This window comes from Myotis nattereri (assembly GCF_964212035.1).
Source record: "Myotis nattereri genome assembly, chromosome: Y".
NCBI classification, from domain to species: Eukaryota; Metazoa; Chordata; class Mammalia; order Chiroptera; family Vespertilionidae; genus Myotis; species Myotis nattereri.
Window position 1 is genome coordinate 12,908,589 of NC_138094.1, and position 121,896 is coordinate 13,030,484.

General features: G+C 42.3%; 1 protein-coding gene across 1 annotated transcript; it reads left to right on the plus strand.

The window, feature by feature from the left end:
* Window positions 1-4,565: 4,565 nt before the first annotated feature.
* On the plus strand, window positions 4,566-119,384 carry LOC308512339 (centriole and centriolar satellite protein OFD1-like; the record flags this gene model as incomplete). The annotated part of the gene is given in 16 exon segments (XM_081082113.1): window positions 4,566-4,592; window positions 22,588-22,686; window positions 26,688-26,729; window positions 31,118-31,231; window positions 31,878-31,934; window positions 46,741-46,827; window positions 50,333-50,359; window positions 50,361-50,425; window positions 52,429-52,502; window positions 54,082-54,176; window positions 55,065-55,247; window positions 56,763-56,810; window positions 57,338-57,346; window positions 72,775-72,846; window positions 73,502-73,579; window positions 119,376-119,384. Coding segments are annotated over 16 exon segments (1,086 nt in total).
* Between the last annotated feature and the right edge of the window lie 2,512 nt (window positions 119,385-121,896).

Genomic DNA, 121,896 nt, shown 5'->3' on the forward strand with positions numbered 1-121,896 from the left:
GCTGTAGCGACCCTGAGAAAGAACAAAGTAGGTGGAATCTCAATACCAGATATCAAGATGTATTACAAAGCCACTGTTCTCAAACCTGCCTGGTATTCCCACAAGAACAGACATATAGATCAATGGAATGGAATAGAGAGCCGAGAAATTGGCCCAAACCAATATGCTCAATTAATATTTGACAAAGGAGGCAAGAACATACAATGGAGTCAAGATAAATGGTTTTTGGAAAATTGGACAGATACATGCAAGAAAATTAAACTAGACCACCAATTTACACCATACACAAAAATAAACTCAAAATGGATAAAGGACTTAAATGTAAGACAGGAAACCCTAAAAATACTAGAAAAATCCAAAGGCAACAAAATCTCAGACATATGCGGAAGCAATTTCTTCACTGATACAGCTCCTAGGGCATTGGGAACTAAAGGGAAAATAAACAATTGGGACTAGATCAAAATAAAAAGCTTCTGCACAGCAAAAGAAACCATCAACAAAACAACAAGAAAGCACACTGCATGGGAAAACATATTTGCCAATGTTATATCTGACAAGGGACTAATCTCCAAAATTTATAGAGAACTCATACAACTTAACAAAAGGAAGATAAACGATCCGATCAAAAAATGGGCCAAGGGCCTACACACCTTTCAAAAGAGGACATTCAGAAAACCAAGAGACATATGAAAACATGCTCAAAGTCACTAATCATCCAAGAGATGCAAATCAAAACAACAATGAGGTACCATCTCACACCTGTCAAAATGGCTATCATGAACAAATCCACAAACGACAAGTGCTGGAGAGGAGGTGGAGAAAAAGGAACACTCATGCACTGCTGGTGGGAATGCAGACTGGTGCAGCCACTATGGAAGACAGTATGGAGCTTCCTCAAAAAATTAAAAATGGAACTCCCATTTGACGCTATGGTCTCACTCTAGGAATATATCCCAAGAAACCAGAAACACCAATCAGAAAGGATATATGCACCCATATGTTCATAGCAGCACAATTCACCATAGCTAAGATCTGGATACAGCCTAGGTGTCCATCACTAGATGAATGGATTAGAGAACTGTGGTACATCTCCATGATGGAATACTATGCTGCTGTAAAAAAGAAGGAACTCTTACCATTTGCAATGGCATGGATGGAACTGGAGAGCACTATGCTAAGTGAAATAAGCCAGTCAATGAAGGAAAAACACCACATGATCTCACTCACTCATGGATAATAAAGACTATTATAAACTTAAAAAAAAAAAGAAGAAGAAGACTATAGGATTATGAAAGAGTGCATTCATTCATTCTTTTAAATACATACTGAGATCTTACTGTTTCCAAATAATACATATAGTTACCAAAAAAGAAAAAGAACTGTGCTTGCTTCCGCAGCACATGTACTAAAACTGGAATGATACTGAGCAGATTAGCCTGGCCCCGCGCAAGGATGACATGCAAATTCATGAAGCGTTACATATTTTTTATATGAAATGCTGAAAGGTATTCTTTAAGAAGGGGAAGAAGGAAAGGTAAAGATAAAAATTATGAACAACAAATACATATCTATCAACAAGTGAATCTAAAAATCAAGTGAGTAAAAAATCTGATCAGAGTAAACTGGTGAATATAATAGAATTGGGCATAGAGAGGGGGTGGACTGACAATTCTTGAGGGGGAAAGGGATGTGGGGGGTGTGGGGAGTGTGGGAGGAGACTGGACAAAAATCGTACACCTATGGATGAGGACAGTGTGGGGGTAAGGGCAGAAGGTGAGGTGGGAACTGGGTGGAAGGGAGCTATGTGGGAAAAAGAGGAACTGTAATAATCTGAAAAATAATGATAAAAAAAATAAATGAAGCAGTGTGTTACTTCTTCATGGCATGCTGCCCTGTTTCCAGTTAGGGAGGGTAAACAATTTGCATATTCTCCTTGGAAAACCTAAATGGAAAAAAGGATTGGGGAACTCCACCAAGGCTGCAAAACAATTCTTGACCTCCTTCCTGTGACATTTTGTATGTCCTCAACCTTGAAAGGAATAATATAAATAGGGAAAAATTGCATACGGAATGATATAAAAGTTTGATGAAGTCTAAATGTAGGCATCCTTTTGCTTACTTAAATGACATCAGCACTTTCTGAAGTGGTTATACTAAGATTGAAACAGAGATTACCACTTAAACGGAACCAGTTAGCTTTCCTGACTATACTTCTAAACGGAGTGAACAAAAGTGCCCCTAGATTGTGATATGTATTTTATTGGAGAACTATTAATGCACTTTCTCTGCAACTATTTGATATTTAATGTACCACAAAGGGTATGATCAGTCAAACTATGAGTTATCTCGAATCCTCAGTATTTTTATTAGTGAATATAAACAAACATCATGAATGGGAAAGGTTTTTAGAAACTCACCTCTTGGACTGTTGAGTGTATAGTTATCAACAAGCCTTCCAACTTCAATTTTAAAAATTACCCCAATAATGTGTGGTTTTTAACATTCTTTTTATTAAAATAGTGTATGTGAAATTAATTGAAAATTTAGGAAGCTGGGACCTCAACTTTTTAAGGATTTTAAAATCTAGCCTGTCAGATTGCGCGTTGTGGGGTGGCACAAACCATGGATGGTATGGCTCAGTGAGCCCATTTTCCAATGCCAGCTGGTATGCTCCTGGATTGGTGAAATACTTAATAAAGCCATTTGGATGCCAAATTTACTCAGCCTAATTTTTCCAATGTAGGTTTGTACTGATAACGTATTATGGTACAGAGAAATACAACAAGACAAACAATACAAAACGTCCCAGCATGAAATAGATCACTTTATATACAATCCCATGGGGAAGAGGAATACAAAGGAAGATTAAAGGGGAAGAAGGAACAGCATAAAAATCCTGACCATGACAAAAGACTCCTTCTTGTATTTCTAAATGGATATTCAGGGTATCAAAACCCTAAGCTATGTACATACTTTTAGATATATATTTTTATTGATTTCACAGGGGAAGGGAGAGGGAGAAAGAGTTAGAACCATCAATGGTGAGAGAGAATCATTGATTGCCTGCCTTCTACAAGACATCTACTGGGCTAAGAGCCCACAACATGGGCATGTCCCGGCCTGGGAATTGAACCCTGACCTCCTGGTTCACAGGTCGAAACTCATCCACTGAGACAAGCAGGCCAGGCTTTGGCTCTTCTTTATTCAGAATCTTCCTTTTGACATTCGTGTGCTCCAGCTGCCCTGTATCCAGCCTGCCTGACAGATGTGCAGATTGGTGGACTCTAGGGTACATTCTAGTAGTAAGGAACCTACTATGTGTGCCTTACTCTCCCCGCTTGCTTTCTGATGGCCTAGAGACCCTGCCCATAGTGCCTTCATGTACAAGATGCCTGTGCACCAGCAGTCACCTCCTATCCAGGCCCCTTCTGTGCACATCTTCACAGATGTGGTCTCTATCTAAGCTTTCTAAGCCTCATTGCCTTAATATTATGCTTTTATGAATATTTTGATGGAAAAATCCAGATTCCAATAAAGAATTTTTCTAGATTTATCATTGTGGTCTCCAGAACAAATAAAGCGTCAAGTGCAGGACACTTGGTTTTAGAGGCAACATGCAGCAATGAGTTTTCTTTTGTTGTGTCTTAATATGGTGGGTTTTTAAAATTAATTCTTTAGAGAGAGGTGAATGGAGAGAGACAGACACAGAAGCATGCATTCATGTTAGAGAGAAACAATGTTGGATGCCTGGGGACTGAACCTGCAATCTGGACATGTGCCCTGGCCAGAAATCAAATCGGTGAACTTTCTGTTGCACAGGACAATGCCCAGACACACTGGCCAGGGTGCACTGACTTTTATTTTCTTCCTTATCTTGCATCTGGTGGTTAATAAATACCATCAATGCTAATAACAGTGGGCAATTCCAGAGGAGGACATGATGACAAGAGCTTTACATAAGTTGGCCCCACAGGTGAATCTCCCCACAAGGTAATGGGCACGATCTCTATGTGTGGAGGAATTAACACACAGACCATGGGATGTTTTGCCTATGCCCTTCCTCCCTCAGAACCTGCCCATTTGTGTACTTTTCCTCAAATTCCAGAGGTTCTGATTCCCATTATGGACACTATTTCCTGTGAAGGTGGGGATGGCAAGACAAGGTGCATGTCAGAGGGACAGGGAGAGGGAGACAGAATAGGAGAGAGAGACGAAGAGAAAGAGAGTGTTTGCTGTAAGAGATACACATTTTCTGACCAATGTTCTCTAATCCTCTTTTTGGGGGGAGTGGGGAGCTCACCAACTGTTACAGAGACTTCAGCATTTTCTCTTCCCACTAGAAGAAGCAGAGTGTGCCTGGCCAGTGTGGCTCAGTAGGCCTATGAACCAAGAGGACATAGTTCAATTCTCAGTTGGCGCAGGGGCCAGAGTTTACATCTGGATCCCCAGGTGGATGTGCAGGAGAAAGCCAACCAATGATTTTGTCTCATTATTGATGTTTTATCCATCTCTCCCTCTCCCTTCCTCTCTGAAAACAATAAGAAATGTACTTAAGAAATGGGAAAATGAGCTCCTACACTGATGAGCCCAAGGTAAAAGAGTGAAAGGTAGAAGAAAAAGAAAGGAACGGCAATAAAAAGAGAACGAAGGGCCAGGTGCTGTATGTGACAAGCTAGGAAGCTGCTGACACCCAGCAGAGAGCAGCAAGCACATGAGTGGCTGGCACTGAATGAGAGGCAGTAGAAGGAGAAAAACCAGGACTGACTTCCTCACATTTAGGGAGACATACAGGCAAATGGAGCCCTGCCCCTGGGCCTGGATGTGTGGCCTTCTCCCTAGGTGGTCCTCTCGCAGGCGACTCAGTGAGCAAACTGAGACAGCCTAGGGCCAGAATGAGGTGGCAGGTGGGCAGGGAGCCTGTTCCATGCTGAGCAGCTAACTGTCCATTGACTGTGGGATCCAACAGCACACTAGGACATCTCCCTTTCACTTGGTTGTATTGCCCCTCAGGGTGGCCTTCCATACCCCCATCTCCCCGGTGTGACCTTCACCTGTGTCCACTTAAATGCTCTCTGGGAGCTGGCTTGGGGTTGTCTACTCTTCAGACCAGGGGCCTGTCACTGGCTGAGAGTTGCTTTACCACCTCCTTGATTGATGGGAAGGAGGATCATGAGGGGAAAGTCTTCGAACATTAGACCATCCTCCACAAAAGGATGTTCTATTCTTAGGACGGGACACAGAACAAAGCAGAGGTTTATGCCAGCTTAGTATTTTGCTGAAAAGAATGTAAATGTGTTTATAGGCCACAGGAACTTGAATTCGAGAAGGGGCTTGATCCAGTGGAATGACAGGCATAGACTTGTGAGGCCAGGGCTCTGGCTCCCTGGCAGGCTGATGTCCCTTTGAATACTGGGGGCCTGACTTGTGTACAGGGAAGCCCTACCATGGAGCGGCCACAGGCCAGTGGGGAGGAGTGTTTGAGTCCAGGGCCTGGACTAGTTACCCGTGACGGCCCCAGACAAGTTGTACCTCCGTGGTGCTCACTGGAAACCACTTGTTCCAGTCCCTGCGGATGCACCTTGTGTGCGTTGACCCACTAACAGAGAGACAGAGAGGCACAGCATTTCTGTAGGCCCTTCTGTCCCCCTGCACTGTGATGCCCAAACAACTCTCATATTCCAGGCAGAGGGTCCACGTGACAGACTACAACAGTGGTGTTGACCAGAAAATTCCAGACTGGCTGATGAGGTTTGTGGAAGAGGTTCAAACTGTAATGAGGTCAGCAGTTGAGTCTAGACTTGGTATCATGGTTTGAAAGCCTGAGTGGTGCCACCTGGAGGCTGAGATTTTCTCTTTAACACAAACATTACACGCACCAGGCAGAAATTGGAAAATTGTAGGAGCCCAAACTCAGGCAGCCACTATGAGATCCCAGTGTCCAGGAGATACAAGGAGGCAGGAGGGACCACTTAGAATGACCTAGAAACGAAGCCTGAGCGAACATGCCTTCTTCATGAGCAACAAACACTCCTCTATCCACCCCCCAAATGCAGATCCTGCATTCCCTGGACATGTGCTGTGGCACTGGGGGCAGGAGAACTTCATGCCCAGTATTGGACTGGCCCCGCCGACTCCCAGCACCCACACATGAATTTGGGGGATGTTTTCACCACATCCTGGTCACCTGCCACCTGCTCTCATCATGGCCCTCACTTATGTACAGGACACAGTAGCCTCTCAGCCCATGAGTAGGGCCGTCCTGTGCAACCTCCTTCTCCAGTCACAAAATTCCTAGTGCGATCCCAGGTCATCTGCCCTTGTGACCTTTTTTTTGAAGGAAGGGAGTCCTTAGAATGTGCTCCAAGTCTGGGACCCGCTTTATGCATCCCTGGAATGTCAGTCAGCCAATCAGGAACCTGATTCTGGGGACACCTACTGACAACAGAAATCAGGAGTTCTCCCCAATTCTTCTGAGCTGTTTTGGAGAACATGACAAGCTACAGTGTACAGAAGGAAAATCAACATCCCAGCTGCCTTTCTGGATCCAAAGAGGCACCAGAGAGGAAGGCGGATGCCCTTCCTGGGTTCCACAGCAAGCCCTGCCTCTGTGGGCCTTCAGAGGCCCTGGGGACCATTCCCCATGCATGGGCTTTCCCATCGTCCGCTCTCTTAACCCAGCCTTCGAGCAGACAGCCTTCCACCTGGCTTCTTTCCCTCTGCAGTCAGACGTCTTCCTACCCTCACGTATTTTGTCCTCTGTGCCTTTTTCAAACCCACAAGTCTCTGCTGGCACTACCTGCCCTGCCTGTGCCCAACAAGACCTGGTTTCACTTCAGAGCCAATGACATCTACACCTAAACAAGGGATTGCCCCTCTTTCTTGCTCCCCAAGGAGAACATGCCTCACGTCCAAGACATGCCTGGGTCTAGCCGTTTAATGCCAACAGCAGCGCTTCTAGAGGCACAGGGGAGGTGCATGACGAAGAGCACTCACTCTGGGCTAGAGCGACAGGGCAGAAAATGGCCCAGAGAATCCCATGAGGAACCCAGAATGGGGGACAAAAGGGAAATGGCAGCAGAGCATTGGCCAGTCTTGCTGAATCTGAGATCTGCATCCCTTAAATATCAGAGACATAATCTACCAGATTATGCAGACCGCGGTGGTGGCGGGAGGGGTTGGGGTGCAGGGGTGGCCTGGTGTAGATGAGGTGCCAGTGACATTCCCAGATCCCAACCCCAAAGGCACTGGGTCATTCCAATAGAGAGTGCATGGCAAGGTGGGGAGAATGGCACACACCGATCCTGGACACAAAGACGAGGAGAGGGCTAGAGGGAAAGGGAGGGCCCAACCATGGCATTCAGGCCTGCAGAGGGATGCTTCTGGTGAAGATTGCACTTCTGCCTCATCAGATGGTAAGAATTATGCTTCTGACCAGAGAAGGAGAGAATGGTTCCTGCTACTGCATCCCTGTCATCCACTGACCCTAAATCTCCAACTCTAAGCCAGAGGAAGACTATTGTGGCTGAGAGGAAAACCAGATGCTATAGGCTGTACAGCCCGTTCCACTGCTGATTGTTCCCCTGGGGACGGTTCCATAAGCCTCAGGGTCACAGAAGGTCTGTCTCCATACTTGACAGAAAATCCCTCTATGCCCTATGTGAAGGCTGGCAGGACACACTGGCACAGAGTGGACATCTTCTCAGGGATGTCCATCGGTCAGCTGATCCTCATCTGCCAAAGCCAGACACCTCTCCTCACTCTTCAATCCTTGATTTACTCCAAAAAATTTACTGAGTGCCTAAGGGTACATCCACTATTATTCTGGGTGATCAGCTGGGACACCTCATGAGAATTTCATGGTCTTCCTCGGAGTATCTCTGAGGCATGAAACCTCACTCGATTGAGGAGACAAACAAACAAAACAACTGAACTGGAAAATGAGTAAATCACAGACTAGTCTTGCTTTGCACTGTAGAGCAACCCACACAGAATGGTACCTCCAGCTAATACCCTGCCCAGCAATCCTAATAACCATAGGAAAAGTTGTTATTTTTCAATGGCTATTACAGAGTTATGTCACAACATTAAAAAACTCTGTTATAAACATAACATACATGTAAATAAATAAAGTAGTAAAATCACTACTTAGCACCCTGTGATTTTAACTGTTTGAGAATTAAAAACTGACATGCGCCTTTGCAAACTATTTCCTGAGTAGTTTAAACATGGCTTGCGGGTCTTCTGCTCATACAACTTTCCACACAGAGTGAGAGTCTTTTCCATGCCCTGGCCAACTGTCACATTGCTTTCTACATTTGGATAAGCTTCCAAGGTCCCATCCTTCCTGCTGCCTACGTGGGCACGTGTCTCTGGGAGAGTTCCTTTAGTGTGAAGCTCTTTGGCCTCATGGCTTGCCCTGGGACCTCTCCATCCTTTTTTTGGTCACAACCATGTTGCTCATTTACACTTCTCTGGGAGCTGGCCATTGAACCTGAAGCTGGGTTCTGAGTCATGATGATGAGTAAAAGTAATTCCTCATGATTGGCAGAATTTAGGAAATTACAGAAGCATTCCACTTTCCAAGTCTCATTACTTCTCTCTCCAGACAAGAGACCTTGGAAGGGGCCATCAATTGACTTCCTTCTCCATGTTCAGTATCTGAGGCCTGAATCAGTCGCCTGCACTCCTATCTCTGAGTGGGTCATGGGACGGTGACACAAGAACAAGGCCCTGGTTCCTGGTGTAAGGCTCCCATGTCCATCACCTGGGCCAGCCTGATGGGAGTGTGCCTAGAGAAGTCACCGGAGAATGGGAACATGCCACTCTATGTGTGGCAGCGGTGGACACGATCAGGGTCATGGGCAGACAGCGGGAGTGTCCATTTAGGTGACAATCACTAACCGCAATCCAAGTTCTCAGCAGGTCTGTGCTCAGTCTTGGTCTATAGACCCAGCCAGTTCTTCCAGTCAGATGGGGGAGGGGAAAACATGTTGGAAGAAATAACGACAGAAAACTTCCCTTTTACAGGCCAGAAAATAACTATGCAAGTTCAAGAACCACACAGAGTCACAAATAAGATGAACCCAAAAAGACCAACACCAAGCCACATCATAATTAAACATCAATGCAAAAGTAAGAATCATAAAGGTTGACAGACAGAGACAGAAAGTTACCTACAAGGCATCTCCCATTAGAATATCAACAGATTTCTCAACAGAAACACACCAGGCCTGAAGGGAATGGAATGAAATATACAAAGTGATGTAAAACAAGGGGCTGAATCCACACCCAGCAAGGCTATAATTCAAAATTGAAGAACTAATAAGGAAATTTACAGACAAAAAAGGGCTATGAGTGTTTAATACCACCAAGTCAGCAATGCAAGAAATGCTAGAGGGATGGAAGTAAAAAGAAGAAACAGAAAGGCAAGAAGAAGCACACACATTAAGAATAAATATGACAAACAAGTACTTACAATAATAACATTAAAGGTAAATGGATTCAGTGCTCCAATCAAGACATAAGGCAGCTGAATGGATAAGGAAACAAAACCCATATTTTGCAGTCTGCAAGAGACTCACCTCTGAGCAAAGGATTCACACAGATAGTGAAAGAGGGAAAAATAAATTTTCAACAAATGGAAATGAGAAAAAAGCTGGGGTGGCAATGCTTATATCGGAACAAAATAGAACTCTAATGAAGGTCATAGCAAGGGATAAGGAAGGCCACTACACAATACTAAAAGGAGCAAATCAACAAGAGGATATAACTCTGGTAAACATATATGCACCCACTACAGGAGTGCACAAATACAAATAACAACTTCTGGAAGGTATCAAGGGATAGATAGATAGCAATAGTATCAAAGTAGGGTACTTCAATACCTCACTGACACCACTGGAAAAATCCTCTACACAAAAAACCTCCAAACAAACAGCAATCCTAAATGACTCTCCAGTTCAGATGGACTTGACATCTCCAGAACATTTCATCCCAAAGCTACCAAATATACATTCTTCTCCAGTGCACACGGGACATTTTCAAAGATAGGCCACATATTAGGACACAGGCAAAGTCTCTTCAAATTCAGGAGGATAGAAAACGTAATAAGCATCTTCTCAGGTCACAATGGCATAAAACTAGAAATCAAGTGCAATAAAAACAATGAAAAAAATCAAACACTTGGAGGCTAAATAGCATGCTATTAAACTATGGTTGGGTTACCAAAGAGATCAAAGAAGAAATGAAAAGCATCCTGGAAACAAATGACAATGAAAACACACAATCCTAAAATCTATGGGACACAATGAAAGCAGTCCTGCGAGGGAAGGTCACAACTCTACAGGCCTAGCTTAGAAAACAGGAAAAAAAAATGGTAATAAATTAAGTAATCTTCAACTTAAATAATTAGAAAGAGTGCAACAATAAAAGCCCATATTACCAAAAAAGAAAGAGATAATAAAGATCAGAGCAGAAATAAAAGCCATAGAGACCAAAAAAATAATACAAAAGATCATGAAAGCAAGAGCTGGTTCTTTGAAAAAAAGAAAAAAAAATTGATGAACCTCTAGGGAGGCTCACCAAGAAACTAAGAAAGGGGACCCAAATAAACAAAATCAGAAATGGAAGAGTTGAAGTAACAAATAACCCGGCAGATATACAAAGGATTGTAAAAACTATAAGAACTCTACTCCAACAATTGGAAAACCTGGACAAAATGGACACATTTCTAGACAAATACAAGCTTCCAATACTCAATCAGAAAGAAGCAAAAAAACTGAACAGGCCGATAACTACTGATAAAATTGAAACAGTAATCAAAAAGCTTCCAAAAAACAAAATCCCTGGACCAGATGGCTTCACAAGGGAGTTTTTCCAAACATTCAAAGAAGAACTAAAACCAATCTTTCTCACACTATTTCAAATAATTCAAGCATACTTCCAAGCTCTTTTCATGAAGCCAGCATTACCATAATCCCCAAACCAGAAAAAGACACCACAAAGAAAGGGACTTACAGGCCAATATTCCAGATGAACATTGATGCTGCAATCCTCAACTAAATTCTACAAACCGGATACAACATTACATTAGAAAGATCATACACCATGACCAAGTGGATTTATTCCAGGGATTCAAGGATGGTACAATATCCACAAATCAATGCACATGAAACATCACATAAACAAATTGAGAGAGAAAAACCACACAATCATATCAACTGGTGCAGAAAAAGCATTTGACCAAGTGCAACAGCCTTTTCTGATAAAAACACTCAGCAAAGTAGGAATAGAAGAATCATCCACATAATGAAAGCCTTATATGACAAACCTACAGCCAACATCATACTCAATGGGCAAAAACTAAAACCATTTCCCTCTAGAACAGGAACAAGAGAGGGAAACTCACTTTCACCACTCCTGTTCAAAACAGTACTGGAAGTCCTGGTCACAGTGATCACACAAGAAAAGGAAAGAAATGGTTCCCAAATTGGAAAAGAAGAAGTAAATTGTCATTATTTGAAGATGACATGATACTGTACATAGAAAACCACAAACAGTCCTTCAAAAATTTAGTAAACTTAATAAATGAATTCGGCAATGTAGCAGACTACAAAATTAACGCCAAGAAATATATGGCATTTTTATACACCAATAATGAACTTACAGAAAAGGAGATTAAAAAAAGAATCCCATTCATCATCCCACCAAAAAAATTAAGATAACTGGGAATACTCTTACCTAAGGACGTAAAAGACCTCCACTGAGAAAACTAGAAGATGTTGAAAAAAAGAGATAGAGGAAGACATAAACAGATGGAAGAACATACCTTGTTCATGGATTGGTAGAAACAACATCATTAAAATGGCTATACTACCCAAAGCAATCTATACATTCAATGCACTCCGCATTCAAATACCAACAGCATATTTCACAGACCTAGAATGAACTCTCCAAAAATCCATCTGGAATAACAAAAAAGATCACGAATAGTGGCAGCAATCTTGAGTAAGAAGAACAAAGTAGGAGGGATCTCAATACCAGATATCAAGCTGTATTACAAAGCTACTGTGTTCAAAACTGCCTGACACTGGCACAAGAATAGACATATAGGCCAATGGAATTGAATAGAGAACCCAGAAACCAATTCAAACAACCAAGCTCAATTAATATTTGACAAAGGAAGCAAAAACATACAATGGGGATAAGACAGTCTCTTCAATAAATGGTGCCAGGAAATTTGGTCAGACAAATGCAAAAATGAAACTAGGCCACCAGCTGACACCATGCATAAAAATAAGCTCAAAATGGATAAATAACTTGAACATAGAGCTGGAAACCATAAAAATAGTAGAGGAATCCATAGGCAGCAGAGTCTCAGATACATGCGGAAGCAATATCTTCACAGACACAGCTCCTGGGGCAATGGAAAATAAAGTTAAAATGAACAAATGGGAAGACATCAAAATAAAAAGCTTCTTCATAGCAAAAGAAACCATCAACAAGGCAAAAACAAAGCCCACTGCATGGGAGAACATATTTGCCAATGTTCTCTCTGATAAGGGTTTCATCTACAACATTTATAGGGAACACATACTACTTAACAAAAGGAAGATAAACAACCCAATCACAAAAATGGGCAACGGACCTAAATAGATACTTTTCCAGAGAGGACAAAAGGAAGGCCAAGGGACACATGAAAACATGCTCAGAGTCACTAATCATCTGACAGATACAAATCAAAAGGACAATGAGATACCACCTAACAGCTGTCAGAATGGCTATCATCAACAAAGGGCGAGTGCTGGTGAGGATGGGGAGAAAAAGGAACCCTCCTTCACTGCTGGTGTGAATGCAGACTGGTGCAGCCACTATGGAGAAGAGTATGGAGTTTCCTCAAAAAACTAAAAACGGAACTCCCATTTGACCCTGTGATCCCACTTCTAGGAATATATCCCAGGAACCTAGAATTACCAATCTGAAAGGATGCATGCACCTCTATGTTCACTGCAGCACAATTTCCAATAGCTAAGATTTGGAAACAGCCTAAGTGCTGGTCAGCAGATGAGTGGGTTAAAAAGCCGTGGTATATCTACATAGTGGAATAGTATGCTACATCAGAGCAAAAGCTGGCCCAGTATAAAAAAAAAAGGAGCTGTTGGGAGCTTCAGTCACCCGCCAGCCTGAACACAACCCTCAGCCCCTCACCCAGACTGGCCAGGAACCCCAGTGGGGACCCCCACCCTGAAGGGTGTGTGACCAGCTGCAAACAGCCATCATCCCTTCACCCAGGCTGGCCAGGCACCCCAGTGGGGATCCCCATCCTGATCCAGGACAGCCTTCAGGGAAAACCAGCCGGCCCCCACCCGGGCACCAGGCCTCTATCCTATATAGCAAAAGGGTAATATGCCTCCCAGCACTGGGATCAGTGTGACAGGGCAGAGCGCCCAAACCCCCTGATCGCCCCGCAGCTCTTTGTGTGACAGGAGGCGTGGCCACAACCTCCCTATCTGCCCTGCTCTGTTCATGACAGTGGAAGGCGCCCCAACCCCCTGATCAACCCTGCTCTGTGCCTGATAGGGGGGAGCTCCCCAACCCCCTGATTGGCCCTGCTCTGTGTGTGACAGGGGGGAGCTCCCCAACCCCCTGATGGGCCCTGCTCTGTGCATGACAGGGTATGGAGCCCCATATGGAGCCCCTCTGTGTGGGATGCAGCACTCCAACCCCCCTTCTCTGTGTGTGATGGGGTAGAGCCATAACTTCCCCATTGACTCTGCCATGAGTGTGACAGGATGTGGTGCCCCAACCCCCTAATCTGCCCTGCTCTGTGTGTGACAGAGGGCGGTGCCCCAACTCCCCTATCTGCCCTACTCTGTGAGTGACAGGGGGGAGCTCCTCAAACCCCTCATGGGCCTTTTCTGTGCATTACAGGGGGAAGCTTTCCAAACCCCTGATGGGCCCTGCTCTGTGCGTGACAGAGGGGAGCTCCCCAACCCCCTGATGGGCCCTGCTCTGTGCGTGACAGGGTATGGAGCCCCAACCCCCCTGATGGGCCCTGCTCTGTGTGTGACATGGGGTGGCTCCACAACCTCCCCATCGACGCTGCCTTGAGGGTGACAGGGGGCGGTGCCCCAATCCCCCAATCGGACATACCCTGAGCATGACTGAGGGTGGTATCGCAACCTCACAATCCACCCTGCTCTGTGCATGACAGGGTGCGGTGCCCCAACTCCCCAATCAGCCTTGCTCTGAGCCCGACCAGGGGCTGCACCTAGGGATTGGGCCAGCCCTCTGCCACCCGGGGGCAGGCCTAAGCCTGCAGGTCATTATCTCCCAAGGGGTCCCAGACTGTGAGAGGGCACAAGCCAGGCTGAGGGACCACCCCCCACCCCCCAGTGCACAAATTTTTGTGCACTGGGCCTCTAGTTCAAGTATAAGGGGCTTTCAAAGTTGCGGAGGGAGGTATGAGAGGAAATCAGGGGGAGATGTGACTTCAGTAGAGTCACAAGATGCAATATTCCTGGCTTTTAATGATGAAGGAAGCGGTCACCAGTCACAGAATATGGGTGGTCTCCAGAAGCTGGAAAGAAAGTCTCCCCAAGAGCCTCCAGAAGAGAATGCAGCCTCCTGATACCTGGATTGCAGCCTGGTGAGCCCCACATCAGACTTCTGTGCTAATAACTGTAACACATTTGCATTGTTTCAGGCCACTAAATTTGTGATAATTTTTTACAGCAGCAGTAGATAACTAACACACATGTCAAAGCTTAAAAAAAGCCTTGCAGGCATGAGGAAAAAATATTTAAAGAAGTGTCAGCAAAAAGGTAAAAGAAAGTGAGGATAGAGGGAGTTCATTTACTATGGCACATGGATTGTAAAACTTTGTCAGAAAGGTTGGTCTGAGCACAATGCTGCATCAACGTGGAGCTACTTACAGCAATATGGAGAAAGAGTATGGAAAAGAACAGCGTTGTGTTTTTTTCCAGCCTGATTCCCTAACACTGAGACCAGGATATAATAAGTGCTCAATGTTTGCAGAATGCAGCTGCAAGGAGGGGACTGTAATTTAGACAGTATAAGATGACCCTGAGATTAGGGCAGAGGTAATGCTGGCATGAAAGGCAGGGTGGGATTGACTAGCTCAGTTGAGGACCTTTGAGGGCATGGAGGAAAGGGGTGGTCTCAGGCCTGAGAGCTGAAGTCTGTGTTTGAACAATTATCACCACCTTTTTGAGAACCGGCTGAAGTTGTTAAGGTCCTTACATAAAGCAATCCTCATTACAAGGGACAGGGCCTGTTGCCTAAAGGTAGGGGAGCCCTGACTGGCTCCTGTGGGGAAGATAGCATCTGTCTCGAGTAGCTAGGGTGACTTTGTTAGGGGTAGAAATAGAACATTCAAGACTAGCTACCCTATATAATAAAAGGTTAATATGCAAATCAACGAAAAGGTGGAACAACAAGTTGCTATGACATGCACTGACCCCAGGGAGCAAATGCTCAATGCAGGAGCTGCTCTCTGGGGGTCAGTGCACTCCCACAGAGGGAGCACTGCTTGGCCAGAAGCCGGGCTCATGGCTGGCAAGTGCAGTGGCAGTGGCGGGAGCCTCTCCTGACTCCATGGCAGTGCTAAGGATGTCTGACTGATGGTTTAGGTCCACTCCCCAAGGGCTCCCGGACTGTGAGCGGGTGCAGGCCAGGCTGAGGGACCCCTCACCCCTGAGTGCCCAAATTTCGTGCACCAGACCTCTAGTTAATTATAAAAAACATTAATCATGTTCTGCTCACTGTGATTGTTTTGTCCTGATTAAAGAAGGCACATTCTAACCTGGCTGGGAGTTGCAAGCAGGACCTAGGACCTCACTTGGAAATACGGCCCATCCTCCACATCCAGTGATGCCTTCCCCAGGATATAAGTGACACATTTTCCCATGGAACTCTGAATTAGTACCTTTCCCTCTAACTTTCTTCAAATTAAGAGAATCTATGGAGTTCCCTATACTGCACAGTTTTAATGAAAGAAAATAAGACTTTCTAAGAGCATCAAATACATTTTTTTTATTTATAAACATATATACTCCTCTCTCTCTCTCTCTCTCTTTCTCTCTCTCTCTCTCTCTTTCTCTTTAAAATATATTCTTACTGATTGAGAGAGGAAGGGAGAGGGAGGGAGATAAAAACATCAATGATGAGAGAGAATCGTTGGTCGGCTGCCTCCTACACACCCCGTATAAGGGATCAGGCCAAAACCTAGACATGTGGCCTGACCTGGAAACAAACTGTGACTTCCTGGTTCATAGGTTGATGTTAACCCACTGAGTCACACTGGCCGGGCTCAATTCTTATTTATAAATTCATTCCAAGGACATATACAGCTTGAAAAGCTTTGAAAGCAGTTTTAAAAAAAAACAACAACTAGCTTTTAAGTAGCAAGAAAACAGTTATAGAAGAAAGTTTAAATTAAAAGAAAAAATAATTGTTTTACTTTATTCAAGAGTGGGAACATCCTCCATGAAAATGTGTACCTTGACTGAGGATGGCTGGGTGGCCTTATCACACCTTAGGAAATCAAATGCTTTTTACAATGACAAGAAAGAGAGTTTCATCTAATTTCTCTCCCAGGGTAGATGTCTGTCAACAGAAGGTGGACATGAATAAAAGGAGGGGCTTGCACAATCAATCAGGAAATCAGCAATCTATGAGTAATCCAGAACCCAGTATTTATCTCCTCTGCCACACACCCTCCCTCCCAGCCAGTGAGCAAGACAATTACTCTCAAGTCAAGCTAAGTGAACCCCCACTCACAGTGGCCCAATGCTGACATACAAAGCATACAAATAATTCTCACTCTGGCATAAAAGTGACAACTTTCTTGGAAGAAAAGCAGATACTGTAAATTCTCAAAGTCTTCCTGAAACATTTTCTAAAGTAATTTTTACTTCTTTAGAAAAAATGCATACCTGGCAAACCATCTGTAATAAAAGGCCCATTCTATAAAACCTTACCTGATCCTACTCATATCTGCAATCATAATCATATTTACAGACAAATATATCTATACTAAGAAAAGAGTAATATGCTAATTAGACTGGGAGACCTTCCAGGAGACCTTCCAGATGTTCTTCTGGACAAAGCCATGGTGGTGGGGCCAAGGTAGAGGCGGTTAGAGGCCAAGAGGGGAGGGCAGTTGTGGGTGATCAGGCTGGTGGGGGGCGGGGCTGTTGGGGGTAAGCAGATCAGCAGGGGGGCCAGTTGGGGGCAAGAAGGCCATCAGTGGGGGTCAGTTGGAGGTGATCAGGATAGCGGGGGTGGGGGGCAGTTTGGAGTGAGCAGGCCAGCAGGGGACAGTTGGGGATGAGCAGGCCAGTGGGAAGGGAAGGAGGGACAAGCAGGCCAGCAGGGGGGGAAGTTTGTGGTGATCAGGCTCATGGGGGTCATGTGGGTGCAAGCAGGCCAGCAGCGGGGGGCGAGGGGAGGTCAGTTGGGGTCGAGCAGGCCGGCAGGCAGAGTGATTAGAGGCAACGAGGCAGGCAGGCAGGTAGGTGAGCGGTTAGGAGCCAGCAGTCCCAGATTGCGAGAGGGATGTGTGACTGCTGTAAACTGGCAGTAGGACATCCTTCGAGGGGTCCCAAATTGGAGAGGGTGCAGGCCAGGCTGAGGAACACACTGTCCTTATTTTATAAAAAATAAAATGATAGACACATACTTAGAAGGGTGTAGGATAGCCAACAGTCAACAATTAACATGAGAACAATGAAGGAATTAGTGGTAACTGTCCGGGAGCCCAAGCACATTAGGTTGTGCCACAAGGGGCCCAGAAAAAGGGAAGTTACAAGTTACCCAGATATTTCAAGGGTATCCTAGCTAATAAATTTCATGCACCGGGCCACTAGTAAAAATATAAACAAACAGATAAAAACAAAGATAACATGCTAAAGACCACAAATTTATTATATGGCAAAAGTCAAGATTCAAAAATATCTCCCCTACTAGCAGAATTAGGTGGGAAATTAACAAAGCAGAATTTAATAGGATGCAAAATAAAGTCTCGTACTAGGGCTTTAAAAAAAAAAAAAAACCTGCACAACAGGATAACCTAGTTTAAGACCAGTGCATCTACAAAAACACATTTTCGTTTATTGCAAGCTCAACAAGAGGCAGCAGTCTGAAACAGTGGTCCCAAAAAGCTAATGCAATTCTAAGTTGCATTAAGAGAAGACAATGTCCTCTTCACAAATAATATCATCCTGGGGACCATACTCAGTTCTGGGAATCACATTTTAAAAGAATCAATAACTGAACTGTGTGTTCGGAGAAGGGTGGGATCTAGCCTAGGGAATATTCTGCACAAAAGCTAGTGAAGGAACTGGGGATGTTTAAACTGTTTTATTTTGTTTTTCATCTCATCTGTAAAGAGGATATGCTGCATAATGGAAAAGGGAGTGGACTAGGAATGACAAATGGGTTTCCTTTCCTGAGCCAGTTCTAATCAACTGGTAGTGACTCCCAGGACCTGGTGCTGAGAAAGATTCTGAGAGTAGAAAGGAGGGAGTGAGGGCAGAGAGAGAGACACCAACTGGTTGCCTCCCACATTATCCCAATCTGGGGATTAGGGGAGTAGAGGAGCAAACTGCAACCAAAGTAGGTACCTCTGACTGGGAATTGAACCCAGGACCCTTGGGTATGCTGCAATTCTCTAACCACTGAACAACACCCGCAAGGCTTCAGTGCATCTTAGTTCTTATACCATTCTCTGGCTATGGTTTTATTACCGTGTTAACATAAGAAACATTCAAACCTGTAAAGAATTTTGTGTTTATTTGAGCAAACTGTCGACAAGTGCCTGGAAGCAGTACCTCAATGGATTGGGAAAGTGCTCTGGAGAGTGGCGGGTTTTCTTCTATTTTTATACATTACAACCAAAGGAGGTGACATAGGTAGGTTACAAGAAATTCATTGGTGATAGATTAGAGAGGCGGGAGAAACCAAAGGGGTCTTGGGGGTGAGGGAGAGAACCTGTGGGACTGGATAAAAAATAAAATGATAGACACATACTTAGAAGGGTGTAGGATAGCCAACAGTCAACAATTAACATGAGAACAATGAAGGAATTAGTGATAACTGTCCGGGAGCCCAAGCACATTAGGTTGTGCCACAAGGGGCCCAGAAAAAGGGAAGTTACAAGTTACCCAGATATTTCAAGGGTATCCTAGCTAATAAAAGACAAAAGGGTAATTAACCGTACCTCCGCTATGCTTCCCATTGGCTAATCAGGGTGATATGCAAATTAACTGCCAACAAAGATGGCGGTTAATTTGCATACATAGGCACAATGATGGGAGGCGAAAGGGGAAGGACAGAGGAAGCTGCCTGATGCTGACAGTGATCGGAAACCCAGGCAGCAGGCAAGAGCCGGGTGGCAGGGCAAAGGTGGAGAACCTGGGCCGCCTTTGCCCTGCATGAACTATGCAGCTGGGAGAGGGGTGTGCGGCCGCTGGGAGCAGGGCGGGAACTTCCCGGGGTTTGCATCAGGCAGCCGGGAGAGGGGCGAGAACTATGCAGCCAGGAGAGGGGCACCAGGTGGCTGGGAGCAGGGCGGGAACTTCCCTGGGTTTGCAGCAGGCAGCTGGGAGCGGGGCGGGAACTTCTGCCGCATTGTCATGGCAATGCGGCAGAAGTTCCCGCCTCGTAGCTGCTTGCTCATTCACTTACTCGCTCATTCATTCACTCATTCACTCACCCATTATTCACTCACTCACTCACTCACTCAGCAAACCCTCTCAGGTCCCTGGCACCAGGCCAGGCACTGAAGTTGAAGCAGGATAAGACAGAGCAATGTCCTCAAGATGTTAGTAATTCAGTAGGGCGAAGCAGGCACATGAACAAGGCAGTTGTACGCACAGATGCAGTGTACTGGGTTCAGTGAGAGCAGTAACTAATGCCGACTTTGTTCTCTTGATACAATGGGGCCTCGGGAGCCAGGCCGCCCCAAGCCTGTAGGCCTGTGCCTAGGCCAGGAGTGGCTGGGGTCCAGGAACATGACAGAAGGCGCAGGTCGGGCTGAGGGGTCTGACCCCACCCCTCACCCTCACCCCCGAGTGCACAAATTTTTGTGCACCGGGCTACTAGTCTATCTATATAAAAGACTAATATGCTAAGTGTCCTGCCGTCAGGGTAATACGTTATGTCGCAATGCCCAGCTTCCTCTCCCTAGCAACTAGCCTCCTAGAAGTTTCTTCAGCCCAGGAACACAAGTTGCTTTATAGCCAGGTAGAAACATTCACAGTTAACCAAATGTCTGTGAAGTATTTTCCTGTGCCTCATCTCATTTGATCCTCACACAAGTCGTGGAGTAGGTAGATTGGAGACTTGGTAGAATCCTATTTTCTTTTCATTAAACAGAAAATGAAGATTTAGAAAGTTTAGAAACTCGACCCAACTGAAAAGAATTGAGAAATGGTGCCCCCTCCCCTCCACCCCCCCCCTTCCCCCGCTCAAAAAGAAATAAAGAAAAGAAATGGTGGACCTTAAAAATGACTTCAGGTTTTTTCACTGCACAAAATATAGTCAAACACTGCTGCAAATTAAATATTTTACCCTTTGTTCTCCCTGCGTGATCTACAATAATAATGTGCTTCTTCGTGTTGATATTTACTGCTGTGTTGCTGACAATTACCTGAAAAGATGTTGGAGTGCTTCACTGGGCTGGAAAAAGTTTAGCTAAATCAGAAAGCAGCTCTAATTAACAAGTTTGTTTTATATCTATAAAAGGCTAAGTTGACTCGCACATGGGTGATACATATAAAGCTCTCATTGGCAGCAATCACATGCATTTCAATCTGTCATTGTCGATCATGAATTTGGTTGACACTTCTATTATTGAGAAAGGGTGAACAGGGATATTAAAATATTTCTTCTAATTAATTTCCTTTCAATGTGCACAAATTCATGCACCAGGCCTCTAGTGTTATTATAGATGCAAAAAGACAGATAGGCTCAGTGAAGATACTGTCCTAGAATGTAACTACCCACTATTACTGCTTTTGGTTAAAGTTTAATTTCAGATCGTCCTTTGTGGTTACTTCAGGTCTTTGAGTTTGCAAGACCATCATACAGGCCTTCCCTGAGCTTGTCAGGTTACCATGTGGCCCCTTTCACCCACAGCATCTTGGTAAGCCAGCTTACCTTTATCTTCCTCGGTATGCACAAGAGTGGGTACTTGCCATGGCCTGTGTTGCTCGGTGGTTAGAGCATCAACCTGAGCAGCAGAGTCACCTATTGGATTCCTGGCCAAGGGCACATACCTGGGTTGCAAGTCCAAGCCCACAGTGGAGTGGAATGGGGGTGCTGCAGGAGGCAACCTATAGATGTCTCTTTCACATTGGTGTTTTTCTGACTCCCCCCCCCTGCCACCCCCCCTTCCTTCCAGTTTCTAAAATCAATGGAAAATATGTCCTTACTCCTTGGGAGAGGTACAAAGAAAACCAAAAACCAAAAAACGATAAAAAGGTAGATACTTAAAGTTTAGCTCACTGATTTTCAACCAGTGACTTTTGCCTCTCCAAGAACATCAGGCAATGTCTGAGACATTCAGTAAGGTCAGAACTGGTAAGAGGCGCTGCATTTAGTGGGCAGAGAGGCCAGGGATGCTGCTAATCACCCGGCGGTGCACAAGATGGAGCCCCCTACAAAGGGTTTTCGGGTCCCAAAAGGCAACAGTGCCGCGGTTACTGCGTGACTTAATGAAAGGCAAAATAAGCAAAGCCCGAGCTGGCGGAGCTCGCTGGGTGCAATGCCTGGGCTGTGATGGGACCAGCTGGCCAGGGGATAGCCAGGTTGGGTCCAGCGCCCTAGGCCCAACAGGATGAAGACACAGGGTTAACACCCAGATCCCGCAGGCCCCGGATGTGGTGCAGAGCACATGGCTTCTCCTCCAATCCCAGCTCTAGCCCAGGGGTCCTCGCGGGACTCAGAGGCCAAGCTCTCGCGAGAAGTGGGCGGAGCTTCCGGCGGTTGTTGGCATTGACTTGGCTGTAAAGCTCTGGGTTCCCGGATTCCCGGATTCCTGGATTCCCGTGCTGGGCTGGCTGGGTCTCGGGGAGAGGGCGGGATCGGCTGTGAGGCCCCCACCCGCCGCGAGGTGCCTCCACTTCCAGGGCCGCGGGTTTCACAGCCTCGCTCCGTATCTCTACTCTCCAGCCGCTGGTGAGAGTCGCGCCCGGTACACAACCCGCTCACCTTGGCAAGCCGAGGGGAGGAAATGTGTTTATCCGCCATTTCCTAGTTCGAGTGGGCGGGAGAGCCTTGAGGTATACCCGTTCCTCTTGATTCCCGGCCCGCGGTTGGGCTCTGAGGACAGGTGAGGAAAAAGTACCGGGAGCACACGTGAGGAGATGTAGCATCTTGTTTGTTTCCGTTAAAGCACCAACCCGGTGCGCGGGTGAGGAGGCGAACCTTCTTGCTTGTTGTGCAAGCGCCGTCCCCGCTGGGCTTTCGTGCTTTCCCGCTTTCCCGCAGGTCAGCCACTGTTCCGTCTTCAGAAATTCCCGTGCCCGCTGCCTGCCTGGTAACCGTTGGCATCTTCTCTTCCAGCTCACCGTGCCCCCCAAATATGACGTGTTGAGTCAAGACGAACTACGCACAAAGCTGACCCAGACCTTCAAGCGCCGAGGTATCCTGGACTCCCTCAAGGTGTCGGCTTGAGGCATATCTGTTCTGTAACTTTTACAAGTGGAAGCGGTGACAGGGAGTCCGCATTTAAACCCACTGGGTCTTGGTTTTAAAAATAATATGATATGCAGGTGGTATTGGGGAGTGACGCTTTTATGTTTTGTAGAACTCGTTATCCTGGAAAGCATTCTCAAACGGTTGAGAGTTTGCCCGGTCTTCATATTCAAATAGATTTATTGACTGACATTCAGGTAGGAGCGAGTAGCTGTATAAAATGAAAACATTTTAGCAACAAGGCAAGTTTTGTGAAACTGGTTTGTAGGTTCTTGAATTAATACGTGGTTTTGTAATAGTCATGTTTGGATGAAGGATATTGAGACAATATAATAAGCATTGTGTGCTGCTTACAGTACAATAGTCTGGAGAATGACAGCTTTTTTCTTTAAAATATAATGAAAGCTCTGAAGGTTTCACTTGGGCAGCACATACGTATTAGTATGAATTAACAGCAAGGAGTAGGGTTACCTCAAATGTGTTTTCATTACTATATACAGTTAGACGTGTATTTTACACTTATCAGGGGAAATACTGAGTTTTTCCTTCTCCCCCCATTGTTTTCGTAACTTAAAAAACAAAACAGAACACTTTATACCTATCTGAAAAACCCATAAAAACATAGAGGAAGAGAGTCTTTTCTGATTCAGCTATTATTGGCACAGTGGTGTGTGTGTGTATTCTTAGTTCACTGTTGTATAGTGAGCATTTTCCTGTGACCCGAAAAGTTCCTTGAAACCCTCCATTTAAGTGTCCCATGATTGGATGTATGTGTAATTTATGTAGCAGTCCCTGGTGAATGTTTAATCTTGGCAGAGAATAATTTACTAATACACTTTACATGTAAAGTAACATCAGGAATAGAATTGGTTTAAATGTGTTTTCATTACTACATATATTTCAGAAGTATATCTGAAATATAAATGCTGAATAGGTTATAACCAGGTCTGTGCATCCTTCAGTTGCCTTTCTCATTTTTGCCTAGGTTACGTGGCATTCTTACATTCTTGTATGACTTTATCTATATAGAAAAGGCTAATATGCAAAGTGTTTCCTTGGAGGTTAGCCCGGGAGACCGGGAATTCGATTGCTCACTATGATGTGGGCTGACCATCGGGGGGTCGCACAGAAAATTGCAGGCAGCGAGCTGGTGTTGGCGGGGTACTGAGGGAGCAAGGAAAGGGGGAAGCAGGAACAGGGGAGAGGGGAACCGCGTGGTGGTGGTGCATGAGGGAGCAGGAAAGCAGGGAACCTGATCAGCCGTGATTGCCAGCCAGGCCTAGGGACCCTACCTATGCACTAATTTCTTGCATCAGGCCTTTAGTCCTGGAAAATAAAAGGCCATAAGCATTTTTTAAAAAATACATTTTATTGATTTTTTAAAGAGAGGAAGGAAGAAGGGTAGAGAGTCAGAAACATCGATAAGAGAGAAACATCGACCAGCTGCCTTCTGCACACCCCCTACCCAGGTACATGCCCTTGACCAGAATCGAACCTGGGACCTTTCAGTTCTCAGGCTGATGCTCTATCCACTGAGCCAAACCGGTTAGGGCCGTGGTCGCCAAACTGTGGCTCGCGAGCCACATGCGGCTCTTTGGCCCCTTGAGTGTGGCTCTTCCTAAGCCTTAGGAGTATCCTAATCTACACTAATAAAAGAGAACAATGGTAATTGGCATACGGCGATACCATTTTTATTGGCTAATCAGGGCCATATGCAAATTAACTGTCAACAAGATGGCGGCTAACTTGCATATGTAGGCACAATGCAGGGAGGCGAAAGGGAAAGCAGGAAGAAGCCCCCTGCCACTGACAGTGATCGGAAACCCAGGGGGGAGCTAATAGCTGGGAGGCAGGGCAAAGGCGGCCCTGGGGCCGCCTTTGCCCTGCCTCCCAGCCATGATCGGAGAATCAGGCGCCTTTGCCGCCCTGGCCAGTGATAGCAGGAAGTAGGGGTGGAGCCAGCGATGGGAGCTGGGCATGGTAAAAGCTGGTAGTCCCGGGAGCTAGGGGTCCCTTGCCTGGGCCTAAAGCGAAGCCCACGATCGTGGCGCCCCCCGCTGCCACTGCAGGTCCCCGCTGCCCGGGACGGACACCTAGGCCAGAGGCATTAGGCCTGGGCAGGGGCGGAGCCTGCAACCGTGGGGAGCTGGGGTTCCCCTTCCGAGGCCTGACACCTCTGCCGGAGGCCTCAGGCCTGGTCAAGGGGCCGATCCGGTGATTTGTGATCGGAGGGTGATGAGGGTCAACTCCTCTGGCTGAGGCGTCAGGCCTGGGCGGGGGTTGGAGCAAGCGATCAGAGGGAGGTGGGGGTCCCCTGTCCAGGCATGATTCCTGGGCCAGAGGCCTCAGGCCTGGGCGGGGGCCAGAGCCAGTTATCGGGGGGCAATAGGGGTCCCCTGTCCAAGCCTGACTCCTCTGGCAGAGGCGTCAGGCCTGGGCAAGGGGCCGATCAGGCGATTGGAGGGTGATGGGGGTCAACGCCTGAGGGCTCCCAGTATGTGAGAGGGAGCTGGCTGGGCTGAGGGACACTCTCCCCCCACACACACACCCAGAGCACGAATTTCGTGCACCGGGCCCCTAGTTACGTTACTAACAATGTACCTACCTATATAGTTTAAGTTTAAAAAGTTTGGCTCTCAAAAGAAACTTCAATCGTTGTACTGTTGATATTTGGCTCTGTTGACTAATGAGTTTGCTGACCACTGGGTTAGGGCAAAGCATTTTTTTAAGGCTCTTTGGCAGAGCATGTGTATTCTTCTCAGTATAAATGTCTTTTGTACTATAGGATTTTTGATGTATAAGTACTGTTCTGAACTTGTAGTTATATACTCTTGTTCTTTTCAGGTGTAGGATAGAAGATAGAGGTATAGCAACTCTGTTTGTTTCCTGCTTGTATAGTATTGATATGAATACGTTGCGTGGATATAGGCAACATAGTCTTGAGCTCTGCTCAATTAATATGTTTCCAGATTATATGCAAAGTAGATTAGGACAATATTCAGTAGTTCAGTTAATTTAGAGGTTTTCTTAAAACTCAAAGGAAAACTAACACATTATAACCTTGAAGAAAATTACCCACTTTGAACCTAAGTTTTCATATTTGTAAAATGTGGGAAAATTACTGTATTTCACAGTGTCTTGAGATGTAAATAATATATATGGAAGTGCATTTTTAAAAATATATTTTTATTGATTTCAGAGAGGAAGGGAGAGGGAGAGAGAGATAGAAAAATGAATGATGAGAGAGAATCATTGATCAGCTGCCTCCTGCACACCCTCAACTGGAGGTGGAGTCCTGCAACCTGGACATGTGCCCTTGACCAGAATCGAAACCAGCACCCAATATTTCTTCCAATATTATTTTCATATTCTTCATCAATCCACAGAGAGTTGAGGAAGCAACAGAATTTTCTCTTATACATGCTATCTGAATCAAAGACTGCTGAAATGGACTCATAGGGAAGATAGTTAGAGTCTTCATGTGTTCTGACTAAGCAGCAATTCACTTGGAAGTAGGTGAAAACAGCTTCTCTGGCCAGAATCCATGGGCTGCTTATCTCATAGAGTAAGACAATGTGTGCAGCAGAGTAGTACTAACTTTTGGCCATGGATCTAAAACAACTCCCCCATCAGACCTGCCTTGAGTGTGACGGGGGACGGTGCCCCAACCCCCCAATCGGCCCTACCCTGAGCGTGACTGAGGGTGGCATCACAACCTCCCAATCCACCCTGCTTTGTGCATGACAGGGGGCGGCGCCCCAACTCCCAAATCAGCCCTGCTCTGAGCCGGACCAGGGACTGCACCTAGGGATTGGGCCTGCCCTCTGCCACTGGGGAGCAGGCCTAAATAAAACGATTCTAATAAAACGATTCTAATTTGTGTGGCAAATCTGTGTATTCCTAGTGCAGCAAACCTGAAAGTTTGTTCCCATTTGTTGTTTTTTTTTTCTTTTTTGTCATTGAGCTAGACACAACTGAGAAAGCAGGTCATTCACGAATTGATGCACCCTGTATTGAGTGGAAGTCCTCCACCATTTCAGTGGAAGGGAGTGCCCTCTTCTTTTTAAAACATATTTTTATTGATTTCAGAGAGGAAGGGAGAGGGAGAGAGAGAGAGAAATATCAATGATGAGAGAGAATCATTGATTGGCTGCTTCCCGAATGCCCCCCCACTGTGGATTGAGCCCACAACTTGGGCTTGTGCCCTTGACTGGAATCGAACCCGGACCCGTCAGTCCCCAGGCCAACGCTCTATTCACTGAGCCAAGCCAGCCAAGGCAGGAGCGCCCTCTTAATAGGCAGGTATACCTGTGTCCCACATGAGAAACCAGAGTCTGCAGAAGTGGGTAATTTGCTTAAGGTCACAGGATTTCAAGATGGCAACACAGGGCAGTAAATCTAGATCTCTAAAATGTGCTCTTTAGATAAGAGAAATAAAGAATACATTAATTTTTTTTGAAACCTGTTTTAATCCTCAAGTATTAAAACATATGTTTACCACTTCTTAATTATTTTAACTATATTCCTACACCATTGCCTTTGAACATATTAGTTACATTTTATCTTAAAGGCAGATATAGCAAACTTTCCATATATTTTTTAAATTGACTTAATATTTTAGAGCAGCTTCATAGCAAAATTGAACAGAACGGAGAGTTTCTGTATGTCTCCTCCTCCGTCATGCACAGCCTTCCCCATGATCAACATTTATACAGTCAATGAGCCTACATGGTGGCATCATTTTCACCTAAAATCCATAATTAACATTAGGGTGCACTCTTTATGTTGTCCCTATGTTTTAATTCTCTTTCTATTAGCTGTAGTTGTCCAAAAGTTTCTTATTCAGAAGTTTTAAGAAATCTTGAACAGTGTTAGTATTTGAAAAACTTGAAACTTAAATATGCTGTATTTAAGTTTGCCTGAGCAATAGTCAATTACATAGTTACTAGAGGCCGGATGCACAAAAATTTGTGCACTGGCGGGGGTGGGGGTGCCCCTCAGCCCCACTTGTGTCCTCTCACAGTCTGGGACCCCTCGGGAGATTACGACCTGCTGGCTTAGGCCCACTCCCGGGTGGCAGAGGGCAGGCCCAATCCCTAGATGCCTGCACCGCAGCTCCTGGTCGGGCTCAGAGCAGGGCAGACAGGGGAGTTGGGGCGCCGCCCCCTGTCATGCACAGAGCAGGGCAGATCAGAAGGTTGTGATGCCACCTCCAGTCACGCTCAGGGTAGGGCCGATTGGGGTGTTGGGGCGCTGCCCCCTGTCACGCTCAGAGCAGGGCCCATCAGGGGGGTTGGGGCTCCGTACCCTGTCAACACACAGAGCAGGGCCCATCAGGGGGTTAGGGAGCTCCCCCCTGTCATGCACAGAGCAGGGCCGATCGGGGGGTTGGGGAGCTCCCCCCATCATACACAGAGCAGGGCCGATCAGGGGGTTGTGATGCCACCCTCAGTAACGCTCAGGGTAGGGCCGATTGGGGGGTTGGGGTGCTGCCCCCTGTCACACTCAGGGCAGGGCTGATGGAGAGGTTGCGGCTCCACCCCGTCACACGCAGAGCAGGGCCCATGTGGGGGTTGGGGCGCTGCCACTGTCACACTCAGGGCAGGGCCAATGGGGAGGTTATGGCTCTACCCTGTCACACACAGATTAGGGCCCTGCTCTGTGCGTGACAGGGGGCAGCGCCCAAACCCCCTGATTGTCCCGGCTCTGTGCGTGACAGGGGGTGGTGCCGCAACTTCCCCATCAGACCTGCCTTGAGTGTGATGTGGGGTGGTGCCCCAACCCCCCAATCGGCCCTGCTCTGAGCCGGACCAGGGACTGCACCTAGGGATTGGGCCTGCCCTCTGCCACCCGGGAGCAGGCCTAATCCAGCAGGTTGTTATTTCCCGAGGGGTCCCAGACTGCGAGAGGGCACAGGCCGGGCTGAGGCATCCCCTCTTCCCCCCCACCCCCCCCGAGTGCACAAATTTTTGTGCACCGGGCCTCTACTACTAATATAAGGGTAATACGCTAATCAGACTGGATGTCTTCCAGACATCCTTCTGGACAAAGCCATGTTGGTGAGGGCCGAGGCAGAGGCAATTAGGGGCAATCAGGCCAGCAGGGGAGAGCAGTTGGGGCAATCAGGCAGGCAGGTGAGCGGATAGGAGCCAGCGGTTCCAGATTGGGAGATGGATATTGGACTGCCGGTTTAGACCCATTCCTGGCAGTTGGACATTCCCCGAGGGGTCCTGATTTGGAGAGGGTGCAGGCCAGGCTGAGGGATCCTCCCTCACCACTCCCTTACCCCACTCTTTCCCCCTACCCCGTGCATGAATTTTGTGCACCGGGCCTCTAGTATTATATATTTAAATGAATTAATCATGAAGAGCATAGTTAATTAAGCACCTGTTGATTGAGATTTTGTTGTTTTATTGTTTGGGTTTTGCCATTAGAAGCGGTGTGCAGTGTACACTCTTTGTTTCCCTGTGGAAGTGTAGCTGTGTGAATTACTAGAGGTGAAAAGACTAGGTTAAAGAACACATGTCTTTTTGAATACACAAACACTAACAAATTTCCCTCCTGAGTGATTGAACCTGCCGACTTCCCCGCTTTCTTGCCAGCACTTCACGTATGATCAGAGTTTTAATCTTAGCAGTCTTATTGGGAAAATAGGACCCCTTTGTTTTAGTATTAACTTGCATTTTCTTAGGATTTTGTTTATCGACATTAAATTGTCTTACTGATTTATTAGATCTCTTTAATATTATGAAAGTTAGTGTGCTTTCTCCTCATTATAGCAAATATTTTCTTCCAGTGTGTCATTTGTCTTTTGACTTTATTTCATGCCATATATAAGTTCTTAATTTTTATGTTATTAAATATTTCTCTTTATCACTTCTAGATTTTTGTATCATGCTTGGGAAGGACTTCCTTCAGAAATTATTCTTAAGAGATATATAACGTACAACAGGATAATGTTATAAGTCCAAAATTTATAAAGTGACTGAGTAATGGTTGAATGAAAGTTGTGAGACAAAACTATGTACATTGTGTTTTTTAGGTTTTCTCGTGGAGTTTTTAAAAGAAATGGCAGAATATCATCAGGCTAAAGAGACTTGTGACATGGACCCTCAGACAAGTGCAATTTTGCCTAGCAAAGACTCTCTTGGTAATTTCAGGCTTTTTTCCTGATTCCAGGTTTCTATTTTCTTTTTGAATGAAGAAAAAGATCTGCTTTCCTATGTTGTGTGTGTTCCTAAACTGTGTGCAGGTGGAGTGCTCATTTCCCATTGTGTCAGCACAGTCCTACCTTCAGTGCTGCCCCTCCCTCTGTGATCACCAGGTGGATGCAAAGGCCCATGTTCTTGTTTGTTGGGTCAACCCCTCAACTGGCAGGCTCTTCCCTGTGACTCATCTAACTTTATCGTATAGCCATTAACGTGAGAAGATCCTAGACTATTTGCATTGCGGAAAACTAGAGAAGTCAGTGGCCCGTCACTTCATGTTATAGTTGAGGAAACCAAGGTCACCAGATGAAGGAAAAGTGATACTGGAGTCCAAGTTTTCTGGTCCATGATCCAGATCCTTTTCCATGGGACAGCCTTTCTACATACAGTACCATCCTGCCTTTAGGCGTATGCTCAGAAGGGAAACAGGTGGCTAAAATGCTGTGATTAATCCTGGCTCCTCCTTACTCATTAAAAGCAATAACTTGTTAGACAATAAATTCAAATATCTTAATCTGATTCTGCCAGTCTTTTTTTCCTGTGCATACTTTTTAGTGGGCACTGGTGTTTACATGATTGAGATTGCACTCTCGTGTGGGTTTTGCACTCTGTTAATGTTTGATTCTAATCCACATTTGGTTTGAGGGCTTCGGGTCTGCTGCAGAGAGCACTGGAATGAGAGGAATAGCAGACCTGGCTTTTGTCCCAGTTATGCCGTTGTGTAGTTGCTAAGCCCTCTGGGAGTCACCTACACTGTGTGGGCACCTGTGTCCTCTGTAAAATGGAAGACTTAAAACTAAGAATCTCTGATTCATTTTAAGATCAGTGTTTTGAACATGTGACTCAGCTTTCACCAAAGACCATAAAAGAACTCTTTGGCACTTGGAGACTGGAAAAAGATGCCATTGTTTTCTGACCTACCTTTTGCTTTCTTTTCCCCTGACTTTTATGATGGAAATTTTCCAGCATTCAAAAAAGTTGAAAGTTTTACAGTTCACCAGTAAGTTTGTATTATGTTTGCTTGATCACTTTCTGTTCATCCAGTAATCTATCTCAATTTTTTGAATTGGTTCAGAGTAAATTGCAGATGCCCCCTGTCCGTATCCCTGTACTCTTTGCTTTTGAACAGACTTCTTGCTCACCTACCCTGAGTCCTCTGCCCTGTTTGTGTTTTTTTAATAGCTGAGAAGCTTCAACATATTGATGATCAGTTTTCAGGTGCTTACCCTCAGCGTCCAACATTAGGAACTTTAGAAATAAAGTTAAATGAATATAAGAGAGAACTAGAACAGCAGCTTCAGGCAGAAATGCATGAAAGGGTAAGTTTATCTTGTTGCTGTTAACAAAAGTGATATTTTTGCTTATCTTTTCATTCTTAATCTTAGGTATATAGGAAAATATCTAGAATCTTTAATAAACTAGAGGCCCAGGGCATGTGTAGGTTCCCTAGTAGCTACCTGCTGGTGGGGCCTCCCTTTCCCTGGCCACCTGCTGCCAGGTGGGGCTGGTCTCAGGGGACAGGCTGCAGGTGGTTGGCCAGCCCCGCCCCTGCTTGAACTCCCGGTGAAGGGGACAATTTGAATATATGGCTTTTATTATATAGTTAATATGATATGTACTCTTGTGCATGTTATTATTTTTCTTTCCACTTGCTGTTGTTTCTTTTTGCCTTTTGAATGAGTTTTACAGGAACAGTTAATGAGACCAAAGATGAATTAAACTATAAATATAGGGTGTCCCAAAAATATATAAACACACCTTGAATAATTATAAAGGCAGTGTATATTAAACATCATTTTCACAATTGAGCTATCGGCTGTTAGAGTGTGTATACATTTTGGGGGGGATACCCTGTATAATTAATGAATATTGAACTTAAACATGGAGAATTTGTTACTAATTGTTTAGTATTATTATTTACAATGATTTGTAGTTAATTTGCAGTTGAAGCATTTTAAAAATACTGAAGTAGTACAAATTAAAATGGAAGAGAAAGGAAAGTCTGAGGAGTTAGTGGTTTGGGAATGATGTTGGAGAGCTTGTCAAGCAAGATCGGAAGCCTTCTTGGGAAAAGATGTTCCTTGAGAGAAATCAAAAGCACCAGAAGGCAATATTTTAAAATCATTTACTGGATGGCTCCTTCCTGCAGCTGCTTGTAGATTTGCTAAAAGTCCAGGGGTGAGATGAGACATTTGCTGGAACACTTGAGGACCTAGAGCAGTGATGGTGAACGTTTTGAGCTTGGCGTGTCAAAAATTTTGAAAAACCCTAACTTAACTCTGGTGCCATGTCACATATAGAAATATTCATATATTTTTTTGATATTTGCAACCATAATAAAAAAAGATTTATACTTTTGATATTTATTTTATATATTTAAATGCCATTTAACAAAGAAAAATCAACCAAAAATATGTATAAAATGAACAAAAACAGAAAAACAATGTACATTTAAGAAAAAATAATAATAAAAACAATGATAATCATTACCATTTGCAACGTCATGGATGGAACTGGAGAGCATTATGCTAAGTGAAATAAGCCAGTCAATGAAGGAAAAATACCACATGATCTCACTCATTCATGGATAATAGAGACCATTATAAACTTTTGAACAATAATAGATACAGAGGCAGGCCTGCCTCAAACAGATTGTCAAACTGCAGCGGGAAGGCCGGGGAGGGTTGGGGGGCAGGAGGTAGGGGGGTAAGAGATCAACTAAAGGACTTGTATGCATGCATATAAGCATAACCAGTGGACATAAGACATTGGGGGATAGGGGAGGCTAGGGGACTGTCTAGGGCGGGGGAATAAAATGGAGACATATGTAATACCCTTTGGAATACTTTAAGCAATAAATTAAAATAAAATAAATAAATAAATAAATAAATAAATAAATAAATAAATAAAAAATTAAAAAACAAACAAACAATGATAATCAAATGGTACGAAAACTAGAAATTAGTGACTTTTTTGGTGCTGAAGTTTGTCTGCTAATTCTTCGATTGCAGGTTCATACTTGGTGCACTTCAAAGCCAAGCAAGCGCCACTAACATCATGTTAGCCGGTTCCTTTTGTTCATTTTAATATTATTTAATGCTGAGAACAAAGTCTCACAAAAATATGTTGATGAAAAAATTGTTAGCAAAGCCATCGCTAGATTTTTTATATTGCTAAAAGTGTCAGGAACTCTGTTCCAAGCACTCAAAATTTCTTCTTCATAGTTGCACTCTTCATGTTTCAAACGATTTCGTTCCAGATTTTCAAGTTTCGACCTTAAGTCGACAAACACGAGTCCAAATGCTACCTTGAAAATCTGCAAGTTGCATCTCTAAATCATCAATTTGCATCCATTGGAAATTATTCAATTCCAAAGTACTGTAAACTACATCCAGATACTTAATTATTTTAATGGTCTGTTCTAGGCTTCTAAATTGGTTGAATCTTTCGCTGAACTGTTCAAAGAACGTGTTTACTATATTCTGGTACATAAGTATAGACTCCATTACACTTGTAGTAGCCTTCTCGAAATACTTTTTCATCTGAGGAAAATACGAGTTTTAGTTTCAATATCTCGCTTGAAAATTTTAAGTTTACTTTCAGAAGATTTGATGTATCCAAACATAACGTCAATATTTTTGCCAAAACCTTGTAATTTTAAGTTCAGTTCATTCATATGAACAGAGAGATCTGTAAAAAACATCAAATTGCTGACCCACTTATGATCATTGATCTGAGGAAAGTTTGCCAGATCCTTATTCTCAATAAATACCATAATTTCTTCAAAGCACTCCACAAATCGCTCAAGTAGTTTTCCTCGACTTAGCCATCTCACACGATTGAACATCAGTAGTCCACTGTAGGTTGAATCAACTTCCTGTAAAAGTACAGAAAATTCTCGCTTGTGAAGGGGTCGAGAAGCTATAAAATTCACAATTTTTGTTACAACTGACATTAAATCATTCAATTCAGAGAATCCCGATTTGGCACACAACACCTCCTGATGGATAATGCAATGAAAAGGTGCAAGTGGATGTCTAATAGCTTCCATAAACAATTTCAGGAATCCCACTTTTTTCCCACCATCTTTGGTGCCCCGTCTGTCGTGACTGACACAATTTTAGAGATATCAATGTTTAGGACACTGAATGTTTTTATAACAACTTTACATATTTGGTTTCCTGATGTACTCATTGGCACTTATTCTAACTTTATCAACTCTTCTCTCATAGTGAGACCATCAGAATATCTAGCAATAATGGCCAACCGAGCATATGATGTGACATCAGTAGTTTCATCAAGAGAAATCAAAAAATATTTACATCTATTTAAGTCTTTTTTTTATTGACTTTGTACGTTTTTGTCAAGATTTGTTATTCTACCTTTTTTTTTAAATTAAATCTTTATTGTTCAGATTATTACAGTTGTTCCTCTATTTTCCCCCCATAGCTCCCTGCCACCCAGTTCCCACCCCACCCTCTGCCCTTACCCCCACCCCCTACTGTCCTCACCCATAGGTGTATGATTTTTTTTTCTATGTCCCTGATTCTATTATGATCACCAGATTATTTATTCACTTGATTCTTAGATTCACTTGTTGATAGATGCATGTTTGTTGTTCATAATTTGTATCTTTACCTTTTTCTTCTTCTTCCTCTTCTTAAAGGATACCTTTCAGCATTTCATATAATCCTGGTTTGGTGGTGATGAACTCCTTTAGCTTTTCCTTATCTGTGAAGCTCTTTATCTGACCTTCAGTTCTGAATGATAGCTTTGCTGGATAAAGTAATCTTGGTTGTAGGTTCTTGGTATTCATCACTTTGAGTATTTCTTGCCACTCCCTTCTGGCCTGCAAAGTTTCTGTTGAGAAATGAGCTGACAGTCGTATGGGTATTCCCTTGTAGGTAACTGAGTTTCTTTCTCTTGCTGCTTTTAAGATTCTCTCTTTGTCTTTTGCTCTTGGCATTTTAATTATGATGTGTCTTGGTGTGGTCCCCTTTGGATTCCTTTTGTTTGGGGTTCTCTGCGCTTCCTGGACCTGTAAGTCTATTTCTTTCACCAGGTGGGGGAAGTTTTCTGTCATTATTTCTTCAAATAGGTTTTCAATATCTTGCTCTCTCTCATCTTCTGGCACCCCTATAATTCTGATGTTGGTACGCTTGAAGCTGTCCCAGAGGCTCCTTACACTATCTTCGTATTTTCGGATTCTTTTTTCTTTTTGCTTTTCCAGTTGGGTGTTCTTTGCTTCTTCGCATTTCGAATCTTTGACTTGATTCTTGCGCTCCTCTGGTCTGCTGTTGGGTGTCTGTATAGTATTCTTTATTTCAGTCAGTGTATGCTTAATTTCTAGTTGGTTCTTTATCACAACATCGAGGGTCTCATTAGATTTCTTGAGGATCTCACTACATTTATCGGCGGTCTCACCAGTCTTTTCGAGGGCCTTACTAAGTTTATCAGCAGCTTGTAGACAGTTCTTGAGAGACCTTAAAAGTGTGGTTTTGAGCTCTATATCTTCCATTTCTGACATTTGCGTCCTATTTCTTTGCCTCCGCATTTTTTTATCTTTTCTTGGTGCACCCCCTAGTGGTCTTTGTGCGCAGTCTTGTTGTAGTTAAGCCTTGATTGTTGTCGGCAATACCGGGGGTGATTTGGCCTCCAGGCTAACTGGCTATGAGAGCTATTCTGCCTTTGATAGTATTTCTACTGAGTGGTAACTTAGAAATTCTTTTAATAACATCATCTTTTTTTTTTTCATATCGTGAAATAGAGCTGGTGCACCTCTTAGAAATGTTTCCTTACTAAATTCTCTGTCACTGAGGGTTTTTTCCATGCTGAGCTATGGAGAGAGCAATATAGTAACTTGCTGATATTAAATTTGTAGAGCATCTTACAAATTTAATGATGGAATTTGATTGACTTTTATAGAGGTGTAGCTGCCTAGAAATGCATTCCTTCCTCTCATCAATACTTTTTTTCAAGAACTGACAATGATTAGTTTCAAAATGTCTCTTTACATTCCACGTTCTGCTTACTACTGTTTCATTAAACACTATGCACAATGAATTGTTGTTTCTGTTGACAATCCCGTACATCTCAGTGCATATGTCTTTTTAAGGGTCGGCTACTGCTACTTCCACTTCCCTTATCATTCAATCTTGCTTTTTTATTTTTTTGATTCTCCATCACAAGGCTGCAAAAATAAACATAAATGACGGCATTTTTTATAAAAGGTTGATAGTTTTCTTACCTATTAACTTTTTGCAGTGTTGTTGCACTGACTCCTGTTGCAAAACAATTCAAAAACAGTACGTATAACCAACAAATATATGGTGCTGTAATCAATTATCTGACACTCAGAATGTCTCGTTGAGCACTGTTGCACTGTATATCTTTTTGTTTTTTTTTTATTAGGTAAGGTATTACAAATGTGTCCTCTTCCCCCCCATTATCCCCAGCCTCCCCAACCTCCCCACACACTCATGCTCCCATCCCCCTGTTGTCCATGTCCATTGGTTTGGCTTATATACATGTATACAAGTCCTTCGGTTGATCTCTTCACCTTACCCCCGCCCTCCCCTACTTTCCTTCTGGGGATTGATAGCCTGATTGCTGTTTCTCAGTCTTTGGATCTGTCCCTTTTCATCAGTCTATGTTGTTCTCTATAATCCACAAATGAGTGAGATCATGTGGTATTTATCTTTCTCTGACTGACTTATTTCACTTAGCATAATGCTCTCCAGTTCCACCCATGCTGTTGCAAAAGGCAAGAGTTCCTTCTTTTTTACCGCAGCATAGTATTCCATTGTGTATATGTACCACAGTTTTCTAATCCACTCATCTGCTGATGGGCTCTTAGGCTGTTTCCAAATCTTAGCTATGGTGAATTGTGCTGCTATGAACATAGGGGTGCATATATCCTTTCTGATTGGTGTTTCTGGTTTCTTGGGATATATTCCTACTAGTGGGATCACTGGGTCAAATGGGAGTTCCATTTTTAGTTTTTTGAGGTGGCTACATACTGTTCTCCACAGTGGCTGCACCAGTCTGTATTCCCACCAGCAGTGCAGAAGGGTTCCTTTTTCTCCACATCCTCTCCAACACTTGTTGTTTGTTGATTTTTTGATGATAGCCATTCTGACAGTTGTGAGATGATAACGCGTTGTCGTTTTGATTTGTATCTCTCCTATAATTAGTGACTTTGAGCATGTTTTCATATGTCTTTCGGCCTTCTGTATGTCCTCTTTCGAAAAGTGTTCATCTAGGTCCGTTGCCCATTTTTTTATTGGATTGTTTATCTTCCTTTTGTTAAGTTACATGAGACCCCTGTAAATGTTGGAAATTAAACCCCTGTCGGTGGTATCATTGGCAAATATGTTCTCCCATACAGTGGGTCTTCTTGTTGTTTTGTTGATGGTTTCCGTTGCTGTGCAAAAGCTTTTTATTTTGATGTAGTCCCATTTGTTTATTTCCTCTTTAGTCTCCATTGCCCTAGGAGCATTATCAGAGAGGAAATTCCTTGGGCATATGTTTGCAATTTCGCTGCCTGTGGATTCCTCTAGTATTTTTATGGTTTCCCATCTTACATTGAAGTTTTTATCCATTTTGAGTTTAATTTTGTGTCTGGTGTGAGTTGGTGGTCTAGTTTCATCTTTTTGCATGTATCTGTCTAATTTTCCCAACAGCATTTATTGAAGAGACTGTCTTGACTCCATTGTATGCTCTTGCCTCCTTTGTCGAATATTAATTGGGCATAGTGGTTTGTGTCGATTTCTGGGGTCTCTATTCTATTCCATTGACCTATATGTCTGTTCTTGTGCCAGTACCAAGCTGTTTTAAGAACAGTGGCTTTGTAATACAGTTTGATATCTGGTATTGAGATCCCACCTACTTTGTTCTTCTTTATCGGGATTGCTGCAGCTATTCGGGATCTTTTTTTTATTCCAGATGAATTTTTGGAACGTTCGTTCTAGATTTGTGAAATATGCCATTGGTAATTTAATGGGGATTGCATTGAATCTATAGATTCCTTTGGGTAGTATGGACATTTTGATGATGTTGATTCTACCAATCCATGAACACGGTGTGTTCTTCCATCTGTTTCTGTCTTCCTCTACCTCTGTTTTCAGTGTCCTGTAGTTTTTTGCATATAAGTCTTTTACCTCCTTAGTTAAGTTTATTCCTAGGTATTTTAATTTTTTTGGTTCAATGGTAAATGGGATTGCTTTTGTAGTTTCACTCTCGGTAAGTTCACTTTTGGTGTAAAGAAATGCCATGGATTTCTTAGCATTAATTTTGTATCCTGCTACATTGCTGAATTCATTTATTAAGTCTAATAATTTTTTGATGGAGTCTTTTGGGTTCTGTATGTACAGTATCATGTCATCTGCAAATAAGGACAGTTTTACTTCTTTTTTTCCAATCTGGATGCCTCTTATTTCTTCTTGTCTGATCGCAATGGCTAGTACTTCCAGTACTGTATTGAACTGGAGTGGTGAGAGGGGGCATCCCTGTCTTGTTCCTGATTTTAAGGGGAATGATTTTAGTTTTTGCCCATTGATTATGATGTTGGCTATTGGTTTGTCATATATGGCTTTTATTATGTTGAGGTATGATCCCTCAATTCCTATCTTGCTGAGAGTTTTTATCAAGAAAGAGTGTTGGATTTAGTCAAATGCTTTTTCCGCATCAATTGATATGATTATACGGTTTTTTTCTCTCAATTTGTTTACGTGATGTATCACATTTATTGATTTGCGGATATTGTACCATCCTTGCATCCCTGGGATAAATCCTACTTAGTCATGGTGTATGATCTTTTTGATGTACTGCTGGATCCGATTTGCTAGGATTTTGTTGAGGATTTTGGCATCTATGTTCTTGAGGGATATTGGCCTATAATTCTCTTTCATTGTGTTGTCTTTATCTGGTTTTGGTGTTAGGGTGATGCTGGCTTCATAGAATGAGCTGGGAAGTGTTCCTTCCTCTTGGATCTTTTGACATAGTCTGAGGAGGATAGGTTTAGTTCTTCCTTCAATGTTTGGTAAAACTCCCCTGTGAAGCCGTCTGGCCCCGGGCTTTTGTTTGCTGGAAGCTTTTTGATTACTGCTTCGATTTCCTCCATAGTTATTGGCCCATTGAAATTTTTAGATTCTTCCTGATTAAGTTTTGGAATGTTGTATTTTTCTAGGAATATGTCCATTTCCTCCAGGTTGTCTAGTGTGTTGGAGTAGAGTTCATAGTATTTTCTAACAATCCTTTGTATTTCTATGGGGTCTGTTGTTATTTCTCCTATTTCATTCCTGATTTTGTTTACTTGGGTCCTCTCTCTTTGTTTCTTGGTGAGCCTGGCTAGAGGTGTATCAATCTTGTTTATCCTTTCAAAGAACCAGATCTTGTTTTTGTTGATCTTTTGTATTGTTTTTTTTGGTCTCTGTGTTGTTTATCTCCGCTCTGATCTTTGTTATTTCCTTCCTTCTGCTTAGAGTGGGCTTTTTTTGTTGCTCTCTTTCTAACTCTTTGCGTTGTAGAGTTAGGTCATTTATTCTCATTGTTTCTTGTTTCTTGCAGTAGGCTTGTAGAGCTGTGAACTTCCCTCTCAAGAGTTCTTTCACTGTGTCCCATAGGTTTTGGATTGTTGTGTTTTCATTTTTGTTTGTTGCCATGATGTTTTTTATTTCTTCTTTGATCTCTCTGGTAACCCAGTCGTTGCTTAATAGCATGCTATTTAGTCTCCATGTGTTTGATTTTCTTGGATTGTTTTTGTTGTAGTTGATTTCCAGTTTTATGCGTTTGTGGTCTGAGAAGATGCTGGATATGATTTCAATTTTCTTGAATTTGAAGAGACTTTATCTGTGACCCAGTACATGCTCTATCTTTGAAGATGACAAATGTGCAGTTGAGGAGAATGTGTATTCTGTGGCTTTGGGGTGAAATGTTCTGAAGATGTCAATTAATTCCATCTGATCTAGTGAGTCATTTAGGATTGATGTTTCTTTGCTGAGTTTTTGTTTAGAGGATTTGTCCAATGGTGATAATGGGGTGTTAAGGTCCCCTACTATGATTGTATTGCTGTCAATCTCTCCCTTGATCTCCTCCAGAAGTTTTCTTACATATTTGGGTGTTCCTATATTGGGTGCATATATATTTACCAGAGTTATTTCTTCTTGTTGGACTCCTCCGTTTAGTATTATGAAGTGGCCTTCTTTATCTCTTTTTATGTCCTTCACTTTGAGATCTAATTTGTTAGATATAAGTATTGCTACCCCGGTTTTTTTTTCACTTCCATTGGCCTAAAAAACCTTTTTCCATTACTTCACCATCAGTCTGTGTGCGTCTTTTTTTCTGAGTTGGGTTTCCTGTAGACAGCGGATATATGGGTCATGTTTTCTTATCCACTCATTTACCCTATGCGTTTTTACTGGGGCATTTAATCCATTTACATTTAAAGTTATTATTGATAGAAACTTGTTAGTCACCATTTTTGATCTTTACTGTTGCGTTCCTTCTTTGTTTCCTATTTTTTCTTTTTACAGCAGACCCTTTAGCATTTCTTGCATTGCTGGCTCGGTTGTAATAAACTCCCGTAGACCGTTTTTGTCTGTGAAGCTCCTGATTTGACCCTCAATTTTGATTGATAGCCTCGCTGGGTACAGTATTCTTGGATTCAGACCCTTCCTTTGCATGACTTTGTATATTTCATTCCATTCCCTTCTTGCCTGATGTGTTTCTGTTGAGAAATCGGTCTCTAGTCTGATGGAGGATCCTTTGTAGGTAACTTTCTGTCTCTCTCTGGCTGCTTTTAATATTCTTGCTTTGTCGTTGGTGTTTGCCAATTTAATTATTATGTGCCTTGGTGTCGGTCGTTTTGGGTTCATTATGTTTGGGACTCTGTGAGCTTCTTGGATTTGTGTGAGTTTTTTCTTCCCTATCTCAGGGAAATTTTCCGTTATTATTTTTTCAAACAGGTTTTCTATTCCTTGCTCAGTTTCCTCTCCTTCTGGGACCCCTGTTATTTGGATGTTGTTTCGTTTAGTGTTGTCCCAGAGTTCTCTTAGGCTGTCCTCATGCTTTTTAATTTTTTTTTCTAGAAGCTGCTCTGTTTGGGTATTTTTTCCTACCTTGTCTTCTAGCTCGCTTATGTGGTCCTCTGCTTCTCCTAGTCTACTGTTGATGCTTTCTATTGAGTTCTTTATAGCAGTGATGTCATTTTTCATTTCTTCTTGGTTTTTCTTCATTTCCTCTTGGTTCCTACACATATTGTTGAATTTGTCTTCCATTCTTTTCATCCACCTTATGGCCATTTCTCTGATTTCTTTCTTTGACAGGGTGCTTGCCTCCATTGCCCCCATTTCGTTTACTTCCTTTTCTGATGATGCCTGTTTTTCTTTCATATGTGGGTTGGTTCTTTTTTCACCATGATCTCTCTTCTCCAGGTGTTTGGTTATGTAGTTCTCTTTCTGATGCGTTGATTTAAAGGCACAAAATACAACACAACAAGGCACAACATACAAGGCACCGAAAACAAATGTATTTACGATATTAATAACCCCAAATAAAGGTGACCACTGAGCGAAGAGAATTAGGGGATAAAGAAGAAAAAAGAGAAAAAGATTAAAGAGAGAAAGAAAAAAACAAAAAGGAATGCCGAAATGAGATTGGGAAAAGGGAGAGAAGAAAGAAGAAAAAAAAAAGTGAGAGAATGAATTAGAGGTGGGGAAGAGGCTATTTGGGGAGAAAACTCTAATAGAACCACAAATAATCCCAATGAATTCCAGCAGCAGATCCCTGGAGATTAATGCAAACTACAATCAACCACTAATATCAGGCGAGGCAAGGGAAAACAGAAGCACAAAAATAACCAGAGAAAGAAAAAGCAAAACAGGAAAATAAAAATGAAAAACAAAACAATCTCCCAAACAAGCATAAAAAAAAATATACTCAAAATCAAGCAAACACTAGCAAAACGACAGACAGAGAAAAAAAATTGGGTAGTGAAGAACGAGAAGAGAGAGGTGTGTATGGATTTAGAGCAAGGGATTGGAAATTAGGTATATAAGTAGGGTGAAATTTAGACAGTGGGTAAAAAGAATGAATAGGGAAAATCTAAAGCAGGAATAGGGTAAGAGGAACAGGACAACAGAAGGGGAAAAGTGAGGAAGAGTTATGGCTTAAGGGTAAAGGTGAGATAGAGAGAACTGATGCTAAAGGAACGATGAAAATAGAGTGTAGAACACTAATTCCAAAATAAAATAACGAAAAAAAAATAAAATGACACTTGAAAAAGTGGTAAAATGATAGCAATAATACTGGCTAAAAAAATGTAGTAATTACAAAGGTAAAATCAGGTGATGAAAAAAAATAATAATAGGTTCTTTATGAAATGGTGAAAAAAGAATTAAAAAGAAAAAAAGATAAAAATGTGCAGTAGTGAAGGTGCTTCAGATCTTCTACTCTTCTTTTTGGCACGCCTTAGTCCTGCCAGGCATTTAGGAGATTGTTGAATTTCCCTGCGATACACTGTCCCTCCGTGCTGTAAACCACAGTCCTGATTTTAAGGCAGGTTGTATTTGTTTACCAGACTGCCTTTATTTGCATTTACAGAAGAGACAGTTCGTGGCTCTGCCTCTGGGTGGCAGTGTGTCTGGATTGACCTCCGAGGCTATAAGTCCTCTCTATCCAGTAGTTAGGGTTTATTTTCTCTATGTTACTTGAAACTGGTTTGGGAAAGTCCACTGCCCAGAGCTGGTTCTTTAATCATTACTCCCCGCTCTGTTTCCCAGGCTCCCCAAAAAGATCTTTCCCCTACAGGCTATGTGAATGACCCCACCTGGGGAATCCCATTCACTGGGTTTAATAATCAAACACACGGATCTAAGGGGAACTGTAACAACAAGAGCCTGAGAAGTTGTGCGAATTTGCAAGCCTCCACCTTCCAGGTCTGCGCACAGTCTCCACGCACCCACTCGCCCCTGGCACCAAGCACCCGGCAGACTGGCAGAATCCGAGGCTGCTTTTTTGCATCCAGTCCAGCTATGTGCTTATTTTTATCGTTCCCTTCTGCCAGCAGCCCTGTGGGGCCCCTTCCCCACTTGAGGGTCACGCTGGTCCCAAGGGCCACGGATTCTGTGGGGCGCAGATTTCACCCCGCGCGGTTCTCTCTCCAACCTGAATTGCAAACCGCACCTTTAGGGGAAGTCTAACCTTTCTGTGAGAAGAAGCAGTGCTCGTCTGAGTTCACGCAGTCACGCTGCTTGAGATCCCTTGTTTCCAGGTTAGTAGCTGATCTCTGGTTGTCTGTAACAGCCACTCAAGATGGCACAGTCTCCGCTGCTGAGCCGGCACACAGGGAGACGTTTCAGCCGCAGTCTCCAACCGTCCTTTTTTTTCTGGGAGTTCTCTGTCTTTCCCAGCTGCAGACTGTCTCTCAGCTGAATATCCTCTGCCTATTCGGGCTGTATGTTACCCGTTTCAGCTGCTCACCCTTATCTGCTCCAGGACAAGGCACAGGACACGTCCGTTTATACCTCCGCCATTTTTCTCCCCTTATATCTTTTTCTTCTAACCTTCCCACTCCTGTCTCCTAATGAACATGGCGATCAAGTGCGTCCGTTTGCCGAATGCACCCGAACGCACAGGAAGCTTACCCGAGGCACATGTTGACAATAATGAGGCCGTTTCCAGAATTGGGCATTTTGTCACTCGAGTAAAAATAAAGTGTCTTGAGTAAAGATTAATCTCTTTATAGTGCAATTCTTAACCTTTTCATATTAATGCCAATATTGGAACAGTGTATCTTGGATGTTTTCACAATGTATCTTTGCTACGCAACACTGATGTACATGCTTACATCTGGTTTTAGAATTGTGTAATTGATCATGAGTAACATGAGTAATAATATTACTCGAGTGATGCCCAGCTCTGGCCATTGCGAGAGACAAATATATGAATACGCAATTTTTTGTCTCTTTCGATGCGTGTCACCCAAAATGGTACGCGTGTCATAGGTTCGCCATCACTGGCCTAGAGGACTAGTAGGGACTGCGGTCAAGAATACACCTGGAAGAATCAGCTTTGAAAAGGATACTAAGACTTCTTTTTTCGAGATTACTGGAAGGAAGAGTGGAAGTGAATGTCCGAGTCAGGGGCGTGAGACAACCTCACTAAAATTGCAGCAGATGTGAGAATTAAGTGATAAGGAGAGGACCAGAGGTATGGAATGGCCACTGGGTGGCGGGGGGTTGCAGAAGGAGCAGAGCAGCTCTCTGAAGCTGACAGGATTCTCGAGCTGTTTTGAGGGTACTGCTGAAGTGGGCAACCTGGAATTGAAGTAGACCAGACCAAGTGCATGTAGGTGAAGAATTTCAAACACTAACACGAACCAAGTTTATGTGGGCTGCAAAACAAAAGCTTCAATTTTCATAGAAAGGTTTATTTCGATAAAGACATGCTGGATACAAAGGGCTAAAATAAATGAGTAATCGTTAACAAAAAATAATAGAACGTTTTAATAAAAATTAGTATTTTGCATTGAACATTAACTTCCCAGACACTGAATAACTGGACAGATTAATAAGCACAATGCAAATAAACCTACTTTTCTCATTCTCCAAAAGCAAAGTATTTCCTGTTGCACATACCAAACAAGTCAGTACAAGACTAATGATGTGGTCATCGGGTGCTAAAATATTGTCTGCTAGTATTAATGGAGAGAAATGGCACGCCTGCGCGTAAGGCGCACAAGGGAAATGAATGCAACACAATTATAATCAGTCATTAGCAAATGTAGTTAGTAATTAATAATTATGTAAATCAGGTTATTGTAAAAATCAGGTTACGAAATTTTTATTAATACGCTACATACTGTTATATTCGCTGAGCCACAAACATATTCATTGTGGGCCACGTGCGGCCTGTGGGCCATGAGTTTGACATGCTTGTTGTAGGTGATTGTTCTGTTGCAGCTCTTGGGAGGATTTGGAAGGTCATTGAGGGCAGAAAAATGGTCGTAGTTGAGGAGTGTAGCTTTATAGAGCTGAATTTATTTCATTTGAGAAAGGCAGCCTGTTTAGTTGAAGACATTGGGGTTCAGCATGATGGTGAGCGGAACCAGAGCAGAGTGTGGATGACTAATAATCCAGGAGAGAAGGGAGAGCTACGTGGCAGTCTCAGACATCAAGGAGTAAGTCTGGGGATACAGACAGATGGAAGAATAAGGGTGGACCAACAGGACAGAGTTGCAGGTTGGGGTTCTAGGTGAAGTTGGAAACCAAATGCAATGTGCTTCCATCTGAGCAAAGGCAAAGGTCCCTGCAGTAGAAGGGCCTGGGGCTTATAAGTGTCATCCATGTGGCCATTTGATCTTGTCACCCAGAAAATGACTGGACAGGACATGAAGAGGTTGAGGAATGGTGGGGAGTGCATGCCAGCAAAAGAGATTGGATTGTTTCTTTTGGAAAAACAGTTCCTTTCCCAAGGGTTGTCAGACCTAACTAGGTTGGGGTCATGGTTTCCTCAGCCAGGACTACTGATACCAGGAGATGGTTGAAGTTAAAAGGCTTCCTTCCAGTGTCAACCTTTCTTGGAGCTTCTCAGTAAAACCCAGTTATTAATGGTGACCACACCCCCTCTCCAATTTTTTCTGGCATTTCTGGGAATTGGGTTAATTTTAGCTATAAAAATAAATGGAAGCACTGGTCTTTGAGATGATGGGTTGTGTTCAGACTAACACTTTGAACCTTAAAATGAGTGAGTGACTAGATCAGATCAACCAGTTGACAGCCTGTCTCCATTCAGTCAGATTCTCTGAAGGCACTGGAGAAGCTTGGCATCCTCATAAAAGGCACCATACTTTTACTCTGCCACCCAACTGTTCACCCCCTTCTCTCCCTGATAAAACTGTCCTGTCCTTCAAACTTTAGCTTCAATGATGCTTCCTGGTGACGCCTTCCCTGAATCCCATTGATAGACTCATTTAGGCATCATTCCTGCCGTGGAGACTGGACTCTGGTTGTGAAATTATCACATTGTAGTATTATTTCTCTCTCCCTCAGTAAATTGTGAATTTTTTAAAAGATGGGGACTGTAGCTGTTCATCTTTTCATATCCAGCTCACTGTGCTTTTTGACATGATATTCAGTAAATCCTTGCTCAGTGAACACGCAAATGTAAGTGTGATCTATTTTTCACAGTTTCATTCCAGCTTGTTCATTCTGAGTCAGAACCGCCCATGAATTGAAACTTTCAGACGACTATTGAACCATGGGGATTCTACTTTGTTAAGTTCCCCCATTTTGTTTTTTGTTTTTTTTTTTCTGGAGAACTTACAAAAATGTTAAGGAAGTGTCAGGATATTCTGCACAAGGGATATTAGGGTAATATAGCGTAACAGTCATTGGGCTAGGGAAGCCATGGGCAAACTACGGCCCGCGGGCCGGATCCGGCCCGTTTGAAATGAATAAAACTAAAAGAAAAAAAGACCGTACCCTTTTATGTAATGATGTTTACTTTGAATTTATATTAGTTCACACACACACTCCATCCATGCTTTTGTTCCGGCCCTCCGGACCAGTTTAAGAACCCATTGTGGCCCTCGCATCCAAAAGTTTGCCCACCCCTGGACTAGGAGGTAAATTCTTGTGTAACTAGAATAGGCAAAATGCATACCTTGAGATGGAATGTTTTAAAAGTGAAATTGTTCCTCTAATTGTCTGTACTTTGTTCTCTGGAATGTAGGAAGCAGTCCATTAGTTCAAATCTGTCTTATTTTCCTCAGCTTGCTTGCTACAATTAATGCTTTCCTCTACAGATGGAAACAAAAGAAAGTTATGCTCAAATACAGCTTCTACTGGAAGATATCGATTTCCTAAAAGGCAGAGAAGCAGAACTGAAGCAAAGAATTGAAGCTTTTGATTTGTAAGTAATGTTTTCATTTTGACTATTCAGAGTCTGTGAGTTTAAAACAAATACTACTAATTATTCTAATGCTAATTGCCAAGTAGAGTTCTTGGATGTAAAGGTGCATTCGGCTAGTTTTAAAAGGCATAAGTTGAGAGAAACAAAGACTAGGATTTTGCTTTTGAAATATTAGTTATTGGGATGAAAAGCAGTGAGACACCATCATCAGGCTACAGTAAAACCAGACCAGTACTTTGAAGAAGCTAACAACTGTTAACAAATTATGTTCAGTCACACACTTATGTTTAGTCATTGAGATCTAACGGTTCCATGTGCATGTAGTAACTCAATGCAGTGGCTCTGACTTGATTTGTACTGGGTGATGGATGTGTGTGTACTAAGTGCTCACCACTATTTCATTCTTCACATTGTACCTGCCATTAATGGCAAGCTCACCAGTCTAGTTTATGAAACAGGTTTCATTTCCATTAGGTTCTACTGTTAGTTGACTCTTACTTCCTTAGTGGATTTGCCCTGGTCTTCATTAATGTGGTTAGATCATTTATATAGGCTTTAATTCATTTTATTTTTCATCTCTGCTACATTACTCTGTTCTAAGCAGTACTGAAGTGGTAAATTGATCATGACAGAAAAGGAAAGTGACAAATAAGCCATCGATTTTCAACTGGTGTGCTGCAAGAATATATAAAAGATGACATACCTGACTGTAGTCAAGGGCGTTAACCTCTTTTTCCTTAGATTTTCAAATAAAAAAAAAAGACAACAGTCAACACAAAATAGCGGTTCATTGTGAACGATTCAAAAATATACCTGTTGTGTTTTTTTTAAATGGGCAAATATATTTTTGGCATGCTGCAGAATTTTAGTAGTTTATGTGTGTCAGAGATAAATAAGGTTGAAAATCGCTGATATCTTACGTAATAAAAGCCTAATATGCAAATTATTCCCTCTACTGGAGTTCCACTGTGAGTTTGACCACTGGATCAGTCGATCAGTCACTATGACGTGCACTGACCACCAGGGGGCAGACGCTCGGACCAGTAGGTTAGCTTGCTGTGGGCACTGGTGGGCTGGACTGGAAAGTGAGATGTGAGGTGAGAGCTGTCAGGAAGTTCCTGGGGTTTGTCTTGAGCCCTGGGCAGAGGCAGGTGGGGGCGGGAGCCAGCAGGGACCGGGTGGCTGGGGAGGCTTCTATGCTGAGAGCCTGGACTATGCAGCCCTCCGCAGCCTGTGGCCTTCTCAGTGCTCAATTTATAATCTTCAGAGCTGCTTATATTTATTTAAGTTTCACTAACTACTCCAGGAGAGTGGGTAACACCATTATAGGGGGCAGGCCAGGCATAGCTGCCCAAAGCCAAGGTGCAGCCTCAGGCTCCTGGAACGCAGCTGAGAGGGGGGTGGGGCTGAGTCAAAGAAACTGAGTCCAAAACTTGAGGCGGAGGCAGCAAGAGGTGGAGGATGATAGCTGTGCAGGGGCCTAGAAAAGCTGTTGTGTGGGGACAGCCAAGGAACCCAGTGCCTCTCCCACGGAACAAGGTCTACATCCCTCCCTCCTCCTCCCGGTGACCTGTCACCCCAGCTCTTCTCCAAAGGTTGGACTTGGCCCACAGAGCTCTCCACCACTGCACACCCTGTACTGCCTTGTCTGCCCCACCCCACTCTGCACAGCCCGCTCCATTCCCACACAGCCTTTGGAGAGCTCTGCCCCCAGAGGAGAAAGTGGGAGGCTGCAGACAGGAGGTCACATGAGGAGGGGGCAGAGCAGGGCCCACCAAGTTAGATGGAGGGGAAGGAGGGAGAAACCCCACAGGACTGGGGGCAAAGACAGTCGGGGAAGGAGGGCCATGTGGAAGCTTTGCCCTTGGTTGAAGTAGAAATCCTGACCCCATTTTACAGACCGCAGCAGAGTGTGTGTGTGGGGAGGGTCAAAGCAAAAGAGGGTTTGAGGGGACTGGATGGAGAGCAGCAACGTTTGATTAATGGCCTACTTACTATTTTTATTGATTTCAGAGAGGAAGGCAGAGTGAGAGAGAGAGAGAGAGAGAAACATCAATGATGAGAGAGAATCCATCGCCTCCTGCATGTGCTCCATACTGGGGATTAAGCCCGCAATCCAGGAATGTGTCTTTGACCGGAATCAAACCTAGGACCCTTTAGTTCGCAGGCTGCGGCTGTACCTACTCTACCAAACCATCTAGGGCGACCCATGGCCTATTTAAAAACCACTGCAGTAGGCTGAGCAGGGGTCTTACCATGATGGTGTTACCTGATAATGAGGGTGTCTGTCTTTATGTTGGAGTAATTGGAACTGCAACGAAGTAAAGACACAGCAATGGAGCCTACAAAGGGTTTCCACGCACACAATGCAATTTACTTCATGTGGCAGCTGAATTTGGTGAGCAGAGCCTTAGAAGAACATGCGGTCTCCAAGACCAGGGGCAGGGGAAAGTTCATGCTGAACATTCTGTGCTGTGAGTTACAACCTATATATATAAAGGCATGATATGCTAAGTGTCTGACCGAGTGGTCAACTGACTGGTCGCTACGACTTGCACTGACCACCCGGGGGCAGATGTTCCAACCAGTAAGTTGCTTGCTGCTGGGGTGGGGCCCATCAGGACCAGGCAAGACAGGACCAGACTTGCCCTGGAGCCCTCCTGTGATCCCACCCCAGCCCCAATTGGGACTGGGTGAGAAGATCAGGACTGTGTGAGACCACCGTGATCAGCCAGGTGGAGGGACCCCTGCCATTCATGAATTTGTGCACCAGGCATCTAGTAAGCTAATAAGTATAGTTTACTGCTCCTTTGCTTTACATGTTAGTCAGCAGAGGGTGCTAACACATAGAGCTTTTATCCTTTGCTTGGAATGGTCAGCATTCCCTAGCACTTACCTGGCTCGATCAAAGGGAAGACCATTCCATTCTTCAGTATTTGGAAGTTCTGATTGACCTATCTATCTTTTTCTATTGTTCAGCACTCTTCAGTATTCAATCACTAGATTATTAAATATCAGAAACAAATCTTTTGTCTTTCATACCTATGGGCTGATCAGTTAAACCTCACAGAAATAATCTTACTGAAGAAATAAGTACTAAAGCAAAAGTACACTAACTTAAGTTTGGTATGTAGCTTTTCTCTGAATTTATTATGGCCATTTATTACCTGCAATCATTTTTTAAGTGTTCATCATCTTCTATGAAAAGCACTTTGGTCTTGAAACTTGCACACTCCCTGCAGCCTGGTGCACCATGCTGCTCCATCTGCTACTTCAGATCCCACATAACTTGGTCAGTTCATAAAATAGATGGAGAACTCCAGCTCTTTCCAGTTACTTCCCAGCAGTGACAGTCACATAACAGTTTTAGCTTGTGGAGCTAAAATTATGTTATTTTTTTCTCCTAAAGTCTTTACTTCAGCAATTACAGTTTTATTTTTTTGCTTTTTATATTTTTGCTAATATCAGAGGCTACAGAAGAAAATCATAAAAGTGTGGCTGATGCACTTAGGAGACAGGATCCTGAATATAAAGAGCATGGAGGAGACCTGTGACCAAAAGCTCAAGAATGAAATTCTAAAGAAATTGTTTGGTGTTCTTAAACAAGTAATAGATTTGGAATAAGTTGATGGAAACACAGCAATACTAGTGAAGTAGATAAGACTTAACATTTTATGGTGATAGTGTTTAAAAAAATACGTGTTTTTTATTGACAGTCAAGCCTTTCCCATGAATATTTAAGATAATTTTACAGAGTTACAGTATAGGGAATAGCATCCTCTGCTCTTTCTTACTCATAGCTTTTCTAACATGTATTGAGGGTCTGTGATTTGCTTTCATTTTATGGCACATTGTGAGTTGCTCAGCTCACATTGTAGATAAACTATAAAAGTGGTTGATCTAAGGCAGTTATTCTCAACCTTCTGACCTTTTAAATACGGTTTCTCATGTTGTGACCCAACCATAAAATTATGTTCGTTGCTACTGCATAACTGTAATGTTGCTACTGTTATGAATCGTAATGTAAATAGCTGTTATGCAGGATGGTCTTAGGCGACCCCTGTGAAAGGGTCGTTCAACCACCAAAGGGGTCGCGACCCACAGGTTGATCAACTTTTTAAAAATTCACTTTTTAAAAAAAAAAATAATAATTTTAGGGAGGAAAGGAGAGAGACAGGTAAAAATCAGCATGAGAGAGAAATATTGATCTGTTGCCTCCTGTATGTGCCCTGATCAGGAATTGATCCCATGACCTTCCAATGCACTGGACAGTGCTTCAACCATCTGAATCAGGCTGACCAGGGCTGGAATTATAATCCCTTTTAGTTCTCTTTTCCTCTCCCGCCTCATACTTGCCACTACGATGGAGGTATCTATCAATTTATAAATTATTCTGCCTAGTGGTTTTAGTGCTTATCAGGTAACATGTGCCCTGTATTCCTTCAAGATTCTGCAAAGCCAGAATCAAAAGAAATAAATGGAAATTAACAATGGAGCAAAAAAATTATACAGGAAAAGGAAAATATGATAACTGTGGTTACTATGACTTCCCTATAATCTGAGTTTTAATGTGTTGCAGTGATTAACTACTCAGTGCAGACATCAAGCCCATATGGTAACTTTTCTCTACAGTGCTCAGTGTAGTGTCTAGCACACAGGTGTTCATATAATATTCATTGAGTAAATGAATTTGTGGTGAAGAGATGACTCAACTAACTTTTGGTATGTCTTAATAAGTGGTCTCTTTTTACTGCCTTGCCCGTAATTTGTCATGAGATTACATTACATAGTACTTACATTACATAGTACTGAGCTTATTCTTTAAAAGAATTCTAATTAAAATATAGTACCTTTCCATGTATAGATTTTGAAATGATGACATACATATAGTATGTCAGCTTCTCGAGTATAATAGCAAATGCTGACATGTCTGTAGTTGTTAAACCCTTAGGGCTAAATGAATGAGTAAATGTGTATGTTAATTTTCCCACTGCTTCGCAGATCATGTACTGTTTGATGTTGTCTGGTTTGGGTATCCTCTATGACTTGAGCAAGGGTGGGAATTCACAGGATACTCACCATCTCTCTCAACTGAAACGTCTGCTAGTGGCAGTTGGTGGAGATAAGTAAAACTTGAAAGTGTGCTTTTGGTATTGCTAACCCAGATATGAGGGTGGTCGAAGTTGGCCCCGAACCCTATGCCCAGCCCTTGAGGGCAAAAGTTCTTTGGGGTGGGGATGGGGTGCAAGGCAAGGCAGGTGGATGTGACTGACTTCTTGTTCTTGGGATTTAGAGTCAGTTGTACCAGTGTAAATTGAACTTAATTTACTTTTGTGTGCCAATCCAGACCACCATGGAATAATTGTTCTCAATAACCTCACAATAACGAGTTTTGGGGACCAAGTTAAAGGATTGTAGCAGGTTTTATATTCAGAATTTGGATCTCTGGGCTTTGGTACTGATAGTCCTTGAAGTTATGCATGGCCATGTTCATGCCCTTAGGTGCCTGGGTGCCACAGAAACCCATACATTGATAGGAATCTGTTCAGGAAAGTGACAAGAAAATCATTTTGGTCATTCTAATTCTCAGGTATCAACTTGAGCTAAAGGATGACTACATCGATAGATCTAACAGACTGGGTGAAGAGGACAGGAAGAATAAAGGTGATTCTTGTGGAGAAGAAAGCTGCATTTGTAAATTTCTGGTATAGGTTATTAGCTTCCTAAATTGGGCCTGTTCTAAATTTATATGTGTGTGTGTAGCTTACATTTTACTTTTACTACAAAATTAATCATTATTTTGTTCTTTTAATTTTACGTATCAAAAATGACCTTAACCTGAGAGAGGTAGGGTATTCAGGAGGTTTTTCTTCCCCCATCTACTTTCCTCCCTCCCCTTTGACCACCACTTGCTTGTTATCAATATTTATGGGCCTGTCTGTTTTGTTTTGTTTATTTTTATTTCTTAAGATTCCACATGTAAGTTAAATCATAAGGTATTTGTTTTTCTCTGTAACTTATTTCATCATAATATCCTTTAGATTCATCCATGTTGTCACAGGTGGCAAGATTTTATTCATTTCAGTGGCTGAGTAATATATCACATCTTCTGTATCCACACATTCATTTATTGATGGTAGTCTAGGTTGCTTCCAAATCTTGTCTGTTACTAGTAATGCTGCCGTGAACATGTGGGTGCACATGTATGTCTTTTCAAATTGGCATGTTGTTGTTTTTTACATATACTGAGAAGTAGAATTATTAGAACATATGGCCGCTCTTATTATTATTTTTTTTTGGGGGGTGGGGGTGGGGAGAGTGACTTCACACTGTTTTTCCATAGTGGCTGCACCAGTCTGCATTCCCACCAACAGTGTATGAGGCTTCTCTTTTTTCCACATCTTGGCCAGCACTTGTTATTTATCCATTTATTGATGATAGCTGTTCTAACAGGTGGGAGGTGATAGCTCATTGTGGTTTTAAGCATGAGAGACTTCATTTTTTACTTATGGAAAATTTTAACTTCTCCATTCCCTGTGACCTGTTTCCTTATTTCTTTTACTTGTAACATGTGTTTATGCCTCATGATATTTTTACCTGACATATAACTTCCTAAACTGTTTTATAACTAACCCAGGAGTAGGAAAGTTGAATAATTTTTCAATCTCTTGATATTTTATGTCTCAGTATATTTGTAGAAACTTGTCTATGAAAAGAAGTGAACTTAAGTAGAAATTTCAAAGGAACCAGAGCTGGGTACTTGATAAGGACCCATAAGGTCACCCAGTGTGTGGCTGCTCCTCTGTGACTATCTTGTGAAAACTAGACTAATACTTCTTAGGAATTAGTACCATCATGTAGTCAGCTAATTTTTTTTTAATGATATATCTGCATAGACTCATATTGAATGAAGTGGAAATGATGAAATAGACATTAAAATCATAAGACAAATCTTTGTATTTAAGGAAATTCAGATCTTTGTGTATGAGGGCTCTGAGCAGCTGGTGCAACTGGTGGGTATGTGTAGTGGAAGAAAGTTCACAATATATGTGACCATTAAGACTTCCCATCACCTGTTGGGTAATAGGACTTATTTCTTACTTTCCCTACTGATTTTTGACTATGACACCTGCTATTTTAGATGATGAAATAATCGTCATTAGGTCTGACATTGTACATAAATTCTTAAATGAGTTTTTATTCACTAGAAAAACATCTTTAATTGGTTGGCTTTCTCTTTCAGTAAAACCTATTCTTGTGCAAGAGCAGTCCATGGCTACCAATTCAAAACAGGAAGAAGAATGCAATCATTCTGCAACTCGTGTGAAAGAACTTGAGGTAATTGCTAAGCCTATTGTTTTTTGAAGTCGATAAAACTTCAAGGCAGTAGATGAAATTTTAGTTTCAGCCATACATTATTTAGCTTGATGTGTTTAGACTGTTTATTTTATGACTAAGAAGGCCCAACTTAAGTTAATTTAGTAGTTCTTCCTTTTAGTCCTTCCTGCTTGTTGCCTGGAACAAGTTCCTTAATCATTGGGGTGGTTGAGGTTCCGTGGTGAGCTGACCTATGTGCCTAGCCCATAGCAGGTGGCCAGTGCTTTTAGTTTCTGCCTTAGCCTCTCCTTCCTTCCCATCAGCAGAAGGTGAACATTCCTGTCATTACATTGGGATCTTACAGGATAAAACAGAATGAGATGTGTTTTTCACATGCCATTTATTTTCTTGCTGTTCATCACGTGTGCTCTCTGAAGGACAGAGCTGGAACTTGATGTACCTGGATATATCCTGCACATAAAATGTATTTTTGCAGCTGTAATGATCTATTTATTTGAGAACATTGTAGACTTTTGTATGTAAACATGAAAAGGAAAGCACCACAGCATGTTTGTGATAGCTCAGCTTTTCATTTTTATAAACATTGCTGCAGTCTGTGATTGCTATTGGGACCTTAGTTGTATCTGGAAAATGGGCAACAAACTTAATCTGAAGCACTTGCTTTGTAGGCCAGGGTTCTGCATAAGTATAAGGTTGGATGAACTTCCCCCGCCCCTTCTAGGGCAAAGATGAGCTTCCATGTTGGAATCAGGTTCTTCTTACTGCAGAGAATGAGTCCTCTGTCCAGTGACCTTACTTACTATGACACCCAGTTTATAGCAGCCTGCCAGTTTTTGCATAAGAAGTACTGCAGTAACTGTTCAAATGCAAGTTTTTTTTCAATTCCAGCTTGAACTCGAATCTCTCAAGGCCCAGTTCTTGGCGATAACCAAGCAAAACCACCTGCTGAATGAAGAGATGAAAGAGATGAGTGGCTATTCGCTTCTAAAAGAAGAGAAATTAGAGCTTCAGGCTCAAAATAAATTACTTAAACAACAACTGGAAGAGAGCAGAAATGAAAACTTGCATCTTTTTAACCGTATGTCTTTTTCCTGATTTGCATGTCTTTGTAATTCATATTAGCTTAATATTATGACACTATGCTTTGTATCTGTAAGGAAGGCTTCAATCAGGAAAATTTTTATAAAATTAAGATTCTCAATTTGAAGTTACTTCCTTTTTTGCTTGCTATTACTATAGTATATTATTAGTGTCACTAAGAAGTATCTTTAAACTACAAATCTGCCTTCTGGGTTGTACAAATCTCCCCTCACTTTCTGCTGCTCAGATTTGGCCATTGAGAAGGAGGAATGAGAGTGAGGTTGAGGTTATTATTCCCTCTCCACCATTGCATCCTCACCCCCACTGTATATATTGGCTGTGGGCTGGCCCTGTGCCTCTCAGCAAGGCAAGATCCAGTGCTTACAGGATGACCTCTCACCATTGCTCTGTGCCTGTGCCAGATCTTTCTCTCCCAATTCTGGGAATTCTTCCCTCCCTGATGGTTTAGGCCAAGTGTGGAGACTGTCCTGCCCACAGGCTATAGAAGACCCATAAAATCTTTTGATCTGGCCCTGCCAAGGCATTAGGGGTGAGTTAATTAAATGTTTGACCAAATATAGGAGGCTAATTAAGTTGATAATTTTGTATGACCTGCAAATGATGTTATAAATATCCATGTCAAAACCGGTTTGGCTCAGTGGATGGAGCGTCGGCCTGCAGACTGAAGGGTCCCAGGTTCGATTCCGGTCAAGGGCATGTGCCTGGGTTGCGGGCACATCCCCAATGGGGGATGTGCAGGAGGCAGCTGATCGATGTTTCTCTCTCATCGATGTTTCTGGCTCTCTATCTCTCTCCCTTCCCCTCTGTAAAAAATCAATAAAATATATTTAAAAATAAATAACTAACTAAAAATAAATATCCCAATGGCCCTTGGCAGAAGTAAGTTTCCCCACTCCTACTTTGGGCCCACGGAGTTAACAGCATGGCCCGATTACTAGCCCAGAGAACTATACCACCCTTAGTGGCTAACCTACATGAATCACCCTTTAGTGGTTCTTCAGTGACTGAAATGGTGGAACTCCATCTGATGTCTGCTTGAACCCTGAGTGTTGCTGACTGGTGCACAGATCAGATTAGACCTAGGGGTACTTAACAGGTTTTGATGGAGAACTCCTTTTATGCCTCCTGTGTGTGATAGAGGAAAGAGGTGGGCTTTCAGGTTAGTTAAAGGATTTGAAAGAATTTCTTTCATTTGCATTAGAAAAGAGTAGTGAACTTTGCCTCTGCATGCATTAAACTCTTCTGAAATTTGTGCTCTTAGTCCATTCCATAGAATTAATATGGTATTAACTACATGTGTACAAAGAAAAGAAAGAACAATTTAAAATATCTTTAGCTGCTTTTGCTAAGTGAGATGGGAAAACTTACTGTTGATAATCACCAGGCTTTTTTACCTTCTTCGTTATAGCTCAACCACCTCCTGAACTGGTAAATTTGCAGAAACAGTTGAAGGAAGCAAGAGCTGCTTTCGTGTTAGGGCATAAGAAGTTTGAAACTCACAAGGAGGCTCTGCAGAGACAGCTGCAAAGTGAAGTGAGTACTGATCTTTATTTGGTCAGGTGTTAGTCTGATCCACTGTGTACACATGTAAGCCTTGTGTGTGTCACACCAGTGTAAATCAGATTGGTTTTAACATCAAAAATTATCCCCCCACTATTCTAAGGTAACCTTCTCACCTGAGAAATTCTTGGGTGATGATATAACTATATTTATAACAGTAATAAAATCCCAAGGAAAGCACACTCATAAACAAAAATTGTCCCAGTCTCGATTGTGCCCTCTAGTAATGTCTCTTGATTCTTGCCCTGTGACTTAGAATTGTTGACACTCTGGTGTCTGCCTCATACCTTATAGAACTGTTCTTAGAGATGAGTGCAAATGGAGGTGGCAAACTTGTTTGTGTGCTCTATTGTTTTCTAGGGACCTGTGGACTACATGCATGAAGCTGCTCAGAATGGGCAAAATGGAAAAGAGAATAAGCCCTATAAAAGACTTGTTCCTTTTGAAGTGAACTGGGATTTCTTTTACATTGATTTCTTCCCTTCTTTAAATCTTTTCAGATTGAGCATTCTGCAAAGCTGAATGCCCAGATATTAAATTATGATGCTTTTGTAAGGAGGTTAACTATGCAGGTGGCTGATTTAAAATTGCAACTGAAGCAGATTGAGACAGGTTAGAGAGATTTTTAACTTACAAATGTGTATGTGTAAAACTTCCAGTATATATGGAAATGTAATGATCATTACTTAAGTTTCAGTAATTCTCATAGTAGGGGAAAAGCCATAGAAATATGTCATCTTAGAAGTAAAAACTCTGTCCATTTCAGGAATACCAACCAGTCAGTCATCAGCTAACGTGACTTGCTTTTATAGGTTCCTTTGGCTTGGAAGAGCCTTGTACCCCAAATAAGAAAGGTGTAATGGCACAGAGGTTCCCAAATTCATGGACCTTGGTTTTTCTTTTATATTTGTTACCTTGATAATAAGATCAATCTGACCCTTCAGGGTTTTTACGTGTTCCTTGAGAGATGAGTAAAATATGTGAGAAGCAGGGTGACTTATGTCACTCTAGAGGCCTGTTGCATAAATTTGTGCATGGGTGGGGTCCCTCAGTGTGGCCTGTGGGGATTGTGCTGAAACTGGCAGTCCAGCGCCACCTGCTGCTACTGCCTACCACTCTCGCTCATCCTGATCCTGCTGCACCTGCCGCAGGCTCATGCCCAGTCAGTCCTGATCAGGAGAAGCTCCTCTGCTGCAGTGGTGCTTGCCTGCATCTGGCGCCTGTCCCAAAGGGTATGGGATGGAGGGGCGGTGGGGGGAGAACGCAATCTGCCCTTTGGGCAGGTGGTGGGATGCCCTTGCCTGCCCAGGATCCAGATCTGTCCCTGACGTTCGCAGGGATTGTCAAGATTTCTTCCTTGCAGAGTGTCTAGGGAGGGGAAGCAGCTGCGGTGCCTGAGGCCAACTTTCAGGAGGCTAGTGGCCCTGTGCTGGTGGTACTGGTCTGTTGGTGCCTGGCCTGTTCTCTAGAGATTGGACCTGCAGGACTACTGAGGGAGTGAGTGGCTACTGCTGCTGGCTGGTGGGCCTCCAGGAACAGGTCAGTCAGCAGAGCGGCACTCCCCCTGTGGGAGCGCACTCACCACCAGGGGGCAGCTCCTGCGTTGAGTGTCTGCCCCCTGGTATCAGTACATGTCAGAGTGACTGGTGGACCTGTCATTCAGTTGCTTTAGATAGAGGTTAGTATATATCACATTGATTATATACAGTGTTTATGTTTTTGCACCTCAATTTTGAAGTTACTGATTAACCTTGGTTGGACACATTTAACTTCTTTGTGATAACCATTATAATAACCTGGTTATTAACAGGGAAGGAGTAAAAGGAAGATTAGGTAATAGAGACATGCCGTTTATACAGCTTTGCCAGGGAATTGCAGTTAATAGTCTCCAAGTTTATTACCTAAAGATCACTGTGGGAAGGCACTAGACAATGGACCCATGCCCAGTGAGGTCTGCATGACGTGTGATGTTGCTTATCTGTTAGTCTGTCACACCAGGGAATAAGTCAGTAGCCAGAAATAGGCATGCCACCGCAAGTACAGGAATATTTAATTTTTAAGCTCCTGAACAAAGAAGCCCCTCTCTCTCGCTGCTCACCTCAGATTCCCAGCTTATGGTGTTCTTACCTCCCTCTACTCACCCTGTGACCCACAGCCATGTAGACTTCACACAGTGTACTGATGTACTAAATGTAGCCTGACACTAAATCATGCCCTGCTCCACCATGGAATGGACACTCTGGATACTGGCCCTACTCTTTGATTCTGCTGGAGCCCCGTCTGCACTCTTTTCAGGACTAGGCTAAGGGACAGTGAACCCTGCAGACCAGAAAATATAATTACACACCAATAAAATACATTCATTCTCCCATGGGAGTCTTAGAAAAGTCTTTTTCTAAAGATACTGCAAGAGCCACCCACTACCACTAAAGTCGGAAAAATTTGACCCAGTGATTTCTCCAGCTACAGTTGGACCTCAGTTTCCTCATTTGCAATGGGGATATGAATATCTACTTTGCCATGGTGAAGAAGGCAAAATGAGATGGCTCTCAGTTGAGTGCCTGCAACACATCAGATACTCAGAAGGATTACTGCTATCATGTTACTGCATGTTTGCCCTGAGGATGCATACTGCCTGCCTCTTCTTCATAACAGGTGTACTGAAGCTGAGATACAAAGCTCAAAAAGAAAGTTTCTGTGTGTTAGCAGTTGAACTGGTTTCCACATTTCCTGGCCTGGAGCCTTCCTCAGTTCCTATTTGTACTCACTCCTCCTCAGTTCCTTTTCCCATCTTCCACACTAGTTTCATTTTTATCTCTTGACTCCTTCCCTGTTCCTTATTTTCTCTCACGCCTATTTGCTAAACTGCCCACAGCTGAAATCACAGTGATCTCGAAAGATGAATAGTTTGAGGATGGAACCTTTTCAAACACATGCATTGCCCTGGAGGCATTGCTGGAGAGTAGCGGCCACAAGACTGGCTATGCATGTTCAGGTTTTGCTTAGGGAGTCCCAGCATCTGTACACCTCCCTACCTGTATATCCTAGCCTTAGCTCCCCAGGTGTAATGTGGGAGGAGCAGAGTTGTTAGTCTTGTTGTGGCTGCAGGTCCTCATACCCTTATCTGAAAACTAGAGGCCTGATGCATGAAATTTGTGCACTCACCTTCGGTGGCTCGCCTCGGACCTCGCAGCTGTGGCTTTGTCTGGAAGGTTGTCCAGAAGGATGTCTGGAAGGTCATTCGGCTGTCCGGTCTAATTAGCACATTATGTTTTTATTATCGACTAGAGGCCTGGTGCACAAAATTCCTGCAGTCAGGCGGAAGGGGCCCCCCAGCCTGGCCTGTGCCCTCTCAGTTCTGGAGCCCCACGATAGATCGCCCCAAAGATGTAGGCTCCTGGATGAATTGCCCCAAAGAGGTAGGCTGGAGTAGGGTCCCTGCCTGCAGGCATGTAAAGCCTCGGGACCCCCAGTGCTAGAAGCTAAGACCAGCAGGTCATAATAAATGCGAGAAGTTCACCAGAAGGCTGATGGGCTTCGATATTCAGCAGGGCTGAAAATCTGCAAATTATTACCTGCTGCTAGAGGAAAGGCCAAAAGCAGTTCCCCTAACCTGATAATTTTTTCCTGTTTATCAAACCTGACCTTTGATATGCGTGTTTATTTTGCTAAAGGGAAAAATGTGTAAATAAAAAGCCATGGGTCCAGAAATTCGGCAAGCCACTCCACTAGAGAGCTGGTTTCCGCCTGGCTTTCCCCCATCCCTTCCAAATTTATACTTCTTGTCCAGTGTATCCATTTATGTGTCAGCCCCTTCTCCAAATTCCTGAACCCTTGATGCAAAAAGACTGCGGCACCCCAGGCCACGCCATGTGAAGCTAGCTGCCAGGCCCCACCTCCGTGCACACAGCATCAAGTCTGCGCCCACCTGTGCACGCAGCCTCCTGATGATGGATGTGATGGGCATGAGGGCATTGCGGCGTGAGGGCTTAACAACCACATAAACTTGTATTAGCATAGATAGATTGGGCCCTATAGTGGTTTTGCCACAGCCCTGGGAGTTCTGGGGCAGCATCCTTTAGTGAACCATGTTTGCAGTCAAATATGTGACTATCCATGCTGGGTAGAATAAATAAAGGTAATGAATGGATTTGCATCAGTTCAGGTAAAGTTTATCAACAGTGAATTCAGGTCTGCTTAGGCTTTGTTACCAAATTTATGAATATGATTGTGGATCGTGGGTTGTGAAATAATATCATGCATTAAGAAGGAAGGCCTAGCTCTGGCTAATTTTATTCAGTGGTTAGAGCAATGGCTTGCAGACCAAAAGATGGTGGGTTCCATTCCTGTCAACCACATATACCTCAGTTGTGGGTTTTCTCACCATCTTTGGTTGGGGGTGCATGTGGGAGGCCAAGTTGAGGTGTCTCTCACATCAGTGTTTCTCTTCTCTCTCCCTATTCCTCTACTCTTCCCTTTCACTCTTCAATGGAAAATACATCTTTAAATGAGGACTAAAAAAAAAAGGCCTAAAAACAAGGTCTATGAAGTTATAACTGGTACATAAAGCTCTCAAAAAATGCTAATAAATAAGAATTGGCTTCAGAAATTGTTTAGTGTGCATATTTGTTCTTATTAATACCTCTCTCTTCATTTTAAAAAAAATATCAAGCATATTTGAATTTTTTTTCCTGCTCATTGGTCACATTATTTTCATTTAGCCCCCAGCCAAAGCCATCTCTGTTTCATCATTCTGCCAGCAGATTTATGGTGTCTCCTACTGGTGAAACAAGCAGGGATTTCTTGAAAAAAAAATCATCTCAAACAGGAAAAGCTGATGGGAGAGACAGTTACACCAAGGATCATAAATCATCCAAATACAAGCACAGTTGTTTGCTCCCACATTTCTGATCTTTAGTTTGTAATCACACCAAGGCAAGAATGAAAGAGCTAGAGCAAGAGATTGATTGCTTAGAAAAAGCTTTCTTCGGTATTCTGTTGCTAGAAGCCCACTAGCATCTAAGAGTCTGCCTCCACTCATGTAGGTAAGCTTCTGCAGAAAGGGTTTCAGGACTTTCATGGTCCTTTTATCTGAGTACGAGTGAGTGAGCTGTAGAGAGCAAGAAGGAGGAGAAGTCTATGCTTGCTGTACCTGGGAAATCTTTAGCCTGAGTAGCTTCATCCTCACTGCACCTATGGTTGCCTGCTTACCAGAGACTTCTCCCCTGTGACATAACATTGTGGGAGGCAACGGGTTAGAGCAAGTTCAGCATTTTGCTTGACATGCAGACGTGTTCAGAGAATGGTAATCAATGGCTTTTCCCTTACTGCTGATTAGTTTTATTATTAATGCTGAATCCTTAATAATGTGGGTCAGTTATACATCATACTCAACTATTTGCAAGGATAGTAGAATTTCTTTTCAAATTAAACTCCTTAGGAACCATGTTGCTGTTTTCACTGTGTAATTTGTAATACTCTTGTCCTGATACCTTTTGCCCTTTAGGTCTGGACCAATCCCAGGCCTTTGCTTTTCCCAGTCCTTGTCCTGAAAGAATGCTTCCGCCTTCAGCAACTGAATCTAGGCACAGCCTTTCCATCCATTCACTCTCAAGCCTTCTGGAGCAGAAAGCCAAGTAAGTTCCACATTCTGATTGGCCCAGCCAAGTCTGGTTAGCTGAATGGCCCTGACTTTGCGTTGTTTTAAAGTGACGCTCAAGACCATGTGGAGTGTAGAATCAGATTGTAAGATGATGTGTAATCTTCAAGAATCATCTGAATTATTTGGGGAAAATTCCTTTTAGCAAATAATTAATTTTTCCTTGTTTGCTAAACCTGATGTGTACACAGTGCACTATGGTAGCAGTAAGCATTTTCATAGTTCTATGAATAGACTTGGTTTATAGAAATAAAAAAGCAACATACAAAATCTACAGAAGCAAATTCAGTTTATTTTTAAACTTGAAGTAGTTTCACACATTTTAATTTTAAAGTCCTTCAAAAAAAATAAGTCAGTTAAAAAATATTTGGGCATTTAGTCCAAACAAAAGTCTAATTTGTCTATTGAGATAAATACTGAATTGGTAGTGGGTTGTAGGGTCTGATTGCTGAAGTAGAATGGCGTATGTAGAAGTTGGGTGGCGGGTCACCCAGGCTGGGATTGAGGCGCATAGGAGACTCCTGTCTGTGCTTGATCCATATGGACGGCACTCTGACTCCTTAGTTCTGGGCTCCAGGCTGGACATCTGTCTGCATATTTTGATTCACTCCCAGTGTACAGAGTTGAAAACTGCCACATGTGTCCATCATGGTCCTAATGCGTGTAATGTGCATTTATTTATATTGCTTTCTCATGATAAAGCCAAGAGGAGAAACAGCACACCCATGTGGGAGTTAGGGCACTTGGATGCACATGGGGCTTGTAGTTTTGCATCTTCAGCTGACTCATACTGATGCTGTGCAGAATTTGTTCTTTTCAAAAACGTTTTGTGGTTCTTGAAAATATAAAAGCATTGAGAGTGCCACATTATTTCTTGTCAGCAATATAATTAATACCTGCCTCACAGTGTAAGGTGGTTCTGCAGAGTGCCCAAGCTAATGTCTTGATTACTTGGAATGATGCCAGTTGCATGGAGCGTGCCCAGTGCAGGACAGCTTTCATTTTCACAGAGCACAGTTCATTCTCTAGAGCAGCGGTTCTCAACCTGTGGGTCGAGACCCCTTGGGGGTCAAATGACCCTTTCACAGGGGTCGCCTAAGACCATCGGAAAACATATATATAATTACATATTGTTTTTGTGATTAATCACTATGCTTTAATTATGTTCAATTTGTAACAATGAAAATACATCCTGCATATCAGATATTTACATGACGATTCTCAACAGTAGCAAAATTACAGTTATGAAGTAGCAACGAAAATAATTTTATGGTTGGGGGTCACCACAACGTGAGGAACTGGATTAAAGGGTCGCGGCATTAGGAAGGTTGAGAACCACCGCCCTAGAGCCTTTTCCAGAGTCACAAAGGCTTTTCATAGCCCTGTGCTCTTGGTTTTACCTTATTACAACTTCACACTCATGAATTTTATTCTTTCAACCCAGTCTTTATCAAAGACAAACTGAAGTTCAAGACAGACATAAATTTTCAAATGTGGATGAACTATCTTTTGAGGATAATGAGGAATTTGGATCATCTTTTGAACGTAAGTTTAAATGTAAGTACCAGTTTTTAACAGTTGAAAATGTAGAAAGCTAAGTCTTGGTGAAATATATCCATTGTTAAATCAAAGGCCTTAAAAATTACAACATTTGTATTTTGTGATAAAAACATGGATACAGATGTATTACCTTTTTTATATCACAGATTTTGATGGGTCTATTTGAGTGTTACTTTTTTTTAATTTTCAAGATAACCAATAATTTCAAAGTTGGAGCTAAGCTCACAAGTGAACCCTTAACTTAATTTACCAAGTTTGGGATTGCCTCAGATTAAAATACCTGATTCTTAATTTTTTTTTCTTTTTATGGAATATGAAGATGCTAAGTTATTTAAGTTATACAGATTCTGATGACTGCATCAGATGTAGAAACCTCATTCTTAGTGAATGAATGGAGGTGGAAGTATATTAGCTTCCTTATCTGAAAACTGGAGGCCTGGCTCTGGCTCTGCCTTAGATTGTTCTCTGGGAGCATACTGCTTAAGTATAAAATTAGGATATAGAAGTCAGTCAGCTCTAAGGTTCTCTCTAGCCTAGGAAATCTTTATATTTGCATATAATCTGTAGTTTTGCATTGTGAGCTTCATTGTCAAATCTGAAAGTACTCTACTTTGAACAGTTAAATGAAAGAGCTTAGTAAAATTGGTAAATTCTTTGCAACTAACTTTTTAACAATTTTGTTAAGGCTTTACTATCTAAATGGAGTTCATATAATTATCAGCAAGTCAGGTGAATTCTGTCACTTTCCTGTTGGGTTATAAATCTAGTTTTGGAAACAAATCTAATTCTTTTAAGTGTAATAACACTTTGAGAAGCAAATAGATTGTCAAGTGGTATGCTGAAAGTCTTAGGATTAATTCTGTAGGAAAAGATCTGGCTTGGTTGCTTTGGCTGAGACTTGAGCGCAGCCAAAGTTACCCCCATACTGCCCTGCCTTCTTTTGCTGTTGTTAAGGACTCCTGGGACACTCATTTGTACCTATTATAGATGCAGCAGACATGCCGATACAGTTTGAAGTGAATGGCCTCCATCCTGCTGGTGACATGCCCCTCTTGGGAACTGCCTTGGGTGCTCCTCCTGCCAGACCTATCTCCTCTCATTACCCAAGTAAGTTTTCCTTGGTTGTAACTACAGATAGTATGATAGCTACTAAATGCCAGCCTGTTCCTAGTGAGTTATTTCATTTATTGAGGGAGGACCTTTATAAGCATAAATTATTCAAAGTCTTAGAGTTGAGTATTGCCATTGTTAATACATTTCTGAAATAAATTTGAACATGTAAAGAGGAGAAAATTAAAGGAGTTGCTTCTCATTAATCTTCCCCAACAGTGGCTTTTTTTAAAAAAAATCTTTATTGTTGAAACTATTACAGAAGTCCCCTTCTTTCCCCCATTGACCTCTTCCAGCCTGCTCCTGGCACACGCCCGCCCCCCCCCCCCCACACACACACACACAGGCCCTCACCATCCCATTATTTGTGTTCACTCATTATGCATATATGCATACAAGTTCAATGATTGAGCTCTTCCTACCCACCTCCCCTCCCCTGACTTCCCTCTGAGGTTTCACAGTCTGTTCCATGCTTTTATGTCTCTGGGTCTATTTTTGTTCATCAGTTTATTTTGTTCATTAGATTCTACACATGAGGGAGATCATGTGATACTTATCTTTCTTTGACTGGCTTACTTCACTTAGCATAATGTTCTCCAGGTCCATCCATGCTGTTGCAAATGGTAAGAGTTCTTTCTTTTTTACTGCCACACAGTATTCCATTGTGTAAGTGTACTATAGTGTTTTTTATCTACTCATCTGCTGATGAGCACTTAAGGCTCATTCCAAATCTCAGCTACTGTAAATTGTGCTGCTATGAACATAGGGGTGCATTTATTCTTTCTAATGAGTGCATTGGGTTTCTTAGAATATATTTCTAGAAGTGGGATCACTGGGTCAAATGGGAGTTCCATTTTGAATTTTTTGAGGAAACTATACTGTTTTCCACAGTAGCTACACCAGTCTGCATTCCCACCAGCAGTGTACTTTTCTCCACATCCTCGCCAACAGCTGTCATTTGATTTCTTGATGATAGCCACTCTGACAGGTGTGAGCTGGTACCTTATTGTTGTTTTGATTTGCATTTCCCAGATGATTAGTTACTTTGAGAATTTTTTCATATGTCTCTTGGCTTTCTGTATGTCCTCTTTGGAGAAGTGTCTATTTATGTCCTTTGCCCATTTTTTAATTGGACTGTTTACCTTGTTTTTGTTAAATTGTATGAGTTCTCTATATATTTTGGAAACTGACTCCTTATTGGATGTATCATTGGCAAATATGTTCTCCCATGCAGTAGACTCTCTTGTTATTTTCTTTTTAAAAAAATACTTTTATTGATTTTTTACAGAGAGGAAGGGAGAGGGATAGAGAGTTAGAAACATCGATGAGAGAGAAACACCAATCAGCTGCCTCCTGCACACCTCCCACTGGGGATGTGCCTGTAACCAAGGTACATGCCCTTGACCAGAATCGAACCTAGGACCCTTCAGTCCACATGTCAACGCTCTATCCACTGAGCCAAACCAGTCAGGGCTCTTGTTATTTTCTTGATGGTTTCTTTTGCTGTGCAGCTGCTTTTTATTTTGATGTAGCCCCATTTGTCTATTTCCTTCTTAGTTTCCTTTGCCCTAGGCATTGTATCCATAAACATGTTGCTGTGTAAGATGGCTGAGATTTTGGTGCCCGTGATTTCTTCTAGGATTTTTATGGTTTCCCAACTTAAATTTAAGTCTTTTATCCATTTTGAGTTTATTTTGTGTATGGTATAAGTTGGTCTTATTTCATGTTTTTGCATATATCTGTCTAATTATCCCAACACCATTTCTTGAAGAGACTGCCTCTGCTCCATTGTATGCTCTTGCCTCCTTTGTCAAATACTAGTTTAGTATAGTGGTGTGGGTCAATTTCTGGGTTCTTAGTTCTGTTCCATTGCTCTGTATGCGATACTTGTACCAGTACCAGGCTATTTTGATTACAGTGGCTTTCTAGTATAACTTGATATCTAGTATTGTTATTCCTCCAACTTTTCTCTTTCTCAAGCTTGCTGCAGCTTTTGAGGTCTTTATTGGTATAATTTTTAGAGTATTTTTCTAAGTCTGTGAAATATGCCATTGGTATTTTAATAGGTATGCATTGAACCTAAAGATTGCTTTGGGTAGTATGGACATTTTGATGGTATTTATTTCTGCCAATCTATGAACATGGTATATTCTTCCTCTAGTTTATATCTTCTTCTACCTCTTTTTTCAATGTGCTATGGTTTTCTGAGTATAGGTATTTTACCGCTTTGGTTAAGTTTATTCATAAGTCTCAATTTTTTGTTGTTGTTGCAGTGCTAATTGGGATTGTTCTTTTATTTCTCTTTCTGAGCGTTCAATATTGGTATATAAAAATGCCATAGTTTACTGGGTGTTAATTTTATATCCTGTTATGTTGCATCCCTGTCTTCCTATTCTTAGGGAAAATGGTTTTAGTTTTTAGCCATTGAGTATGATATTGGCTGTAGGTTTGTAATATATGGCTTTTTAATATGTTGAGATATGATCTATTTCTACTTTACTGAAAGTTTTTATCAAAAAAGGGTGTTGGATTTTGTCATGCTTTTTCTGCATTGATTGAAATGATCATGTGATTTTTGAGTGTTGCAGTCTGTTAATGTGATATATCACATTTATTGATTTGTGGATATTGTACCAGCCTTGCATTCCTAGAATAAATGCCATTTGGTCATGATGTATGGTCTTTTTAATGTATTGCTGGATCTCATTTGCTAAAATTATGTTGAAGATTTTAGGGTCTGTATTCATCGGGGATAATTCTCTTTCTTTGTAGTGGCTTTATCTGGATTTGGGATTAGGGTAATGCTGTCCTCATAGAAAGTGTTCCTTTCCCTTGGATATTTGGAATAGTTGAGGAGATTAGGTATTAGTTTTTCTTTGAATGTTTGATAAAACTTCCCTATGAAGCCATCTGGACCAGGACTTCTGTTTGCTGGAAGTTATCTAATTACTGCTTCAATTCCATCAGTACTTACTGGCTTATTCAGGTTTTCTGATTTTTCCTGATTGAGTTTTGGAAGATTGTATTTTTCTTATTTGTCCATAGTCTGACAAAGCAGTTACCTTTTTGCTTAAGACAGTTCTTCAGAAACCATTCCATTTTGGGAAATCATAGTATAAAATTGAAATGGCGGTTAATACCCATATACATCTTCAATGTGATTGTAGTATGTTAATAATTCTTTGTTTCCTTCATGTCTTTAAAAAAAAAATAAGGACAGAAGAACCTTTATATTTCAGTTTTCAGAAGAGCTGATGACATTGGAGGAAAACTCGTCATCAAACTTGTCTGGCCCACTTTCTCTTTCTTCTTACTGTCTCTAATTTACACACTTCCCTCCCCTGTGTGGAATCAGGGAGGAAAGCTCTAGGGGGAGATTAGAGCTTTGTCTCATACTCCAGCCAGATCTTTTTCTCCTTGAACTAAAGAGTTTAAGCCTCAAGCTTGAAAGGAGATTTCTTAAGTAAAACCACCTCTTGTTTTTCCAGTGTTTGGATGGGACTATCATGTTCAACGCCTCTTGTAAGTAGTTTCTTGGTTCAAGTCAGCATACTCAGGGAGATGAGGAATTGCCAAAGGAAACAAGACTTTGAAAGGATTGTTCTCACTGATTCCAGGGTACACCATCCTGTAAAGCACTCATTCAGCGAGACTTCATTGAGAACCTTCACTTCATATATGAAAACTCTATCACCCAATATCACCTCATTGATTTAATTGTGAAAAAAGAAAAACAAACACCTCCTGTGTGCTGGGTGCTGGGCATACTGCAGTGGGACAACCCAAGCCCTTTCTTCATGGAGCTTCTAGTGGGAAAGTCAGCAGTCAGCTAGCCATCACCAAGACCTCTGATGGGATAGATACTGAGTAGGGGCAGTGGCCACCCAAGAGTGGCTGTGATAGGTTGTTTCGCAGAGACCTGGGTGAGTAGGAAATAAAAATAATACAATAAAGGAAACCAACTGAGTTCATAGGTGTTCTATCTCAGAGATAGAATGAAAATTATAACAATGGCTTTTAAAATTATTCTTAAGTAATGTTTACATTGATCATTGAAAAATTCTCTTATAATCATCATTTCCCCTCTTCGTTTGGATACAAAGGGAAGTGAAAAAATCCAAAACTTGATATCTTTGAGATGTCCAGTGGAAATACTAATTAGGTAGCTACAAAGTACAGTCATGCACCATTTAATAGCAGGTATATATTCTAAGAAATGTGTCCTTCGGGAATTCATTGTTGTGTGAACATCAGAGTGCACTTTTGTAAATCTAGGTGGTACAGCCTCCTGTACATCCAGGTAGCCTATTGCCCCTCCGGTGCAAGCACATACAGCATGTTACTGTACAAAACAAGATTAAATCAAGCACAGGAGAAAATGACGCCATCGAGAGATGTAATAAACATGAGGTATATGAAGTTGCTGCCCATATAACATGGGATGCTGTTTCACAGCACACTTTTCTTTATCATTAGAAAAAAAAAAAAACCACTATAAAACAGTGATTAAAAGGGTAGTGTAGTAAATACATAAACCAGTGACATGGTCCTTTATTATATTTATTAAGTATTAGGTACTAGACGTAGTTGTATGTGCTGTACTTTTATATGACTGGCAGCACAGTGGGTTGGTTTACATTAGCATCTCCATAGACACGGGAGTAATGCATTGTATTACATTACCATGTGGTGATAGCCACACCACTTAGACAGTAGTGATTTTTCAGCTCCATTATAATCTTACCAGAGGCCTGGTGCATGATTTTGGGGGGTCCCTTGGCCTGGCTGGTGAACAGGGCCATCTTGTCCACTCCTGATCGGGGCCTACTGGCAGGGGTGGGGTCGCGGGAGCAACCATGGGAAGTTGTCTGGTCGTGGGAGCTTGGCTGTGGGAGCACACTGACCACCAGGGAGCAGATTCTGCCTTGAGCATCTGCCCTCTGGTGGTCAGTGCACATCATAGCTACCGGCCAGTCTTAACCGTTGCTTGGACTTTTATATAGAGAGAAGATGGGACCACTGTCATATATGTGGTCTGTTGAACGAAATGTTGTTATGCAATGCACAGCAAAGATATAGTCCTTTTTTCTTCTTTATTGTTTAAAGTCAGCAACCAAACAGCATTTCTATTTTGAGATTGCTATTCCATGTGATAAAGTGATGGCATTTAGGTCTGCAAGCAAGAAGAAGATTGCATTTCTGCCTGTGAAAATGATCAACTGCCTCCTCTGGTATTTGAATTTCATGACCAGGAGTATGAGTCCGAAATGACTGTGTTGTTTCTGTCCTGTTAGCAAAAACCTTCAAAATCCTTTGGTGAACCTATGAATTTGTCTCTTAGCATTGCTGGGGGGAAAGTGTAGCCTACAAAAGTTTAGGCTCTTCCAGAGCCAGAGGAGAAAGGCAAGCATAGCCATCTGTGGGATTGACATTGAGTTAAACCTGTGACAGGTGAGGACTTTTGCTTTGAGCTACAGGGAATAGACAAATAAAGCCTGGAACAATAGATGTAGAACAAACAGATTCATGTGGTTGTGAGAAGGCAGGTACAAAATACTGTGTAAATGTGGTGGTGGAGAGGTGTCACTTTAGGAATACTGTTTTACTTAGTGGCTGTATCTTGTATTCCTTAGCCAGAAGTGTGCTAAGGTTCCTTCTTATCCACAACCTCACCAGCACTTATTGTATGACTTATTAATGGTTGCTATTCTGGCTGGTTTGCAGTGGCACCTCATTGTCATTTTAATTTGCATCTCTCTAATAATTAGTGACATTGAGCCTATCTTCATGTCTCTTGCCATTTGTATGTTGTCTTTGGAGAAGTATCTATTTAGATTTTCTGTCCACATTTAATGGGGTTGTTTTTCTTTTGGTGGATTATAGGAGTACTTTATGTGTTTTGGAAATTAACCCCTTACCATATGTATTATTGGCAAATATGTGCTCCAATACAGTGGATTCCCTTTTCATTTTGATGCTGATTTTTTTTTGCTTTGCAGAAGTTTTTTTAGTTCAATGTAGTCTCATTTGTTCCTGTTTCTCAAGAATGTTGAGGCTAGGGGACCCTACCCCCCTCCCTATGTGGGAGTCTGTTCTGTGGTACTCTTTCCCCCTCCCTACTTTGGAGTCTGTACTTGTTCTTTAACAAATCTCCGCCTTTGCTATACCGAAAAAAAAACACACAAAAACAAAAACGAATGTTGTGGCTATTTTGGGGTCTTTTTCAGTGTTCTGTATCTCATTTGAATGTTCAGAACATTCAAATTTATATGCAAATATAAATTTTTTGCATATTTCTAGATCTGTGAAATATGCACTTGGCATTTTAATAGTGATTGCATTGAATCTAAGGATTGCTTTGGATAGTAGGCACATTTTAATGATATTAATTCTACCAGTCCATGAACATGGTATATTCTTCTGTTCGTTTATCTCTTTTTTCAGGGTCCTGGGCGCTTGCTCAGTGGTGGGGTTGTGTGGGAGAGGTGGGAGGAAGTGAGTATTAGGTTAGGGAGAGATTGAAAGCAAAGCACAGAGCAAGGGAGGCACAAATATACCCAGGTAGCATGAGTCTGCTGCTGGAGGTGCAGTGTTCCCAGTGCAGAAGTAGTGTACTATTTCAGGTCAGTCCGGAAAGAAGGTGTGGACACCACCAGAGCAGAGACAGCAACAGAAATCCAGGTCTTCTTTTCAGGAAATGAAGGGTGCTGCTGATGGTGGTTGCTTGAAGGCAGAGAGACTGATGTCAGGGTGAGCACATTGATTAGGTTATTTCAGCTCAGCTGTCCAGGTAAAAGGTGAGAGGTAGTCTTATTGCAGTATCTGGGGGAGTTAGAGCCTGTAAGCCCTGGTGGATGAGTGAATGTAGTGTAGAAAGGCATGATAAAAAGGGACAGGAATGATAACTTCAGGTCTGAAGCTGATGCTGTGGGATTTCCAAGTGTTGATGGTAGGGAACTGGCCAGAAATGCGGATGAGACTCGGGGAGGGATCTGTGCTAGAGAAAAAGATGTGAGAATGATCAGGGCAGAGGTAATAGCTAAAACTCCAGGAAGGGATCGGCCCAGGGCAAGTGGGAAATGTTGGTAAGATGACTAGGGGGGTTCAGGGGCGGGGTGCTGGTTTTGTACTAATTTTGTACTGTTCTGGGCGGGAGAGGCTCGATTGCTTTTGTGGGAATTAGGGGAAGAGTTATACAACTGCTGTATAAATACAGACTAATGTTTAAGTTAGAATCCTAAATAGAGAGTTACAACTGAGGATAGAGGCAGAAATGCAAGGCTTGCGAAGGGCAGAGTACAGAAGAAGGGGTGAGGAAGATAAGGAAATGTGTTGTGGCAGGAGGACAGTTGAAGTTGTTCATGGCAAGGGTGACTTGTTTTCATCTAAGTAAAGTAAAAGGCAGATGCTGTGCCAGGTGTGGGGCTGGAGGCTGCGAGACCATGAAGATGGATCAGCAGGCCAACACAATCAACTGAGAGTTGAGCTGTCTCCCTGGGCCTCTGCTCTTTATTTTCTGTCTCTTTAGGTGCAGATGAGAAAGAAGTTAGAGAAGAGAGTGAAGAAGAAAGAATATGGAACCTGCTGAAAGAACAGAAGCTGAGAGAAGAAAGAAGGCAGAATGAACAGAAAGCTTTGGAAAGAGAACGGAGAAAACTAGAAAAACTGGATCGAGAAAAGGTATAATAAGCATAGCTCAGTTCTCCATGCTAGTAGGTAACTTTTAAAAAGCTTGCTGCAGGCATCCCAATCCTCTCCTGTGCTTAAGCCCACTGAAAAGGGCTGTACATGGGCATAATAGGAGTCTCATAGGAAAAGGGAGCTTTGCAAGTCTGTGAGCATGCATTCTCATGTTCCTGAAAACACACTCGGAAAGGAGATGGACTCTGCTTTGCTGTAGAACTTCCCTGTGTAAGGGGTTTCAAGGTCAGCTGGCTAGGACCAGAAGAAACTGGGGGAGGTGGCTGCCAATCTGGTGGCTTCCTCAGGCTGCCCTGCCCTCCTCCCTCCTCATTGTCTTTGACTTTCTATGTCCTGATTCTGGTCCCAGGCAGATGGATTACCCTGCTACTTCTCATGCCTGCTGGACCTTACGTAGATTAATCTTCTGTATCATGTTCCTTGAATTCCTGGCTCATTTGATCTGGAACACAGACACTTTAGGCACAGTAATTCCTATTCTTCATTACATGATATATTTGTGCCACTTTGATAGTAGCAACGAATGAAACAGTTTTCTGTCATGCACATGTCACATAAAGAAACAGAGTTATAGTACTATGTGTTTTTAAAATGTATATGTGTATCTCCTATTTTGCTGGTCATCTATTTACAGCAGATTATTGAAGAGTCTTTCAAGACGGAAATGGAGAAAGAATTAGAAGTGAGTGCTCAGGAAATGAAAGACAAATCTGTTTGTGGTGAATATGCTTTAAAGAAATACATGCATATCACCCAAAAGGACCAAGACCTGAAGAAGGTGGATAAGGTACTGATGCTATGGACCAGTGGTCTGTATGTGAGGATGTGAGGGCTTCTGTGGTTTGTTAGAAAACCTTGGGACAGGAGTTGGAGACAAAAGGTAACAGCAGAGGAAATCCAAAATTCAAATGGAGCCTCAAGTCGTATGTATATTACACTTCTGACAAAATGTTATCTCCTTTGCTTGGGCCAAAGAGTGAACAGATCTTGATTGGTAAGGTTTGTAAAATTGGAGCTATCTCATTATTTTCAGAACAAGAATGAAAGTGCTATCAATGAAAAACAAATGGATTGGTACTATCTGAGACATGAATTCTATATAATAAAATCCTAATATGCAAATGGTTGAACCGCAGAATGACCAGTCATTATGATGGGCACTGACCACCAGGGACCGATGCTCAATACAGAAGCTGCATCCTGGTGATCAGTGCGCTCCCATAGGGCTCATGGCTGGCGAGCGCAGCGGTGGTGGTGGGAGCCTCTCCCACCTCTGTAGCATCGCGAAGCGATCAGTGGGACATCCCCCGAGGGCTCCCAGAATGTGAGAGGGTTCTGGCCGGGCTGAGGGACCCCCTGAGTGCACGAATTTCATGCACTGGGCCTCTAATATATTACATAAGTCTAGAATACTATGGCTATTGAGAATGCGCACAGGACAGTTAGAGTGCTTGCTAAATTTCACATCTAAAAGTCAACGTTTTGGACTCAAATTATATTTAGGCAGTCCTCGGGTTACGTTGAACTCGATGTATGTTGTTTTGCGGTTACATCACTATCTCCCATTTACAGTGTTAATAAAAAAAAGTTCCGTCATTTCGACATATGTACATATGTGCTTTGTTTTTTATTATCTGCCACAAGTAAAGGTCAGGAATTGTTATCTTGCTTTAATTTTTTTTTTTCACTCTTTCACTTCATTACTGCTGTGTATGTGCTCCATGTGAGTGATGTAGGTGATTCTATAGGTGGGTTCCGACTTAACGGGGAAAATCGCGTTATGTCGCGATATAACCCGAGGACCTACTGTATATTTCAAAAAGTTTTCAGCCCAACCAGCATGGCTCAGTGATTGAGTGTTGACCTATGAGTCAGAAGGTCACAGTTTGATTCCTGGTCTGGACACATAACCCAGGTTGCTGGCTCGATCCCCAGTGAGGGACGTACAGGAGGCAGCCAATCAATGATTCTCATTGTTGATGTTTCTATCTCTCCCTCTCCATTCCTCTCTGATATTTTATTTTATTTTATTTTTTATTTTAGTATTTTTTATTGTTTTATTGCTTAAAGTATTATAAAGAGTATTACATATGTCTCCTTTTTTTCCCGCCCTTGACAATCCCCTGGCCTCGCTTACCCCCAGTGTCTTATGTCCATTGGTTATGCTTATATGCATGCATACAAATCCTTCAGTTGATCTCTTGTCACCCCTCTCCAGCCACCCAGCCCTCCCCGGCTTTCCCGCTGTAGTTTGACAGTTTGTTTGAGGCAGCTCTGCCTCTGTATCTATTTTTGATCATAAGTTTATAATGGTCTTTATTATCCATAAATGAGTGAGATCATGTGGTATTTTTCCTTCATTGACCGGCTTATTTCACTTAGCATAATGCTCTCCAGTTCCATCCATTCTGTTGCAAATGGTAAGAGTTCCTTCTTTTTTACAGCAGCATAGTATTCCATCGTGTAGATGTACCACAGTTTTTTAACCCATTCATCTACTGATGGGCACTTAGGCTGTTTCCAGATCTTACCTATGGTGAATTGTGCTGCTATGAACATAGGAGTGCATATATCCTTTCTGATTGGTGTTTCTGGTTTCTTGGGATATATTCCTAGAAGTGGGATCACAGGGTCAAATGGGAGTTCCATTTGTAGTTTTTTGAGAAACTCCATACTGTCTTCCATAGTGGCTGCCCCAGTCTGCATTCTCACCAGCAGTGCACGAGTGTTCCTTTTTCTCCACATCCACTCCAGCACTTGTGTTTTGTGGATTTGTTGATGATAGCCATTCTGACAGGTGTGAGGTGGTACCTCATTGTTGTTTTGATTGGCATCACTCGGATGATTTCAGTGACTTTGAGCATGTTTTCATATGTCTCTTGGCTTTCTGAATGTCCTCTTTTGAAAGGTGTCTATTTAGGTCCTTTGCCAATTTTTTGATTGGATTATCTCCCTTTTATTAAGTTGTATGAGTTCCCTAGTTGGAGATTAAAAACTTATCGGTGATAACATTGGCAAATATGTTCTCCCATGCAGTGGGTTTTCTTGTTGTTTTGTTGATAGTTTCTTTGCTGTGCAGAAGCTTTTTATTTTGATGTAGTCCCATTTGTTTATTTCTGTTTAGTTTCCAATTCCATAGGAACTGTATCGGTGAAGAAATTGCTTTGGCATATGTCTGAGATTTTGTTGCCTTTGGATTCTTCTAATATTCTAATGGTTTCTGGTCGTATATTTAAGTCCTTTATCCATGTTGAGTTTATTTTTGTGTGTGGTGTAAGTTGGCGGTCTAGTTTCATTTTCTTGCATGTATCTGTCCAATTGTCCCAACACCATTTATTGAAGGGACTATCTGGACTCCATTGTATGTTCTTGCCTCCTTTGTCAAATATTAATTGAGAATATTGGTTCGGGCCCGTTTCTGGGCTGTCTGTTCTATTCCATTGATCTATATGTCTGTTCTTGTGCCAGTACCAGGCAGTTTTGAGAACAGTGGCTTTGTAATACAACTTGATACCTGGTATTGAGATCCCACCTACATTGTTCTTTCTCAGGATCGCTGCAGCTATTTGGGGTCTTTTTTCATTCCAGATGAATTTTTTGAGAGTTCGTTCTAGGTCTGTGAAATATGCCATTGGTATTTTAATGGAAAGTGCCTTGAATTTATACATTTCTTTGGGTATTATGGACATTTTAATGATGTTGATTCTACCAATCCAAGAACATGAATATTTTCTGAATAGAGGTCTTTTACCTCTTTAGTTAAGTTTATTTCTAGGTAGCTTAGTATTTTTTGGTGCGATGGTAAATGGGATTGCTTTTTAAGTCTCTCTTTCGGTAAGTTCACTATTGGTGCATAGAAATGCCATTGACTTCTTGGCAGTAATTTTGTATCCTGCTACATTGCCAGATTCATTTATTAAGTCTAATAGTTTTTTGATGGAGTATTTAGGTTTTTTTTATGTATAATATCATATCATCTGCAAATAAAGACAGTTTTACTTCTTCTTTTCCAATTTGGATGCCTTTTATTTCTTCTTCTTCTTGTCTAATTGCAGTGGCTAATACTTCCAGTACACTGTCAAACAGGAGTGGTGAGAGTGGGCATCCCGGTCTTGTTCCTGTTCTTAGGGGAAATGGTTTTAGTTTTTGCCCATTGAGTATGCTGTTGGCTGTGGGTTTGTCATATATGGCTTCTATTATGTTGAGGTATGATCCTTCTATTCCTACCTTGCTGAGAGGTTTTATCAAAAATGGGTGTTGAATTTTGTCAAATGCTTTTTCTGTATCAGTTGATATGACTGTGTGTTTTTTTTCTTTCAATTTGTTTATGTGGTATATCATGTTTATTGATTTGCGGATATTGTACCATCCTTGCATCCCTGGGATAAATCCTACTTGTTCATGGTGTATGATCTCTCTTATGTACTGCTGGATCTGATTTGCCAAGATTTTGTTGAGGATTTTGGCATCTATGTTCATGAGGGATATTGGCCTGTAATTCTCTTTCATTGTGTTGTCTTTACCTGGTTTTGGAATTAGGGTGATGCTGGCTTCATAAAATGAGCTTGGAAGTGTTCCTTCCTCTTTAATTTTTTGTAGTAGTCTGAGGAGGATAGGTTTTAGTTCTTCCTTGAATGTTTGGTAAAAGTCCCCTGTGAAGCCGTGTGGTCCTGGGCTTTTGTTTGCTGGAAGCTTTTTGATGACTCTTCAATTTCTTCCATAGTTATTGGCCTGTTGAGATTTTTAGATTCTTCCTGATTGAGTTTTGGAATGACGTATGTTTCTAGGAATATGTCCTTTTCCTCCAGGTTGTCTAGTTTGTTGGAGTGGAGTTGTCCATAGTATTTTTTAACAATCATTTGTATTTCTCTGGGGTCTGTTGTTATTTCGCCATTATCATTTCTGATTTTGTTTATTTGGGTCCTCTCTCTTTATTTCTTGGTGAGCCTGACTAGAGGTTCAACAATCTTGTTTATCCTTTCAAAGAACAAGCTCTTGGTTTCATTGATTTTCTGTATTGTTTTTTTTGTCTCTATGTCATGTATTTCTGCTCTAATCTTTATTATCTCCTTCCTTTTGCTCCTTCTGGGCTTTCCTTGTTGCTCTCTTTCTTATTCTTTGAGAGGTAGTTTTAGATGATTTACTACCATTTTTTCTTGTTTGTTGAGATAGACCTGTAGAGCTATAAAGTTCCCTCTCAGGACTGCTTTCATTGTGTGCCATAGGTTTTGGATTGTTGTGTTTTCATTGTCAGTAGTTTCCAGGATGTTTTTAATTTCTTCTTTGATCTCATTGGTAACCCAATCAATATTTAATAACATGCTATTCAGCTCCTAAGTGTTTTTATTTCTAAGTGTTTGAAAATGTTGAGTTGTTTTTATTCTAGTTTATTTCTAGTATCATGCCCTTGTGGTCTGAGGAAATGCTTGGTATGATTTCAATCTTCTTGAATTTGGGGAGACTTTGTTTGTGACCCAGTATGTGGTCTGTTTTTGAATATGTCCGATGAGCACTTGAGAAGAACGTATATTCCGTGGCTTTGGGGTGAAATGTTCTGAAGATGTCAATTAAGTCCATCTGATCTAGTGAGTCATTTAGGATTGCTGTTTCTTTACCATTTTTTTTTTTTGTCTAGAGGATTTATCCAGTGATGTCAGTGGTGTATTAAAGTCCCCTACTATGATTGTATTGTTGTCAGTCTCTCCCTTGATATCTTCCAGGAGTTTTTTTTTATGTATTTGGGTGCTTCTGTATTGAGTGCATATATGTTTTTCAGGGTTAAATCCTCTGTATATTCAATCCTTTAGTATTATGAAGTGGCCTCCCTTATCTCTTATTATGGCCTTCACTTTGAGGTCTATTTTGTCAGATATAAGTATTGCTACCCCAGCTATATTTTCATTTCCAGTTGCCTGAAAGATATTTTTCCATCCCTTCACTTTCAGTCTGTGTGAGTCCCTGATTCTGAGGTCAGTCTCTTGTGGACAGCAAATGTATGGGTCATGTTTTTTGTTTTGTTTTTGTTTTTGTTTTTGTTTTTTTTCTTTTTATCCATTCAGCCACTCGATGTCTTTTGGTTGGAGCATTTAGTCCATTTACCTTTGAAGTTATTATTGAAAGGTACTTGTTTGTAGCCATTTCTATTTTTTCTGTGTGTTTTCTTTCTGAGCTTTTTATTTCTTCTTTTTACACTGATCCCTTTAGCATTTCTTGCATTGCTGGCTTGGTATTGATAAACTCCCTTAGCCTTATTTTGTCTGTGAAGCTTCTTATTTCCCCTTCAATTTTGAATGATAGTCTTGCTGGATAGTGTATTCTTGGATTCATTGCTTTGCTTTGCATCACTGTGTAAATTTCCGTCCATTCTTTTCTGGCCTGATGTGTTTAGTTGAGAAATCATATGATAATCTAATGGGAGATCCCTTGTATGTAATTTTCCGTCTCTCTCTTGCAGCCTTTAAGATTCTCTCTTTGTCCTGAACATTTGCCATGGTAATTATGATGTGTGTTGATGTGGGTCTTTTAAGGTCACCTTGTTTGGGACTCTCTGTGCTTGTGTGACTCTTTTTTCTTCCCCACCTCAGGGAAGTTTTCTGATATTAGTTCTTCAAATAGGTTTTCTAAGTCTTGTTCCTCTTTCTGTTGTTCTGGCACCCCTATTATTCGCATGTTGTTTCGTTTCATGTTGTTCCATAGCTCCTTTAGGCTCTCCTCCTGTCTTTTAATTTTTTTTCGCCAATTGCAATTCAGTTTGGGAGTTTTGCTTCCCTGTCTTCTAATTCGCTAATTTGGTCCTCTGCTTCTCCTAGTCTACTGTTGAAACTTTCAATGGTGTTTTTTATTGCAGCTATATCTCTCTTCATTTCTTCTTGGTTCTTACATAATTTATTGATTTTTTTTATCTGTTTCTTCTTGCTTCTTGCATAAGTTGTTGAGTTTTTCCTTCATCCGGTTTATGCACTCTAGGACCCTTAATCTGAATTCTTTTTCTGTCATGCATGCCTCGGTTTCACTTAGCTGCTTTTCTGGCGAGTCCTCCTTCTCTTTCTTTCGGGGGTTTCTTTGTGTACCCATGTTTGATCTCACCGACATATCTAGATGTTGAGTCATTCAGCGACTGCTCCTTGGGTGGCAGTGGCTCCTCGGGCTGTGGTTGCTCCTCTGGCGGTTATTGTAGCAGCTGCTCCTCAGTTGGCAGCAGCTCCTCTGGTGGGTGCTGTTCACAGTTGTGGTGGCTCCTCTGGCTGGTGGGGGGAGGCTTCACACACAGAATCTGTTCCTGAGACAGAGGATGTGCTGATCACGAAGCTGCTGTTCCTTGGTTGGGGCTGGCTACGCACGCAGCTGCTACTCCTTGACCTGGAGCGGACTGCTCACGTGGCCGCTGAACCTTGATTGGGGGCTGGCTGCATGCTGCTGTTGTTCCTCTGTGGTGGGCTGCTTGTGGGGCTACTGCTCCTAGTATCGGCTGCTGCTCATCAGACAGGTGCAGGCTGTTGTGGCTCTGCTCCTCCGGTGCATGCTGTGTAGAGCTGCCACTCACCAGATGTGGCCGGTCTGCTCATGTGGTTGTTGTTTCTTGGACCGGGTTCGGCTGCCGCTGCTCCTCGAATGGGGCCAGGCCACTTGCAGAACTGCTGCTCCTCGGATGGGCACACAGCTGCTGTTCCTTGGATTGGGCAGGCTGCTTGTGCGGCTGCTGCTGCTTGGACAAGGGCAAGATGCTTGTTCAGCTGCTGCTCCTCGGACAGGTCAGACTGCTCATGTGGTTGCTGCTCTTCGGATGGGGAAGCGGGCTGCTCACACAGCTGCTGCTCCTTGGATAGGGGCAGGCCACATGAGGCTGCCTCTCTTTGGCTCGACGCAGGCTGCTCACGGGGCTAATGCTCCCTGGACAAGAGTGCACCGCTCACATGTCTTTTGCTCACGTGGTTGAAAAAATAATGTGTACAGAAGTAGGAAATAAAGGAACAAACAACAAAAAAAGGAGAACAAAGAAAGAAGAAAGAATAAAAGCAACAAACAAAAAAAAGGGGGGGGAACAAAAAAGAAAAACAAAAGCTAACAAAATAATAAATAAAATTGAAAAATTGAAATGTCATTCCTTTGGCTGGGTTAAGATCCCAGTTTTCTGGAATGTCTGTGATCTTCTGATATTTTCAAAATCATTTTTTTAAGAGTTTCAGAGAAATCAAAATCTACACTAATAAAAGAGAAAAATGGTAATTGGCGTACGGCACTACCCTTTTCATTGGGTAATCAGGGCTATATGCAAATTAACTGCCAACTGAGATGGCAGTTAACTGCCAACAAGATGGCGGCTAATTTGCATATGTAGGCACATGCAGGGAGGCGAAAGGGAAAGCAGGAAGAAGCTCCCTGCCACTGACAGTGATGGGAAACCCAGGGGGGAGCTAAGAGGTGGGGGGCAGTTCAAAGGCGGCCCTGGGGCCACCTTTGCCCTGCCCCCCAGCCATGATCTGAAAATCAGGCGCCTTTGCCACCCTGGCCAGTGATAGCAGGAAGTAGGGGTGGAGCCAGCGATGGGAGCTGGGCACGGTCGAAACTGGCAGTCCCGAGAGCTAGGGGTCCCTTGCCTGTGCCTAAAGCGGAGCCCATGATCGCGGGTCCCTGCTACCCGAGCCGGATGCCTCAGCCAGAGGCGTCCTGCAGGGGCAGGGGCGGAGCCCGCGCGATGGCGGCGCCCCCCGCTGCCACTGCGGGTCCCCGCTGCCCGGGCCGGATGGCTAGGCCAGGGGCGTTAGGCCTGGGCAGGGGCGGAGCCTGCAACCACTGGGAGCTGGGGGTCCCCTGCGCAGGCCTAATGCTTCGGCCAGAGGTGTTAGGCCTGGGCAGGGGCAGAGCGGGGGATCACGGCGCTGCTGCCGCTGCGGGTCCCCGCTGCCCCGGCCGGACGCCTCGGCCAGAGGCATCAGGCCTGGGTGGGGGGCGGAGCCGGGGATTGGGGGGATATGATGGTCCCCTTGCCCAGGCCTGAAGCCTGGGTCAGAGGTGTCAGGCTTGGGCGAGGGGTGGAGCAAGCGATCAGAGGGAGATGGGGGTCCCCTGCCCAGGCATGATTCCTGGGCCAGAGGCCTCAGGCCTGGGCGGGGGTCAGAGCCAGTGATCGTGGGGAGATGGGGGTCCCTTGTCCAAGCCTGACACCTCTGGCGGAGGCGTCAGGCCTGGGCAAGGGGCTGATCAGGCGATCGGAGGGTGATGGGAGTCTACACCTCTGGCCGAGGCATCAGGCCTGGGCAAGGGGCAGAGCCAGCAATCGGAGGGGTCTGGGGGTCCCCTGCCCAGGCCTGACGCCTGGGCCAGAGGCATCAGGCCTGGGCTGGGGGCAGAACCAGTGATGGGGGGAAATGTGGGTCCCCTGCCCAGGCCTGACGCCTCTGTCAGAGGCGTCAGGCCTGGGCAAGGGGCCGATCCTGCGATTGGAGGGTGATGGGGGTCAACGCCTGAGGGCTCCCAGTATGTGAGAGGGGGCAGGCTGGGCTGAGGGACACTACCCCCACACACACACCCGGTGCACGAATTTCGTGCACCGGGCCCCTAGTTGTTTAATAAAATTAATACATTAATACACCTCTAATTTCAAAATTATTCTTTCTCCTCTTTTCAGAGCTCAATAAAGAGTGTCAGAGAAGACTCACAAGTGGACAAGCTGCTCCCTAGTGATAAAGATTAAAGGTATCCTTTCCCCAACATTGTGTTCTTATGCAAATCATTCATCACATTGCTGACTTTGTTAGCCCAAGAGCATTGTTCATATGTTGAGGTCTGCCTCTAAGAAACTATTGAATTAATCAAAATTACTGACTGCCAAAAGAATCTTTTACATTTTGAAGTTATGATATGGCTACTGATTAGGAAAGGAATGAGAACATTAGAAAGGTCCCCTAATGAACTGACAAGAATTTAACAAATTTTTAAAATTTTTGTCTTTCTCTAATTTAGTTTCACAGGGCTGTCTCATGAAGAACCAGATGACTTCTGGTAACCACCTGTGTTGCCCAGCTTTTTTCTCATGTAACACAATGTAATAAATACAATTCTCAATAAAAAATGTTTGTTTAATACAGGGTGGTTTCTTTTTCATCATTTAATTTGGTACTCTAGTGTATAAAATTAAAAATAATCAGAATTTCTCATACTTAGACCTTTCATTACACTAGAATGAGCTGTTACGTGTTTTTTTCCTCATTTTTGTGTTAGATATTTCTTTGAAAATCATGTTATTGGTCAAATTTCCGGACTGCATTTTGGTCGTTTCTTCTGTGTTCCTTGCTCTCCAGAGTTGGGCTATTGCCTGTCAAACCAGAGGCCATCTTCCCCAGCACCATCCTTCTGATTTGTCCCTCAAAATAAAGACAAAGGTTTTTCATTCTAGGTGCCAGAAACAGCATAGTACACTGGGCTTTATTTCTGACATCTTTGTCTTGAGAATGAACCCAAACCCTGAGAAGAAAAGGTAACAGTTACTGAGCACTTACTGACTGTGTGTCAGGTATTCTTTAAACTTGTACCTGTATTAACTCACTTAATGCTCATATCAGCCATATGAAGTGTGACTGCCTGCATTTTATAGATTAGGGAACGTGGGACACAGAGGTTAGAGACTTGACCAAGGTCTTGTGACCATCCAGTTGTGCAGCCAGGACCCAGGTGTCTAGACCAGCATCGCTGCCTCTAGCCTGGGCTGTGCTGGAGCTGCTTCTATGGAATACATCCCAGGACTGGGAATGGCTCAGCCCCTAGAAGCTCTTCCAGAATGGCCTTTAGAAAATGCACTTCACCCAAATCCAGCCTAACACAGGAAGGATTTATCTGGTCAGTCCTTCCATGAAAATCCTGGAGTGGATCATCTTCCTTTACAAATACAAGCTAAGCTGAATTGTTTTTGCCATTAATACTTGTCTAGCCCTTGAGTTCTACAACAAAATGATAAGGCTTTGTAGTGTTATTCTTTAGGCTTTAAGAAATTTATCTTTGAAGTATTTTTAATCCTTGACAATATGTTTTTCATTTCTTAGTTTTTTTAATTTTAGAGACGGGGACAGAGACAGACATCAGTTTGGTTGCCTCCCCTACGTGCCTGACCAGGGATCAAATCTGCAACCTGGGTATGTGCCCTGACAAGAAATCAAACCTGTGACCTTTTGGTGCACTCCAACCAAGTGAGCCACACCAGCCAGGGCTATTGAAGAATATTTTGGAAAGTAATTGAAAGAATTTAAGCACTATTTTTTTTTTGTCACAATTAGCATAAGCAAAACATTTACTCATGTTGCCACCAAGAATTTGACATCTCTTGCAACAGCTCTTAGATAACATTATTTTTCTTCCAGCTTTATTGAGATAAAATTGACAGAAGATTGTGAGTTTAAGGTAAGGTATATAATGTGTTCATTTGGCACACTACTGCAGAATGTTTGCCACCATGGAATTCAATGACACCTGCATCATGTCATATAATTATCAAATATTTGTGGTGAGAACATTTAAGACCTACTCTCATCAATATTCAATTATACAACATAGCATTATAACTATAGTTACTATAACACATAATAGATTTCCCAATCTTACTCATTCCCTAACAGGGAGTATATGCTTTTTGGCCAACGTCTCTTTTTGCCCACTACTCAGCCTCTGGTAAACCCTTACTTTAGTCTCTGTTTATATGAGTTCTTTTTAAGATTCCACATATAGAGATTTAGCATTTGTCTCTGTAATTTATTCACTTAGCATACGAATCATCCATGTTGTTGCATATGCGAGGATTTCCATGTCTTCTCATGGCTGTGTTTCTAGGAATTTATCCAGGATGTTCAATTGTTGGCCTATAATTGTTCATAGTAGTCTCTTACACACACCCACACATATTTTTCTCCATTCATCCCTTATAGACACTAGGCACTTAGGTTGTTTCTATATCTTGGCTATTGTGATTACTGCTGCATTATACCTGCTAACATTGGAGTGCAGAGTCTTCAGTATTCTGTTTTCATTTTCTTTTGATAATACCCAGAGGTGGAATTGCTGATCATATGGTAGTTCTATTTTAAATATTTTGAGGGACCTCCATATTGTTTTTCATAGTGGTTGGACCAATTTACATTCTTACCAAGAGTGCACAAGGGTTCCCCTTTTCTCCATATTATCACCAACATTTGTCTTCTTTATGATAGCCAACCTAAATGTGTGAGGTTATAGCTCATTGTGGTTTTGATTTTGCATTTCCCTGATTAGTGATTTTGAACACATTTTCATGTACCTGTTAGCGATTTGTATGTTTTCATTGGAAAAACGTCTTCAATTCTGCCTATTTTTTGGATTAATTGTTTTTTGTTTGTTTTGGCTTAGGTGCATTTTATTGGTTTTCTGTCAGAATCCTTCTACAAAAGGGCAAAGTTAAAATCCAAGTCCCTAGTAAGGCAGTGAGAACCCTCCCCTTTACCCAGAGCCCTCCACCCTTCTCATGTTCATGGAGGTGGAGAGGGGGCTAATTCCATCCCACTTAGTGGGCTCCGTTAACGTCATAGGTAACATACAAGTTTTACATTTGTCACAGACGTGTTAGAAACCCCAAAAGGGGAAAGACCTTCCCCCTAACTCACCCTGCCCCTCAACCCCACCCCTCACACGTTGGTCCTGGCTGCAGGAGCCTGTCGTTAAGAACTGGTGCCATCCAGCAGGAGTTCTAACCCCAAGAAGGCCGCGGCCAGGTTATAATCCAGGAACATCCGTCCTCCAGCAGCACTGCGGAGCCCAGCACCATCTCACTCCCGGAGGCCGGCTATGTGCAATCTGGGCCAGGGAGAAGCCGAGGATGGGCAGGGAGAAGCCGAGGATGGGGCCGTGTCCGGGAGCTGGTGCAGGTAAATGCAGTCAGACTTGAAGGGGCAGCGGTCATTCCCCCGCGCAAAGTACCAGCATCGGATCTGGCTGGTCCGAGCCTTGAAGTTCCTGATGATTTGCACCTTCTCTGCCCCCCTCACTCACCCAGAATTTGTGGGGGATGATGTAGCTGGAATAGACACGGCACTGGGGACAGGCCTTGATGACATTCAGCGGGAAGTGCTGGCGGCTCATCCGCCAGGTGCTCAGGCAGCCCAGGCAGTGGGCTTGTGTGCAGTTGGGCAGGATGCCGAAGATCCGCTTGCCCTCCGGCTTGTCCCACACCTTGTCCATGCAGATGCCACACACGACATCGCGGCTGTCTTGCTCCCTCGCAAGGTCCGTGCTCTGAAGTGGGGCCCAGAGCCCCTGGGCAGGGTCTGACTTAGGCCGAGACTTCTGGGAGTAGCCGTGATCTCCATCAGGTGATGTCAGCCACCAAGCTCCTCATTCCGGCTGGCCAGCCCCTCGAGGCCAGGCTCCGTGTCCCAGATGGCCTCAGCCTCGGCCTCAGCCCCTCCCTAACCCACAGCCACTGTGGGCAAGTAGGTGGGCTCGGAGCCCCTGCGGGTCAGCCCCAGCGGGAGTCCTGGCTGGGTGACAAGCGGCTAGGAATGGCGGCGGCCCCCACTGCACGTGGCCCGGGGGCTGCGGGTGCTGATAGCTGCACCAGTCTCCATGGAAGCAGAATCCTCGCTGAAGTACCTGCAGTCCTGGGACGCCTTCCTGTCTTGAGCAAAATGGCAGCTGGATCCCGAGTGATGGGCCCGTCAGGTAAAGGTCCTGAATGGCCACTGGGAGTGGGGTCTGTCCTCCTCACCATGGCTGCCGCCACCGCCACCGCCATCCAGCCCTGCAGGGTCCATGCCAGCTGTAGCTCCTAGTGCCTGGATTAATTGTTTTTAATGTGTTTTGCTGTTGAGTTGTATGAAAGGGACAGAATATATACTTTGGATATTAACCTCTTATCATATAATAGTAGATGAATTGTGAATACTTCCTCCCATCCTATCTAGTTTGCCTTTTTATTTTGTTGATGATTTTCTTTGCTGTGCAGAAGCTTACTTTGATGTAGTCCCACTTATCTGTTTTGGCTTTGTTAGCTTTGCTTTTGGTCTTAAACCCCCCCCCCCCCGCCCCCCAAAAAAAAATAATAATTGCCAAATCTGTTAAGGAGCTTGCTTATGTTTTGTTCTAGGAATTTTACTGTTTCAGGTCTTACATTCAAGTCTGTATTCCATTTGGAGTTGATTTCTGTATAGGGTGTAAGATAGCGGTCCAATTTTTATTCTTTTGCATGTGCCTACCCAACTTTCCCGATAAAATTTGTTGAAGAGACTTCTTTCCTTATTGTACATTGTTGGCTGCTTTGTCATAACTTAATTGACCATATAAGCGTGGATTTATTTCTAGGATCTCCATTTTGTTTCATTGATCTATGTATATTTTTATGCCAATACCATACTATTGATTACTATATCTTTGTAACATATTTTGAAATCAGAAGTGTGATGCTTCCAATTATGTTCTTAACATCATTTTAGCTATTCAGATTTTTGTTGTTTTGTGATTTTATACAAATTTTAGGATTTTTTTTCTATTGCTATGAAAAAAAATGACTTTGTAATTTTGATAAGTGTTACATTGACTTTTTAGATCTCTTTGGGTAATATGAACATCTTACCAGCATTCTTCCAGTTGAGCATGGAATATTTTCCATGTATTTGTGTCTATAGTTTCTTTTATCAGTGTCTTACAGTTTTCAATGTATAGATGTTTTATCTTTGTTAAATATACTCCTAAGTATTTTCTTATTTTTACTAGAGGCCCAGTGCACGAAATTCTTGCACTGAGGGTCGGGGGTCCCACAGCCCAGCCTGCCCCTTCTTATAGTCCGGGAGCCCTAGTGGATGTCCTACTGACAGGGAGTGGGCCTAAGCCACAGTCTGGCAGCAGAGGCTCGGAGCAGGCCCTCTGTGTGTGTGTGTGTGTGTGTGTGTGTGTGTGTGTGTGTACTCTGGGGGCCTGCCCCCAGCCGCGTCGGAGGCTTGGCAAGCAGGCACCCCGTGTGTGTGTGTGTGTGTGTGTGTGTGTCCGTGTACACTGGGGGCCTGCCCCCAGCCACACTGCTGAGGATTGGAGCAGGCACCCCTCTGTGTTGATCTCTCAGGCTCCTGGCCGCGGCTGCGTGTTGTTTCCTCCCTTGAGCGTGGCCAGGGTAGGGGGGAAGCTTGGCTTCCTCCATCACCGGGGGCAACTCAAGCCTCCTGCTCCATGGCTGCTGGCATCTTTGTTGGGTTAATTTGCATACTCTCCTTGATTGGCTGGTAGGTGTAGCTTAGTGACACCAATTTGCATGTTTCTCTTTTATTGGTGTAGATACTGTTGTAAATGATAGTTTTCTTAATTTTTCTTTCTGAGTTTTCATTGTTAGTGCATTGAATTTTATATATTGGTTTTTCATTGTTTACAGATTTTTCTTATTGGTTCCAACAGTAGTAGGGTACTTAGGGATTTCTATATATGATACCATGTCATTTGCAAATAGAGACACTTTTACTTCTTTCTGATTTGGATAGGTGGGTTATTTATTTCCTAATTGTTTTGGCTGGGTCTTTCATCCTGTGTTGCATAAAAGTTACAAGAGTACACATCCTTCTGATTTTAGAGGAAAAGCTTCCGGCTTTTCACTGTTGAGTATGATGTTAGTTGTGGATTTGTCATATATAGCCATTGTTGTGTCTCAACAAACTGGTATTGGCACAAAAACAGGCATAGATCAGTGGAATAGAATAGAGAGCCCAGAATTCAATCCACGCCTTTATAGCCAATAAATATTTGACAAAGGGGGCAAGAGCATAGAAGGGAGTAAAGACAGTCTCTTCAGTAAATATTGGGAAAACTGGACAGATACATGCAAAAAAAAAAAAAAATGAAACTAGACCACCATCTTAAGCCAATCACAAGAATAAACTCAAAATGGATTAAAGACAAATATAAGTTGTAAAATAATAAAAATCTTAAAAGATTACAAGTAGTAAAATTTCAGACATCTCTTGAAGCAATATATTTTCTTATTTGTCTCCAAGGAAAGAGAAACAAAGGAAAAAGAGACAAATGAGACTACCTAAGAGCAAAAAGCTTCTGTACAGCAAAAATGTGGCAGAAATCATGGGAGAACAATCAGTTAACACTCTGAGGGAGGAAAGTTTAACCTTTATTTCACAGATCTTCTAGTCCAAGGAATTCCAGATTCAAAGCCGGAACTGAACTAGTGGGGAGGCTCTGACCTATATATCTCCTCCTGTGATGGGCCCCAGAGTCCCCGCAGCTCTGTCAGTCTTGGCTCCGCCCAAGTGGGCTGTGGCGGGGACCTGGGATTAGGCTCTGCTGCTCCACCCAAGTTCAATACTCATTCTGCAATCAGAGGCATCAGATACTGAAAGCATGTTCTAGTAGAGTCAATATTAAAAGGCAGAAGAAAAGTTATACAGATATAATGCACTTGGAAAAATGGCCAAAGTTATTAAAAGGCAAATATAAAACAAGAGGGTGCTTTTACCATAGAGTAATTTCATAAACTAATGCAGAAATTAAGAAACATTGTGGTTATTTTCAAGTAACTGTAGAGCAAATATCTTTCCTATGAAAGGTCTTTTACACAATAAAAATCAATTACACGAAAGACCTAAAAAATGTAAACAATGTTTATTTTGGGTAAATAATAACTACATAATTAACATAAAATAATTAAGTGAATTTCAAAATCAAACTTAAAAATTACAAGCAAAGCATGCAGTCTGTGTTAACTAATTTCTAGTAGTAAAAATACATTTTTCATTTTATAACTATTTCATTCCAAAAAAGTAAAAATTCTGATTGGGAATTTTTACAGTTGATGTGGCAACACTTTTTCACATTTATTTCCCTCATCTTTCCTACAAAATCTACATTTCAAGTTCCTTATATTTCAACATATTTAACACTTTCAGATGCAGGAACAGTTTTTCTTCCCATAAAAATCTTACATGTAATTTGAGAACTGGCTTTGATAAATCAGCTACTACTCAAAAAGAATTTACAGTTACCAATTTTGTGGGCTCTGCAAGGAAAGACTGTGTTGGGGGAAAAACAGGCCCGCCCATAAAAGTCCTTTATCACAGAAAATAAATGGGTGGTCTTTATTTTACTTCAAATCTTTATCTGATTTATTCAAGGGGCATTTATTTGGTAGTGATCCATGTAATCAAAGAGCTAAGTAATATTGAGGCAAACAACTTATCTGACAGTTCAGGAAAAGGTTATAAGGATGCTCAAAGAACTTAGAACCACAAGGTACTTAATGAAAACTACAACCACATGAAAGAGAATATAGAAACCATAAGAAATAACCAGTCAGAAATAAAGGATACAATATCTGAACCTGGCCAGTGGCTAAATTAGTTGGAATATTGTCTCATAAACTAAAAGTGGGTTCAATCTCCAGTCGGTACATTTGAAGGAAATCAATTATTTTTCTTTCACACTGACATTTCTCTCTCCTGAAAATACATTTAAAAATACCTCACTTTTAACTGCTCATTAAAAAAAAAGAATACTAGTATGATATTTGAAATGAGGAATACACTGAAAGGAATAAATGGTAGGTTAAATGAAGCATAGGTTTGATTCACCAATTTGGAAGATGGGGTATAAAAAAACACAATCAGATGAACAGAAAAAATGATAATTAGCCCTGGCTGGTTATCTCATTGGTTAGAGCATCAACCTGCACACCATGTTCCTGGTTGAGGACATGGGCCTTGCTTGAGGGTTTGTCCCTGCCCCTGTTTAGAATGCATGCAGGAGCAATCAGTTGATATGTCTGACATTGATCTCTCTCTTTTCCATGCTCTGAAAAGCAATGGGAAGAATACTATTAGGTGAGGATTAACACAGAGAGGAAGGGAGGGAGGGAGGGAGGGAGGGAGGGAGGGAGGGAGGGAGGGAGGGAGAGAGAGAGAGAGAGAGAGAGAGAGAGAGAGAGAGAGAGAGAAGGAGGAAGAGGATAATTCAAGGGAACTTAGGGACAATATAGAATGTACCAACATCTGCATCACAGGGGAACCAGAAAGAGAAGGGATTGAGTAAGGGAATGAGAACCTATTTTCAGAAATAATGAACAAAAACTATACTAGCCTGGTGAAGAAAAACAGCACAGTCATGAAGCACAGTCCCAAACAAGAGGAACTAAAGAAGCCCACACCAAGACATATAGTAATTAAAACTGCAAAGGTTAAGGACAAATAGAATATCTTAAAAGCTCCAAGATAAAGATAGTTACCTAAAAGGAGGGTCCTGTAGGACTATCAGCTGAAACACCAGGTCAGATGGGATTGGCATGAAATAGTCAAAGAGATGAAGATAAAGGACCTACAAACAAGGCTACATTATCAAGAAATGCAATTATTTAAAACTAGTGGCCTGGTGCACGAAATTCGTGCAATGAGTAGGGGGTGTTCCTCATCCCAGGCTGCACCCTCTCCAATCTGGGACCGCTCGAAGGGATTGGGCCTAAAATGGCAGTCGGACATCCTTCTCACAATCCAGGACTGCTGACCCCTAACTGCTCACCTGCCTGCCTGCCTGATTGCCCCCAACTGCCCCCTCTGCCAGCCTAGTCACCCCCAACTACCCTCTGTGCCAGTGTGCTTGCCCCCAACTTCCTGCCTTGCCAGCCTGCTCACTCTCAACTTCCCCCTCTGCGGGCCTGCTTGTCCCCAACTTCCCTCCCCACTAGCATGCTTGCCCCCAACTGTGCCCCTGCTGGTCTGCTCACTCCAAACTGCATTCCCCCTCCCCCCGCACTGTCCTGATCACCTCCAACTGACCCCCACTGATGGCCTGCTTGCCACAACTGGTCCCCCTGCTGGTCTGTTACTCCCAATAGCCCTGCCCCCCACCAGCCTGATCACCCACAAATGCCCTCCCCTCTTGGCCTCTAACCACCTCTACCTCAGCCTTGCCACCATGGCTTTGTCCGGGAGGATGTCCAGAGGTCTCCTGGAAGGTCTCCCAGTCTAATTAGCATAGTACCCTTTTATTAGTATAGACTAGAGGCCCGGTGACAAAAATTTGTGACCTTGTAGGGGGAGGTCCCTCAGCCTGGCCTGTGCCCTCTTGTAGTCTGGAACCCCTTGGGGGATGTCCACCTGCTGGCTTAGGCCCAATCCCCAGAGGATCAGGCCTAAGCTGGCAGTCAGACATCCCGCTGGCAAGCCAGGAGCCCTAAGCGGATGTCCATTTGCCAGTGGGGAGCAGGCCTAAACTGCAGTTGGACATCCTTAGCGCTGTTGAAGAGGTGGGAGAGGCTCCCACCACCACCGCTGTACTGGCAGCCATCAGCCTGGCTTGTGGCTGAACAGAGCTCCCCCTGTGGGAGTGCACTGACCACCAGGGGACAGCTCCTGCATTGAGCATCTGCCTCCTGGTGGTCAGTGTGTGTCATAGTGACCAGTCATTCCCAGTCATTCTGCTGTTAGGGTCAATTTGCATATTACCCCTTTATTATATAGGATAGAGGCCTGGTGCATGGGTAGGGGTTGTCTGGTTTGCTCTAAAGGGTGTCCTAGGTCAGGGTGGGGGTCCCTATGGGATGCCTGCCAGCCTGGGTCAGGGGCTGAGAGCCGTTTTTAGGCTAGCCACACCCCCTTCAGGGTGGGGGTCCCCACTGGGATGCCTGGGCAGCCTGGGTGAGGGGCTGATGGCTGTTTGCAGGCTAGTCAAGCCCCCCAGTGGGGACCTTCACCCCATGGGGGTTTGGCCAGCCTGGGTGAGGGACTGATGGCTGTTTCCAGGCTGGCCACGGCCATGGCTGGAAGCAGGTATCTGGGATTTATTTATCTTCTAGAATGGAAACTTTGTAGGCTTGAGCAGAGCTCAGGGCCGGCAGGGCAGGCTGGAAGCTTGGCTTCCTCCATTGCCGGGGCCAACCCAAGTCACCTGCTTGCCCCAGCTCCGTGGCCGCTGCCATCTGAGTCGGGTTAATTTGCATATTTGCTCCTGATTGGCTGATGGGCGTGGCTTGTGGGTGTAGCAGAGGTACAGTCAATTTGCATGTTTCTCTTTTATTAGATTAGCTAGAGCCCTGGTGCATGGGTGGGGGCCTTCTGGTTTGCCCTGAAGGGTGCCCTGGATCAGGGTAGGGGTTTTCTTCGTGCATGGGGCAGCCTAGGTAAGTGGCCTGTGGTGGTTTGCAGGCCGGTCATGCCCTCATGGAGTGAGGATCCCTGCTGGGGGAGTGTGGACAGCCTGGGTGAGGGGCTGAAGGCTTTTTTAAAGCTGGCCACATCCCCTTCAGGGTGGGCGTCCTCACTGGGGTGCCTGGCCAGCCTGGGTGAGGGCCTGATGGCTGTTTGCAGGATGGCCATGGCCCCAGTGACCCAAGCTCCTAGCCCCTTCTTGCCGGCTGGAAGCAGGTATCTGGGATTTATTTATCTTCTATAATTGAAACTTTGTAGCCTTGAGGGAGGCCAGGGACTGTCAGGGCAGGCCAGAAGTTTGGCTTCCTCCATCACCAGGGGTAACCCAAGCCTCCTGCTCATTCCAGCTCCATGGCTGCCACCATCTTGGTTGGGTTAATTTGCATACTTGCTCTTGATTGGCTGCTAGGCGTGGCTTGTGGGTGGAATGGAGTGATGGTTAATTTGCATGTTTCTCTTTTATTAAATAGGATTAAAGGAAAAAGAGCTTCCCAGGCAAGGAAAATCAAAAGGAGTTTGTTACCACTAAGTATTACAAGAAATGTTAAAGGGGCTGCATTAAGAAGGAGGGGAGAAAGGGAAGAGGAAGAGGTAAAGAAGAAAAACAAAGGAACATAGTTAAAAGACTAAAATGGCAATATATATGAAACATAGTATTTACTTTAAATGTAAATAGCTTAAAAGTTTCAAACATAAGACATAAGACAGCTGAATAGATAAGAACAGAAAAAGTATACATATGTTGTCTACAAAAGATACATACACTAAAAGCAAAAAAAAAAAAAAAATTAAGATATTTCACACAAATAGAAAAAATTGCTGGGTGGCAAAACTTATATCTGATAAAATATATTTTAAAGCAAAAGTTATAGTTAATACAACTAAAACACTATAAAATGATAACAATAACAATCCAACAAGAGGATATAATCCTTGTAAATATTTATGTACCAAACATAGGAGCACTAAAATATGTAAAGCAAATCTTGATGGACATAAGGCAGGAGGTTACCAGCAATACAGTCACAGTAGGGGATTTAAACACCTCATAGATATCAATGGATAGATATTCAAATCAGAAAATCAGTAAGGATATGGTGGCTTTAAATGACACACCAGATCAGATGGATTTAATTGATATCTTCAGAAAATTTCACCCAAAGCAGTACAATATACATTATTTTCAAGTGCACTTGAAATATTTTATAGGTCAGACACATGTTAGGACACAAAATAAGCCTCAATAAATTTAAGAAGATTGAAGCATATCAAGCATCTTCTCTGACCGTAATGCTATGAAACTTGACATTAATCACAACATGAAAACTAAAAAACACAAAAAGATAGATGCTATAGGCCTACCTCAAGAAACAAGAAAAAACACTAATAAACTCTTTAACCCGCAATACATAATTAGAAAGAGAACAGCAAGAAAACCCAGTGCCCTGACCGGTTTGGCTCAGTGGATAGAGTGTCGGCCTGCAGACTGAAGGGTTCCAGGTTTGAATCCTGTCAAGGGCATGTACTTTGGTTGCAGGCACATCCCCAGTTTGAGGTGTGCAGGAGGCAGCTGACTGATGTTTCTCTCTCAACAATGTTTCTAACTCTCTATCCCTCTCTCTTCCTCTCTGTAAAATATCAATAAAATATATTTGAAAAAGAAAAGCCCAGTGGAAGTAGAAGGAAGGAAATAATAAAGACCAGAATGGAACTAAATTATGTAGAGAATAAAAAAAAAACAGTACAAAAGATTAATGAATATAAGAGCTGGGTGGTTGGTGTTTTTTTTTTTTTTACAAGATAAACAAAGTTGATGAAAATCCTTAGTCAAAATCATCAAGAATCAAAGAGAGAGGATCCAAATAAATAAAATCAGAAATGAAAGTGGTGGTATAATAACAGACACCACAGATATACAATGAATGGTAAACAAATACTACGAACAATTATATGCCAACAAAATGGACAAATCCCTAGAAACATACAGTCTTATAAAATTCAATCAAGAAGAGCCAGAAAAGCTGAGTAGGCCAATAACTATTGATGAAATAGAAGCAGTAATAATAATAAAAACACTTCCAGCAAACAAAAGTCCTAGGCCAGATGGATTTACAGAAGAATTTTCCCAAATGTGCAAAGAACAAACACATATCCTCCTCAAACTATTCAAAAAAATTCAAGAAGAAGGAACACTTCTAAGCTCTTTTTACAAAGCCAGCATTATATCAATTCCAAAACCAGAAACTACAAAAAAAGAGAATTATAGGACAATATCCCTAATGAACACGGATGCTAATATCCTCAGCAAGAGGAGAATCAAGATGGCAGGTTAGGTAAATGCCTGTACTTGCTGCCTCCCACAACCAAATCAAAATTACAGCTAAAATACAGAACAACCATCCTCCAGACCATGAGAAAACTGGCTGAGTGGAAATACTACAACTAGAGAGGTAAAGAAGAAAGTGCATTGAGACTGATAGGAGGTTCAGAGGCATGGAACGGGCTGGTCTGGCACCTAGGTGTGCCACTTTGTTAATCAGGAGGGAGATTGCCTCTGCAGAGGCCACCTGAAGGAGCAAGAGGTCCCAGCACCATATCAGACACCCAGCTCAGGGTTCCAGAGCTGGGGAAAGAGGTCCCTACAGGAAGTAAGAAATATGGGCTGTAAAAACCAGTGTGGATTGGGGCTGAGTAACATACAGGTTGCTGGAGACCTAGCTGCTCCTCTTAAAAGGCTGACACCACAAACTGAATTTATAAGCTCTGAGCTCCTCTGCTGGATGAGGCTGTCGTGGTCCCAGACATATACGGAGAGAAATGGGACTGTTTAGCAGCAGGGCAGGAACTCAGAGGTGGCTTTCTTCCAGATGGAGGAGCTCTCAGTGGTCATTGTTCCCAAGCTGAGACCTCCCTGGTGCAGAGCTGACTGGCAGCCATTTCTCTTTGCTCCACCAAGGTGAATACCTAAGACCCCACCCCACCCAATTTATAACACCACCCAAGCTCTGTGCAGCAGCTTTTGCATATGAATGGCCTGTTCTTTCTCAGGCTAAAACCTGTCAAACAAGCTGCAGCTGGGTCAGGGAGTCCCAAACTTATAAATAAAAGGCATCAAAACTGGCATCAGAACCAGCCTGCCTTGCTTCACAGCTGGGCCTCCTCTGGACACTTCCAAACCTGACTCAAAGAGGAGGAATCTGCATATGTCTCTGTAGCTCCTGCTGGATGGCTCCAGGCAGAGGCTGTCTTTCCACCGCCCTGGAGACCCAAGAACCAGTGTACCCAGTAGTCAGTATGAGACCATACCAGATTACAATGTTTCACATCCATAAGAGATACACTCAAGGGGCAGACTCAGTGAGCACCAAAGTCCCACTAAAGCAAGTCCTGCTCCATAAGGGTGTCTCCTGCACACCAGCTCTCCCACTCTAGTCACAGCTGGTCCCTACAGCCAATTGGCCTGGAGGTCAATTCCTCTAAATAACACCAACAGCAATTAAGGCTTAACTGCAACAAAACTGTGCGCACAGCATACAAAGGATGTCCATATCAGGTGATTGGGTAGGCTGAGCCACTGGGCCCTATAGGACACCTACTACACAAGGCCACTCTACTAACTCAAGGAGACTTAGCAGCAACCTAATACATAGAAACAAACACAGGAAAGCAGCCAAAATGTGGAGACAAGGAAACATGTCACACATGAAAGAAATGGAAGAAAACAAACTACTAGATATAGAGTTCAAAACCACAGTTATAAGATGACTCAAGAATCTTCTAGAAACCTCTGAGGAACTTTGCCAGAAGCCGGTCCATCCTGGCTGCTTGACACAGTCGCTACAGGATAGAAACATCTGCACAGCATATGTTTCAAGGGACCTGGCGTACATAGCATACTGTTCTTAATATGTTTGCTCCCCTTAGCGCTGTGTGTTTTAACCAAGGTCACCTCTCCAAGACAGGTTGTTTCCCCAGGTAGGGATTTTTCCCTGAAGTTAGGGAGGGGATGAAACTCCTTAACTAAGTGCCAGGCGGGTAGTTAATCACTTTAACTACAAACAATCATGCTTAAGCTACATAATCTTTACTCCCTGGAATGGAGATAAGAAACACCCTAACCTTTGTAATAGAAATTGACAGGATTAAAATCAACTGGTATAAATACGGATGTAACAAGACAATAAACAGCAGAACCTCTCTGGAGATCCAGACCAGAAGTTGGCTGTAGATCCTGGCTGGAGATCCTGGGTAGGCTGCTGATCAACTGAACACTGTCTCTGTGTCCTTCCTTCTTCGCCGACTTCGTCTACGCCTTTGAGAACCCCTGGACCTGCTGGGGTTGGATCCCAGCAGAACTTGGTGATACTTACAGGGATCTTAGGGAGAATGCCAAGAAAATTGAAAAGGACCATACACTGAAATAAAAAATAATATACAGGTATTCAACAGTAGACTAGTGAATCCGAAGAATCAAATCAATGATTTGAAACATGAGGAAACAAAAAACACCCAACCAGAAGAGAAAAAAAAAATTATTTATTTATATTTTAATTAAATCTTTATTGTTCAGATTATTACATTTGTTCCTCTTTTTTCCCCCATAACTCCCCTCCTCCCAGTTCCCGCCCCACCCTCCTCCCTCACTCCCCACCCACTGTCCTCATCCATAGGTGCACGATTTCTGTCCAGTCTCTTCCCGCATCTCCCACACCCCTTTCCCTCCCAAGAATGGTCAGTCCATTCCCTTTCTATGTCCCTGATTCTATTATAATCACCAGTTCATTCTGTTCATCAGAATATTTATTCACTTGATTCTTAGATTCACTTGTTGATAGATGCATATTTGTTGTTCATAATTTGTATCTTTACCTTTTTCTTCCTCTTCCTCTTCTTAAAGGATACCTTTCAGCATTTCATATAATCCTGGTTTGGTGGTGATGAACTCCTTTAGCTTTTCCTTATCTGTGAAGCTCTTTATCTGACCTTCAGTTCTGAATGATAGCTTTGCTGGATAAAGTAATCTTGGTTGTAGGTTCTTGGTATTCATCACTTTGAATATTTCTTGCCACTCCCTTCTGGCCTGCAAAGTTTCTGTTGAGAAATGAGCTGACAGTCGTATGGGTATTCCCTTGTAGGTAACTGAGTTTCTTTCTCTTGCTGCTTTTAAGATTCTCTCTTTGTCTTTTGCTCTTGGCATTTTAATTATGATGTGTCTTGGTCCTCTTTGGATTCCTTTTGTTTGGGGTTCTCCACGCATCTTGGACCTGTAAGTCCATTTCTTTCACCAGGTGGGGGTAGTTTTCTGTCATTATTTCTTCAAATAGGTTTTCAATATCTTGGTCTCTCTCATCTTCTGGCATCCCTATAATTCTGATGTTGGTACGCTTGAAGCTGTCCCAGAGGCTCCTTACACTATCCTCGCATTTTGGGATTCTTTTTTCATTCCGCCCCTCCGGTTGGGTGTATTTTGCTTCCTCGCATTTCAAATCATTGACTTGATTCTTGCGCTCCTCTGGTCTGCTGTCGGGAGTCTGTATAATATTCGTTATTTCAGTCCATGTATGCTTAATTTCTAGTTGGTTCCCCATCATAACAACGAGGGTCTCATTAGTTTTCTTGTAGATCTCATTAAGTTTATCGGCGGCTTCTAAACAGTTCTTGAGAGACCTTAAAAGTGTGGTTCTGAACTCTATAGCTTCCATTGACAATTTTGTCCTGTTTCTTTGTCTCCGCATTTTGTTATGCTTTCTTGGTGCACCCCCTAGTGGTCTTTGTGCGCAGTCTTGTAGTTAAGCCTTGATTGTTGTAGCTAATACCAGGGAGGGTTTGACCTCCAGGCCAAGTGGCTGTAGAAAAAAGAATTAAAAAATATGAAGATAGAGTAAGGAGCCTCTTGGACAACTTTAAGTGCACCAATATCCAAATTATGGGGGTGCCAGAAGATGAAAGGGAGAGCAAGATATTGAAAACTTATTTGAAGAAATAATGGCAGAAAACTTCCCCTACCTGGTGAAAGAAGCAGACTTTCAAGTCCAGGAAGCTCAGAGAACCCAAAAGAAGAGGAATCCAAAGAAGACCACATCAAGATACATGATAATTAAAATGCCAAGGCTATAGATAAAGAGATAATCTTAAAAGCAGCAAGTTAATTACCTACAAGGGGTGCCCATATGACTCAGCTGATTTCTCAACAGAAACTATGCAGGCCAGAGGGAGAAGCAAGAAATATTTAAAGTGATGAATAGCAAGAACCTATGACCAAGTTTACCCAGCAAAGTTATCATTTCGAATTGAAGGTCAGATAAAGAGCTTCAGTCAAGAATAAGCTAAAAGAGTTTATCACCACCAAACTAGTATTATATGAAATGCTGAAGGGTATTCTTTAAGAAGAGGAAGAAGCCAAAACCGGTTTGGCTCAGTGGATAGCGTCGGCCTGCGGACTGGAGGGTCCCAGGTTCGATTCCGGTCAAGGGCATGTGCCTGGGTTGTGGGCAGGAGGCAGCTGATCGATGTTTCTCTCTCATCGATGTTTCTAACTCTCTATCTCTCTCCCTTCCTCTCTGTAAAAAATCAATAAAATGTATTAAAAAAAAAGAAGAGGAAGAAGAAGGAAAGGGTAAAGATAAAAAATATGAGCATCAAAGTGACAACAAAGATATATCTATCAACAATTGAATCTAAAAATCAAATGAATAAAAAATCTGCTGAACAAATTAAACTGGTGAATGGCATAGAATTAGAGGCATGGAAATGGGACAGACTGACAATTCTTATAGGCAAGGGGATTTGGAGGGATGGTGGGAAGAGATTAGACAAAGATCTTATATGCATTACCTATGGACACAGACAATAGGATGGCGAGGGCCTGGAGTAGGGTGGGAACTGGGTGGAGGTAAACTATGGGGGGAAAAAAGATGGGCATCTGTAATAATCTCAACAATAAGTATTAATAAATGAAATAAATAAAAAATAAATCCTCAGCAAAATATTAGCATATCAGATCCAACAATATTTTGAAAAGGCTAGAGACCCAAGCACAAAATTTGTGCAAGGGGCTTGGCCCTTGCAGCTGCCTTGGCTTGCCTAGGCCTCACAGTCCTGGCTTCGTCCAGAAGGCCATCTAGAAGGATGCGAGGAAGGTTGTTCAGCTGTCCAGTCCAATTACCACATTATGCTTTTATTATTAGAGATCATATACCATGATAAAGTGGGATTTATTCCAAGGTTATAAGGCTGGCACAATATTTGCAAATCAATAAGTGTGATACATCACATAAATAAAATGAAAAATAAATACCACATGATCATATCAATAGATGCAGAAAAAGGATTTGATAAAATCAAGCACTCTTTTTTGATAAAAACTCTCAAAAGAGTGGAAATAGAGAGATCATATCTCAACATAATATAGGCCATATATAACAAAACTACACACAACATAATACTGAATGGACAAAAACTAAAAGTGTTTCCCTTAACAAGAGGAATAAGAAAAGGATGTCCACTTTCACCACGCTTACTCAACACTGCATGAATCCATGCATGGTTGGGGTCCCTCTGCCTGTCCAATGATTGGGGCTGATCAGGGCTCTCTCACCCACTTCTGATTGGGGCCAGTAGCTGGAGAGAGACCAAGGGAGGGCTCCAGGGCCTGTCTGGCCTAATCTCACCCAGTCCTAATTGGCGGGACTCAAGCTGCAAATTAACCTAATGGTCCAAGCATCTGCCCCCTGGTGGTCAGCACATGTCATAGTGACTAGTCGGCCAACTGCACAGTCCGACACTTAGCATATTAGGCTTTATATATATACTAGAGGCCCTGTGCACAAAAATTTGTGCACTTGGGGGGAGGGGGGTCCCTCAGCCCGGCCTGTGCCCTCTCGCAATCTGGGACCCCTCGGGAGATAACAACCTGCTGGCTTAGGCCTGCTCCCAGGTGGCAGAGGGCAGGCCCAATCCCTAGGTGCAGCCCCTGGTCAGGCTCAGAGCAGGGCTGATTAGGGAGTTGGGTTGCTGTCCCCTGTCATGCACAGAGCAGGGCGAATCAGGAGGTTGCAATGCCACCCTCAGTCACGCTCAGGGTAGGTATGATTGGGGGGTTGGGGCACCGCCCCCTGTCACACTCAAGGCAGGGTCAATGGGGAGGTTGCGGCGCCACCCCCTGTCATGCACAGAGCAGGGCCAGTCAGGGGGTTGGGGAGCTCCCCCCTGTCACGCACAGAGCAGGCCCATCAGGGGGTTGGGGCTCCGTAACCTGTCACGCACAGAGCAGGGTCGATCAGGGGTTTGGAGAGCTCTCTTCTGTCACACACAGAGTAGGGCTGATAGGGGAGTTGGGGCGCCACACTCTGTTACACTCAGGGCAGGACCGATCAGGAGGTTGGGGCGCCACACCCTGTCACACACAGAGCAGGGCCGATCAGAGGGTTGGGGTGCCGCACCCTGTCACACACAGAGCTGCAGGGCGATCAGGGGTTTGGGGAGCTCCCCCAATCAGGCACAGAGCAGGGTTGATCAGGAGGTTGGGGCGCCTTCCCCTGTCACAAACAGAGCAGGGCGGATAGGGAGGTTGTGGTCCCGCCTCCTGTCACACACAGAGCCACACAGCAATCAGGGGGTTTGGGCGCTGCCCCCTGTCACGCTGATCCCGGTGCCAGGAGGCCTCGCGGCTCCGCTGATCCTGGTGCTGGGAGGCATATTACCCTTTAACTATATAGGATAGAGGCCTGGTACATGGGTGGGGGCCAGCTGGTTTGTCCTGAAGGGTGTCCTGGATCAGGGTGAGGGTCCTGCTTGGGTGCCTGGTCAGCCTGGATGAGCAGATGATGGCTGTTTTCAGCTGGTCACACCCCGTTCAGGGTGGGGGTCCCCAATGGGGTGCCTGGCCAGTCTGGGTGAGGGGCTGAGGGCCATTTTCAGACTGGCAGGTGACTGAAGCTCCAAACCTCTCCTTTTTTTCTTTTTTTTTTTTAATTCTGGGATTTATTTACCTGCTATGGCTGTCACTGGAGCTGAGAGCCGGCTTTAGCTCGGAGGCTTGGCTCCAGCTCTGAGACCTTGGCTGCTGAAAGCATTTATCTGGGTTTGTTTGGGTTCTATAATTGTAACACTTTTGTGGTCCTGCTCGCTCCAGCTCTGACACCTGAAATCAGGTTTCTGGGGATTTTTTAGCTTCTATAATTGCAACATTGTTTCTTAGAGTGCAAGCTCAGAGGCTGGCAGCAGCAGGCGGGGAACGTTGGCTTCCTCCTTCACTGAAGCAAGCCTCCTGTTTGCTTCAGCTGTCAGGCTGCCGGCTGCCATATTGGTTGGCAGTTAATTTGCATATCTTGCTGATTAGCCAATGGGAAGGGTAGCGAAGTTACTGTTAATTACCATGTTTCTCTATTATTAGATAAGACTAGAATCCCAGTGCACAAAATTCATGCAAGGGAGGGGGGGTCCCCTCAGCCCAGCCTGCACCCTCTCCAATCTGGGATCCCTTTCACAATCTTGGACCTCTGGCTCCTAATCGCTCATATGCCTGCCTGCCTGGTTGCCCCTAAATGCCTCCTACTGCCGGCCTGGCCACCCCCAACTGCCCCCATGCTGGCCTGGTTGCCCCCAACTGTGCCCCCTGCCAGCCTGGTCACCACTGATGCCTCCTCCCCCACTGGCCTTGTCGCCCAACGCAGCCTGCTGTTTATTTATTTGGTCATCCCTCACTAACCCCCCTGCCGACCTGGTCACACCATGCGACTGCTTGTTCAGTTGTTTGGTTGTCCCTCACTATCCCCCCTGCTGGCCTGGTCTTGTGAGGGTGTGAGGGTTAATTTGCATATTACATCTTTATTATATAGCAATAGATAGTAACTCAAGGTGCGGAATGCCCCGCATGCACTTTCTCCTGCCCCTGGTCTTGGAGACCGCATGTCTTTCCAAGGCTCTGCTCACCATCATCAGCTGCCACATGAAGTAAATTGAATTGTGTGTGTGTAAACCCTTTGCAGGCTCCATGAATGTGTCTTAACTTAGCTGCAGTTCCAATTACTCCAACATAAGGAGAGACACCCTCATTATCAGGTAACACCATCATGGTAAGACTCCTCCTCAGCCTACTTCAGTGGTTTTAAATAGGCCATGAGTTTCCCTAAATGGTTTGTCTCAGTGAATAGAACCACATCCTGTGGACTGAAGGGTCCTGGGTTTGATTCCAGTCAAGAGCACATTCCTGGGTTTCAGGCTTAATCCCCAGGAGGTGGTGTGTGGGAGGCAGATCGATTCTCTCTCATCATTGATGTTTCTCTCTCTCTCTCTCTCTCTCTCTCTCTCTCTCTCTCTCTCTCTCTCTCTCTCTCTGCCTTCCTCTCTGAAATCAAAAAATATATATTAACAAAAATAATAAATAGGCCATTAATCAAATGTTGCTGCTCTCCATCCAGTCCCCTCAAACCCTCTTTTGTCTTTGACCCTCCCCACACACACACTCTGCTAGGGTCTGTAAAATGGGGTCAGGATTTCTACTTCAACCAAGGGCAAAGCTTCCACATGGCCCTCCTTCCCCGCCTGTCTCTGCCCCCAGTCCTGTGGGGTTTCTCTCCTTCCCCTCCATCTAACTTGGTGGGCCCTGCTCTGACCCCTCCTCATGTGACCTCCTGTCTACAGCCTCCCACTTTCTCCTCTGGGAGTGGAGCTCTCCAAAGGCTGTGTGGGAATTGAGGGGGGTTGTGTAGAGTGGGGTGGGGCAGGCAAAGCAGTGTGGGGTGTGCAGTGGTGGAGAGCTGTGTGGGGCAAGCCCAAGCTTTGGAGAAGAGCTGGGGTGACAAGTCACCGGGAGGAGGAGGGAGAGATGTGGTGCTTGTCCCATGAGAGAGGCATTGAGCTCCTCAGCTGCCCCCACCCATTAGCTTTTCTAGACCCCTGCACAACTATCACCCTCCACCCCTTGATGCCTCCACTTCAAGTTTTGGACTCAGTTTCTCTGACAGCCCCACCCCTCTCTCTGTTGCATTCCAGGGGCCCGAAGCTGCACCTTGGCTTTGGGCAGGTATGCCTGGCCTGCCCCCTGTAATGGTGCTACCCACTCTCCTGGAGTAGTTAGTGAAACTTAACAAATAAAAATAAGCATCTCTGAATATTATAAATCGTGCACTGAGAATGCCACAGGCTGCAGAGGGCTCTTGAATCAAGTGTAGCAGCCTTCCCTCCCACTCCATCCCTCCTGGCTCCCACTGCCATCCTCATCCATCCAGCGGCCAAACCCTGGGAGCTTCCTGACAGCTCTCTCCTCACACCTCACTTTCCAGTCCAACCCACCAGCGCCTGCAGCAAGCTAAGTTACTGGTCCGAGCGTCTGCCCATTGGTGGTCAGTGCATGTCATAGAGACTGGTTAAGCTGTCAAACTCCCAGCCAAACTCTAGTCGAGGAAACAATTTGTATATTAGGCTTATATTATATAGGACTAGAGGCCTAGTGCACAAAAATTCATGTATTTGGGTGGGAGGGTTACCTCAGCCCGGCAAATCCTGACCTTTACTTGTGGTAAATAAATAATAAAAAACATAAAGCACATATGTACATACATCGAAATGACGAAACATTTTTTTATAAATAAATGGGAGATGAAGACTAACCACAAAACGGTAAGTCGAGACCTACATAACCCAAGGATTGACTGTATTTAGGTCCGTTCCCCATTTTTTGATTGGATTGTTTATCTTCCTTTTGTTAAGTTGTATGACTTCCTGTAAACTTTGGAGATTAAACCCTTATCTGAAATAACATTGGCAACTATATTCTCCCATGCAGTGGGCATTTTTATTGTTTTGTTGATGGTTTCATTTGATGTGCAGAAGGTTTTTATATTGATGTAGTCCCATTTGTTTATTCCCTTATTAGTTTCCATTGCCCTAGGATCTGTATTGGTGAAGACACTGCTTTGATTATGTTGAGCTATGATTCCTCTATTCCCACTTTGCTGATGGTTTTTATCAAAAATCACGGCATATGTCTGAGATCTTGCTGCCTGTAGATTCCTCTAAGATTTTTATGGTTTCCCATCTTACATTTCAGTCCTTTATCCATTTTCAGTTTATTTTTGGGTACGGTGTACGTTGGTGGTCTAGTTTCATTTTTTTACATGTATCAGTTCAATTTTCCCAACACCATTTATTGAAGAGACTGTATTGATTCCATTGTATGCTCTTGCATCTTTTGTCAAATATTAATTGAGCATACTGGCTTGGGTAGAATTCTGGGTTCTCTATTCTATTCCATTGTTCTATATGTCTGTTCTTGTGCCAGTACTGGGCAGCTCTGAGAACAGTGGCTTTGTAATGTAGCTTGATATCTGGTATTGAGATCCCACCCACTTTGCTCTTCTTTCTCAGGATTGCTGTGGCTATTTGGAGTTTTCTTAATTCTATATGAATTGTTGTTTTCTCTAGGTTGCAAAATATGCTGTTGGTATTTTAATGGGGATTGCATTGAATCTATAGATTGCTTTGAATAGTATGGACATTTTAATGGTGTTGATTCTACCAATCCATGAACAAAGTGTGTTCTTCTATCTATTTATGTCTTTATCTATTTTTTCAATGTTCTATAGTTTTCTGAGTACAGGTCAATTTCCTCCTTAGTTATCAGCCTGTTGAGATTTTTTGATTCTTCTTGGTTGAGTTTTGGAAGGTCTTATTTTTCTAGAAATGTGTCCATTTCCTCTAGGTTGTCAAGTTTTTCATAGTATTTTTTTTAACAATCCTTTGTATTTCTGTGGGGTCTGTTGTTATTTTGCCTCTTTCATTTCTGATTTTGTTTATCTAGGTCCTATCTCTTTGTTCCTTGGTGAGCCGCCTAGATTTTCATCAATTTTGTTTATTCTTTCAAAGAACCAGCTCTTGGTTTCATTGGCCATATATATTTGGTCTCTAAGTCATTTATTTTTGTTTTGGTCTCTATTATCTCTTTCCTTCTGTTCACTCTGGGCTTTCCTTGCTACTCTCTAATTCTTTATGTTGTAGAGTTAGATAATTTATTAACATTTTTCCTTGTTTATTTTGAGGTAGGCCTGTAGAGCTATAAACTTCCCTCTCAGAACTGCTTTCACTGTGTCCCATAGATTTTGGATTGTTGTGTTTTCACAACAATGGATTGTCATTTGTTTCAAGGATGTTTTTAACTTCTCTTTGATCTCTTTGGCAACCCAATCATTATTTAATAGCATGCTATTCAGCTTCCAAGTGTTTGAATTTTTTTGATTGTTTTTATTGTAGTTGATTTCATTTTTAAAAAAAATTCTTTATTACTTAAGGTATTACAAATGTGTCTTCGTCCCCCCCATTAAACCCCTTTTCTCCTCCCCCTCCCCCCACTCATGCTCTCATCCCCCTGTTGTCCGTGTCCATTGGTCTGGCTTATATGCATGCATACAAGTCTTGCCCCCTCCCTTGCCTACTTTCCCTCTGGGGATTAATAGCCTGATCGCTGTTTCTCAGTCTTTGGATCTGTCCCTGTTCATCAGTCTCTGTTGTTCTCTATATTCCACAAATGAGTGAAATCATGAGGTATTTATCTTTCTCTGACTGGCTTATTTCACTTAGCACACTGCTCTCCAGTTCCATCCATTCTGTTACAAAAGGCAAGAGTTCCTTCTTTTTTGCCGCAGCATAGTATTCCATTCTGTAAATCGACCACAGTTTTTTGATCCACTCATCTGTTGATGGGCACTTACACTGTTTCCAAATCTTAGCTATAGTAAAATGTGCTGCTATGAAAATAGGAGTGCATATATCCTTTCTGATTGGTGTTTCTGGCTTCTTGGGATATATTCCTAGAAGTGGGGTCACGGGGTCAAATGGGAGTTCCATTTTTAGTTTTTTGTGGAAGCTCCATACTGCTCTCCACAGTGGCTCACCAGTCTGCATTCCCACCAGCAGTGCACGAGAGTTCCTTTTTCTCCACATCCTCTCCAGCACTTGTTGTTTGTTGATTTGTTGATGATAGCCATTCTGACAGGTGTGAGATGGTACCACATTGTCGTTTTGATTTGCATCTCTCATATAATTAGCGACTTTGAGCATGTTTTCAAATGTCTTTGGCCTTTTGTATGTCCTCTTTCGAAAAGTGTCTCTTTAGGTCTGTTGTCCATTTTTTGATTGGATTGTTTATCTTCCTATTGTTAAGTTTCATGAGTTCTCTGTAAATGTTGGAGATTAAACACTTATCCGTGATATCATTGCCAAATATCTTCTCCCATGCAGTGGGTCTTCTTGTTGTTTCTTTTATTTCTCTGCTTTTCTTTTTTTATTTTTTTAAGTTGTTTTATCGCTTAAAGTATTACAAAGAGTATTACATATGTCTCCTTTTTTCCTGCCCTTAACAATCCCCTGGCCTCCTGTACCCCCCACTGTCTTATGTCCATTGGTTATACTTATATTCAAGTCCTTCGGTTGATCTCTTACTCCAACCCCTTCTGCCCCACAACCCTCCCCGGTCTTCCCACTGTAGTTTGACAATCTGTTCGAGGCTGCTCTGCCTCCATATCTATTTTTGTTCATAAGTTTATAATGGTCTTAATTATCCATAAATGAGTGAGATCATGTGGTATTTTTCCTTCATTGACCGGCTTATTTCACTTAGCATAATATTCTCCAGTTCCATCCATGCTGTTGCAAATGGTAAGAGTTCCTTCTTTTTTACACCAGCATAGTATTCCATCGTGTAGATGTACCACAGTTTTCTAATCCATTTTTCTACTTATGGGCACTTAGGCTGTTTCCAGATCTTAGCTATGGTGAATTGCACTGCTAAGAACATATGGGTGCATATATCCTTTCTGATTGTTGTTTCTGTTTTCTTGGGATATATGCCTAGAAGTGGCATCATGGGGTCAAATGGGAGTTCCACTTTTAGTTTTTTGAGGAAACTCCATACTGTCTTCCATAGTGGCTGCACCAGTCTGCATTCTCACCAGTAGTGCACGAGAGTTCCTTCTTCTCCACATCCACTCCAGCACTTGTCATTTTTTGATTTGTTGATGATAGCCATTCTGACAGGTGTGAGATGGTACATCATTACTGTTTTGATTTGCATTTCTCTGATGATTAGTGACTTTGAGCATGTTTTCATATGTCTCTTGGCTTTCTGAATGTACTCTTTTGGAAGGTGTCTATTTTGATCATTTGTCCATTTTTGATTGAATTGTTTATCTTCCTTTTGTTAATTTGTAGGAGTTCCCTGTAAATGTTGGAGATTAAACCCTTATCGGAGATAACATTGACAAATATGTTCTCCAATATGGTGGGCTTTCTTGTAGTTTTATTGATGGTTTTCTTGGCTGTGCAAAAGCTTTTTATTTTGATGTAGTCCCATTAGTTTATTTTCTCTTTAGTTTCCAATGCCCTAGGAGCTGTATCAGTGAAGAAATTGTTTCAGCATATGTCTGAGATTTTGTTGCCTTTGGATTCTTCTAGTATTTTTATGGTTTCTCTTCGTACATTTAAGTCCTTTATCCATTTTGAGTTTATTTTTGTGCATGGTGTAAGTTGGTCGTCTAGTTTCATTGTTTTGCCTGTATCTGTCCAATTTTCCCAACACCATTTATTGAGGAGACTATCTTGACTTCATTGTATGTTCTTGCCTCCTTTATCAAATATTAATTTTGCATATTGGTTCGGGTCAATTTCTGGGCTCTATATTCTATTCCATTGATTCTTCTTGTTGTTTTGTTGATGGTTTCCTGTGCCATGCAAAAGCTTTTTATTTTGATGTAGTTCCATTTGTTTATTTTCTCTTTAGTTTCCATTGCCCTAGGAGCATTATTAGAGACGAAATTCCTTCAGCATATGTTTGCGATTTTGCTGCCTGTGGATTCCTCTAGTATTTTTATGGTTTCCCATCTTACGTTTAAGTCTTTTATCCATTTTAAGTTTATTTTTGTCTATGATGTGAGTTGGTGGTCTAGTTTCATCTTTTTGCATGTATCTGTCCAATTTCCCCAACACCGTCTTGACTCCATTGTATTCTCTTGCCTCCTTTGTCCAATATTAATTGGGCATAGTAGTTTGGGTCGATTTCTGGGTTCTCTAATCTATTCCATTGATCTAGATGTCTGTTCTTGTGCCAGTACCAAGCTGTTTAAGAATGGTGACTTTGTAATACAAGTTATTATCTGGTATTGAGATCCCACCTACTTTGTTCTTCTTTCTCAGGATTGCTGCAGCTATTCGAGGTCTTTTTTTATTCCAGATGAATTTTTGGAACATTTGCTCTAGTTTGTGAAATATGCCATTGGTAATTTAATGGGGATTGCATTGAATGTATAGATTGCCTTGGGTAGTATGGACATTCTGATGATGTTGATTCTACCAATCCATGAAGATGGTATGTTCTTCCTTCTGTTTATGTTTTTCTCTATCTCTATTTTCAGTGCCCCGTATTTTCGCACATAGGTTTTTTACCTCCTTAGTTAAGTTTATTCCTTGGTATCTTAATTTTTTTGGTGCGATGGTAAATGGTATTGCTTTTTTAATCTCACTTTCTATAAGTTCACTATTGGTGTATAGAAATGCCATAGATTTCTTGGTATTAATTTTGTATCCTGCTACATTGCCAATTCATTTATTAAGTCTAATAAATTTTTGATGGAGTCTTTAGAGTTCTCTATGTACAGTATCATGTCATCTGCTAAAATGACAGTCTTACTTCTTTTCCAATTTGGATACCTTTTATTTCTTCTTCTTGTCTGATCGCAAATGCTAGTACTTCCATTACTATGTTGAACAGAAGTGGTGAGAGGGGCATCCCTGTCTCGTTCCTGTTCTTAGGTGGAATGGTTTTAGTTTTTGTCCATTGATTATGATGTTGGCTTTCGGTTTGTCGTATATGGCTTTTATTATGTTGGGGTGTGATTTTTCTATTCTTACCTTGCTGAGAGTTTTTATCAAGAAAGGGTGTTGAATTTTGTCAAATGCTTTTTCTGCATCAATTGATATGACTGTGGTTTTTTTCTCTCAATTTGTTTATGTGATGTATTACGTTTATTGATTTGCGGAGATTATACCTTCCTTGCATCCCTGGGATAAAACCTACTTGGTCATGGTGTATAATCTTTCTTATGTATTGCTGGACATGATTTGCTAAGATTTTTGTTGAGGATTTTGGCATCTATGTTCATGAGGGATATTGGCCTGCAATTCTCTTTCATTGTGTTGTCTTTATCTGGTTTTGGTATTAGGGTGATGCTGGCTTCATAGAACGAGCATGGAAGTGTTTCTTCCTCTTGAATTTTTTTGAATAGTGTGAGGAGGATAACTTTTATTTCTTTCTTGAATATTTGGTAAAACTCCTCTGTGAAGCCGTCTGGCCCTGGGCTTTTGCTTGCTGGGAGCTTTTTGATGACTGCTTCAATTTCTTCCATAGTAATTGGCCTGTTGAGATTTTTAGATTCTTCCTGATTGAGTTTTGGAATGTTGTATTTTTCTAGGAATATGTCCATTTTCTCCAGGTTGTCTAGTTTGTTGGAATAGAGTTGTTCATAGTATTTTCTAACAATCCTTTGTATTTCTGTGAGGTCTGTAGTTATTTCTCCTCTTTCAGTTATGATTTTGTTTATTTGGGTTCTCTCTCTTTGTTTCTTGGTAGCCTGGATAGAAGTGTATCAATCTTGTTTATTCTTTCAAAGAACCAGCTCTTGGTTTTGTTGATCTTTTGTATTGTTTTTTTTTTTTTTGTCTTTTATCTCCGCTCTGATCTTTATTATTTTCTTCCTTCTGCTTACACTGGGATATTCTTCTTGCTCTCTTTCTAAATCTTTTAGTTGTGGGGTTAAGTAATTTATTCTCATTGTTTCTTGTTTCTTGCAGTAGGCTTGTAGAGCTACGAACTTCCCTCTGAAGACTGCTTTCGCTGTGTCCCATACATTTTGGATTGTTGTGTTTTCATTGTCATTTGTTGCCATGATGTTTTCTATTTCTTCTTTGATCTCTCAGGTAACCCAGTCCTTGTTTAATAGCGTGCTATTTATTCTCCATGTGTTGATTTTTTTTGGATTGTTTTTGTTGTAGTTGATTTCTAGTTTTATGCCAGTGTGGTCTGAGAATATGCTTGATATTATTTCAATCTTCTTGAATTTGAGGAGACTTTGCCTGTTACCCAATATATGGTCTATCTTTGCAAATGACTAATGAGCACTTGAGAAGAATGTATATTCTGTGGCTTTGGGTGAAATGTTTTGAAGATGTCAATTAATTCCATCTGATCTAGTGAGTCATTTAGGATTGATATTTCTTTGCTGATTTTTTGTTTAGAGGATTTGTCCAATGGTGATAGTGGGGTGTTAAAGTCCCCTACTATGATCAATCTCTCCCTTGATCTCCTCCAGAAGTTTTCTTACATTTTTGGGTGCTCCTATATTGGGTGCGTATGTGTTTACCAGAGCTATTTCTTCTTGTTGGATTGCTCCCTTTAGTATTATGAAGTGGCCTTCCTTATCTCTTTTTATGTCCTTCACTTTGAGATCTAATTTGTCAGATATAAGTATTGCTACCCCAGCTTTTGGTTTTATTTTCATTTCCATTCACCTGAGAAACCTTTTCCATCCCTTTACCCTCAGTCTGTGTTCATCTTTTTTTTCTGAGGTGGGTTTCCTGTAGACAGCAGATATATGGGTCATGTTTTCTTATCCACTCAGTTACCCTATGTCTTTTGATCGTGGCATTTAATCCATTTACATTTAAAGTTATTATTGATAGACACTTGTTTGTCACCTTTTTGTTCTTTACCCCTGTGTTCCTTCTTTGTTTCCTATTTTTTCTTTTTACAGCAGACCCTTTAGCATTTCTTGCATTGCTGGTTTGGTGGTAATAAACTCCCGTAGACCTTTTATGTCTGTGAAGCTCCTGATTTGACTCTCAATTTTGATTGATAGCCTTGCTGGGTACAGTATTCTTGGATTCAGACCCTTCCTTTGCATGACTTTGTATATTTCATTCCATTCCCTTCTTGCCTGATGTGTTTCTGGTGAGAAATCAGTCACTAGTCTGATGGAGGGTCCTTTGTAGTTAACTTTCTGTCTCTGGCTGCTTTTAAGATTCTTGCTTTGTCATTGGTGTTTGCCAATTTAATTATAATGTGCCTAGGATTCGGTCTTTTGGGGTTCATTTTGTTTCAGACTCTGTGAGCTTCATGGATTTGTGAGTTTTTTCTTCCCTATGTCAGGGAAGTTTTCTGTCATTATTTTTTCAAACAGGTTTTCTACTCCTTGCTCAGTTTCCCCTCCCTCTGGCACCCTTATTATTCGGATGTTCTTTCGTTTTGTGTTGTCCCAGGGTTCTCTTAGGCTCTCTTCCTTTTTTTTATTTTTTTTTCTAGAAGCTACTCTGCTTGGGTATTTTTTTCTACCTTGTCTTCTAGCTCACTGATGCGGTACTCTGCTTCTTCTAGTCTACTTTTGATGCTTTCTATTGAGTTCCTTATAGCAGTGATGTCATTTTTCAATTCTTCTTGGTTTTCATTCATTTCCTCTTGATTATTACACATATTGTTGAATTTGTCTTCCATTCTTTCATCCACCGTATGGCCATTTCTCTGAATTCTTTCTCTGGCAGGTTGCTTGCCTCCATTGCCTCCATTTCGTTTACTTCCTTTTCTGGTGATGCCTGTTTTTCTTTCATATGTGGGCTGCTTCTTTGTTTCACCATGATCCCTCTTCTCCAGATGTTTGGTTATGTAGTTCTCTCTCTGTTGTGTTGAATTAAAGACACAAAATACAACAAAAGGAGTGCAAAAATGGAATTGGGAAACGGGAGAAAAAAAAGTAAGAGAGAAAAGACAGAGAATGAAATAGAAGAGGGGAAGAGAGTATTTATATAGAGACAAAACTCCAATAGAACCACCACTCATCCCAACCAATTCCAGCAACAGATCCCTGGAGATGAATGCAAACTAAAAACAACCACTAATATCAAGGGAGGCAAGGAAAAACATAAGCAAAAAAATAACCGGAGAAAAAAATACCAACAGGAAAAGAAAAAGCAAAAGCAAAACAATCTCACAAACAAGCATAAAAAAACCCAATATACTCAACAATCAAGCAAACAAAACTAAACAACAGAGAGAAGAAAAAAATTTGGATAGTGAAGAAAGATAAGAGAGAGGTATATATGGATTTAGAGCAGGGGATTGGAAATTAGATATATAAGTAGGGTGAAATTTAGACAGGGGGTGAAAAAGGAATAGGGAAAATCTAAATCAGGAATAGGGTAAGAGTAACAGGACAACAAAGGGGAAAAGTGAGGAAAAGAGTTTTGGCATAACAGTAAAGTTGAGGTAGAGAAAAATGATGCTAAAAGAACGATGAAAATAAAATAAAGAGAAAATAAAATGACACTTTAAAAAATGGTAAAGTGGTAGTAGTAATAATACTGGTTTAAAATAAAAATGTAGTAATTAAAGAGGTAAAATCAGGTGATGAAAAAAGAAAAAAAAATAGTTTCTTAATTAAAAGGTGAAAAAAGAACTAAAAATAAAAATGTACAGTAGTGAAGGTGCTTCAGGTCCTCTACTCTTCTTTCTGGCATGCTTTAGTCCTGCCAGGTTTTCAGGAGGGTGCTGAATTTCCCTGCGATACACTGTTCCTCTGTGTTGTAAACCACAGTCCTGATTTTAAGGCAGGCTGTATTTGTTTCCCAGATTGCCTTTATTTGTATTTACAGAAGAGTCAGTTCTGGATCAGCACCTGGGTGGCAGTGTTTCTGGATAGACCTCCGAGGCTATAAGTCCTCTCTGTCCAGCAGTTAGGGTTTATTTTCCCGATCACACTTAAAACTGGTTTGGGAGCGTCGACTGTCCTAGATCCTGTTCTTTAATTGTTACTCCCACTCTGTTTCCCAGGTTCCACAAAAACAACTTTCCCCTGCAGTCTGTGTGAGTGACCCTGACTGGGCAATCCCATGTACTGGGTTTAATAATCAAACGCAAAGATTTAAGGGGAAGAGAGAGAACAAGAGCCTGAGAAGTTGCGCGAATTCACAACCCCCCACCTTTCAGCTCTGTGCGCAGTCCCTTCCGTGCACCCTCTCTTCCCCAGTGCAAAGTAGCTGGCACACTGGCAAAATCCAAGGCTGCTTTTTTGCATCCAGTCCAGCTATGGACTTATTTTTAGCTTTCCCTTCTGCCAGCAGCCCTGCGGGAGCCCTCCCACACTCACAGATCACGCTGGCCCCAACGGCCGTGGACTTTGTGGGGCTCAGATTTCCCCTGCGCGTATGCATGTTCCTCTCTCCAACCTGAATTGCAAACCACACCTTTAGGGGAAATTTGACCTTTCCATAGAGAGAAGCAGGGATCCTCTAAGTTCATGTAGTCTCGATGCTTGGGATCCGTTGTTTCTGGGTTAGTAGCCGATATCTGGATGCTGTGGATGCCTGGTCTTTTGATGGATATGCTTCCAATAACAGCCACTCAAGATGGCATGGTCTCCAGCAGCTGAGCCAGTGCTCCGGGAGAGATTTCAGCCGCAGTCTCCAACTTTCCCCTTTCTCCGGGAGTCCTCCGCCTTTCCCAGCCGCAAACTGTCTCTCAGCTGAATATCTTCTGCTTATTAGGGCTGTATGTGACCCGTTTCAGCTGCTCACCCTTATCTGCTCCGGGACAAGGCACAGGACATGTCCCTCTATACCTCTGCCATTTTCTTCTCCCCATAAAATTATTTTCTTTGCTACTTCATAACTGTAATTTTGCTACTGTTATGAATCTTAATGTAAATATCTGATATGCAGGATGTATTTTCATTGTTACAAATTGAACATAATTAAAGCATAGTGATTAATCACAAAAACAATATGTAATTATGTTATGTGTTTTCTGATGGTCTTAGGCGACCCCTGTAAAAGGGTCATTTGACCCCCAAAGTGGTCGTGACCCAAAGGTTGAGAACCACTGGTCTAGAAGATCTATCTAGTGTTGTCAGTGGAGAATTAAAGTCCCCTACTATGATTGTATTGCTGTTGACACTCTCCTTTTAAATCCTTCACAAGTTTTCTTTTCTTTTTTTTTTCATAAATTGGCTGCTACTATAATGGGTGCCTATATGTTTTCCAGGGTTATATCCTCTTGTTGAATCATTCCTTTTAGTATTAGGAAGTGGCCTTCATTGTCTCTTTTTATGGCCTTTATTTTGAAGTCTATTTTGTCAGATATGGATATTGCTCCCCATCTTTTTTTCCCCCAATTTGATTTGTTTGGAAAATATTTTTTCTATCTCTTCACTTTCATCCTGTGTGAGTCCTTGTTCTGAGGTGGGTCCTTATGGAGAGCATATATATGGGTCATGTTTTCTTATCCATTAATCTACCCTATGTCTTTTGGTTGGAGAACTTACATTTAAGGTTATTATTGATAGGTACTTTTTTGTTGTCATTTATATTTTTACTAGAGGCCTGGTGCATGAAATCCATGCCTAACTGGTGATCAGGCCTATCAATGGAGCGACCAGCAGGGCAATCGGGGGTCGCGGGGCCTGATGGCACCCACCTTGGCTGGCCTGAGGCCTATGGGCTGGTGGCAGCTCCTGTATTGAGTATCTGCACCCTGGTGGTCAATGCATGTCATAGCAACCAGTCATTCTGCCAGTCCTTCGCCATTTGGTCTATTTGCATAATATATGAAGAGAGATTACTTTCCTTCATACTTTCCAATTTGGATGCCTTTTATTTCCCTTTATTGCCTAATTGCTCAAATACTATGTTGAATATAAGTGGTGAGAGAGGGAATCCTTGTCTTACACTTCAACTTTCACCATGGAGTATGATATTACATAAAGGTTTGTCATACGTAGCCTTTATGATGTTGAAATAGTTCTCTTCTATTCCTACTTTTATAATTCTTATGTCATCAGTGTTGACTTTTTAAAAATCCTTTCCTTGTATCATGTCCTTTTAATGATTATATTTATTTCCTCTTTATTATGTCAATGTGGTAGACTACATTGGTAGATTTTCTTACATTGAACCTTATTTTCATTCAAGGAATCAATCCCACTTGATCATGGTGAAAAACATTAAAATATGTTGCTGAATTCAGTTTGCTAGAATTTTGTTAAGAATTTTGTACCATTGTAAATATTGGCTATTGGTCTGTGATTTTACTTGTTGTGGTTTTGTCTGCCTTTGGTGTCAGGGTGATGTAAGATTCATAGAATGAATTAGGAAGTGTTAGGAAGTGATTTTCCTAATCAAGTTTTAAAAACATTTAAGAAGGACTGGTGTTAGTTTTTGAAATTGGTGTTAGACTTTGTAGAATTCTCTGGTGAAGCCATCAGATTCAGAGCTTTGATTTATTGGGAGATATATTCTTATTACTGATTGAAAAGTCTTACTATTTATAGGTCTATTCAGATCTTCTATTTCTTTGTGGTATAGTCTTGGTAATTTTTCTGATTATAGGAATTTGTCCATTTTACCTAAGTTACCCAGTTTGTCAGCGCATATTTGCTCATACAGAGGCAGGAAAATCCCCAGGCAGGTGGAATAGAAAAACTGAGATAAGAAGATTAAATGGGCCAAACACTTTGAACAACTTAAAGCCAGCTAGTAAATCCTAAGACCATATTTTCCCCAACCAAGGACACTTGAGAACCAATGGTTTATATCTCTCCTCCACAAATAGGTAATACATAGCTTAAATCACTCTGGTCAGGAAAATAGAGAATAGAAAGTCAATTAATGACTTTGTTCTATCTAAACTTAAGGACAAATAAAGTCATGGGGACAATAACAAAATCCCAATTAGATCCAGGTAGACCCAAGATAAAAGTAAAATAGTAAAGCAGACGAAAGAATAATCCATATAGGGTCATTTTAATGCACTAGCATATTTGTAAAGCACCTGAAAAGCTAATGAATATTTTGATGAAATCCCCCCTAAGATTCTCACCCCCAAAGGAAAATTCAACAATCAATCCAATGATATGTGTGGGTTCGCTCTAGACTAGAGAAAGCCCATGCTGTTGTCTGCCAAAAACTTTTTCCTTCCTCCTAAACTCTAAGTGTCCTCATGAGACCTGCAATGGAGAGATCAGTGGGCAGTGGCAGCTCATCCTTGGCTTACCCACTGATCGTGTCTCCAAGGCCCCTTCTTTTCTGACTTCTCAGTGGGATAAAAGCAGCCCCGCCTTGGCTCACTTCTTTCCTATAACATTTCTAGAGAGCTAAGAAAAGAATTGCCTGGGCTCTCTCCTGTTGCTTCTTTTACCCAGAGTCCTTCCTTCATTTCAATATTTACAGCTTTAATAAATGTAATCTCAAAATCACCTGAACTTATTTTGTGAAATCTTTCCTGCATGGCTGGTATGATGCAAACCTGCTCTGGGCCAGTCCATGTCCAGCAATAACTCTTCTTTTTTTCATTTAAATTCTTTATTGTTTAAACTATTACATAAGTCTCCCTTTTCCCCCATTGACCTCTCCTTAGCTGCCCTCAACGCCACCCCGTCTGTGTCCATTGGTTATGTTCATATACATGTATACAAGTCCTTTGGTTGATCTCTTACCTCCTCACCTTCTGCATTCCCTTATAGGTTGGACAGTCTGTTCGATGCTTCTATGACTCTGGCTCTATTTTTGTTCATTAGTATATGTTGTTCATTATATTCCACAAATAGTGAGGTCATGTGATATTTATCTTTCTCTGACTGGCTTATTTCATTTAGCATAATGCTCTCTAGTTCCATTCATGCTGTTGCAAATGGTAGGAATTCCTTTTTTTTTTTTTTTTTTTTTACAGCATTGTAGTATTCCATTGTGTAGATATACTACAGTTTTCTAATACACTCATCTGGGCACTTAGTCTGTTTCCAAAACTTAGCTATTGTAAATTGTGTGGCTATGAACACAGGGGTGTATATATCCTTTCTTATTGGTGTTTCAGATTTATTGGGATATGTTCCTAGAAGTGGGATTACTGGGTCAAATGGGAGTTCCATTTTTAATTTTTTGAGAAAATGCCATACTGGTTTCGACTGGTTGCATCAATCTGCATTCCCAGCAGCAGTGCAAGTGGGTTCCTTTTTCTCCGTATCCTCTCCAGCACTTGTCACTTATTGATTTGTTGATGATAGCCATTCTGACTTGTGTGAGGTTGTACCTCATTATTGTTTTGATTTGTATCTCTCAGATGATTAGTAACTTTGAGCATGTTTTCATATGTCTCTTGGCCTTCTGTACGTCTTCTTTTGAAAAGTGTCTATTTTGGTCCTTTGCCCATTTTTTTTTAATATATTTTATTGATTTTCCACAGAGAGGAAGGGAAAGAGATAGAGAGTTAGAAACATCGATGAGAGAGAAACATCGACCAGCTGCCTCCTGCACATCCCCCACTGGGGACGTGCCCGCAACCCAGGTACATGCCCTTGACCGGAATCGAACCTGGGACCTTTCAGTCCGCAGGCCGACGCTCCATCCACTGAGCCAAACCGGTTTCGGCTCTTTGCCCATTTTTTAAATTGGATTATTTATCTTTCCTTTGATAAATTGTATAAATTCCCTGTAAATGTTGGAGATTAAACCCTTATCAGAGGTAACATTGGCAAATGCGTAGGTTCTCCCATGCAGTGGTCTTTCTCGTTGTTTTGTTGATGGTTTCTTTTGCTGTGCAGAAACTTTTCATTTTGATGTAGTCTCATTTGTTTATTTTCTCCTTAGTTTTCCTTGTCCTAGGAGTTTTATCAGTAAACATATTGCTATGAGTTATGTCTGAGATTTTGTTGCCTTTAGAGTCCTCTAGTATTTTTATGGTTTCTGGTTGTACTTTTAAGTCCTTTACCCATTTTGAGTTTATTTTTGTGTATAGTCTAAGTTAGTGGTCTAGTTTCATTTTTTTGCTTCTAATCTGTATAATTTTCTCAACACCATTTATTGAAGAGACGTTTTTCACTCCATTGTATGCTCTTGCCTCCTTTGTCAAATATTAATTGAGCATAATGTCTTGGATCAATCTCTGAGTTCTCTGTTATGTTCATTGGTCTATATGTCTGTTCTCGTGCTTTGTAGTATTTTTGGTATTGTGATCCCTCCAACATTGTTTGTTCTCATAATTGCTGCAGCTATTTGGGGTCTTTTTTTTTTTTATTATTCCAGATGAAATTTTGGAGAGTTTGTTCTAGGTATTTGAAGTATGTCGTTGGCATTTTAGAGGGGATTGCATTGAATCTATAGATTACTCTGGGTAGTATGGACATTTTAATGATGTTGATTCTACCAACCTATGAACATGGTGTATTCTTCCATTTGTTTATGTCTCCCTGTATCTCTCTCTCTCTCTTTTTTTTTTCAGCGTCCTGTAATTTTCTGAGTACAGGTGTTTTATCTCTGTGGTTAAATTCCTAGGTATCATAATGTGTTGTTTGCAATGGTAAATGGAATTGTTTTTATTAGTTTCTCTTTCTGTGAGTTCATTGTTGGTATATAAAAAAGCAATAGATTTCTGGGTGTTAATTTTGTATACTACTATACTGCCAAATTCATTAGTTCTAGTAGTTATTTTTGATGGAGTCTTTAGTGTTTTCTATGTACAATATCATGTCGTCTGCAAATAATGACAATTTTACTTCTTCTTTTACAATTGGGATGCCCTTATTTCTTTTTCTTGTCTGATTGAAATGGCGAGCACTTCCAGTACTATGTAAAACAGAAGTGGTGAAAGTGGGCATCCCTGTCTTGCTCCTGTTCTTAGGGGGAATGGTTTTAGTTTTTACCATTAAGTATGATGTACTGCAGGTTTGTCACACAAGGCTTTTATTATGTTGAGGTATCATCCCTCTACTTTCACTTTCCTGAGAGCTTTCATCACAAAATGGTACTGGATTTTGTCAAATGCCATTTCTGCCTAATTGATATGATTATATGACTTTTTAAACATTTTCAATATATTTTTTTATTCTAATTTTTTTCAATCTTTAATTTCTTCATTGATTAAGGTATTACATATGTAACTTCATTGCCCCATAACACCCCCCCCACACACACACACACTCATGCCCTCACCCCCCTGTTGTCTGTATCCATTAGATGGGCTTACATGCATGCATACAAGTCCTTTGGTTGATCTCCCCCCTCACCCCCACTCTCCCCTACTTTCCCTCTGAGGTTTGACAGTCTGATCGCTGCTTCTCTGTCTCTGGATCTGACCCTGTTCATCAGCGTATGTTGTTCACTATATTCCACAACTAAGTGAGATCATGTGATATTTATCTTTCTCTGATTGGCTTATTTCACTTAGCATAATGCTCTCCAATTCCATCCATGCTGTTGCAAATAGTAAGGGCTCCTTCTTTTTTACTGAAGTGTAATATTCCATTGGTATATATGTACCACAATTTTTTAATCCACTCATCTGATGATGGGCACTTAGGCTGTTTCCAAATCTTAGCTATGGTGAATTGTGCTGCTATGATCATAGGGATGCATAAATCCTTTCTGATTGGTGTTTCTAGCTTCTTGGTATATATCTAGAAGTGATATCACTGGGTCAAATGGGAGTTCCATTTTTAGTTTTTTGAGGAAACCCCATACTGTCCTCCACAGTGGCTGTACCAGTTTTTATTTCCACCAGCAGTGCAAAAGGGTTCATTTTTCTCCACATCCTCTCCAACACTTGTCTGTTGATTTGTTGATGATAGCCATTCTGACAGGTGTGAAATGATACTGTATTGTCGTTTTGATTTGCATCTCTCATATAATTAGTGACTTTGAGTATTTTTTCATATGTCGTTTGGCCTTCTGTATGTCCTCTTTCGAGAAGTGTGTATTTAGGTCCATTGCCCATTTTTTGATTGGATTGTTTATCTTCCTTTTGTTAAGTTATATGAGTTCCCTGTAAATGCTGGAGATTAAACCCTTATCAGTGATAATATTAGCCAATATGTTCTCCCATACAGTGGGCTTTCTTTGTTGTTTTGTTGATGGTTTCCCTTTGCTGTGCAGAAGTTTTTTATTTTGATGTAGTCCCATTTGTTTATTTTCTCTTTAGTTTTCATTGCCCTAGGAGCAGTATCAGTGAAGAAATTACTTCAGCATATGTCTGCAATTTCGTTGGCTGTGGATTCGCCTAGTATTTTTATGGTTTCCCAACTTATGTTTAAGTCCTTTATCAATTTTGAGTTCTTTTTTTAAAAATTAAATCTTTATTGTTCAGATTATTATAGTTGTTCCTCTTTTTTCCCCCCATAGCTCCCCTCCACTTGGTTCCCACCCCACCCTCTGCCCTTCCACCCCCAATGTCCTCATCCATAGGTGTACAATTTGTCCAGTCTCTTCCCCCAGCTCCCATACTCCTTTCTCCCCAAGAATAGTCAGTCCACTACCTTTGTATGCCCTTGATTCTATTATATTCACCAGTTTATTCTGTTCATCAGGTTATTAATTCACTTGATTTTTAGATTCACTGTTGATAGATGTGTATTTGTTGTTCATAATTGTATCTTTACCTTTTTCTTCTTCTTCCTCTACTCAAAGGATACCTTTCAGCCTCTCAGATAATACTGGTTTGTTGGTAATGAACTCCTTTAGCTTTTTCTTATCTGTGAAGCTCTTTATCTGACCTTCAATTCTGAATGATAGCTTTGCTGGGTAAAGTAATCTTGATTGTACGTTCTTGCTATTCATCATTTTGAATATTTCTTGCCACTCCCTTCTCGCCTGCATAGTTTCTGTTGAGAAATCAGCTGACAATCTTATGGGTACTCCCTTGTAAGTAACTGACTGTTTTTCTCTTGCTGCTTTTAAGATTCTCTCTTTGTCTTTTGCTCTTGGCATTTTAATTATGATGTGTCTTGGTGTGGTCCTCTTTGGATTCCTTTTGTTTGGGGTTCTCTGCGCTTCCTGGACTTGTAAGTCTATTTCTTTCACC